Source organism: Hylobates moloch, unplaced genomic scaffold (assembly GCF_009828535.3).
Source record: "Hylobates moloch isolate HMO894 unplaced genomic scaffold, HMol_V3 SCAFFOLD_4, whole genome shotgun sequence".
Lineage (NCBI taxonomy): Eukaryota > Metazoa > Chordata > Mammalia > Primates > Hylobatidae > Hylobates > Hylobates moloch.
Genome location: NW_026652279.1, coordinates 89,148,044 through 89,292,222, shown reverse-complemented (window position 1 = coordinate 89,292,222; position 144,179 = coordinate 89,148,044). Strand labels below are relative to the sequence as shown.

Here is a 144,179-nt window from a genome sequence, read left to right as displayed (position 1 = left end):
TGAAATGCTTCTGACTGGAAATGCTGTCTGGAAGTCAACTGAGAACTCAGCTACATTCTTAAGCTAATTAGTGATCATGGAAAATGTCCTACGTGAGAAATAAAATTGTTCACTTTACAAGAGTTAATTTTATGTTATATAAATTTCACCTCGATTTTTAAAAGTAGGAAATTTGATGGGTTTTAGAACAGTTGTTCTTTTTTTTCTTTATACTTTTTTTTTATTATTGTACTTTAAGTTTTAGGGTACATGTGCACAATGTGCAGGTTTGTTACATATGTATACATGTGCCATGTTGGTGTGCTGCACCCATTAACTCGTCATTTAGCATTAGGTGTATCTCCTAATGCTATCCCTCCCCCCTCCCCCCACCCCACAACAGTCTCCAGAGTGTGATGTTCCCCTTCCTGTGTCCATGTGTTCAGAACAGTTGTTCTAAGCAGTCAGAAATCCTAATCAGATAGATATCCCAATTACCCTGATTTCATCATTACATGTTATATGCACATATCAAAATATCACATGTACCCTGTAAATATGTGCCATTATTATGTATCAGTACAAAATCAAAACAGTAAAAAGTGGCTTCAAAGATAATGGAGAGTGCACAACGTAAGAAAAGAAATCCTGATCAATAACTGGATATATTATTCATGCTCTTAATTGGAAAGAATGCATATTTTATAGATTATCTGAAGGATATTCAACTAAGTATTTTTTCTTTGTCATGGCTGACAATTTATCTCAGAATACTTTCAATTAAAACCAAGAGTCATGTCCTTTGTAGGGACATGGATGAAGCTGGAAACCATCATTCTCAGCAAACTATTGCAAGGACAAAAAACCAAACACCGCATGTTCTCACTCATAGGTGGGAACTGAACAATGAGAACACATGGACACAGGAAGGGGAACATCACACACCAGGGACTGTTGTGGGTTGGGGAGAGCGGGGAGGGATAGCATTAGGAGATATACCTAATGCTAAATGACGAGTTAATGGGGGCAGCACACCAACAATGCACGTGTATACATATGTAACAAACCTGCACGTTGTGCACATGTAACCTAAAACTGGAAGTATAATAATAATAAAACTAAAAAAAACAAAAACAAAACAAAACAAGAGACCTTCGAAGCAGGGTTCTCAGGCTGCAGGGAAACCTCCTTTTCTTTCTCTTTCCATTGCCCATCTACTCAGCCTTAGGGTTGCTGCCTGCAGCCCATTGACATGACAGATATTTACAGCCCAGCAAACAGACAAACCAAGACTTAGTTCCATTTGTTACTGTCCCTGATTCAACTTACAGTCTCCATGGAAAACTTAACCACCAAACTAGTGACAGAAAGAATAATTGGTATTTGGCCAGCTGGAAATGCTGTCTGGAAGTCAAGTGAGAACTCTTAGCTAAATTCTTAAGCTAACTAGCCGTCATGGAAAATGTCCTTACATGAGAAATAAATAAACCCTGTCAATGGATCATTTATATCACAGCTGGCACCCATTACGGCACTCACAGATCATCGTGCTTCAGTCTGGCTTGTGAAGACCACCGGGCTCCTCCACAATGATTAGATAAGGTCTAAGTAGGTTCTGCTCTAGCTGCTGATGCTGAACAAGATGGTAAATTGATGCTCCAAGCTGACATATGCTGACATTAGTCCCAGAAACATCAATCTCCATAGCTCTTCATGATAACTTCATTCACAATAATTCCAAGAGCAGAATAGATTGACTTATCAGAATGGGTCTCTGGAATGCATGATACTGAGGATCATGCAACAACAGCTGGGCTGACTCCTGTGGATATGCCCACAGGCTTGGGGGAGCAAAGCCAAATAGTCATAATCTTTGATCATCGCATTTGCAATATCTCTGATGTGGTGTTTATCACTTCCAGTCAGCACATTGTGAATGGCTGAAATGATTAAAACTAATGTTGAAAACTACTCTCATTATTTTCCTAATATAGCAAGAGGCTAAAACTTTGTCCTTTTATTTCTTTTCTCTCTGTCATCAGCTTTCTTTGCCACCTAAAAAGAAATGCAGGTACCCCGGCACAACTTACATCTGTTTGTTTCAGATTAGAGCAGAAGGGAATATGTTCACTCGTCATCCCCATGCTCATATCACAAGCTCCAAAAACAGAACTTTTGTGCTCTCGCTTCTTGCCACAGACATACCAAGACGGAGGATCTCAATGAGAGAATCAGTGCACAACCAAATGGTATATAGATGAAGTAGCAGAGAGTGGCCCGGGCAAAGAGTGAAATTGCCTGAAGTTCTGGAGACACACTCCTACTGCAAGCTCTTTGCATCAGCATATAAGACTTCCCTCTTTGTACTCTGCAAAAACAGAGGAGGATACCACTCTGCTAGGTAGACTGATGCTACCATTCCCTGCTTCCAGCAGACCTGAGTCTTACTGAGCTACAAAACTAGATGAGACCTAAGAGAGCAGATGGGATTGAAGATGAATGAACTGACAGCATCTGTGAATACCTCCGGATAGTACTGCAATCATCATCATCAGTCATTGTTCTGTTTGAATTTGTTATGAAAATAAAACCTCCACAGGATGGCTAGAGGAGTCCCCAGTGTCTGTAGTTTTCCCTCACAAGAGCCTTTCACCTGATCCTGATTCAGATCCAGATCTGGAGATGGGAGTATCTCCCCAAACTAAGCTTTCTCCCCATCCCCAGAGAAGATAAATCCTTCCTTCTCTTTTTCTAGAGTCTTTTCTTCATTATGCATTTCTAGGAGTCTGTGAGTCACTCATTGTTATCAATACATCAAGTAAAATAATTTCTGACACTGCCCAAATTAATTTATAGATTCAATGCTATACCCATCAAGCTACCACTGACTTTCTTCACTGAATTGGAAAAGAACTACTTTAAATTTCATATGGAATGAAAAAAAGGCCCATATAGCCAAGACAATCCTAAGCAAAAAGAACAAAGCTGGAGGCATCATGCTACCTGACTTCAAACTATACTACACAGCTACAGTAACCAAAATAGTATGGTACTGGTACCAAAACAGATATATAGACCAATGGAACAGATCAGAGGCCTCAGAAATAACACCACACATCTACAACCATCTAATCTTTGACAAACCTTACGAAAACGAGCAAGGGGGAAAGGATTCCCTATTTAATAAATGGTGTCAGGAAAACTGGCTACCCATATGCAAAAGCTGAAACCGAATCCCTTCCTTACTCTTTTTACAAAAATTAATTCAAGATGGATTAAAGACTTAAATGTAAGACCTAAAACCATAAAAACCCTAGAAGAAAACCTAGGCAATACCATTAAGGACATAGGCATGGGCAAAGACTTCATGACTAAAACACCAAAAGCAATGGCAACAAAAGTCAAAATTGACAAATGAGATCTAATTAAACTAAAGAGCTTCTGCACAGCAAAAGAAACTGTCATCAGAGTGAACAGGCAACCTACAGAATGGGAGAAAATTTTTGCAATCTATCCATCTGACAAAGGGCTAATATCCAGAATCTACAAAGAACTGAAACAAATTTACAAGAAAAAAACAAACCACCCCATCAAAAAGTAGGCAAAGGATGTGAACAGACACTTCTCAAAAGAAAACATTTATGCAGCCAACACATATATAAAAAAATGCTCATCATCACTGGTCACTAGAGAAATGCAAATCAAAACCATAGTGAGATACCATCTCATGCCAGTTAGAATGGTGATCATTAAAAAGTCAGGAAACAACAGATGCTGGCCAGGATGTGGAGAAATAGGAAGACTTTTACATTGTTGGTGGGAGTGCAAATTAGTTCAACTATTATGGAAAACAGTGTGGTGATTCCTCAAGGATCTAGAACCAGAAATACCATTTGGCCCAGCAATCCCATTACTGGGTATATACCCAAAGGATTATAAATCCTTCTACTATAAAGACATATGCACACGTATGTTTATTGTGGCACTGTTCACAATAGCAAAGACTTAGAACTAACCCAAATGCCCATCAATGACAGATTGGATAAAGGAAATGTGGCACATATACACCAAGAAATACTATGCAGCCATAAAAAAAGATGAGTTAATGTCCTTTACAGGGACATAAATGAAGCTGGAAACCATCATTCTCAGCAAACTAACATAAGAACAGAAAACCAAACACCACATGTTCTCACTTATAAGTGGGAGTGGAACAATGAGAACACATGGACATGGGGGGATGGGCATCACACACCACGGCCCATTGGGGTGTGGGGGGCTAGGGGAGGGATAGCATTAGGAGAAATACCTAGCATTAGGAGAAGTGGGTTGATGGGTGCAGCAAACCACCATGGCACATGTTTGCCTATGTAACAAGCCTGCACATTCTGCACATGTACCCTGAACTTAAAGTATAATAAAAGTTGGTAATAATAATAATAATTTCTGTGCCAATTCTGTGGGAATGACACAGCCATATTTGGAGGAAGATATTTTGATTGAAAATAATTAAACACCGCTAAAATTTCAGATATTTAAAAAATATTAAACATGCACCTAAGAAGGAAATACTATGATTCAAAGCACATTGGGCAAGTATTATAAATAAAATCTTCAATATTATTGAAAATAGCCCAGGCTGAGATTATAATATAAATAAAGGATGGGTAAGTGTGTCCCCAAAAAGCCAAAGGTCATTCATTGATCAGCAATGGAAATTCTAAGATTGCTGAATCATTTTATAGATGAAGAAACAGATTTAAAAAGATAAAGTGACTTGCCTGATAATAAGCTGCATCACACAGATACATCAATTCATCCTAGATAACAACCTAGACAGCTGATGCATTTGCACATTTGCCTCTTCAGATATCCTATTCTCAAGGGAATTTACTATATAAAAGGTATTTTACAGGGTTCTTTTTTAATTATTATACTTTAAGTTCTAAGGTACATGTGCACAATGTGCAGGTTTCTTACATATGTATACATGTGCCATGTTGGTGTGCTGCACCCATTAACTTGTCATTTACATTAGGTATATCTCCTAATGCTATCCCTCCCCCATCCCCGCACCCCATGACAGGCCCGGGTGTGTGATGTTCCCCACCCTGTGTCCAAGTGTTCTCATTGTTCAATTCCCACCTATGAGTGAGAACATGCAGTGTTTGGTTTTCTGTCCTTGCGATAGTTTGTTGAGAATGATGGTTTCCAGCTTCATCCATGTCCCTACAAAGGACATGAACTCATCCTTTTTTACGGCTGCATAGTATTCCACAGTGTCTATGTGCCACATTTTCTTAATCCAGTCTATCATTGTTGGACATTTGGGTTGGTTCCAAGTCTTTGCTATTGTGAATAGTGCTGCAATAAATATACATGCGCCTGTGTCTTTATAGCAGCATGATTTATAATCCTTTGGGTATATACCCAGTAATGGGATGGCTGGGGGAATTTTACGGGTTTTATATGCTCCCTAGCCCAAATGTATGAAGTAGCTACTGATATTCCCATTACACAGATGACCTTGAGCAAAGTTGTGTAGTCTGCTTGAAGTTTCTACGATATTAGCTGGGGAGCTAAGAGTCAGACCCAGATCTGTCTAACCTAAAGCTTATGCCCTATTCCATAAATCACTTTCTTCCTAACCAACAAGTTTGCACTTAACTGCTTTATGCCCACATATTGATATCCAAATTGATTATGGGCCTGGGGCTTGAAATGAGCTGTTACTAACTCACCTCACCTCTAGACGGGAAATCAACCACACTCGAATTCAACTCTTTCTCCATGTTCAGTTAACAGGCATCCCAGAAGCAAAATTTGCTAAGAACCATAGACAGAGCTATCAATGCAGACTCCCTGAATTTGGAAGCAGATACAGTCTAGTCAATTTATTGTACAACTATTTTTGGTGAGGAATTGGTACTACAAAGGGTTCCCTAAGAGAGCCAGAGCTAGGGTTAGCCTTGAATGCTATAGCTGGACAGAACCTGAGGGATGATTCAGTCATCAGAGTTGTTGTCTGATGTGGTCATGAGGGAGTCTGACTCCTTCGCCCTACCACATCCACACTCCCAAAGATGTTTTCAGTATCTACTTCTAAAGTTAACATACAGTCCCGAAAGCCATAGTCTTTTATAATATGCCTGCTCTTCAACCAACTCACTCATTTCCTTGTATCAAAGAAAAATATTTCTGTCCTCAAGGAGGCACAAAGAAATATAAACTCTGGAAGCATTTTCACAGGAGTTTAAACAATTGTTACATGACTTGTTAAATAGCCAGAATACGGAATATTATTTATTAGTTTAAAAGTATGAGGTAGATCTGTATAGTATAGTTACTTGAAAAGATTTCCAAGATAAATCATTAAGTGAAAATGCAAGTTGTGAAAAATGTGTACACATCATACGATTCCCCTCTACACAAACCAGCACAAAAATGAAACCAATATATTTGTATATGTATATATAGTATGTCAATACATGAAAGTTGTCTGACATAATGCACACTAAATTGTTACAATTAGTTATTTCTTGGGAAAGTAAAGGGAATGATGAGAAGAAGGAAAGAGAGCATTTCACTTTTTATTCTCCATGCTTATATATTATTTGATTTTTTGAAAATGTGAATGTATTAATATATTTATTGTGAAAATGTGTTCAGAAGAGCTTTTTAACCAAGTGTTACCTTTTTAACATGCAACGAATTACTGAAGGATAAAATACATAGTAGACCTATTAAGAAATTCCAAATGACTATCCCAAGAACCATATGTAATTCCAGGTAAGTTACCTTTAAAAAACAAAAACAAAAACAAAACAAGTGAAGATAAGTCTCATTATTATGTGTGTTAGTTAGCAACAGAACCAGACAGTAGAATTAAACATCACCCCACTTTAAGATAAATGTATGAAAATATCACAGGAGAAGGGGGGTAGGATATATGAGTTAAAAATCTAGTCATTCCCCTCCATAATATTTTAGCCTTGCTGCATGAAATAGAATGAGCACTCAAAACAGCTGCATTCCCAAACATGGGTCTGTTTCTGGTTCAAACTCAAACATACACCCTTAAAGTGAGGTCGGGACATCCTGGGCTCTGGATTGCTCTGGCAGTAGTGACATTGGCCTTTTTAAGAGTATCATGCATATAAATAAAAGGACACATTAAAAGGAACCTTGAAAACTTGATCTAAATTATCTCATTTGGTACTTATAATATCACTGTGAAGGGAGGGTAATTGCACTCATTTGATTGAATCTTCAACCAAGACTCTAAGAGGTTAGAACTTGAAGAGATCTCAGAGATACAAAAATACACTGCTTTTAAAAAAAAATTGAGCACAGATAAGGAGCGCAAGCCCTAGAGACATGCAGTGATTTGTCCTCTGCTAGATAAGAATGGAACCCAGACCTTTGACTCTTAGCTCTTTCACTCCATGATACCAATATATTGACTGGTAAATGCTTTGTCTTCAATCTTCTCTCTCACACAAAGTTGGGTCAGGGACCATGGGAAATTCTGTTTTTTCTTGAATAGTTCAGATAGAACAATAGTCACACATGTCACCAAGCCCATCCGTACTTAATAAGCCTAACTCCCAAAGCATCACTTAATTGGTCACAAATCTGCAGCTGCCTCAGAGCACATGCCTCATCCACCTCTCACTGCATCTAGTTCTGTCAAGAAATAATAAAACTCTTTCTGCTCACCCTGAAAATGATTTCCTTTGACATTCTTTCTTTCTTTTTTCTTGAGAGGGAGTCTCACTTTGTTGCCCAGGCTGGAGTGCAGTGGCACGATCTCGGCTCACTGCAACCTCCACCTGCCAGGTTCAAGCAATTCTCCTGCCTCAGTCTCCCAAGTAGCTGGGACTACAGGTGGGTGCCACCATGCCTGGCTAATTTTTTGTATTTTTAGTAGAGACGGGATTTCGCCATGCTGGCCAGGCTGGTCTCAAACTCCTGACCTAGTGATCTGCCCGCCTCAGCCTCCCAAAGTGCTGGGATTACAGGTGTGAGCCATCGCACCTTGTCTCTTTGACATTCTTGAACCATGCTGACTTTTTATAATTACGAAGAGAGATGACAGCTTACCAAAATATTAGCTTGATTCAAGTTATAAGAATTCATCACATGAAATATGGATTCACCGCATCAGATTGTATAGCTATTAATCAAAAATATTTCATCTCTGTAATCAGCAGCAAGGTTTTGCCATCGCTGTTATCACCACTGCATGCGCTGGTCTAGCATAAATTCTGAATCGCCCAGCACCATGTCAGCATTGGCATCCGTGTTAGTCAGACTCATTATGGCTGTGTGGTAAATGAGTTTGGGTAGCTACCGTTGGGAGTTTATTTGTGATGAGATGATAAAAGATGGGAAAGGAGATGTGAGAAACAGAGCCTGTGATAAATGAAAGGGCTGTGTCAATTACAGATGTTAAATAAAGGCTGGATTTTGGCAGAATAGAATTAGAGTCACAGGAAAAGCTAAAGAACAAAACTTAGAAACTGGGTAGAAAGAAGGGATGTTAAATAGCAGCCACACTACAGCTAAACTTTGTCACAAGGTGAATACGGTGAGGACACTCCCATCACCATCACCAAATACTGGCCACCACTGCTGCGTTTCTCCTTGGACCCCAGATGGTGCCACCATGCTGCTCTCACTGCTGAGCTGCTACACCTGCCCCAGGATGGGCTCCCACACCTGCCCCAGGGTGGGCTCCCTAGAGTTCCTCTTTATTGGATCACAATCTCCCAATTTGCAGTCCAGGGAGGAGTTTCTGATTAGAAGTGCCTTAGATGTATGCATTCTACCTAGCAGCAAGAGTCAGGAACCTGACAGCAGGAAGCAGGCTCTGCCTCCCAGTCATGGGCATTTCTGGATATTTCTCAAATGTGGGAAGGGACTGCAGACATTCAAAAAAGATGGGTGCTAAATATCCACGTAGCACTCCCTTTAGATGCCCAATATAACATACAGATTAATGCTTGGGAGGGGAGGAAGTAAGAAGTGGCTCTATTTCAATCATGTAACCATCTTCCCTACCACCCAATATGTGCTTACCCTCTTCTCCAAAATAAGACAACCTAGGTATAATTGGTTAGTAAATTTGGTTCCAAATCCTGGAGCTCTGGGTAATATTCATTTTCCCATGAATTCTGTCTTGTCACCATCTCAATATTTTATAACAGACAGAGTAAACTTCAAAGTTAAAATTACCAATATACCCTTTATAAAATAGTAGGATAGCAAGAGTGGAAATAAAAAACTAGGTAATTCAAATATATGAATATATATGTACTTCAGCAAGAAAAAATTTAAGTAGGTGCTACCAACCTCATTTCTACCCTAGCCACAAGGTCATAGTGACTTCTAGAGAAGTCACTATGACTTCTCTCTTCTATTTTACCAATTTCATTTTCCCCATTTTGTTTGGTCAAAACCTCAGCCAGATGGGATCCTTTATTATGTATAATGACCTCATGATGTAAGAAGTCTGAGCCGTAGGTATTCTACATGGATTGGATTGTTGTCAAAATCTATTAATTGACTTAGTAGAATAGGAGGTAACATAGAGGATCCCCTGCACTTCCATTCAAAGTTTATACCTCTGAGAGTATCAACTCTATATCCTCTTGACAATCAGGATCAATCACCTCAACCAACACCAAAACCTCATCTCTTTTTTGTTGTTCATTTGCTCATTGGCAAGAGGAGCCTGAAATGATTAGGTGACAGCCTCAATTTCCAAGTCAATGGAGTTACTGCTGTGCTCCCTAGTGGAAATATTCTTAAAGTCAAAGGGAATGTGTTGTTGAGCCCGTGCAAAATCTTCATCCCTGTCATCATGTCCTTTTTGTTCAGGAATCCATTGAGAAAGTACTAGAAAGATTAGAGAATGTATTTGACTGACATTCACAGAGCCAGTCACTTTGCCTTCCTGATTAAGAGCATCCTCCATACTTGAGGGCTTTGGGGAGGAGAGTCTAGGAGGAGGGAGATGAGAGGAAGGGGAGAAATTATAAAATAAATACTGTATAGCTTTCTACCAGCTAGAGAACCAGACTTGGAAAATGGGCAGAAACAAGGAAGGTAGGAGCAATCAGCATCACACTTTGTCCTCCTCCCCATCTTCTCCCAAGAAAAGACTTTTCAGTGAGGACACCATTCCTGCCCACCACTGTCTGTCGGCAATGGACGAGAGATGCCACAGCTGCACCACTGCCTCCAGTGACTTGAAACACAGTGCTGTGTCGCTGCGGCCACTCTTCCTGCCCCCAGAAAAAAATTCTCTATGGCCCCTGCTTCTTCATCTGTCTACCTCTTAATTCAAGATCTGAGGCTGATGCTTCTGATTAGCAAATCAATACTAGCTCCCATGCCCATGCTCAGGCTACAAGGGCAAATAAAAGGCAGAGGTGAGATTTTCAGCTTCCATAAGGGTAAGCTAGGTTTACTCACAATCAAGACTTAAAAGATAGGGAATTTTCAAACATAAGAACAGGTTCAAATGCTAAATAAATGAAAAAAATAGACAAATGTCTACTACAAAGTGGGGGGAGGGTAGGGAGTCACTTGATTTACTGTATTGGAGGAGCCAAGTATCACACAAACCAGATCTAGAACTGAGTATCATCGGTATACACTGGCTCAAGGCTCTGCATGCACATCAGCTGATGTTACCCCTAGGGAGAGAAAGAAATCGATGCTGAATTGCTATTTTTCAAACTGTCAATATTTTTACTGTGCTGTGGTCACAGTTTCAATTACAGAATTCAGAGCTTTCCACGTTGTTCATCATTTGATGACAATAAAGGGATATTCTGGCCCTTTTCCTTGGTTTTTATTTCTCAGTCTGAAAGAGAAATGTATGTTTGATTTCAGGTGATTGATCTGGTGTTTCCCTTCTTGTGTCTTTTTCGCTCTTGTTTCTCACATACTATATTATTTCAGCAAGTACAGACTATATCTAAAATTTATTGTTTCCACATTCTTAAAAACTTTACACAATTTCATTTCTAGTTATGAGAGAAGTTGATTATCTCCTAAGGAATGTGCATTTATCATTGTAGCTGGTTCAGAGGACCAGCCTCTCATTTATGTTACTGACAGCCAATGCTCCTCGTGGACAAATCTTCCCCAGACCTTTCTTTCTTCTGAACAAAGAATATTTGGAGCACAGTTTGCTCAAGGTCTACTTTTCATTCCGAAAATATATATATATATATATACTGACTTCTTAGTTTTGCATCTCTGATATATCTTGTTTTTCCTTTAGTGTCATTAGGCTTGCTCTTGTAACAGTCTGTGCCCACAACCAGTTTTCTCATTACAATATCTTGTATTTATATTATGTTTCACAATTTTGCAATTTTCCAGGTAAAGAAGTAGACCTCCAGCAAGAGTGAATAACTAGCTCTAGACCATGCTACTAGCATATGGTGGAATCAAGATTCAGATGCTGGTTTACTTACTCCACATCCCTGCTTCTCTCAGTCCACTTAGCCTGATGTACAGTAAGTGCTCAATACATGTTTGTTGGATACAAGAATAACGGAAATTACATTAAAATGCATCAAAATATATTTTATCTTCTGTGGGTAATCTTTGGTTACACAAGTCTGGGATATTTAAATAAATTGATTAAAATTTGCTATTGGTATTCACTGAGTGCTAGTTTAACATCTAGATTCCCTTGGAACTTCCAATTCATTAGAAGCCCAATGAATCAGATCAGAATCATTCAGATAAGTTTTAGAAACACTCTTTTCAGCCAACCAACTACCAGGAAAACATGGAGTTTGGTCCAAGGAGAATAGGATTGGATGTCATGGAAGACAGTAAACTTCCTGAATCGTTTCATCTGGAGACCAATAGGAAGTAAAAACATCAACCAACTGGCAAGATAATCTTTTCCTTTTGTAGCAATAGTCCCTGTCTTTACCAATTTTTAAACAACTCCAAAACCAAGTGATTTTTTCACCCTTTTCATTTGTATATGTTGGCATTCTAGAGACATGGCCTAGGTCATACAAAATGATTATTCCTCTAGCACTTCTGATGATGCACATATCAGGGCTTATATTCATTTCCTAGGGCTGCCATCACGAAGTACCACAAACTGGGTGGCTTAAAACAGCAGAAATTTATTATTTAACAGTTCTGCAGTCCAGAAGTCCTAACTCAAGTTGGTAGGGCCATGCTTTCTCTGAAGACTCTAAGGATGGATCCTTCCTTGTGTCTTCCAGCTTCTGGTGGTTGCTGGCAATCCTTGGTATTGCTTGGCTTGTAGAGGCAGCATTCCAGTCTCTGAATCCATCTTCACCTGGCCTTCTACAAAAACTGTGTCCAAATTTCCTTCTTCTAAGAACACCACTCATAGTAGATTTAGGGAACTTATTTTTAAAACCCCATCTTAGCTAAATTTCATTTGCGAAGACTCTATTTCCAAATAAAGGTTCTAGGTAGACATAAATTTTGGGGAGATGCTATTTAAGCCAGCACAGAGGTTAAGAAATACTCAGAAGAGGAATATCTCTGCCAAGAAGAAAATTCAGAAAAATCACTTTGCAGAATGATTCCTTCCTCAAACTTTCAGTTATAAATGGAAAATATTTCACTCCAAACAAAGAATGCAAGCTGTTTTCCCACTTCATAAATGTTTTTCCTTCACAATGTTACCACATTTTCTGATCAAGTATTTCTATGATATAGATAATTAGATGCATACTTATAGTTTTAACCATATCTCCCTCCATAATACTTCATGTTTCTTTATCCTCTGAAAGTAGTGCTTTTTTCCAGATTGACTAGCTGTTCAAAAATCCAGTAAGACTCTTGGTTGCCAAGGACTGGCAATGAATACCATTCCCAGGGAGTTCCTAACCAGGACTATTGCTAAAAGTATGCAACGTACAGGATGAAACCCTTTTCAAGCCTCCTTCCCCAGAGACATCATTGTTTATATAAAATCTGGTTAAAATCAACACAAAAACATTTTTAGAGAGAGAAAACACAGATTGTCTGAAAAGGTGCATGTCACTCTGCTTGGAATAAAGAACAGCTACAAAAACCTACAACTTTTATCATACTTTATGGTGAGAAACCAGATGATTTCCCCTAAGATTGGGAATGAGGCAAGGATTCTCCTCTCACCACTCCTATTCAGCATTGTACTGGAAAATTTAGCTAGAAAAATAAGACAATAAAAGGAAACACATCTGTATATAAATTGAAAAGGAAGAAACAAAACTTCATTTAGTTGCAAATGTCAGTATTTTCTGTCTGGAAAATCCCAAAGAACTTTGTAAACGTTCTACCAAGCAAGTACAACTGGTCCTCCATATTTGTGGGTTTCGCATCCATGGATTCGACCAACTGCAGATGGAAAATATTTGGGAAAAAAATGGATGATTGTGTCTGTACTGAATATATGTACAGATGTTTTGTCATTCTTCCCTAAACAATACAGTAGAACAAGTATTTACATATAGCATGTATATTTATTAGGTATTACAAGTAATCTATAGATTATTTAAAGCATATGGGGGGATGTGCCTATGTAATACGCAAATACTATACAATTTTGTATAATGGACGGGAGCATTTGTGGATTTTGGCTCTGGTCTGCAGCTCCCAGCGAGACCAATGCAGAAGGTCAGGGATTTCTGCATTTCCAACTGAGGTACCCAGTTCATCTCATTGGGACTGGATAGGGAGTGGGCACAGCAGATGGAGGGTGAGCAGAAGAGGGTGGGGCGTAGCCTCACCCAAGAAGTGCAGGGAACGGGGCTTTCCCTCCCCCAGCCAAGGGAAGCTGTGAGGGACTGTGCTATCCAGCCCAGATACTGCACTTTTCCCATGGTTTTTGCAATCCACAGACCAGGAGATTTCCTCGTGTGCCAACACCACAAGGGCCCTGGGTCTCCAGCACAAAACTGGGAGGCTGTTTGGGCAGACACTGAGCTAGCTGCAGGAGTTTTATTTTTTTATTTTTATTTAATTTAATTTGATTTTTTTTCATACCCCAGTGGTGCCTGGAATCCCAGCAAGACAGAACTGTTCACTCTCCTGGAAAGAGGGCTGAAGCCAGGGAGCCAAGTGGTCTCACTCAGTGGGTCCCAATCCCACAGAGCCCAGCAAGCTAAGAACCACTGGCTTGAAATTCTTGCTCCCAGCACAGCAGTCTGAAGTCAACCTGGGAAGAGCAGTCCGAAGTCAACCTGGGAAGATGGAGCTTGGTGGAGGCAGGGGCTTTTGCCATTACTGAGGCTTGAGTAAGCGGTTTTCCCCTCACAGTGCTAAGGAGGCTGGTAAATTAGGACTGAGCAGATCTTACCACAGTGCAGCAAAGCGGCTGTGGCAAGACTGCCGCTCTAGATTCCTCCTCAGTGGGCAGGGCATCTCTGAAAGAAAAGCAGCAGCCCCAGTCAGGGGCTTATAGATAAAACTCCAGAGCACCTGGGGGAAGGAGCAGCTGTGGGCATAGCTTCAGTGGACTTAAATGTTCCTGCCTGCCGGCTCTGAAGAGAGCAGCAGATCCTGACAAGGAGAATTCTCCCAACACAGTGCTCAAGCTCTGCTAAGGGACAGATCGCCTCCTCAAGTGGGTACCTGACCTCCATGCCTCCTGACTGGGAGATACCTCCCAGCAGGGGTTGAGAGACACCTCACATAGGAGAGCTCTGACTGGCATCAGGCCAGTGCCCCTCTGAGGCAAAGCTTCCAGAAGAACAAACAGGCAGCAATCTTTGCTGTTCTGTAGCCTGCACTGATGATACCCAGGCAAAAAGGGTCTGGAGTGGACCTCCAGCAAACTGCAGCAGACCTGCAGAAGAAGGGCTTGACTGTTAGAAGAAAAACTAACAGAAAGCAATAACATCAAAATCAACAAAAAAGACCCCCACACAACAACCCCATCCAAAGGTCATCAGCCTCAAAGATCAAAGGTAGATAAATCCACGAAGATGAGAAAAAAACAGTGCAAAAATGCTCAAAATTCAAAAAACCAGAATTCCTCTTCTCCTCCAAATACAAACTACCATCAGAGAGTACTACCAAATACCAAATGACTGCAACTTGTCTCCAGCAAGGGCACAAAACTGGACAGGGAATTAGTTTGACAAATTGACAGAAGTAGGCTTCAGAAGTTGGGTAATAACAAACTCCTCTGAGCTAAAGGAACATGTTCTAACTCAAAGCAAGGAAGCTAAGAACATTGATAAAAGGTTATAGGAACTGCTAACTAGAATAACCAGTTTAGAGAAGAACATAAAGGACCTGATGGAGCTAAAAAACATAGCACAAGAACTTCATGAAGCATACACAAATATCAATAGCTTAATCAATCAAGCGTAAGAAAGGATATCAGAGATTGAAGATCAACTTACTGAAATAAGGTGTGAAGACAAGATTACAGAAAAAAAGAATGAGAAGGAACGAACAAAGCCTCCAAGAAATATGGGACAAGACAAGAGAAAAAAGAATGAGAAGGAACAAACAAAGCCTCCAGAAATATGGGACTATGTGAAAAGACCAAACCTATGATTGATTGGTATTCCTGAAAGTGATGGGGAGAATGGAACCAAATTGGAAAACACAGGATATTATCCAGGAGAACTTCCACAACCTAGCAAGACAGGCCAACATTCAAATTCAGGAAATACAGAGAACACCACTAAGATACTCCTCAAGAAGAGCAATCCCAAGACACATAATCATCAGATTCTCTAAGGTTGAAACAAAGGCAAAAAATGATAAGGGCAGCCAGAGAGAAAGCTTGGGTTACCCACAAAGGGAAGCCAATCAGACTAACAGTGGATCTCTCTGCAGAAACCCTGCAAGCCAGAAGAGAGTGGGGGCCAATATTCCAACATTCTTTTTTTTTTTTTTTTTTGAGACGGAGTCTTGCTCTGTCGCCCAAGCTGGAGTGCAGTGGCACAATCTCAGTTCACTGCAAGCTCCCCCTCCTGGGTTCACGCCATTCTCCTGCCTCAACCTCCCAAGTAGCTGGGACTACAGGCGCCCACCACCATGCCCAGCTAATCTTTTGTATTTTTAGTAGAGATGGGGTTTCACCATGTTAGCCAGGACGGTCTCGATCTCCTGACCTCGTGATCTGCCCATCTCAGCCTCCCAAAGTGCTGGGATTACAGGCATGAGCCACCGCACCTGGCCAACATTTCAACATTCTTAAAGAAAAGAATTTTCAACACCGAATTTCATATCCAGCCAGACTAAGCTTCGTAAGAGAAGGAGACATAAAATCCTTTACAGACAAGCAAATGCTGAGAGACTTTGTCACCACTAGCCTGTCTTACAAGAGGTCCTGAAGGAAGCACTAAATATGGAAAGGAAAACCAGTACCAGCCACTGCAAAAACACACCAAAATATAAAGACCAATGACACTATGAAGAAACTGCACCAACTAATGTGCAAAATAACCAGCTAGTACCATGATGACAGGATCAAATTCACATATAACAACATTAACCTTAAATGTAAATGAGCAAAATGCCCCAATTAAAAGACACAGTCTGGCAAATTGGATACAGAGTCAAGACCCATCAGTGTGCTGTATTCAGGAGACCACCTCACGTGCAAAGACCCACCTTGGCTCAAAACAAAGGAATGGAGGAATATTTACGAAGCAAATGGAAAGCAAAAAAAGAAAAAAGCTGGGGTTGCAACCTTAGTCTCTGATAAAACAGACTTCAAACCAACAAATATCGAAAAAGACAAAGAAGGGCATTACATAAAGGTAAATGGATCAATGCAAATAAAAGAGCTAACTATCCTAAATATATATGCACCCAATACAGGAGCACCCGGATTCATAAAACAAGTTGTTAGAGACATACAAAGAGACTTGGACTCCCTCACAATAAAAGTGGGAGACTTTAACACCCCACTGTCAATATTAGACAGATCAACAAGACAGAAAATTAACAAGAATATTCAGGACTTGAACTCAGCTCTGGACCAAGTGGACCTAAGAGACATCTACAGAACACTCCACCCCAAATCAACAGAATATACATTCTTCTCAACACCACATGGCACTTACTCTAAAATCGACCACATAATTGGAAGTAAAACACTCCTCAGCAAATGCAAAAGAATGGAAATCATGACAAACAGTCTCTCAGACCACAGCACAATCAAATTAGAGCTCAGGATTAAGAAACTCACTCAAAACCACACAACCACATGGAAACTGAACAACCTGATCCTGAATGACTACTGGGTATAAATAACCAAATTAAGGCATAGATAAAGAAGCTCTCTGAAACCAATGAGAACAAAGACACAATGTACCAGAATCTCTGAGAGAAAGCTAAAGCAGTGTTTAGAAGGAAATTTATAGCACTAAATGCCTACAGGAGAAAGCATGAAAGATCTAAAACCGACACACTAAAATCACAATTAAAAGAACTACAGAAGTAAAAGCAAACAAAGTCAAAAGCTAGCAGAGGACAAGAAATAACTAAGATCAGAGCAGAACCAAAGGAGACAGAGACAAGAAAAACCCTTAAAAAAATCAATGAATCCAGGAGCTGGTGTTTTGAAAAGATTAACAAAATAGACCACTAGCCAGACTAATAAAGAAGAAAGGAGAGAATAATCAAATAGACACAATAAAAAAATGATAAAGGGGATATCACCACTGATCCCACAGAAATATAAACTACCATCAGAGAATACTATGAACACCTCTATGCAAATGAACTGGAAAATCTAGAAGAAATGGATAAATTCCTGGACACATACACCTTCCAAAGACTAAACCAGGAAGAAGTCAAATCCCTGATTAGACCAATAACAAGTTCTGAAATTGAGGCAGTAATTAATAGCCTACCAACCAAAAAACGCCCAGGACCAGACAGATTCACAGCCAAATCCTACCAGAGGTACAAAGAGGAGCTGGTACCATTCCTTCTGAAACTATTACAAATAATAGATAAAGAAGGAATCCTCCCTAACTCATTTTATGAGGCCAGCATCATCCTGATACCAAAACCTGGCAGAGACACAACAACAAAATATTTCAGGCCAATATCCCTGACGAACATCAATGCAAAAACCCTCAATAAAATACTGGCAAACCAAATTCAGCAGCACCTCAAAAAGCTTATCCACCACAATCAAGCTGGCTTCATCCCTGGGATGCAATCCTTGTTCAACATATGCAAATCAATAAACATAATCTATCACATAAACAGAACCAATGACAAAAACCAAATGATTATTTGAATAGATGCAGAAAAGGCCTTTGATAAAATTCAACACCCCTTCATGCTAAAAACTCTCAATAAGAAAACAAAAACGGGACCCCTTCCTTACACCTTATACAAAAATTAACTCAGTATGATTAAAGACTTAAATGTTAAACCTAAAACTATAAAAACCATAGAAGAAAACCTAGGCAATACCATTCAGGACATAGGCATGGGCAAGGACTTCATGACTAAAACACCAAAAGCAATGGCAACAAAAGCCAAAATTGACAAATGGGATCTAATTAAACTAAAGAGCTTCTGCACAGCAAAAGAAACTACCATCAGAGTGAACAGGCAACTTACAGAATGGTAGGAAATTTTTTCCCAATTTCATTTTTCTGTTGCAGGATTCCATCCCAGATATCACATCACATTTATTTGTCATGTCTTTTTGGGCTCCTTTGGTTGTGAGTTGTCCCTACTTTCCTTCATTCTTCTTTATGGCTGAATAGTACTCCATTGTGTATATAAACCACGTTTTTTTATTATACTTTAAGTTCTGGGTTACATGTGCAGAACGTGCAGTTTTGTTACATAGGTATACACATGCCATGGTGTTTTGCTGCACCCATCAACTCGTCACCTACATTAGGTATTTCTCCTAATGTTATCCCTCCCCTAGCCCTCCACCCCCTGACAGGCCCCGGTGTGTGATGTTCCCCTCCCTGTGTCCATGTGTTCTCATTGTTCAACTCCCATTTATGAGTGAGAACATGCAGTGTTTGGTTTTCTGATCTTCTGCTAGTGTGCTCAGAATGATGGTTACCAGCTTCATCCATGTCCCTGCAAAGGACATGAACTCATCCTTTTTTATGGCTGCATAGTATTCCATGGTGTATATGTTCCACACTTTCTTTATCCAGTGTGTCACTGATGGGCATTTGGGTTAGTTCTAAGACAGGTCTTTTGAAATTATCCAATCAGAGGAATGGTTTTTAAAAAGGAATAAAAAAGAGTAAAGAAGTCTTATAGGACTTATGAGACACCATTACGTGAAACTCCTGACCTCAAGTAATCCACCCACCTTGGCCTCCCAAAGTGCTGAGATTACAGGTGTGAACCACTGTGCCTGGCTGGCTATAATATATTTTATGTAATTTTCATGGTAATCACCAAGAATAAAACCTGTAGTAGATAATAAAAATATTAAGAGAAAAGAATCAGAGCATACCACCACAACAGAATTCCATTAAAATTAAAGTATCCTGCTCTATGAAAGAAGTTGCTAAGAGAATTAAAAAAATACAGTAGGAGTAATATTTTAAAAACACACACCTGAGAAAGTATTTGTTTCCAAAGTAGACATAGAAACTTTTTTTTAATTATTGTACTTTAAGTTCTGTGGTACATGTGCATGTGTTCTCATTGTTCAACTCCCACTTATGAATGAGAACATGTGGCGTTTGGTTTTCTGTTCTTGTGTTATTTTGCTGAGAATGATGGTTTCCAGCTTCATCCATGGCCCTGCAAAGGACATGAACTCATCCTTTTTTTAGGCTGCATAGTATTCCACGGTGAATATGTGCCACATTTTCTTTATCCAGTCTATCACTGATGAGCATTTGTGTTGGTTCCAAGTCTTTGCTATTGTGAACAGTGCCACAATAAACATACATGTGCATATGCCTATATAGTAGCATGATTTATTCCATGGTGTATACGTGCCACATTTTCTTAATCCAGTCTATCATTGATGGACATTCATATAAACCACATTTCTTAATCCATTCATCCATTGATGGACACTAAGGTTGATTCCATATTTTGCCTATTGTGAATAGTAGCTCTAACTCACTTTTTCCATTGTAAAAACTATGAGTTCTTTTTCACATGTAATACTTTACCAGCTTGGGGAAAGGGCATTGTGGTTAAAAAGACTCATCTTCCCTATGATCTGCTCCTGATTTGTCTTTGCTCTGTGCCCGAGGGATCATCACAGCCCCGGTTTTAAGCTCTCGGATACTCTGGGTAATATTACTGCCACAGAATAGTTATTGACTGGCTTTCTGTGGGGGAGAGTGGAATCCAATTGCTTCTACTTTGTCATTTTACTGATGTTACTCTTCCTGACCACATTTTTAATCATTAAAAATGTGTGAAAGATCTCAATTGAGAGCCTTATACACAATACCTGATCGGTAATTCTCAAAACTGTCAAGGTCATCAAAAATAAGGAACTTACCCAGTGACTTCACTCAACAGAAGGCTATAGCCTGAGTCTCTGTCTGTTTGTGGAGCCCAACCTTGCCTGAATGCACAGTTCAGCCACTGGCAGAAGCCAGCCATGGTGCACAGTCAGGAGCCCCACCTGACCAAGAGCATTTGTGGAACCCAGCCTACCTTTCCACCCAATTGTAGAGTCCAACCAATGGCACCACCCAGCCAAGGAGCACAGCCTGCAATGCACTCAGACAAGGATTGTGGATCCCTGTGAAGGGCTCTTCCTGACTGCAAAGTCTAGTCAGAGGTTCCATCCAACTAGGCAGCCAATCAGTAGCCCTGACTTAGCATGAAGCCCAGCCAGAACCCATCTCGCCTCAAAGCATGGGGAGGAGCCCCACCCACCTAAAGAATCTTACAGCAAGCTCCACCTGCCTACATATACTAAGAGCTGGCCTACCAAGAACCCCAGGATGGACTAACCAACAGAGGTCTATCCCTGCCAAAGTGAACCCATAAAGGCTGGAAGAGGTAGCTGCTTCCTCAGATGTGCAAACACCAGTGCAAGGATACAAGGATCATAAAAAGTCAGGGAAACAATACACCACCAAATGAAACTAATAAAGCTTAAATGACTGATCCTAAAGAAACAAAGATCTGTTAACTGATTGACAAAGAATTCAGAATAATCCTCTACAAGGAGTTCCGTAAACAAGAAAAAATTGATAGACAACTAAACAAAATTAGGAAAATACATGAACAAATCTAGAAGTTCAACAAAAAAAACGATTTTTTAAAAACAGAAATTCTAGGGATAAAAGAATATAATGATTAAACTAACGAGTTCAATAGAGAACTTCAACAGCATACTAGATTGAGCAGAAGAAAGAATCAATGAACTTGAAGACAGGTTTTTATGTTTGTGTGTTTTGTTTTTTTTTTTTTTTTGATGGAGTCTTGCTCTGTCGCTAGGCTAGAGTGCAGTGGCGAGATCTCGGTTCACTGCAACCTCCGCCTCCCGGGTTCAAGCAATTCCCCTGCCTCAGCTTCCCTAGTAGCTGGGACTACAGGTGTGTGTCACGAAGACAGGTCTTTTGAAATTATCCAATCAGAGGAACGGTTTTTAAAAAGGAATTTAAAAAGAGTAAAGAAGTCTTACAGGACTTACGAGACACTCATTATGTGAAACTCCTGACCTCAAGTGATCCACTCACCTTGGCCTCCCAAAGTGCTGGGATTACAGGTATGAGCCACCATGCCTGGCTGGCTATAATATATTTTATGTAATTTCTGTGGTAATCACCAAGAATAAAACCTGTAGTAGATAATAAAAATATTAAGAGAAAGGAATCAGAGCATACCACAACAGAAAACATCAAATCACAAAGGAAGACAGCAAGAGAGAGGAAATGAACAAAAATACAACAAAACAGTCAGAAAAAATTTAACAAAATGGCAACAGTAAGTCCTCACCTATCAATAATTACTTAAACCTAAATGAATTAAATTTTCTAATCAAAACACATAGAGTGGCTATCCTTTGACCCTCTGCGGGTTGCAGTAGGGGAGATACTTCCAGGCTAGTCACTATACAGAAGGTAGGGACTGGAAGAATTTTCTTTTATAGAAATAAACCAAAAATGTGGGCACAATATCTAGAAAATAATTATTTCATTGTGAAACATTTTATTAAATCCTAATATTAAATCACATTTAATTATACATTCATTGACTCACATTCAGTAAAATTGCACAAAACCAGAACTACTCAAAAATTTAGATCAACATAAATATCACCACAAAAGCAGCAGTCACTATGCCTGTTAGAAATGCTCACAGACAGCCTGCCCAGTCCTCCAATGATGATGGTTTTTCAGAGCTGTACCATGTCTGTAGCTGTGCCACTCATGTCTCTGTGAGGGTCACCATTAGAATATTCTGTAGCATGGCTGTCCCCCCCTTCACAGAGTGTTTCTAGAGGTTTGAATGTTGACTGAATTTATGCTGTGTGATTCTACAACCTAACTCTTTTTCAAACTTCTAGATTTCTCTTAATAAATAAGTGACTTGACTACTGACTATTAGATGTCTTTGTCTTTTTCCTGTTTTGAAAAAAAAGATTTTAATCTGTCTTTGATTTCTTACCTACTTATGGAAACATCACAATTTAACCAGCTTTTAACTACAAAGCTACTGCTATATTCTTCTGCATTTCTTCTCTCTACCTCACAATTTCTGTTATTTGGAACAATGATGCCAACTTGCTGAACAGCAATGGAGAGGATCCACCAATGATATATAAATCAACCATTCCAAATCTTCCTCATGAAAATGAAAATATTTGGACAACCTTCAAAACATTGATTTTATATAATTTCAGGCATCTGAAATGCATAGATACATCCCACTTAAGGATCTGTCTACATTGCACCAAGCAATATAAATTTCTGGATTATGTTAAACCAACTCAAAGATAATAGTCATTAATTAGCAGCGTAGAGATAACCGTAAAGGTAGTTCCATGTCATGCTTGAATCTTCTCTGAAATGGCACCAAAAATGTTCTATTTTGTTTATTTGATTATTGACAATTGCCAAGTATTCATTTTATTCCATTGTCAGTACCTGAGCTTGCAACATTTCTCATTTCTTCCCAGATCAAAACCACATGCACGATACCCTTTAAAAGATAATTTGAACTGCTGATCTTTAATCTTTTGCCATAAGGACTCATAGCAACGAAATTTTCACTTGAATGGTAGCTCTTGGATACATTATTTCAGAGGAATGAATCTAACAGCAAGAAATCCATGCAGGTTGTCTGGGAAGATGTTCTGGATTAGAACCTTTCAAATATCCCACCTTGTCTTTATTTAGGGTTAACAGATTTGTGGTATGTATACATTGTGTTATCTTTCATATGAAGATTTGATGGTCTTTAAATGAAGAAAGATAAAATGTGAATTCTTGTGATTATACAGCTGTGTACAAATGGTCTTGATTAGCACTGTCCAATATATTATTTATGAAATTTTAGACTTTCTATTAGCCACATGTTAAAAAGTGAAATGAGGTAAAATTAATTTTCATGATATGTTTTAACTCAATATATTCAAAATATTACCATTTCAACATATAACAAATATTTTTAAGTTATAGTTGAGATACTTTAATTATTTTTGCACTGTTTTTTGCAATCTGGTTGTGTTTTGCACATACAGCACATTTCTGTTAGAACTAGCCACATTGAAAGTGCTCAATCACTACATGTAGTTAGTGGCTACCATCTTGGACAGTGCAGGTCTAGTTACAATGGTGATTAAGAGGAGCAGATGGGCTTCAGATGGTTTAAGAGCTGGAGTTAATATGATACAATGAGAAAAATGTGGGGTTTGGTTACTTATATTCAAATTCTAGTTTTCCTAATTAACTAAGAACCTTTACAAAAATGACCTTGAATCTCTCTGTCTGTTTGCATGTTTGTCGAAAACAGAAAATGATATTTCATCTGGTTATAGTTAACATTAAATGAGGTAATGTGCATAAGTCTTTGAAAATGCAGAAAGGCCAGTGTTCAGAGAATGGGGCTCTCATGGGGGGCAGGAGCTTGAAAGAAAGATAAATCCCAGGAATCCAGGAAACCCAGCTGGAAGTGAACTGTTCTGCAACTAGATTCCCCTGGAGAGGTAGGTTGGACAAAAGTTGCTCTCACGGTTACTGACATGAAGAAATATGCTTTTGGGTCTAGCAGCTGAGGGGTCCTTGCCAGCTCCACAGACCACTGAGAGCTGATGATAGAAGCACACGCTGCCCATGTAGAGTCCTCTGGGTCTAGGGGGTTGAAGATCTATCTGCAAGAGACTGGAATTCAGGGTTCATTGTACATGGCTCAGATAAAACCGGGTTCTGGGCAGGGATTCACACTTTTTTAAATGACCCGAATAAAATGAGGTGGGAAAGATAACTTTCTAGTTTTATTGTTCTATAAAACAAAAATCTGTAATTGTTTGAAATAACAAAGCAAGGAATATTTCCTAAAGGAGACAGCGGAAGGAAAAGTAACCTAAGAATGCCTAGTTGGTTTGATGCTAAACTGAGGGAAGGAAGTACATTTGATAGTAAAAGTAAAAACCTGACTTTAATGTATAATTGCTAAGAGGTATAGCAAAGAGGTAACCATACCCTGATGGAAAAAAGATGTTCAAGTTGCTGAGTCATTATAGAGGAAATTGTGTATACAGGTACATAAAGAGGCAAATTAGAAAGAAGAGAAATGTGTGTTTGTTTCATCAGATACCCAGAAAGACAAGATAACCTGGAAAACATAACTTTAAAAGATGGAATGTTATATGTCCCTCAAGGGAGAAAGCACAGAAATGTCTGTTTCTTGCTACACAAATATCTTCTTCATAAGAATAGCAGTGCAACCATAAATCTTTACAGTATGTATCAATGAATAAATAAAGAAATGGATGAATATATAACTACTCAATAGAGCAGAAGTAGAAGTTAGGAAAATAAGAAAAAGAGAAGAAAAAAATAAATGCACAGGTCCCAGTGGTGTGAGAAAGAACTAATTCCCAGATGTAAGTAAACTATTCATATATCTTATGGGACCAGGAAAAAACAAACTGAAACAGCAAACCCAGAGTATAAAGTCAGAAGACAGTGTTAATAGCAAAAACAGTTTAATACTTTTGTTTTATTTTGTTTGTTCTTTTTTGATAGTGATGGAATGGGTCTTATTACTGCTAGCATCCCTCTGCTTAAGGAAACTTCCTAAACAAACATTCTTACAAAATGTATTAATTTGGAAGTAGAAGTAGTAGTGTTCTAAGACAGATTTAATTCACAAAAAATAATTATCCTTTGTAGTAGTTTTTTTTTTTTTTTTTTGTAAAAATGAGCTATTTTACCAAGTTGGAAATAACTGAATTGGGAAAAGTGGTTGAGAAGCAAGTGGCTTTTCTTATTTAAATGAAATTTTAGGGGAATCGAAAGCTGACTTCATTTTCTCCCCTGTGAAAATAGCTCAATGCAACGACCACATTCCACAGTGTCACCTAGTGCTCTTAAGGGTCTGGATCCAGAGCCGAGGCAAACAATGGGGAGACGTACTCTTGGCTTCAGAAGCCTGCCATTTCAGAGAGCAACCTTCTCTTTTTATTGAAAGACAGAGTTTAAAAGGATTAATTGCTGGCCTCAGAGCTTGGTTATGAGGCTAACAAGTCTCCAGCTTCACCTATGCTAATGAGTTTTACAGCATTAGCCCTCAGTTATTTTTACAAGCTTTAAGTCAGAGCTTTGAAATTCGGTTTGCACATATCTGATGTAAAACTGTGTGGTCTGGAATTTTTTCGAGACTTCTGTCCAAGAACAAGATAGAGAACATATCAGGCAAAGAAATGCATGGTTTTGGCCGGGCGCGGTGGCTCACGCTTGTAATCCCAGCACTTTGGGAGGCCGAGGCAGGCGGATCACGAGGTCAGGAGATCGAGACCATGGTGAAACCCCGTCTCTACTAAAAATACAAAAAAATTAGCCGGGCGTGGTGGCGGGCGCCTGTAGTCCCAGCTACTCGGAGAGGCTGAGGCAGGAGAATGGCGGGAACCCGGGAGGCGGAGCTTGCAGTGAGCCGAGATTGCGCCACTGCACTCCAGCCTGGGCGACAGAGCGAGACTCCGTCTCAAAAAAAAAAATAAAATAAAATAAAAAATAAAAAAAAAAGAAATGCATGGTTTTATGTAAACATTATTTCCAAGTTGTGTGGAAATGATGTGTACACAAATGGCCTCATTCTCCCCATCATGCTGTCACTGTGTCTCCTGTGTTTGATTGTCACTTGATTACAAGATGGGCCTCACTGATGTGGCAGTGCCGTTTGGTTCAGGACACTGTCCTTTGTCTCCAGGACCATTGCAACTGCCCCTTCACTGACTTACCTGCTACCTTAGTTCATTTTCTGCTGTTAGATCACACACTGGATACTTTATATAGGAAAGAGGTTTATTTTGTCTCACAGTTCTGGAGGCTAAAAATCCAAGAGCATGGTGCCAACATCTGGTGAGGGCCTCATGCTGCTTTATAACATAGCAGGAGGTATCACCTGGTGGAAGAGGAAGCCAAGCAAGCCAAGGAAGCTGAATTCCAACTCACTTTTGTAACAACCCACTGTCATGATAACTACACCCCTCCCATGAGATCTAACTCACTCCTGTAAGAATGGCATTAGTTCCTTCATAAAGGCAGAGCCCCTGTGACCCAAACAGGTGTTAGAGGTCCCATCACATCACATTACCACATTGCAGACCAAATTTTAACACGAGTTCTTGGGGAGGAACAAACCACATCCAAACCATAGCACCTTCTGACATCCTGGACCCCTGAGAATTTATTCCCCTCATTGCTACCAGTCCACCTTCTGAAATATGAATTTGATTGTGTTATTCTCTACCTAAACCCTTGATGGGTTTTTTTTTTTTTTGACCTCAGCATAAAGTCCAAATTCCTCAAGGGACATGTATGACTCTTCAGGACCCACCACTACTCACCTCCCAGGCTTGTCTCCTACTCCTACTCAGATCCAAGCCCAGCCAGACCAAGCCTTATGGGATGCACACCTAGGCCCTTGCTCATGTTGCTCCTACTGCTAGAACGCTCTTCCCCTCCCCATCTTTACCTGTGTTATTCCTGCTCATTCTTCGTCCTTCTTGAACGTCAAACTTGGGTTAGGTATCTTTCCCACATTCTCCTAGAGTATTCCTCATGATCCATCTTGTGATTCTTCATATACTGTTTAATCATTACTTCTACTTCATTATACTATTAACTCCTTGAGTGTCTTATATCTTTATATCCCCAGTGCCTTAAAGAGTGCCTGGGACAGACTTAATCTTGACAAATATTTGAATGAAAGAATGCATGAATAATTAAGTCCATGGCTTGCTTCTCTGCACCTAATGCAACCAGCCAATCAACTTCGTTCCAAATATGAATATGACATGATGCTTGATGAAACTTATCTGGGGCTATTAAATCACAGAACCAAAGAAAAAGAAGAAGGTATGTTACATTCTAAAAAGAGCTCACAACAATAAAAGTCAAACATCCCCCACCCAGGCTCTACTACAACTAAGTAGGTGGTGGTTCTACAAACAGACAGATAAATTTAAGGCAATTTTTCTAAAGGTTCTTAGTTAATTGGGGGAACTAATTTAATTCTGAAAATTCTTGAGAAATATTTTCCAGTAAAAGTATCACATTGCTATGCAGAAGAATTACCTAAGAATTAATCATGAAATCTTAAATCAATACACAACAGTTCTCAAATATCTAAGGAAATTATTTCACTTTAGAAAATTCCTATTTAAAATTATTTTCACTATATTGCAAATACAAAATTTGTTCTGATTTTTTGAGTATACCTAAGTTAAAGACAGCCCTTTTGTGATGTTAATTTACCTATGAACTCCTTCCAAATTGTCTTTATGAAGAAGTTGATGACTTAGATATTATTTCTCTTTTCACAGTTGAAAACACACCTGATACTTGGAAAGGTGCTCAATGCCACCCTGGGTAAACATCGGTGGTTTCCATTTATGTACTGGTTTCCTTTGCTCTACTTCCTATCATACTGGTATGGAAAGAATTTTTAATGACATAAATGATCTAAGGAAATAATAATTTAATATACTTGGGATTGAATACAAAAGAAATTTTAATGTTCTTTTCACTGGTATCAAAGTAAAGGAAGAAAGTAAAAGAGTTGTGCAATAAAATGTGATATAAAGTTTTATTTTGGGTCTTATAGGACATGTTTTGGGACAATAAATTTTTACGCTGTATGTCAGCATTTTTGTTGGAACTACTAACAACTCCATTAGCAGATGGAAATTCTCTCATTCAATGTATCAAACCTGTGAATCTCCTCCTCAGATAAATTTTATAGAGAATATTTTTCATATTTATATGAAACAGAGACTAAGTGGAAAATAAAGTGTATTTTCATGGAAAATAAACTCTGCTTCATAGAGGAACAGTATTTCTGCCATTAATGTCTGAATTTTCTTGTTTGTAGCATTCTAATGGTATTTTATGATATCTGAAAAGAACCTCCCATATTTTGTGCAACCCTCGAGAAAACAAACTTCAAAAAGACCCAGAGATCACAGTGAAAATATGCTTTCCATTATGCCTACTGAATGTTCAGCATAAGTCACATATACATCTATTTGATTTATAAAGTATATCCTTCAAGCTCATATTTCAGTTGGAATCCAACTATTCACTGAATGAGAATGGAACTATGGAATTAGGAGTTTGGGATTCTAGTCCCCTCCTGCTAACTACCTGTGTGATCAGGGACAGAATCTATTATTTTTCTAGGGCCTTGGGTTTCTCTATTGTGAAATGAGTTGAACTAGATGATTTCTAAGATCTCATTTTCATAGAGCCTGAAAAGTGATTAAATGAATTATTATATAAAAATTATACATCACATCAACAGAATATTTTCCTTCCTCGAGCCACCAAGATTTTACATTTTAATAATTCAGAATTTGCCTAGAATGCTCTCTGCCATGTTTTTGCCCTGTGTGAACTAAAAAACAAGATTAAATGGAATCTACTTGGAGGAAGTATTGATCTTATTTTTCTGTGAGATTAGAACCTGAAGAACAGTGTCTGTTATTTTAGCACTTAGTTCGAATTCCAATTATACACCTGCTTGACAAAATTTCCCAAAATGTATTCTCTTGAACACTAGCTCTGCGTGAGTTAACAGATACTCTGCTCTTACAGAAAGAGTCCTGATGTCAAATAATTTGGAGAAATGGTGGATCAGCAAAATTAAACCAGCCTCATTACCACATTCAGAACATTAAACTTGTGAATGATAATTTGATTTTCCAATACAGAAATGTAGTGTGCTGTGAGCGGCAGGGGAGGTGGGGGTGGTCTGCTGCCACTTCAGCAGGTAACCCCCTCCCACCACACATAGCTCCCAGCATGAGTAATCAGACAATGAGATTTTTGGCCAGAGCAACCAATTATGTAGATGCTAAACCAAACCCGGATTTATTAGGAGTAGTAGAAAAGGCAGATCTTGAACCAGTCCAAAAAAGTTCCATTTAAGCAATCTGCAAGTTTAAAGAAATACTCCCTAAATATGAGAGAGAAGCAAAAATGGAAAGGACATTTCTGGAGGCAACGGGTTGCGTTCACAGAACATGTTCACACTGAGGTCACCAAGAATTACAGGAACCACATATTCTGGGCTTTTCCCAGGGGAAAGGTGGGTTGTGCTTGCTTTTGGTTAAGGGGACCCTGTCCATCACTGCAGATACCTTGTGAAGGTCAGGTGCTTACTCAGCGGGGGATCTCATGGCAGGGCTCTGCTACCTGGTCATTTTGCTGGAAGGCTGTGGGGTGGTACCCACTCCAGGGTCTGAGCTCACTGGTACAGCCTCAGGGACCAGGATAACCATGAGGCCAGGGGAGGAATATCACCCTCCCTGAAGTTCATCCTAACCTCAGCATCGTCCTCCCCGACTACCATGGACACCCAGCCAGCCTGACCCCATGTACTGGTCACAGAACAAAGTTCAGAAATGAGGCAGCAGAGTTTAGAAATTAGAGCACGGCTTTTGGGGTCAGACTCCCTGGGTTGGTATTCTCAGCAGTGACATGAACTATCTGTATCCCAGTTTCCCCATCATAAATTAGGGCATTATTTGAAGAGCTACCATGGAGTTGTTTTGAGAATTGAATGAGTTAGTCCACAGGAAACAATTCATAGATACTATTATTACTTTGCATTACTATAGCAGATTCAATTTTTAAACATTTCTAAATCTATTCTCTTCTTTGAATCTTATAAAACCCTATAAGTTAGGGCAAATGTAGAGTATTATGCTTTTTTCTGAGATGAGGAAATTGAAGCAAAAAGCAGCTGAATGACAGATGGTTAAGAGCTTTAGAATCAGGGATAATTGGTTTCAAATCTGATTCTACCACCTACTAGCCCTATGACTTTTAGTAAATGTCTTAACCTGTCTGTGTCTCTATTTGCTCTTCTCTAAAATGGAAATAATAATGGTATTTACCTCATAATGTTATGAGAAACCAGAGTTAGTAAATTTTTTTTTTTTTTTTTTTTGAGATGGAGTCTTTGCACTTTTCCCAGGCTGGAGTGCAGTGGCGTGATCTCGGCTCACTGCAAGCTCCGCCTCCCGGTTTCATGCCATTCTCCTGCCTCAGCCTCCCGAGTAGCTGGGACTACAGGCACCTGCCACCACGCCCGGCTAATTTTTTGTATTTTTAGTAGAGACGGCTTTTCACCATGTTAACCAGGATGTTCTTGATCTCCTGACCTTGTGATCTGCCTGCCTCAGCCTCCCAAAGTGCTGGGATTACAGGCGTGAGCCACCGCGCCCAGTCTCAGAGTTAGTAAATTTCAAAGAATTTATAACAATTCCCAGCAAATAAGAACTAGTCAGTTTTACTGTTGTTTTAACTATTTCTCCCCTAATTAGTCTTACTATTTCCCTGCTGCCCCAGTGCTTGATAAAATACTTGCTACATAATAGGTGATAAATAATATTTCACTGAATAAAAATGCTACAGGATTTCAGAAGAGAAGGAGATCATGAGACCTGGGGAAGTCCTAGAAGATTTTATGAAGGAGGTGGGGCTTGCGTTGGCTTCATGGGTGACTAGAATTTAAATATGTGATGGAAAACATGTCAGCATTTTTATAGATGACAGAAGAGAGAATATACATTATACATATACTCCTGGATTTATTCATTTACTGTTATACATTTACTCCTGGATTTACCACATTCAACTTTGTATTATTTAACTTTCTCCATTTCCAATTAATTAATGGCAAAACCTATTCAAAACAAATTATAAAATGTAGCTTTATCTTACACATGTTTTATGTGTTTGCTGTAAGTTTCCTTTTGTATAATCAGGCATCAAACTGAATTAATCATTATAAGACATTGTGGGAAAAAAGCAAACTCAAAAACCTTGGGGATGTTGCTCAGATGCATTATAAGAAATGATCCACAATAATTTCACAGAGAACTTTCACTTTATCAAAATTTTATTTTTGCCAAGTAAGTCCAATTACAACTCTGCTTCTATTAGTAACTTGGGATTTTTTTTTTTTATGGTTCCAGGCAAAACCTCTATGTTTAATCTGCCTGGAGTAAAATTCCTTCTTCAACTATCAAAGAAACAGTTGAGCTATTGGTATGTTTTTTACTTATTATTTGCTACAAGTCCTTGAGTATTTTGATTTTTTTGTTCTGCATGTTTGCCATTGCCAGTGGGGGTACATTAAGCTTATTGTCATGTAATTAACACTGAGTGCTCTTCAGAAACTAAAAAAGGGTTGTTTTGTTTTATTTTGTTTTTAACCCTGTATTTGTAGCACTTCCCACCCTATAACACAATAGTCAAACACAAATGCAGAAGGACAGGCAGAACATTGTTCTCTATGTTGTTGTCCTCAGATCACTCCATTGTTTCTAACACTCCAGAGGATCAGCTGAGATTGGTGCTGTCACACTTGACCTAGTCACTCCTGTTTGTACCCCTCCCTCTCCAATTTTTTCTATTCATGGATAATTTTATCCACTGGGCTCTTTCTTCCTTTCTGTTATATTTCTTAACAACTTCAATACCCACATAGATGATTGATTCAGCATCTTGGCCTCTCAAATCCTCAGGCTCTTTGTTTCCAATGACCCACGACTTCCTCCCTACCTCAGCAGCACTTCTGGAATCTGTAAAAGGCCCTCTTCCTGATAACCACAGCCTTTCCTTCCAACTCTTCTACCCTGGAATGCCACCCAAGGAATTGCTGGGCCTACCAAAGCATCAACCCAACCGTTTCCTACTCTCAACCTTCTTCTGGTGCCCTTCTGCCCCATCTAACCCAGCACAGATTCCATGGGCCATGATTATAAACTTGGCCCCTTCTCTCCTGCCTTCCTCCCTTCACTGACCTTGCAAAGCTAAAACTTTACTTAGGCCCCACTAGCCACCTGATTTCCACCTGCACCACACAGCTCAACAACACCAAGGCAAATATACAACTAATCTGACCAGCTTCTCTTTAAATTCATAGAGAGACTCTCAAATGAGAACACAACCCTGTCTGGCACTCCTAGCATATTTCTAATGTTTGCCTGGACATTGCTTCATGTTACTAAAATAAATAGAGACAATCAGATGGGCACAGAATTGGTTCACTTTACCTGGGCTCACCTACATTAAGAATATCACTATCGGGTGCAATAGGTGGATCAAGATATAGAATACATTTTAACAGTATAACTACATTTTTTGTTTCCCTGAATTTGTTAATTGAAAATATTATACCTGCAACAAGGGCAGGCTACTTGGCAGTATCTTTTAAATCTTCATTAGATTTTTTTAAAAAAATATTGCTACATTATACTATAGTTAGGCATTTCCCTATGTGTTTGGACAAAAAATTCCAGCATTATTTGAAGACGAAGGGTCAGTGGCAAGTAGAAAATGATCTGTAGGGTACAGTTCTTGTACCTGTGTCTTTGATTTTTCTTTATGAATGAGTTGGATGAAGATACACAAAGCCAACTTATCAGATTCACAGAGAGCAGAAAGTTGGAGGCAAAAACTAATATGTTGGATCAAAAGATATTAGTAAAAATTTAACATGCTGTAAGCATGGGCTAAAACAAGATAAAATTTAACAAGAATAAAAATAAAATTTTTCACTTAGGTTTAAAAGCAAGTCTGTGATACAAGTTCACAATGTAGAGCACTGAATTAACAGAAAAAAAATGTACAAAATGCAGCAAAGCACCATGGCACATGTATACCTATGTAACAAACCTAAACATGCTGCACATGCAACCCAGAACTTTAAGTAAAAATTTTTTTTAAAGTACAAAATTATTGTTGCATTTACATAAAATTTATGTTCATCACAAAGAAAGTAAGAGACTTCCCCCTATTCCATCCTAGGCACAGGTCTGACCTCAGCTGGAGAATAGGGTTTAATTCTGTGGATTTGATTTCAAGAGAGATGTAAAGCCTATGGCTCATCGAATAAAAGGAAGACAGGATAGGGTAGAATGGAGTGTGAAGTGGTGAGTGTGAAGCACGTATCTGAGGGGCTACAGAGCAAGCCCTCCAGTGGCTGAAAGACAAATCCAAGGCCATCGGGCATAGTTGAGTCTGGTGTCCACCAGAATCCCAGCTCTGCAAGTGACTCATGCAACCTCTCCAAGCCTCAGTGGCTTCACCTACAGAAACATTTGGGGTGATATCATTAACATGAACAATCACCTCATGAAAATGGTGTGGAAACTAAATGAGAGGATAATCCATTTGAAGCAATTAGCCAGTCCTGGCACATAATAAGTGCTCCATGAATATGAGTTATTGGGCAATGGCAGAGCTGGCAGAAGGTATAGAAGAAAAGCATATGGCTTCTGTGTAGCCTAAAGTTGGTACTTCCAAAGTTCAGTACTTTTTATATTTATACTTTTTATATTTATTTATTTTACCTAGTTATTTTGAGAGGCTTTTTGGTTGCTTGTTTTTTATTTTGTGTTTCATTATTGTTGTACTTTTGAATCCAGACAATTTTAGTTCTAGTTAGAGGGGAAAGTTGAAAATAACTATGTTTTTTCTACATTCAGTCCAAAGAACAGAGGGAGAAAAGTGGCTCTGAACATATTAGGTGTCATGGTAACAAGAACCACGACGCGGAGACAAACATGAGGAAATGGTCAAGACCTGCTTCATTTCCATGCCCCAGAGTCTCATTTTGAAAACCTTCGCTCCTGCCTTGGAGATGTGAGTTTTGTTTACACAAGGGTGATGTTTCCTGATCTGTTGCATTCAAGAGGACTAGAGGACAGACAGTAATTTCCTGTGGGAGAGACTCAAAGCAGCTATTTGTCTTAAGCCTCTGCCACTGTGCAGCTTGTCCCAGGCAGAGAGCTGTGGGCCTCTCCTATAACCTGTCAGGAATGATGTTGCAGGGCCTCACTACTCCATTAAATGGGGTGCTTTGGCCTCAATCCTTTTCACTGATGTTAACCATGTTCTCCCCTTATTTGTCCCTGGAGAAGAAAAAGAAGTGCTAATCACTTCTCTTTTAGAAACAGTACATGCTGCAAAACTAGCCAGATGCCTCATTTCTGTTTCTTTCCCCAGATCTCCTCTGAGAGACTTAGTCCATTTTCTATTGCTGTAACAAATAAGACAGACTACAAAATTTGTAAAGAAAAGACATTTCATACATTTCTGGAGACTGGGAAGTCCGAGAGCATGGCACCAACACCTGGTGAAGGCCTTCTTGCTGCATCACAACACGGTGGAGGATATCACACGTCAAGAGGGCCAGGGTGTGTGCATATCAGCTCCGGCCTCTCTTCTTTTTATAAAGCCGCCAGTCCCATGATGGAGGCCCCAGCCTGATTACCTTATCTAATACTAATAACCTCCCAAAACCCACACCTCAAATCAACATATACATTTGGGGATTAAGTTTTCAACACACAAAATCTGGGGGACAGATTCCAACAATAGGACTTGTATTACCATGCTGCTCAATACGTTTCCACTCTCCTCTGTTCAACTTCTCAATTGGTCTTTTTAAAAATGCCTTTCTTGAAAGCTTGTACACTGTTGCAGGGAACGTAAATTAGTACAGCCTCTGTGAAAAACAGTATGGAGATCTTTCGAAGAACTAAAAATAGAACTGCCCTTTAGCAATCTCACTACTGAGTATCTAGAAAAGAAATTATTATATTAAAAAGATCCTTGCACTCATACGTTTATGGCAGCACTATTCATAATAGCAAAGCCATGGAATCAACCTAAGTGTCCATCAGTGGATGATGTATGCCATGGAGTACTATTCAGCCATTAAAAAGAAGGAAATCGTGTCTTTTGCAGCAACATAGATGTAACTGGAGGCCAATATCCTTAGTGAAGTGACTCAGAAACAGAAAATTAAAAACCACATGCTCTCACTTATAAGTGGGAGCTAAACAGTGGGTACACATGGACATACCGAGTGGAACAACAGACATTGGAGACTTCAGATGGCAGAGGGTGAGAGGGGTGAGAGATGAAATACCACCTATTGGGTACAGTGTTCACTACTCAGGTGATGAGTACACTAGAAGCCCAGACTTCAGCACTACAAAATACATCCATGTAACACAACTGCACTTGTACCCCTAAATCCATAAAAATTAAACATTTAATTTCAAAAAGATAAAGGAAAAAATTGCTTTTCTTGTCTTCTTCTCCCTCTGGCTTGCATCACTCAATTTCTTCTGTCCTTTGGAATCAAACTTCATGAAAGAGTGCTTCTCAGAGCCAAACGGAGGAAGTGCTGTGGTCATGTTCTGTTCTTTAGTTGGTGATAGGTGGTGATATTCATTTCATTACTGTGTCTTACAACTTACATACATGTTACATACGTGTTTTTGTAAACATCAATGGAGACAAAAGAAAAAAAATAGTAGCCTTCGTGTGTCTCTATTGCCTTCTTGCATATTTGCTCCTCAACCCACAGGAATCTGGACCCTTCCCCAGAACTCCATTGAAATTTCTCTGCTAATGTGACCAATGGCCTCTTCATCACCAGGTGGCTGTTCTTATTTCGCTGGAACTCTATGAGGTATCTGATGGGATTAAGACTCCATGACTCTCTTTTCCCCAGTTTTATTAGAGCATAATTGACAAAACTATTTATGGTGTACGTGATGTTTATGTATATATTATTTAGTCAAGCTAATTAACATATTCATTATCTCAGTTTTTTGTTTGTTTAAGGTCTACTCCCATGACTCTTAAACATGTTGCTTCCTATTTTCTGGGCAACTTCTCTCCACCCTAGTTTGCCATTTTCTCAATATTTCTTCCCAGGTCCTCTTTTTTCTGCTTAACCACCTGTAGCAGATGCTGTTGGTTAGCTAATCAACCTTCATTCCCAGTGGCCTCCTCCCTGACCACCTCCCAGGCAGGATAGGCCATTAAGAGAGCTCTGATGAATGAGGCGTATGCAGAAGGTTGTAAGGTTTTCAGCAAAACTTTGCTTTCCTGATATTTTCACCCTTCTCCTTCCCTCCTGCTAGAATGCAGACATGATGACTGGAATTGCCCCCAGCAAACCTGTGACTGGATGCTAAAGGAAAACATTAAGATAAAGAGATAACTACACCAACTGAATACGCAACTCAAGACTTTTTGTTACAAAAAAGAATAAAATCCTATTTTTTAAAAGCCACAATTCAGGCTTTCAGTTGCAGCCAAATGCAATCCTGACATACTCTCAAATGTTATCTCAGAATTCTATTCTCAGTTCCTTTTTCTTTTCATTTAATACATTCTCCCTGAATGATTGGACCAAACCCACTGACACCAATACTGATGATGTAGAAATCTACAGCTCTACCCCAAACCCTTTCCCCTCTTCTATGGAGATATGTTGAAGTACCTTAAATTCATTATGTCCAAAGTTTCTCTCACAAGCCTCTTCTCTTGCACGCATTGCTGGTTAATACATTCAGTCTTTAAGCGAAGAGAAAATAACCATAAAATCTTCTCAATTACCACTTAATTCCATAACCAAGTAGGGAATAAATCCTCCTCAACTTCATTCAGCCTCCCGATTTCCTTCTCCTTTACTTTGAAGGATAATTTCACTGGGTACAGAATTTTAGGTTGATGATTGTTTTAACACTAAATATTTCACCCCACTCTCTTCTCGCTTGCATAGTTTCTCTTGAGGGCAAGATTGCTTAGGAACAAAATACTTGGGTATATTTTTAAATGGCTACTTTTCCCTTCCTGCTGCCAGAAGCACAAAGAAATTTTTCTCTGCTCTTCAGAGAACCAGATACGGTTCCTGGAGGTAAAAGTCATAAAAGTGTGGAGGCTCCATCAAGACTGGGCCCTCCTGGAATTTTTAACTCTCAAACTTGTCCACACTGACTTTTTCTACCAATTTGTCAATCACAGATTATGTTTTCCTACCCTAGTACTGGTTCCCACAGAGTTTTTGTTCCTGGGCTTCTGCTCTGATAGGTAGAATTCTATCTACCTATCTACATATACATTCTCTGTATATGCCTATCTATCAATTTTGGGGCATTGGTTTAGCTAAGACCTCAGTTCTCTGATGGATCTAAGTTATTGATTTTCTGTTTGTTCATTGTTTTTTCTTCTTGCTTGAACAGGATAAATGACTTCCATGCTCCTTGCATGCCAGACTGGAAACCAGAAGTCCTGAATTTGTTCCTAAACTATCTCTTCTTCTCAACCCAGCAGCCATTGTCTTTGTTCAGGCCACCAGCATCTATCTTTCAGATTGATGCAACAGCCTTTGTACTGCCTCCCTGCCTCTAGCGTCACCCCTCTTACATTCATTTATTTATTCAAACAGAGCATTTACTGAACACCTGCTTTGCATCAGGCACAAACTAAGACCACCAAAATAATGCAGTGATAGCACCAATTTCTGGAATGAAATTAATCAGCTCACTTCCCCGCTTAAAATCCCCCATTGCACCTCATTAGTAGCAGATGGAAGCCCAACTCCACAGCAAGGACCTCAGTGCCCTTCTGTCTGTGACCTGGTCATCTATTTCAGACCCATCTCCCCTCTCTTACTCTGCAGTTCCTAAAGACCCTTCTCCCATCTCTCATGAGACGTCATCCTCTATGCCTCTGCCACTTATTTCCTCTGCCTGGAATGCTCTTTCCCTTTCTTGTCTAACTAACCCCTCCTGATCCTTTAAAGTTTAGCTTAAAAGTTAGTGGATCCTTGCCAGAGGGATAGTCTTAATAAAAGACACCTAAGGATCCATTTAGGAAAGAAATCACTTGTATCTATTCTCTCTGAAGCCTGCTAGCTGGAAGCTTCACCTGCATAATAACAACCTTTGGCTCCACAACCCCTTATCTTCACCTGCCGCTCATTTCTATTGATTCCAGATCTTTAGTCAGAAAATATTTGAATCCACTTATGACCTAGAAGACTCCATTTTGATTTGTCCCATTTTTTGATACCAAGATGTTACCAGAAAGGGGTTCCAATCCAAGAGAGGATCCAACCCAAGAGAGGTTCTTGGATCTCACACAAGAAAGAATTCGGGGTGAGTCCACAGAGTAAAGTGAAAGCAAATGTATTAAGAGAGTAAATGGATGAAAGGATAGCTACTCCATAGACAGAGCAGAGCATTCCCAAAAGCCAGAGGAGAAATACACCTTAGGTACAATGCTTGTTTATATATAAGATAACAAAGCAAAACATCATGGGGGAGATACGCTCCACTACAAGGGCTTGTGACAAAGGATTGTTAATCTTTGTGTCACTACTGTCTTCTACAAGAATGTATGTTGTTATCTTCAAAGTGAAACTTATTCTTAAACTAAGAATGCTTTTGTTCTTAAGATATCGGGAAATCAGGACATTTCTTGGGTCTATTATTTCCTGGGTCTGTTAAGTCCTAAGTCTGTTTGGTAAATATTATTAACTTGTTCCCTTGCTGTAAATACCCTGTTGACTAAGAATGCCTAACCTCCTACGAGCGAAACCCAGTAGGTCTCAACCTCATTTTACCCAGCGTCTATTCATGATGGAGTCACTCTGGTTCAAATGCCTCTGACATATTTTCCCCTTCCCTTTTACAAGGAGACCTTAATCCTAAGGGTTGTAGAGGGATGAAGAACCATCTTCTGTAGCTTTTTCAGTCTCAACAGGGGTAATGATATTCCTGCCTAACTATTAGAGTATCTTGTATTCAGGGTATGGAGGAGTTCAGTCAGAAGGTGCCAGTATGGTGAGGGTCATTCACAACTTTGAATCCTGATAAAAGGTGATATCTGGAAGATTAATAAGTGTCCAATTTAAGAACGCATCGAGTAAGCTTATCTCTCATTCCTATACAAAGAGTACAACAGCAATATATTCAACAATAGCAAAGCAGTATGAGTAAAAATATTCCAAGTAAACTAAATAAGAAGACTTTCCAGGAACTGGGCAATTGTTGGAACCAAGCTGATAGGGGGTTGACTGACAGTACATCAATGGCAAAGATATGCGTGTCCAAAGCTTTCATAGCCTGGGAAATATTATGTGAATAGTCTGGAACATATACACAAAATTCAGTTTTGACCAAAGCACGAGCTCCCCCTTGAGCCGCTGTTAAAATGTCCAAAGCCATTTGGTTATGTAAGGCCACCTACCTAATTTGAGAAGTTTCGTCAGCTGGGAGGGGAAGGACATGGAGTGTAATGTTGAGAGCTGCAGCTGTGGGTTTGGCTAGGGCTTCCACTTGCAGCTCCATATCAACCTTGGCTGCCTGTGAGGAAATTTGAGCCTTTGGGTAACACCACCAAGACACCTGTTTTTGTCACCTATGGCAAGACTTTACTATTTCCCAGTTAGATAAAAGAGAGTCCAATTGAGTGAGGATATGTCCCAAGAGATAAGGGCGTATACCTTCCAGTCCAAATATAAGGTAAGTCCAGCTGGCCATGAGTTCCACAAACCCATAACCATTCCCAAGGAGAAGCCTAAGCACCTATTTTTGGCAAATTATGGTACCATCCCATCCACAGGTGGTCTGTTAAAAGAAGGGTCTGATTACACTTTTCAGGTGCTAACCATCCTATATCACGGGTTTCAGTCTGATGGTGACTGTTATTTTGCCTTTCAAAACATAGAAGCAGTTTGCTCAATACCTGTATTTAGACAGCTGTCATCCACCCGAGTCCATCGTGTACAGTATAACCTAAAGTTAAACTGGAATTCAGCTGTTTTTTAATTAGATGAAAAAGATGCCTTTTTGTCTCTCTGTAGGAGAGGAAGAAGCTGAGGCCCATGACACTATAGTACATGAGGAAAGTGGGTGTGTGTTTACCATTTTCAGTTTCCCCATCATAATAACATCCCCATACACTTAGGTTGGCTGGTTTAACATACCAGGGCAATGGGAAGTGGAGAAAAGTGGCAATTCTCCACTTATCCAACATGTGATGTGATTACATAGAGAGGCTAAAGTCTATGCCCACTCAGCAAATAAGCTACTCACTGTGTGATTCCAGCTTATACCCAAAAGTAGAATGCCAATCCCTATTTTTATGTTAACTATCCCTTTCATTTCTTCTGAGCAGGAGCCAGGGGTCACAGGTTGGCTCAAAGGAATAAGTAGGATCAGTCTCTTGTGTTCTGGCAGCCCACGGGACATCATAAGAGACAGGTTTAATTCGAGATAGGTGGACCCAGCTGTTTATTCACTGCTTCTATGTTACCCAACTTCTCTTCATTTTCAATGTCCTGGCCTCCAAAGTTAAAGAAAATAGGAAAATACCATCTGTATTTTTAAGGCCTATTGTTTTATTTTCAGCATTTCAAAGGTACTAGACATACATAGTTTTATTCAGTGTCTATGAATTATTCCCATATGAATCAGCAGAAGCAAGTGATGAGGTTCAGGATACCTCCCTCTAAAATATAGCACTTTGGCATTTGACGAAACAGCAGAAACAGGAAGATGCTTCTCACCTTTCCCTGCCCTTCTGCCCTAAAGGAGGTCATAAAACCTTAATTCCAGAGGTGCTTTCCCTACCCAGTGGAAAGGAACATCCTTATCCTCAAAGACAGAGATGTCAAGAATCTGAACAAAGAAGCTTTGCTATGATCACCCCAGGCTAATACCATTGGGTCACACCCCTTTTGTCCAATCATACTTCCCCACAGCTATCCACTTCATATTTGGCATAAAACTTTGTCAAACTTGGCATAAAAATACAACAGTTTTCCTGTTTCTTTGGGTCTTTACTTCTGAAGCCTCCTGTGTCAGATAACACATATTAAATACATTTCTATGATTTTCTCTTGTTAATCTGTCTTTTTATTATAGGTGCCTCCACCATTAACCTTGTGTTGAATAAGAAAAAAGATATTATTTCTTCCCCCTATACAGGGAGTTGAAAGATTTGATAAATAAGAATTGTGCGCTATTTTGGTGGGCTCTCTGCCAGGCGGTGGCAAGTAAAGCACGAAGGTAGTGTGCCTTCTTCCCAGACATAGCATGACAGCATGAGAGGACCTCTCCAGACTTACACTGGAATTCATGAACCACCATTTGGAGATGGTGTTAAGGTTCCTCATGTGATTTAATGCACTTGAAGCCTTCTTATTTCTCTGCAGTCAGCTTCTTCCTCAGTAGAGGCACATTAATCCTTTGGCAGAAACCCAGTTCCTGTCATAGTGATTTCTTTAATTTCACCTTCATGTCCTTGATATTACAACCTTTATTTTGATTTGACTTTATTTTTATTTATAAAAGATATTTAAATATTTATAATTATTTTGATTTCCCAGTCAATTCTTTATAATATGGCTTTTTGCATCATTCTAATTGTTTTTTCTATAAGTCCTTTCTCCTTTTCTCAAATGGTCACTACTGCCTGCACATTGGGGAGCTCAACAGCTTCATCAGAGTCTTCCTACATGTCCCCATCCCAACTTTCAGGATTCTGTTCTTTCCCAATAAATGCCTTTACTCTAACAGTAGACACCTACAGGGCTGAGAGTTCAACTTTAACTATAATTCAGACAATCACATGACAAAGACCTCTGTTTGATTTTCAACAATTTCAGCTCTGCAGTTACACGAAAGAAGATTCTCCTTCAGAGCACACTTAGAGGCTTTTAGACTATTTATGTGAAGCTGGAACCAGAAATTCAAATTCGTGAGCTCATCCTTTCCTTTTGTCACTTTGTCCAACAGTATTAGGTGCAACTAACTAACATCATTTCATTCCTTCATTTTCCAAAAATGTTCACAGGTATCACACACAGAGTTACTAGGTTTCTTGTGTCTTAAAAGTGGTCAATTAGGAGTATCCAATGCAGATATTTTGGGTCTCCCTATAAACAGTTTATGCCGTGAACTACCAGTACTCTCTGTATTATTATTGGAAATAGAGTTCTTAGTATTTTTAAGCCAAATCAGATTATAGAACCAATTCCAGAAACCCCCAAAACAATGAAGAAAAGTCATTCCAAAAATTCTGTTCCTTTAGAATTCCACTCTCAGTACCAAAACCTGTTTTAATCAGGATTTTCCAGAGAAACAGAAGCAATCAGATGTAAGTAGAGATATAGGGAAGGGAATTTATTAGGAAAATTGGCTCATTTGAATATGGAGACTGAGAAGTCCCACAGTAAGCTGTCTGCAACCCAGAAAACTAGAAAAGCCAATGGCATGGCTCAACCCAATCTGAAGGCCTCAGAGCCTAGGAAATTTATGTTGTAATTCTCAGTTTGAGGTCAAAGGCCCAAGAACCCTCAGTGCCACTGAAAAGAATCTAACAGCCAGAGCACCTGGAATTCTGACATCAAGGGCACGAGAAGAAAGGCATGCCATCACCAGAAGAGAGATGGTACGAATTTTCCCTTCCTCTACCTTTTTATTCCATCAGGTTTCTATCAGAATAGATGGTGCCCACCCACAATGATCAGTCCACTGACTCACACTCTATCTCCTCCAGACATACCCTCATAGACACACTTGGGACAACCTAATCATTCTAATCAAATCCCAAACCACTTGAATTTCCCTTTCAGCAGAAGACAGGTGGGCTCAATGCTTACCTAAGCATTAAGAATAAATAATGCTTTACCAGCTATCTAAGTGTCTCTTAACCCAGTGAGGTTAACACTCAAACTCAACAATCACATTCCTTTCCTCAAATAATCACTATTGCATGCATATTGGGGAGGCCCAAAGAGATGATGATGGAAGGGCTGGGCATACTTATTATTTTGTACTAGCTATGTGGCTGCTCAGATTTCTAAAGAAAACATAAACTACACAACCTTGAATTGCTAATTCTAAAAATCTACCACTTTTCATCTGAGACATAATAACCAGCAAGATAAAGTAACTTCCTCAAAGAGATAGCTAAGGATTTTAGTTTGGTAGAATAAGTTTCAAGAACTAGATGATTTTCAAATTATTCAGAATAAGATTCAAGATTAAATAAATAAGTACATGTCTAATATTTAAGGCAAACATTTTGTTTTGTCTGGTAGAATTCAGATGTTGACTATTTATGGTATCTTATATGAGTAAACATGGAACATTGATTGCCAAGATAAACCAGTGATAAATAAACACAATTGTAGGAAATTTCTTCTGACATATACATATTGCAAGGTTTGAATTTCTGCTTTGTAGCTTGAAGCCATATATGTAATAATCTTTGAAAGATGTATTGATTCTCTAGGAGAGAGTAATTTTCTCCAGGAACTAAGAAATAGTACCGTATGCTTATAATGGAGGGAACATCTGTTAATCATGATTTTTTTTCTTAATTCAGAAATCTTTAAATGAACAAAAAGAGAACAATAACCTATAAGAGAAACATTAAGACATCAGTAGGTAAATAGATAAATAACCTGAATAGAAAATACACACAAAAAGGAAATATGGCTAGAGAAATAGGGAGGAAAAAAATGAAGGTTTAAAAGTTATTGTTACTCAGACAGAAAAGTGCATTTTGTTTAGGATAATACAGATGGGCCAATTCTAGCTGTGAAAAGACAGCTCTAGGACAAATGTTCCCTTAACTGAAAATAACAGTCTAGGTCTCTCTAAAGCTTTCTTTTCAGAAGTCTCTTTACTCCTGTCTTACGAGATCTGAGACTGAAAGAAGAGGCAGGGTAAGAGGATAAAGAAATATAGAAAATGTTTCCATGTTTCCAGAAATCCACTGATATCGTTTGGATGTCAGTCTGCTCCAAATCTCATGTTAAAATGTGATCCCCAGTGTTGGAGGTGGGGTCTGGTGGGAGGTGTTTGGGTCATGGGGTTGGATCCCCCATGAATGGCTTGGTGTCATCCCCATGGCAATGGGTGAGTTCTCGCTCTGGCAGTTCACACAAGAGCTGGTTGTTTAAAAGCGCCTGGCACCTCCTCCTTTTTCTCTTGCTCCCGCTTTCTCCACCTTCACCTTCCACCATGAGTGGAAGCTTCCTGAGGCCTCGCCAGGAGCAGACACCACCACCGTGCTTCCTGTACAGCCTGCAGAACCATGAACCAATTAAACTTCTTTTCTTTATAAATTACCCAGCCTCAGGGATTCCTTTACAGCAAAGCAAAAACAGACTAACACATCCTGCCTAATGGCCACTCAGGCACTGGCTCAGGAAAACCCCTCTCTCCTGCTCTGGCTCAGATTCCTTTCTTCCTTCACTGGCTCTCACAGCATGGTTTCTTACCGTGCTAGAATAGCTGTTTCCCCATTTCCGTGTCTGTAACACCTTGGTGGTCTGATTTTAAGCATACCTACATTATTCATCTGCCGCATTTATCTAGCTCTAGTTAATCTCTATTTCAAATTTGCTCTTGCACAGATCCATGTGAATGTTGAGATGGAAGATTCTCCTGCAGTGTTTGTTCTCCAGTGCATATTCTTCCCAGAGCAGGCTCCAAGTTCTTCAGAAACATCTTTTCTGTACATATAACCAATTGCTCCTCTGGGAGGAAGTAGAATCCTGGACTGTTTCAGCTACTCTGGAACTTGGAGAAAGAAAGCAGCTTCAAAGAGCCTGCAAAGCTCTTCCCAGACCTTTGGAAGTCATGGATTCTCTGACTGCGGCATGCACTCTGACACAGTCCTCACCCACCCAAGCACCTGTTGTTTTGCTTCCAAATTTTGATGTTTAACTATTTTATGCTCACTTCTTTGAGAGCTGTGTAGACAGGAATATGGTAACTCAAAAACTGGCCCTCCAGATCTTCCTAACAGTGCTTTCTCTCCATCAGTACTTATTTTGGGAGACCCATCCATTCTCAATCTTAGCCCCCAACCCAGTCGTCACTGTTACCCAATTTGCAATGATATCCCAACGGAATTCCAGTCCCCTATGTAGCAAAATGCACCATCTCAAGTTAGAATATGACCTCCAGTAATGACATCTTGGAGAAAGAATATTTTAAGAAAACATACTTTTTCTAATCATAATTAAGTATACTTTAGTTATGACATATCTATTATTGATTTATATGATTATGCTTAGAATCATATAAAGGGCTTCTAATGTTAAAGAGAGAAATCCATCAAGGTTGAAAAATCAGCTTTTCCTTTGTTTTCTGAGAACTACAAAACATATTTATTAATTTACTCATGAACTACATGACCTCTAAGATTCCTTCAAGCAAATAGTTTTTAATTATTTTATCAATCTAAATCTATTTGAATCTAAATCTATGTGAGTTCTATATTGTGTTCATTTCAGTGAGGGAAACAGCAAGAGAGAAAGAAAGTGAAAAAGAGAAAAGCAATAGAAGGTGAAGAGAAGCAAGCAGGGGAAAGAGAAAGATGCATGAAGGAAAAATCCCCTGTTCACTCAATCAGCAAATATGCATTAAGGGATTCATCTGTGGCCAGCACAGAGCTAAAAAGGAGAAAAAGGAGAAAGAAGGATGAAATCAAAAGAATGGGAGAAGCCTAGTGTTTTTTTTAATTAGAGGGTGTCCGGGGTTAACTGCTATTTACTAAAGCTGTGGTGTGTGAGGTGTTATCGCCTGGAAGACGAAGCCACCTCCATTCGACATTTTATCGAGCTAAAATATGCAAATCACAGTTCTCCACAGCACATCATTAAATCTTCACAGACTCTTCCTGAGATGGAATCATCCCAGTGATAAAATCACACTGGGGGCTGCAGAAGCTCTTGCCAGGCCCGCACTCATATACGGGATATTTGCCAAGAATCAGATGAACAAGGGCTGAGGGCCAAATTTGGCCCATGAGCTGGAGGTTTGCCAAATCCAAAGTAATTCAAGATGCTGGTCCAACAAATATTCTTCAGTATGAAGTCATGTCCTGAGTTCACAGTTTCATGTACTGAAAACAATGAATATAATCAGGGGCTACTTTTTTTATGGCATGCCAACCTCTTTATATTCTTAAAAGATACATTAAATAAAAAATGCTCAATTATAGATGAAATATATAATTGGTGCCTGTTATAAATTTCAGAAAGACTCAATTTATTAAAATTAGTGAACAAAGAGTTTTTAAATTGCAGACCTAGTTCAATCTATTACTAGCTGAAGACATACTCTGAAGATATATCAGCTTCTGTCAGTTCTTATTTCAGCAAATGGGGTTTTCTGATTTATTCAATGACCAGGACTTTCTGAATTGTTGACACTGTTTTTCTTGCTTAATTCCTTAAAAACCAGAGATCAGTTTTCTTTATTATTATTATTATACTTTAAGTTCTGGGGCACATGTGCACAACATGCAGATTTGTTACATATATATACATATGCCATGTTGGTGTGCTGCACCCATTAACTCGTCATTTACATTAGGTATATCACCTAATGCTATCCCTCCCGCCTCTCCCTACCCCATGACAGACCCCAGTGTGTGATATTCCCCACCCTGTGGCCAAGTGTTCTCATTGTTCAATTCCCACCTATGAGTGAGAACATGCGGTGTTTGGTTTTCTGTCCTTGCGATAGTTTGCTGAGAATGATGGTTTCCTGCTTTAAAACCAGATCAGTTTTATTACCTTCTTCCCTACGGACCCCTCCAGTTTTCTGATAGCAGTGGCTTCAGAAGTATGTCTGAGAAAAGCCAAAGCAAAGAAGGATGAAATATATCCTGCTTTAGAATATTGGAGAAAGAGCTTTATAAACCTGTAATATTCTTATTTAGCAATTGTGTTTGGTAAGTTTCTCATTATTTATCATTTAGACTTTTAAGCTAAAGTGAGATAAAATTTCATATAGATTTCTTCATATTCTCTTAAATTCTATTTGCATTTTGTGAAATTATTTTACTGAACTGTAAAATCTTTCTTTATATAAACTCTTTTGAAGGTTTTACTGTATCATGAAATATGATTTTCCTTATGTCTTATGCCCATGTGGTTTTCAGAGAAAGACATTTTGGTTTTATAATGAAAATCAATGGGCAACTAAGACTAAATGGAAAGAAACTATACAGATACTATGGTTGGGAATGGAACTATTGCAGTATTCCATTACACATTAAGAATTTGGAGTTCTGCAAATTTACTAGAAAAAAAAAACCCCATCAAAAGACAAGCAAATGATATGAACAGATACTTCTCAAAAGAAGACATTTATGCGGCCAACAAACATATGAAAAAAAGCTCATCATCACTGGTCATTAGAGAAATGCAAATCAAAACCACAATGAGATACCATCTCACACCAGTTAGAATGGCGATCATTAAAAAGTCAGGAAACAACAGATGCTGGCGAGGATGTGGAGATATAGGAACAGTTCTACACTGTTAGGAGTGTAAATTAGTTCAACCATTGTGGAAGACAGTGTGGCAATTCCTCAAGGATCTAGAACCAGAAATACCATTTGACCCAGCAATCCCATTACTGGGTATATACACAAAGGATTATAAATATTCTACTATAGAGACACATGCACATGTATGTTTATTGCAACACTATTTACAATAGCAAAGACTTGGAACCAACCCAAATGCCCATCAATGAGAGACTGGATAAAGAAAATGTGGCACATATACACCATGGAATACTATGCAGCCATAAAAAAGAATGAGTTTATGTCCTTTTCAGGGACATGGATGAAGCTGGAAGCCATCATTCTCAGCAAACTAACACAGGAACAGAAAACCAAACACCGCATGTTCTCACTCCTAAGTGGGAGTTGAGCAGTGAGAACACATGGACACAGGAGGGGTATATCACACACCAGGGCCTGTCAGGGGGTTGGGGGCAAGGGGAGGGAGAGCGTTAGGATAAATACCTCATGCATGAGGGGCTTAAAACCTAGATGATGGGTTGATAGATGCAGCAAACCACCATGGCACATGTATACCTATGTGACAAACCTTTATGTTCTGCACATGTATCCCAGAACTTAAAGTAAAATTTAAAAAAAAAAAATTCTAAAAAAAAAAAAAAGAATTTGGAGTTTTGGCAATATTTTTGGACAAAGAAACTCCCACCAAAATTCTATAATATAAGAGCTCAGTCATAAAACAGAGCTCAGCTGGCAGAGCCTGATTTGCCTCCTACAAACCTCCCTTTAAAAGGCTCAGGAAAACAAGAATGAGGTACAAAGTTGCAAAAGCAGTGGATTCTGGAAATATGGGTCAACTCATTGGAAGAACTTCAACCTCCAGGGTGCAAGTAGGGCCCGCAGGTACAAGAGTGAGAGTGAACTAGAAAGGTACAGCCCATCTCCGATGTCTCTCTGCACCCCTTCCTTCACAGTCATGGGGACTCTACAGGCCACGGGGTGGGCTGTCAGCTTCCTTGATCTCAGAGTCCCTTTCTGAAGGAAACAAGCTCATTTCACAAACATGGAAAACCCTTTCCTCCTTAGAAACACTCTTTCTCACTAATTTTAGGGACTGTAATTTCCAGTACTACAAAAGACCAAGTGCAGAAGCAACAGTGGTTCAGTTCATGTAATTCCTCATGTTATACATTTATATATGACAAGGACTGCCTTAAGAATTCAGGATGAAATGATGAAGATACAGTCTTTGCATGAATACAACAGTAAAACAAACACACACAAATTATAATATAAAAAAAAATCCTAGAGGCCAGGTGCAGTGACTTATGCCTATAATCCCAGCACTTCGGGAGGCTGAGGTGGGTGGATCACTTGAGGTCAGGAGTTTGGGGTCAGCCTGGCCAACATGGTGAAACCCCATCTCTACTAAAAATACAAAAATTAGCCAGGTGTAGTGGCACGTGCCTGTAATCTCAGCTACTAGGGAGGCCGAGTAAGGAGAATCGCTCAAACCCAGGAGGTGGAAGCTGCAGTGAGCCGACATCGCGCCACTGCATTCCAACCAGGGTGACACAGCAAGACTCAGTCTCAAATAAACAAACAAACAAACAAAATTCTAGAAAGCATTTCCCAAGGCCCGAAAGCTAATGAAGGGCATTTCACAGGTGACAAGTGGACCATTGCAGCGTCTCTTCTCCCATTCCTTCGTAGCCACTCAGCCCTGCCTCTTAGTTAGGCGTATTGCTTCCTACAATAAAGGACTCTGCCTCACTTTCTCCTCTGAGCTATGCTGACATAGTGGAGCTACCAGGTCAGCCCTGGACAGCCATCTTTCCTGAATTATTTTACGTGAAAAAATGGTGCATTTTTATTTTACATTGTTATTTGGGGGCTCATCCGGTGAACCTAAATCTAACTGATTCAAGGGGCCAGTCACATGAGGAGAGAAGGCAGAAAGGGCCTAGCTTAAGAAACAAAAGGAGGCATGCAGGGCCAGGAAGGAGAAGACCTCTGAGAGTAGGGTGCTGTGTCATTGTAGTATGGAACTTTCCTACTTGTAGCAAAGGAAGATCTAAATTCTGCTTCAGAACCACTAAGCAGTCACTCCTCATTCTAGTAGAGCCATGGTAGAAGAGTGAAACTGTGGCCCAACTTTGACTAGAAGACCAGGATATCAACCAGCATTTCAGTGGGGAATGAGGTAGCAGCAACAGCAAGGATTCCCAAGAGAAAGTACTGGTGGTGTGTGTGTACGTTAACAGTCACACTAGTGTGGCAGCAAAAACGTCACACTTATTTTACTTAGAAATAGACTTTACTTATTTTCAAGCTCCTGCTTGAGTTGATGGCAACAGGCTCGCCTATTGTAACAGGCACCCTCTAGGGTGCATACCCACACCCACCCGGATCCCTGCCTCCTCATATCCATGCCCTTGTGAAATCCTCTTTCTTTGAGTAGGGATTGGACCAGTGATTTGCTTATAATCAATAGACTATACGCGTGTAGGTGTGTAGTAGACACTGTCATCTAGGTTGGTGTAAGTACACTCTGTGATGTTCACGCAATGATGACATTGCTGAACAACACATTTCTCAGAACGCATCCCCACCAATAAGAGATACATGACTGTAGGCAGGAGGAAATGCATAAGTTAGATGCAAACAGTAAGCCGTTTTATGTCAGGGACTTGAACATCTGTGGATTTTGTTATCTACAGGGGCCGGTCCTCTGTGGATACTGAGGTACAACTATAAGGTTTCACCTTTTAGTTTTAGATCTCTAATCCATTGGGAGTTATTTTTGTGTTTTGCGTGAGATATATATCTAATGTTACCTTTTTCCAAATTACTATTTCATCCTCCAGTCTCTTCTTTCTCTGTTCCATTTTCCATACACTGCCCGATCAGTCTTACTACAACAGTTTCCTCCATTCTTCTCTTACTCGGTGGCCACAAATGGCTTCTTGTCATTTGTTGCATCAAATCCAAACAAAGGCTTCATGCCAAAAATTAAAGTTCTCCATGATATGCACCATTTAATATATTCAATTCCTTCTCCATAATCCTAAAATGCACCTGTTCCACAGCCTTTCATCTAGCCTTCAAAATGTCCCCTGAACTTTGGGATTTTGATAGTGCTGTTCTAATTTTTTCTTCCTGTCTACCTATAAGAGTGCTACAACTCCTTAAATCAATATATTTGAAGAAATAATTACTGTAATTTTATAAATGTGGTAAGAACTGAACACCAACAGATCCAAGAAGCTCAACAAACTCCAGGCACAGGAAGCATTTTTTTTTAAAAAATAAAGGACATATTATAATCAAATTACTTAAAACCAATTGTGAAGAGAAAATCTTAAAAAGAACTAGAAGTGGGTAAAGACCCACATTACAAACTGGAAATTAAAAATAAGAATAATCAAAGGCTTCTCATTGAAAATAAAGAAAGAAAACAGGGCAATATCATTTTTAAAGCAGTGATATTAAAAAAACAAAAACAACTATCAGGTTTGGGAGAAAGACTGAGATAGTCAATGAAAAACTTTTAGATGCTAAGAATGAAGCGTAAGATCATTTAAACAGATGTATAAAACAATGTGACAAAATCCAACACCCGTTCATGATTAAAAAAAAAAACACAAAACTCTTAGCAAACTAAGAATGGAAGGAAACCTCCTCAATCTGATCAAGGGAATCTAGAAAAAACATTTACATTATACTGAGTGGTAAAAGTCTGCATGCTTCCCCTTAAGATCAGCAATAGTCAAGGATGTCCATTCTCATCGCTTCTATTCAACATTGTACTGAAGGTCCCAATGTGTGCAAAAAGGCAAGAAAAAACATACAAAAGGCATACAGATTGGGAAATCAGTGTAACTGTCTTTATTGACAGATGGCATGATGATCTATGAAGAAAATTGTAAGTAGTTTACAAAAAAGCTACCAGAATTAGCAAGTAGGTTTAGCAAGGTTTCTGTATATGAAGTCAATATGCAGAAACAATTGTATTTCATATACACGCCAGAAACAAAAATTGCAAATGATTTATTTAAAGATAGGGTCTTGCTCTCTTGCCCAGGCTGGAGTGCAGTGGTATGAACATGGATTACTACAGCCTTGAATTCCTGGGCTCAAGTGATCCTCTCACCTCAGCCTCCCAAATAGCTAGGACTACAGGCATGCACCACCACACCTGGCTAATTTTTTTTGTAGACACAGGGTCTCACTGTGTCGCCGAGGCCGGTCTCAAACTTCTGGCCATCCTCCTGCCTCAGGCTCCCAAAGTCTTGGGATTTTGAAATGAAATTTTATTTTAAAAAGTATAATTTCCTGTAACATCTAAAAGAATGAAGGATGATTTTAACCAAATATATGCAAGATTTGTACACTGCAAACTACTTTCATGGCTGAAAGAAATTAAAGAGGACCTAAATACATAGCCACTAATACCATGTTTATGAATCAGAAAATCCTATATTGTTAAGAAGTAAATTCTCCCCAAATTTAGTTCTAGATTCCACACAACCCCAATCACAATACCAGCAAATGTAGAAATTCACAAGCTCATCCTGTGGAAATGCAAAGCACCTAGAATAGCATAAACAACTTTGAAAAAGAACAAAGTTGAGAATGTGCTTCAGTAGTTAAGACAGTGTGGTATTAGCAAAAGGATAGACTGTAACTCAATAGAACAGAATAGAAAGTACAGAAATAGACCCACAAATGTATGGTCAATTAATTTTTAGCAGAGTTTTCAGGGTAATTCAATAGGGAAATGATAATCTTTTTAACAGCTGTTGCTGGAGCAGTTGGACAGCCATATGCGAGACATTGAACCTTGACTCTTTTCACATATCATGAACAAAAAATAACTCAAAATTTACTATGGACTGAAATGTAGGAACTCAAATTTATGTAAATGTAAACATAAAATTAGTGATTTTATTGTATATAAGCTATAACTTAATAACTTGTTTAAATAAATATTTTCATTATTCTACAACACATATTTTGTTTACTTTGTTTATATTGAGTGCTAAAAGAATGAGTTAAAATTCTCCTCTCATAGAAAGCTAGTATTTTACAAAGACCCAGTTCAAATCATAATCTCATCTAGCATTTGTCCTACGAAAGTCTTATAGATTAAAAATCTATGTTTCCTAAGAAACACAGAATTGCATATAATGTTTCAGTTTTTCAGGAAGGTTCCTATATGCATCCACTATATCCACTAAAGGCTTCATATATCACTGAACTTGGCAACAGCTATATAAGAATTGTAATTCCAAACAATTCTTTATATAGTCACCGCAAGAGATTTGTTTATGAAACACTTCAACAGCAAATATCTTAAGGTAAAATTGAACAACACAAAAATAAGAAACTGATAGAAGAACTCTGCTTTAGTAAAGCCAAACCGCCCCCTCAGTAAATATTTCTTAAGCACCAAGCTCACATAAATGCCATAGAAACCGATGATGATGTAAGCTTTGGCCCTCCCCAAAAACCAGCAACCAAGCCATTCCTGCGAAAACTGGTATTTATTACTGAACCACGGGCTGCTGTTCTGTTAACAATATCTGAATGTGATCCTGCCTGATATGGTTGTTGATATGTTGTATGACTTCCTAAGTAACTGGTTGTTAATCATGTCAAATAGAAAAATAACACTGCCAGATGTGAGGTGAATAAAAACTGTAACTATTATTGTCATACTCTTGGAAGAGAAGCCTTCTCACTTTCTGATCTTCCCTGAGAAGAAAAGAAAATAATAGATACAATTCTGGAATTCCCCGACCGTTTCCATGGTGTTCTTCAAAGCATGGCTATGACATTTGGAAATCTCTCATTGTTTTAGTTTATTTTTATTTTTATTTTTAAATTTATTTTTATGTACTTATTCTTTTAGAGAGGGTCTCGCTCTGTTGCCCAGGCTGGAGTGCAGTGGCGCAGTCTTGGCTCACCACAACCTCCACCTCACGGGTTCAAGTAATTCTCATGTCTCAGCTTCCCAAGTAGCTGGGATCACAGGTGCGCCACCAGGCCCAGCTAATTTGTGTGTGTGTGTGTGTGTGTGTGTGTGTGTGTGTGTGTGTGTGTGTATTTTTAGGTAGAGATGGAGTTTCACCATTTGGACAGGCTGGTCTTGAACTCCTGGCCTCAGCCTCCCAAAGTGCTGGGACTACAGGCATGAGCCACCGTACCCGGCCCCCAGTTTATTTTTCTTAACTGTTCTCCACTGTACATGTTCACCTTATAAGTGTTTGTCACTGATTGCTCTACTGCATAGGTTCTTTCTCTCAGCACATCCACTTTTCATATACTGTGTTGTTAGGCACACAGCAGTAAGGACGTGTCCCCTTGCCAGTCCAATCTTCCTAAGTCATATCATATTAGATGACATATATATTTTATATCTATAATATGATAATGAATAATATGTATGTTAAATATGGCTAAGTGAACGGCATGGATAGACTTGGAGATGTACAGAATAGAAGGAAGTATCTGCAGCCTCAGGAGGCCTGTGGAAAGCAAAGGAAGTTCAGATTCTAGACAGCTAGCTGTGCTCCGTAATATATATATATATATATATATATATATACACACACATATAAAAACTTCAGGCCACTGTTGGCACCAGCCAGTGAAATCATTTCTCTCTCCAGTACCTCAGCCCATATTTCAGCTGCCTTCCTCAATCCCTTTCAGATCCCTTGGTCCTTGGTAGAGCCCAGGGGACTCCTAACATAACGCCTTAGAGCAATTATCCTTGCATGCATCTGCCTCGGAGGCGGCTCTGTGATTTAAGAGAGTATCTCAGTCTTTCTCCGTCTCTGTGCTTGAAAAAGTCTAGTTATTTGACCTCATCAATTTGATTGAAATGAGCTACTCTAGATCCCATGAAAATATATGAACATTTCAACAGTTTCACAGAGTTTAGTGTTTTATTTTCCCCATTCATTTGTTAACTCTGTATGCCTTAAATACCCATTTTGAAATCCACAGTATTGTATTGAAGGATCCAGCTAATTTTCAGCATATAATTATTGTATGACTTCCTAAGTAACTAGTTGTTAATCGTCTTAAATGGAAAAATAACACTGCTGGCTGTGAGGGGTGATTTTTCTTTTCCGCTTCTTTTCCTTGGGTTTACCCAACTGAAGCCTATGTATGCTAGCCACATAATAAATGCTCATTAGATAGTGATCTGATATTAACTGTATGTGGCCCTAGTACCTTGAGTGCCTTAGAATTTTAATGACTTTTAATGAATATCTCCTACTATGTAACACTTGAGTGATTTTAAAATTTTAATTCACTTCTCTTTAGCTTTTCAATCCCTTTATTCTTAAAGTATTTTAAGGAAATATTTTTGCAAGTGAAACTCCTTGTTTCCCAGACTGCACCTCTTTCCTGCATTCTGATGTCTATTTCCACCTGCTGGCTAGACATTGCTGTCTGGATGTTCCTCAAGTTTCTCAGGCTCAGCACATGGAAATACTCAACATCATCCTGATCAAATGCTCCTCTTCGTAAATCTGTTATTCAGTGGCTCAATCCAGAAACCTGAGAATCACCCGAGACTTCTCTCTCTCCCCCTTCCTCCCATGGCTCATCATCCCATCAATTCTTCCTCCAAAATACGTCTCACGTCTGTTTCCTCTCCTCATTCCCCCTGCCACACTGTTGGTTTGTGCCTTCTTAGATGACTGCAGTACACCTTACAGGTCTTCCTGCCTTCAGGGTCTGTCCTCTCCAGCACACCCTCTCCATGGGTCATGCCAACCTATTCTCCCCTCCTTGATTCAAGCTTTGCAACTACTCTCCCTTTCCCACCACATGAAATCTACATTTCTTCCCATGGCTTAAAGGGCACCTCACATGCTCCCCCTCTTCTACTTGCACGCGATGCCCTCCCACACCCCCCTTCACTCCAGCCTTCTACATATGCCACACCCTCTCATATTTCATCTTAAATGTAAACTCCAAATTTCATGAATGAATACATCAATAAATGAAATAAAAATATGCATCCTGACTGTCCCAGGATTGCCCAAAGAGGAGCAGAGTTAACTCGGATATTCAGATATCAATCTATGTATTGAATAGTTGGGGCCTTGCTTCTGCTCATTAATTCATTCATCCAAGATGAACTGTTTAGGGCATCCTGGGGAAGACATTTTTATCCTGCTAACTCTTGGGAATAGGAGGAGGAAGTGGCTGGCAACTGAAGGCTGGAAAACTTGCTACTGGTAATCGTAGCTTTTAACATTGCACCTCTTTAAATACTTAAAGAATTCTCTGTTTTGGTTCCATTTTGTACACATTTGAAAAATAATCTAAAGAAACGAGCTGTGCTCACAGGACTTCATAGCTCCCAAGAATTAAAAAAAAAAAAAAAAATCCACTCGATCAACTTAATTCCTTTTTCTTTATCTTCCCTCCCTCATTCTCCTTCTGTTCCACTCTCTTTTCTAAGCTGTTTCACTTTGCAATACATTGCTGGTGAAGAGTTGCAAAATAATGCAATCTTAACTTGTTTTCTCCTATTTGATTTAAAACTCCTGTATCTAAAGAAATACAGTTGGGGTCATTAATAAAGAAAATCTTTTTATCTGAAAAAAAAAATTCCCAAGAGTTAGCAGGATGAAAACTTTTCTGCATACTTCAGGCAGCCGTCAGAAGGAAGGAAATGAGGTAATCGAGAAATGGAGCACAGATCAATGTTCACACTCGCGCAAAAGGCGAGATAGGAGAAGAGAGAGAGAGGAATGGTCATTGTGGGTGTTTGAGCTCAGATGAGGGCCCCTGTGGGCTCAGCCAGGTCTGTGTTTTATAATCCTATCAAATGTAGAGCTGGCATAATGAATTCAAAACGAATTTAGATAAAAATGATTTGTGACTTTTCACTTTAAATCAAAGCTCATTACCCAGCAATATATATGGTTGGCACTCTATAAATAAAAATACATTTATTCAGGGTAAACTTAATACACAGACTTGGAAATTTAAACAGCCCCCAATAATGTTCTAATTTATTTTATTTTCCCTGAAGTTTTATAATGAAGGCACTAAAAGATCATGATACATATGCCTTAGAAAATAGCACCTGTTGACTAAATGCATATTGAGGTTCAGTCACGTTACACAGAATTTCAGAAAGACAAAGGAATTTAGTTAATGTTCAGGAATAATTTTGTGAATAATAAAAGGAATGCCAGCTCTGGAAGTTGTCTTTGAATAATTCACTATAAGAAACTTGGGAATAGTATATAATGTAGAACACATTCCAAAAGAAGAAAAGCTCTGCAAAGAAAAAATAAATTTGTGTATTCATTTATTCAGTATACACAGCACATGCCTCTAGGCCAATCACATCAGTTTTAGTCTTGTAAAACTAAGCATTACACTGATGATTTCCAGATTTATCTGTCTGAGTTAATTTTTATTGTGGCAAACACAGCAGCAACAATACAGTCAAAAATTTCAGTGGCTCACACAGCAAACATGTATGCCTTGCCTATGGGTCTGTGGCTGTTGTGTGGCTCTTCTGGGCCGGGCTGAACTTGGGTTCAAGCATGCCCCATGTGATTCTCATTCTGGCTAGGAATGGGGGAGTACAAATGACCATGCCATACCACAAAAGCACACATAAAACCTCTGCTGAGCTCACGCCTGTAATCCCAGCACTTTGGGAGGCTGAGGCGGGTGGATCACCAGGTCAGGAGATTGAGACCATCCTGGCTAACATGGTGAAACCCCGTATCTACTAAAAACAAAACAAAACAAAACAAAAACAAAAAAAAAATTAGCCAGGCGTGGTGGCGGACACCTGTAGTCCCAGCTACTCGGGAGGCAGAGGCAGGAGAATGGCATGAACCCGGGAGGCAGAGCTTGCACTGAGCGGAGATCGCGCCACTGCACTCCAGCCTGGGTGACAGAGCGAGACTCCGTCTCAAAAAACAAACAAACCTCTGCTGGCAGGTGGCATATGTCACATCTAGTCACATTCAGTTGGTGAAAACAAGTCTCGTGGCCAAGGCAAAAGTCAATGGAGCAGAGAAATATACTGCCTACTGAGGGGCCCTGCCAAGGCACAAGGCAAAATGTGGGGGCACATACTCTTATTATGGGGAGTGGAATAATTGAGAACAATAATCTAATATACCATAATATCTCTAATACGCTTTTTGAGTATCCACCCAGTTTTTGGTCTGGCCTGCAATCTTGGGTCCCTGCAACCTCCGCCTCCTGAGTTCAAGTGATTCTCCTGCCCCAGCCTCCCAAGTAGCTGGGATTACAGGTACCTGAGGATGCTCTCAGTTTCACACAGAAGCAAGAATCTGTTTTACTTCCTTCTACCCTTCAGACTTACTTTGGCGTGTGTGCCTTGATACCACCAGGAGAATAGCTGACACTATTTCCTAATCTCTCAATCCATCAATCAAGATGGACAGAGCTGAGGTTTCACCTAATGACCTTCACAGCTCAGATTGTTCCCTTCCCTGAAATGCTATCAAACTTTTGGTCTGCATTTTTCATTTTGGTTCTTAGCTAACTTCTTCGTATTCATCTATCTTGTGCATGACTTTATTTTACACTCCTGTTAAAAGATCGTTTTGTAGGGTACACAATCTTTAGTTGTCAGTTATTTTTTCTCAGAACTGTGAGCATTACTACACTTCTTCTGGCTTCCGTTGCTGTTGTTGGCAAGTCTACTAACATTCTAATTTTCCCTTTGTAGGTGATCTGTCTTTTCCCTCTGGTTTCTTTTATATTATACAATTTCAAAGCTGAATGTCTAAATATGGATTCATTTTATTTGTCCTGCCTAGTAGAAGTTGTCCTTGCCGTATCTATAAATTCTTGTATTTTATCAGTTCTAGAAAATTCTCAATAATTATCTCCTGAGATATTATCTCCTCTTCTTACTCACTAGTTTCTCCTATGGGGACTATAATTAGCTGTATGTTGAAATTTTCCCTGCTTTCCTCCTAGTCTCTTCTTTCCTTTTTTTTTCATTCCCTGTTTATCTATGCTGCCTTCTGGGATGTTTCTTCACTCCCTTACTTCCATTTACAACTTATTTTCTCAACTATGTTTTGACAGCTTTTTACCCTATCCATTGAGTTTTAAAATTTTAGGAACATAGTTTTCATTTCTGAAAATTCTCTTTGTTGCTTTTTGATAGTTTCTTATTCCTTACTTATTCTGTGATTGCAGTCTTCAAAGATTTTACGTTCCATAACTGACCATTTCAACGTTTGAAGTACATGGGGTTCTAAATTTATTGCTTTGTTTCTGTCAATTTTTACCCATATGTCCTTGGTTGATCTTTGATGATGAGCTAATATTTAGTTGATTTTAACCTGGATAAAATCTGAGGGTTTCAGTTAGGGATCTTTTTCTTCTAGAGTGTGCATTTCTTTTGCAATGGTGCTACAGGACACCGCCTTTCATAGTCTTTAGCCTGATCCTTCGAGGAAGCTTTGGCTTAGCTCTCAGATTTGGCCACTGACTCAAGGCCTAAAAGGTGTAGTGCTGATATCTGCATTTTTTGCAAACCAATCTTGCCTTTTACATTTGTTCACCCTGTCTGCTCCATTGCCATTTCAGCATTTGGTTCTTATTTTTGTCATGTATTTTCCCTTTAGACTCAATTCCCCTCATTTTGAAGACTCAAGAAATGCAACAAAATTGTTTCATGCAGGAGCTATTACAGTATTTTCAAGTAAGAAGTCTTTTCAGTGTATCTAATCTACCATACTGCCAGGAGTGGATGTCTCAGGGTTATTTTTTACTCTGGGTTCATGGCTATGCTCCTAATAGTTGAGCTTGCCAAGAGTTGAAATTCCCAGACAAATGGAGCATGACTTAAATTATTTTAAATTTAGAACATCAAAGTTAGACACTTAAGCCCAGGCATGGCAGCTTATGTTTATAATCCCAACACTTTGGGAGGCTGAGGTGGGAGGATTGCTTGAGCCCAGGAGTTGGAGACCAGACTGGGCAACATAGGGAGAACCCCTGTCTACAAAAAATGAAAATAAAAAATTAGTGGATGTGGTCACATACACCTGTGATCTCAGCTACTCAGGAGGCTGAGGTAGAAGGATTGTTTGGGCCTGGGAGGTTGAGGCTGCAGTGAGCAATGATAGCACCACTGCACAAGACCCTGTCTAAAAAAAAGAAACCTTCATCTAGACTTTCTTGATCAAAATGGACCCTGTGCCAGAACTGGTTTGCTCAACTGATGGACACACTCTGTCGACTATGCTGATGAGATCATGTGATTGTTAGGTTTGCTGTGCCCACAGGGTGCAAATAAATCTCACTGAATAATGGCAATGGTATAAACTCACACGTAAAGGCTAATATATAGCTATAATCACAAATACTTAGCTAGTATGGCTGAATTACTCAGATTTTACTATGACTTGATTTATGATAAGGAGGCTATTCAAGTGAACATTGCCATTATTGGCCTGCTATCATGAGCTTGAGATTCTGATGTTTATTATTCTATAATTTATCTTTTTGAGGACAAATCTTATCTATTCATATAATTTGTTCTTTGAATATCACTATGTCTTGTTTTCCCCAAAACAGAAAGTGATACTAACTGCTAATGGATCAGGTTTTGTGAATAAGAGGCTACATAAAGTGAAAAGGTTATAGAAGTAAGAAGTGTTTCCAAGGCTATACTCTCATGAAGTAGAGTAAGTGTTTAGTCAATATCTTCATTGAAAACATTAGTTTGGCAAGATAATGAATTATAGCCTATATAAAAAACAATCACACAATTATGAAAGTGTGTTAAAATTAGGGTTTCTGACCATTTTTAAGTAAACTATGTTCTTGATTTAAGAATTTTATATTTAACAACGGTTTCCAAGATGTACACAAAAATTACAATAGAAGCTAAGAAAATGCTGAGCCCTCCCCCCACCACATAGAACTAGGTAATTAGTACTTTCAGTAAATAAATTCCCTTGAATTAGCCAGAATTATATTGAATTGTGCTATATAGTAAATAATATATTCACACGAGCTTTTAATAGTATTATTGCTAAAAGTATGGGTCCTACCAACAGGTGACTGGAATGAAGGGATGAGCTGATTCAGGCAAGGATCAATAAAAAACACTTGTGCAGATTCGAAGTTACTATCCAGTGAGAATCAGTTTGCACAAGTCTTTCATCTCAGCTCTGCATGAAGCACTCCCTGGAGCCTCTTTACCAACTATGGCTTTAAGAATAGACTAAATTCATTCACTCTTATTTAAACACATATATTATATCCCTGTGTACATGTCAATCATTTCAGTTTCAGTGCAAAAGGCTGGATATTCCCACCAGGTAAGTCAAAGTTAAAACATATTAAATGAAATGGTATTTCAAAGCTTGCATGTTCTACCTTTAAAAACCAGTGAGCCAAAGATGTTCCTAGTATTTATAATTAGTGATTTCTGAATGTTTGTGTTAATACATTTCAAAGATTAACATTGAAAAGCCTAACAGGAAGGAATAACAATTCAACTTTTTGGCAATGTATTGCTAGGGCTCGATATCATGAAGAAATCTAAACTAATTTCTTTGACATCCTGACATTTCTTATTTCTCCAAAAATTACATTTTCATAGAAAATATATTTATACTTCAAATAGACTTATGATGGACAATTCATGGTATTTAATTGCACTTAAAAACTCATGCTCAAAATTTCAGTACCAGAAACTAGCATCCATCATCTCGACAGCAAAACACAAAACGTAAGAAAAACTAATCATTCCTTTAAGTGCAATAAGGCAATTTTTACCTAAAAAGACCTCGAGGTTAGTGAGGGAAAAAAAGATGCTTGAAATGTAAGAAAAGATCTTGAAGTATTTCTTTTCATCTTTATTCTCTCTGTTGCTTTTTCTTTTGATTTGAAAGATCAGATGAGACCACATATAAATATGTCTGGGAGGTGTCTTAGAGAATTTAACTCACTTCTTAAAAAGAGAAAAGAACTAAATACATTATGTGATAAATAAAGTATTTTTATTGTAAATTCTGTTTGAATCCTTGTTCTCTCAAAGGCTAGAATGAAAGAAAGAACAAGGAAAACCCCATATTTTATGATCTGTGATGGCAATAGTCACCACAAGGTAGTTTTTTTCAGTGTTGTTAGGACACAGTTAACGACAACATATAAGAGAATCTGCATCGTTCAGTCACAAAATCTTCTCTCCAAATCAGAACTACAAACTATATTCTAGATAGATATTTCCCTGTTAGTAAAATATAAACTCAGACATGGAAATTCTACATCTTTTTGGAGAAGTCTTAATGATTACACTAGGATCAACAGAATCCTACAACCAAAAGTCAATTTTTATACTTTAACTTGTACAAACTACGCTGTTGAGAAAGCTGCTTTCAGGATGTAAGAACTAAATTATAATTAGTGTTTTCTAATAGGTGTGCAATACAGAGCTGGAAGCAAGAATAAAATTATTCACTTCAAGAAAAAGGAATATGATTATGGGGGAAGTATGTGAAGTGAAAATATTGTATGAATGTTTTACAGTAATTATTTAACACAATGCCATATATTTAAATTATCTTTTCATATGTCATTTGAAAACGTTTAGGTACATTTGAATAGAAGTGGGTCTTCTTTGTGTATCTGTCAATAAGTAGCCTTTTGACATTTGTTTATTGCATGAAAATATAATTGTAAAGAGTTTCATAGCCTATTCAGTGTAAGCCTATATCCTTCATATTTGAGAACTTCGATATATGTTTGGATTTAAATAAGAGCAAATTGTTGTACATGCTTTGGAGGAAAAAAATTTTTAAGTGATTAAAAAATGTTTCTTATCGGATAATACCAATACCTTCTTTTACACACCATAATGAATTAGTGATCAAGAACACAACTGTAGATTTAAACTAAAAGAAACAAAAAAGAAAGAACAAAAAAGACAGCCTGCATAGTGACAAGAATCCATCTCCCTTCATGCCAGTGAAGTTCTAGCTGTGAGCATGCTCAGAACATGCGAGGCACTGAACTTACTACGTCAGAACTCCTGCTGAGGTATGAGGAGGATACGTCTAATAACTCAATTGCTGTAAACCTATGATTATTTTTCTGGTTTTAAACATCTCTTCAGCCTCAGATTGATTACAATGTTCTTTCTACTTCATTTCATCGTTCTGATCAATGTCAAAGGTAAGGCTGCTACTTTCTCGCTTTAAATGAGTGCAATTCCCAAAAAATACATTTCTATGTAGTTCTATGGCAGTTGTAATAAATGTATTGGGGTGTTTAAAAAAAAAACAGACATCAAATTTGCCTGGTATTTGTCATTATCTTTCCTTGCTTGTAGTCCCATACAGCCTAGTAATTTTTAGATGCAACAAATTTTTCACGGAAACAAGCCTTTGTATGTTATTAAAGCTGTAGATAAAATATGTCAAAAAACAATGTTGACTATATCAATTAAAACATAGAAAACATTTTTGGCATTTGTTCTAAAAAGTATGACTAATTAATAAACTAAAATTGTGTTTAGTGGAATTTCAACCTGTTGAAATATGTCCATAAAATTCATGTAATTGTTAGTAACTATCTTGCGTTAACATAATTAAACTGAGAACTCCAAAGCCACAGGCAGATCTAAAAAACAGTATCTGTCTCTAAGAGTAAACCTCTCTAAAATAAAGTTATTAAAAGTCTATAAATGCGCATTTACTTAGATAATTTTCTTTTGTTTTTAATTTGTGGAAATTTTTATTTCAGTCAAACTCTTAATTTTCAAGTCAGTACCATTTTCATTGTAAAGCTCACCAAAAAATAAAACCTAAATCTTCACTTGCTTTTAAATAAAAAGATTCGTTGTCACCCTATACATGCATAAACAACCTATTAATCACGCCCAAGATTTGCTGGGGTTTATTATTGTTCAAAAATGTTTCTATTTTAATTTGTATTTTGTCCTAAAGAATTTTGATAAACCTCTGAAAATAAAGGTTAAAATTTGAAATTATTTTTATTTTCTGAGAAATTCGTTTTAGGTTTTTTAAATATTCAGTTTTATTAAGTGAATTCCAAGTGAATATTTTAAGTCTTGAAACAAAATGCAATATTTATAAGGAATTATTTTAAAACTTCTAACAAACAAAAGATTTTTAAAAGACTTAAAACATCTAAATTTTATTTTGAATTTAAAATAATACTAAAACTTTACCACAAATATTTAAAATATATATTTCCATAAACCTAGCATGACTTTTATTTTATATTTTAATATCTCTTACATGAAAAGCTAAGTATTAACTAAGAAGAAACAATATATGAACTCACCTTGCATGCACTACAGTTGTAGCAAGCAGTCTATTTCTATATTTAAGGTCCTACTTCAGAAGTCCATGTTCTATCCACATTTCAATATTCAATTCTATACGATTTTAAGAATATACAGCTACCAAGTAGGTTCTTGGATTTAAGACATGTCATAGAGCTCATCTGTGCCCTTAAAAAGTTCTTTAATGTACAGGACTATAACCATAGTTTAACCAATTTTACTATACTTTTGCTTTTATACATAATGCATTTAATTGATTTTGCTTAAACTGTTTATGAGATGAAAAACATCTATTACTAAAATAACATTTTGTGGTTTACCATAATGTAAAGTCGCCCTTTAAACTAAAAAAGATTCAAGTAATAATTTTCGTTTGATTTTATTTCTAAGTAAAAGCCGTATTTCAAACTCCTAGTACCAACCTAACGAATATTTATTGATTAATTATAATCTCTGGAAATTTTTATTTTCTAATTTTATATTACTTTTGACTACTAAATTAAACCTTTATGTTTAAAATGATTTCAAAGCAAGACACATTAATCAATGCTTTGACATTTTATTCCTACTTATAAAATAGAATTTGCTCTATAATTAGTAAAACTTTTTTCTTTTTCACAATAAAATTGTGGACAATTAAAACGGTAAGGCTTTTCATAGCAACCAAAGAAAGCTCATTTAGCATTGCCTAAGAGTAAAGGTCGTCTTTTTAATTTAAATAATATTTGCGATAGACTTAGGCCAGATCTAAACAAAATAGAAAATTAGAAATTATGTGATCGTCTTTTCTTCTCTGACCACCATCACTCTGGAGTGCCTAAGGAATGAGTGATTCACTGCCTTAAGCTACAGGCACTAACACAGAACTATGCATAACGTATCTTATTATTATTACTTGTATTTTATCATTAATTTATTCACTCTGTTTCTTTGTTAACCAGCTTCAAACTATTTTTTAAAAAACATTTCTTAATGGACAAATTAGGAACCATATTACAAATCAAAAACATGGGCTTATGTAGGAAATTAAAAGCATGGAGTATTGAGGCTGCTACTTGGTCACTACCAATTGCTACTTAAATAATTTGCTTAACCTCCAAAATCGGTTGTCCAAAACCGGGCCCGAACAGTATTTTGAGGGGAGCAGTGTTTGACTGCCCCCTAGTGGCCAGGCTCAAGTCATGCCTGGCATGGTCTTAGGGATGTCAGTTTCACTTGGCCACTCTGACTTGAGAAAAGGTTTTCCATCTGAATTTTAATTTCACACCTTTACATTCATGCTGTGGATAGTTGTGAAAATCAATTATATTTCAGGCCAGTCATCCCGAAGACTGACCTGCTTGCGGGCTGAATGAAGCCCACTGTGAGGGAGGAGGAAAAAGATTGGGAACATGGGAGTTAAAACCTTTAGAGACGCCAGCTAAATACATCTCACAACAGATGCTTACTCGTGTGTTCGTCTTACTGTGAATAAATATGACCAGATGTAATCAAAGAGTTTTAAGGCCTCTCACTTGAAGTGACAAAATTGCCTGCCATGTGAATTTTAGAGGCAAAATTGGGATGCTGCTTTCTAATAGGTTGATATTGAAAAATGGCACATTTTTATTCGGGAATATAGTAACCCAAATAAAATTCAATTAACAAAGAATGATTTTGTATAAGTAGTCATGCAACAAAAACTGTACCTAATTTTTAGGAGTACATATCTATTTAAGAGCCCAGAATGGCTTGGTTTATTTATTTGGTAAACATATAACTTAACATTCTTTGGGTAAAATGAGTGTGCTTGTTTCACATGTGAAGTTGTAGTGGCATTAGAGGCCTAATTATCTAAAAACAAAAAATAAGCCTCTCATATGCTTTACTCACCCGTACTTCCAGGTTTTTGTATGTATTTTAAAAAATTAAGTTTGCAATGAAGGTCAATGTTGTTAAGAAAAGTGCCCCGAAGCCAAAATAAAACAGCTGATTCAACATCACGTGATAAACAGACTTTTGAGTGTTTTAAGATGCAAAAAGAATTGAGATTGAGGCCAGGTGTGGTGGCTCACACCTGTAATCCTAGCATTTTGGGAGGCAAGCGGATCACTGAGGTCAGGAATTCAAGACCAGCCTGGAAAACATGGTGAAATCCCATCTCCATTAAAAGTACAAAAATTAGGCAGGCATGGTGGTGCACACCTGTGGTCCCAGCTACTCAGGAGGCTGAGGCAGGAAGATCGCTTGAACCTGAGAGGCAGAGGTTGTAGTGAGCCGAGACTGCGCCACTGTACTCCAGTCCGGGTGACAGAGCGAGACTCTGTCTCAAAATTTAAAAAAAATTAAAGAATTGCAATTGAAAATTTAACTTTATTACAAAGTTAAAAGCCTTTACAATATGTTCAATGTGATTGATAAAGTTCTAGCCCTCCTTTCCCATCCTCCCCCTTCCCACTGTTCTGACTCATGCCCCCTTGCTCCTGTTCAAGCCTCTCTCCTCTCCTTCCCATCTTTATTTATCCTCCCCTCCTCCCTGCCTTTGCAGGCATCTGTCTCAGATGCTCTCCCAGCCTGTCTTCCCTCCATTTTCATGTCTCGCCCTCCTACCACCATCCCTATCTTCCTGGTGTCCTCACCTCTGAAATCTCCCTTCTGCTCTCCTGGGGTCTGCTCTTCAGCTCTCTTGCTCTCTGAGTTCCCATCTCCTCCAGCTCTACCTTTGTCCTGGCTACCTCCCATTCTCGGTAACTCTCACACCTGCTCCATCCTGATTGGTCACATCTGGCTTTTCATTTCCACCTTGGAATACATCTATCCCTCCATTTGCCCCCTTCCTCAAGTATTCCTATCTCCAATCACCTCCTGTCTTTGCCGAGCTCCCTCCCCAGGGGCTTCCTGGATCTTCTTTGTCTCCCTTTTTTGGCCTTTGCCTTCTTTCTATTATTTGTCTCTATTCCACAGTCTCCTGGCCCGACCAGTGGTCACCATGTCTGTTGCTTGCTAGAATACATGCCCCAAATACCACCAAATGAATATTGTATCTCCGTATTACTTCAATATTGGTGTGCTCTCTTTTTCTAGGTCCAATGATTTGTCTACAATTCTAAAATCCAGAAAGCTCAGAAAACTGAGATAATCACCTTTGCCTACAAAATCTGATCAGAATTGGCCAGGAGCTATTTAGATTCTTTACACACTTATTGTAAAATTTCATACATTGTGCTATAGAAAAATGTTCATGTGTTTGGTTGTGGAACTTTGCCCCAGGCTGGTAGGAAATGTGTTATAGCATGTGCATTAACTTTCTAAAATTATAAAAAAGTTATAAATTCTGCAACATATCTCTCCAAAGGGTTTCTGCTATGGTGGTACAGATCTCCATTAGCCACGCCCCTCTACAGATCACCAACTGTTCTGTGCCATATTATTCTCGAGTGGTATAATGGCTATTTTATTTGCCCAAGGAAATTCAGTGTTAATAGAATGTGTCTGATGAAGGAAAGATAATTTTAACTAATTCTCCTTTTCTCTGATTCCAGTTTATTTTCTATTCAATCGCTAGGTTTGTTTTTTTTTTTTTCAGTGACTATATTTTTTATTCCGATCATTCCAACTGCGTTTAAAGCTGTCTGTTTGGGGTTTTATAAACTTTCATTCTTATTTCATGATATCTTCCTTCCATTAGTTCTTTGAGAATTTTAATCATGCAGAGTTTAAACTAGTCTTTAAAGCTCTATCAGCTGGGCGCGGTGACTCACGCCTGTAATACCAGCACTTTGGGAGGCTGAGGTGGGCGGATCACCTGAGGTCAGAAGTTTGAGACAAGCCTGGCCAACATGGTGAAACCCTGTCTCTACTAAAAATTAAAAAATTAGCCAGGCGTGGTGGTGCATGCCTGTAGTCCCAGCTACTTGGGAGGCTGAGGCAGAAGAATCCCTTGAACCCAGGAGGTGGAGGTTGCAGTGAGCCAAGATTGTACCACCATACTCCAGCTTGGGTGACAGAGTGAGACTCCATCTAAAAAAAAAAAAAAAAGTTCTATCATCTCTTTCCCAGGTATGAATTCCCCCTTTTTGTGGAGCCCTGGACATTTTCATAAAGTTGGAAGAACGTTTCTCCTGCACACAGCTCTTCAAAATAGTCTCAGAAGTACTTCCACATAGCCCAGGGAGTGTTCAGATCTGAACTGTCGTGTATGTTAGCATGTCAGAGATTTTGCCTGTGGGCGATCCAGTTCCAACTGTCATGCCCATTTGCAGTGGTATCACCACTGCTTTCCCTGCTGGCCGTGAGCAAGCATTATTTAAATCACAATCCTGGGTGGTCAGAGTGATTCCATACCCCATGCATTGTCAGGGCCTCAGTCGCAGTGCTTGGCTTCATGCAGATCCCAGCCTCTGCCAGTTGGGCTGCACTAAGCCCCTTTCTCAAACTGGCACTGAACGCAGTTCTGACTGTTTCTGCAGTCCCAGCTCCCTGCACAACAAGTGGTTTTACATCCTCTCGCAACAGTGGCTTTTTCTGAATTCATGTTCTATGGAGAGCTTTCTCTCCTACAACCCAAACGTTTTCATGAAAAAGCATAGTATCAGTTTTTTCTGTGTCTATGGAAGAGTATGATATGAGAGCATATTCAGGGTTTTCTCACAATGGATGACCTTGATCCAGAAGTTCAGCAAAGAAGGTAGCTTTTGTCCTTCAGACTGTGCGTTTTCAAAGATTGGACATGGGTGGACATACACACACCAGAGATCTGGAGTCGTGAAGTAAAGTGCTACACAAACGTTAAGAGATTAGGAGACGGGAGGCAGCAGAGCAACAAGGATGCTGGATTTGGGGTCAGCAAACCCATGTTCAAGTCATAGCCCTGACCTTGACTGGTGTTTGGCCTTTGGCATACCAAATAACTTCTCCGCCTCATCCACAATACTCACATAATTATCGAGTTTCCAAGAACCACTTGTCATGATGTCAGAGACATAGATTCCAGAACTCCAGCCCCTGAGGATTCAATAGGTCTATGGTGGTGGGTCATGGGCTCTGCACATTTAGGAAGCAGCCCAGGTGATTCTGATAAATCTGTTCAACGGATCATACACCTGGAAAAACTGGCCAAAATATACATGGGCTTTTTTTTTCTTTGAGATGCTAATTTTTGTTATATTCTTTGTATGTACCAGGATTGCTAATTGGATTCACCTGGATTGTTTGACACATTAATTCTACTTGAAACAGTGTTTTAAATTTGGGGGCAATGAGGACAAATTAAGTATTTGGTAAGGGAATAGCTGAATCTACATTGTCTAGTTATCAATATAAAGTTTCTTAACAAATAGTATAGTTCAAAAACTGTAATTAATATGCTAGTTTACCTATAGAGCAGACTTGATGTTAATTACCACTTCCGCCTTTAAGAGAAATTAATAAACTCATAACACAAATGGCTAAGGAAGAATCTCTTCTGATTTGGGGCCAGATTCTACTTCTTATTCGTCACCTGGCTTTCATTATCCATTTTTTTTATTCGATTATAGCTCAGCCAGTAGACATTGGATAGTTCATTGCCTTTTTCTCTCTTTTTCTGTTATTCACACCTTGCCCGGGACATTCTGTTTCAACCCCATAGGCTAAAAAATAGTATAACTATTGCTGTAGATATTTCTACTTCTAATTTCCTTTCATGTAAATCCATGGTATACAAGAAATGTAGAAGATACTGATTATCTTTCATTCTGCCTTAAGAGCTGCTGTAAAAATATTCCCTTAAAAGCCTCAAAATTCAGTCTGAGGGTGAGATGATAGTCTTTATGTAAACTTTCTTATAGATAGGAAAAGGATAATAATCTACACTGAGTGTTACGGGAAAACTCTGTTCCCTTATTTGAAGCCATTTCCTTTTTGGCTGTTTCCTGTTTCCCACTTTAAAACGCCGCTCTTACTGTAATAACTAAAGTTAAAATTAACCACTTGGAAAAATAAGTTGCCCTCCCTAAAAGCACAGGGTTGTGTACATGCTGTTATTTTTGTTCATTTTTCCTGTGAATTGTAAGTTTTGAAAAGAATAAAGCATGAGAAAATTACCTGTGCTGTGACCCGATTCTCAAAATTATATGGGCCACCTTACCCCATCCTACATAGATTCCAGCTGAAAAATTAAGAGAGGCCCTTTGCCACCGCTCCTCTTCCCTAGAAAATGGCTTAAAAAAAATAGAAGATGTTGCCAAGCAAGTTTTTCGCTTAAAAAAACTGAACCATTGGTGTAAGATAAATGAAAAAAAGAAGATGAGCATAATGCTTCTATCACATGCACTCAACCCACATTGACATCATCACCAGCAGATCTATGCCCAAGTTTGGCCTCAGCTTCTGACACGGATTATCACTGAAGCACTGATGTGCTCTCCACTCCCACACATGGAGCTTTAGGTCTTTGTGGCTCACTTACAGAAACAGCATTGCTATTCCTGAAAATGTTAATTAAGTTCAGACAACAATTTTTGAGGCATCTGCTATATACTAAGAACTGAAAACTTTTCTAGCCATTGAGAGAATCAAAATTAATAAATTCCATTACCTTTAATGGCAAAAACCACAATTTATTTTGCACAGCTTAATATAATAATAATAATGACATGCTATAAATATTACATAGAGGTATGTGCAAGATGGTTTGGGTAAGAAAAAGGGAAAGTTTGTACTGAGGAGTGGTTTTGAAAAGTCTCAGTAAAGTTTGTGCAAAAATGACTTCTGAGATGATCATCAAACAAACAGGAAATATAGAGAACAGAACATGCTACAATCTTAGTATCTTAATTATCTTAAAAGTCAGGGCTGCAAAGAATGTTTTCCTAACTGAATATAAGATAATTGTAAAAAGTGAAGGAGAACTGTCCACTGGCCCTGCTTGATCTGAAGTCACTTTGGATGTTGTAGTTTGCTCATTTTCAAGACTATATAGTATGTCACTGAGAAATATTCCACAAATGTTTATCCATTTTATTTTTCAAAGACACTTGGATTGTTTCTGGCTTGGGGCTATTGTGGAATAGTGCTGCTGTGAACATTCTTGTATGAATCTCTTGGTGCACATGTGCATGAATTTCTATGGGCATTTACCTAGAAGTAAATCTACTGACTCGTAGGGTTTGCACAACTTCAAACTTAGTAGATAATGACAAACTGTTTTCCAAAGCAGCTGTTCCAATTAACAGTCCACCAGTGTATGAGGATTTGCATGATTTTACATCCTCACCAAATAGTGTATCACTGGGTTTTTTATTTTTAAATTACGCCCATACTAGTAATCTTAGTGATAATTTATCATGGTTTTAATTTGCATTTCTCTGATTATGAATTAGATTTAATACCTTTTCAGATGTTTTTTGTCATTCAGATGTCCTCTTTTGTTTGGTACCTATTCAAGTCTCTTGCCCATTTTTCTATTTACCATTCATTTTTTCTTTATTGATTAGTAGGACACCTATACGTTTGCTAATTACAGACCCTTTGCAAATATCCTCTACTCCACAGCTTGTCTTTGCACTCTCTTAATGATGACTTTTTTAAAAGATGGGCCAGGCACGGTGGCTCATGCCTGTAATCCCAGCACTTTGGGAGGCCGAGGCGGGCAGATCAAGAGGTCAGGAGATCGAGACCTACCTGGCCAACATGGTGAAACCCCATCTCTACTAAAATACACAAACACAAAAAAATAGCTGGGCGTGGTATAGTACACCTGTAGTCCCAGCTACTCGGGAGGCAAAGGCAGGAGAATCTCTTGAACCTGGGAGGCGGCAGTGGCAGTGGGCCAAGATCGCACCATGGCACTCCAGCCTGGTGACACAGCAAGATTCTGTCTCAAAAAAAATAAATAAAAAGAAGTTCTTAATTTGTATATTGTCTAATTTAGGTATCTTTTCCTTTATGATTAGTGCTTTTATTTGGTTCTTCTTCTTTGTATTCTGCTTAATACATCTACCTCACAGTCATCAAGATTTTTTCTTATGTTATCTTCTAGAAACTGTATTGTTTCACCTTTCATATTTCAACCTATTATCTATCTAGAATTGAGCATCACCTCGCCCCCCTGCTCTGTGGTACAAACGATTACATGTGTGTCTGTCTTTTTCCAAACTCTCTATTCTGTTCCATTGGTCTATTTTTCAATCTTTCCACCAACATCACACTGCCTGAACTATTGTACCATTATAATATGTCTTGCCATACAGATAATAAGTCCTCTCTCCTTGTTCTCCTTCTTCGATGGTGGCCTGGCTCTTCGTGTTCTTTTGCATTTCCATATGCCTTTGAGAATCAACTTATCCATTCCTACACACATACTCCTGGGATTTTTATTGAGATTTCTTTGAATCTATGGATTGATTTGGGGAAAGAATGACCATCTTTAAAATATTGTCTTCCACTTATTTAGGTTTTTAATGTCTTTCACTAACAGTATATACTTTACATAAATGTCTTGCCCATTTTTTGTTAGATTTATTCCTAAATACGTGACCCTGTTCATGCTGTAGTAAAAGGTGTGATTTTTAAAACATTTCATTGTCTAATTGTGGCTGAAATATAAAAATACAATTGACTTTATAGAAACTTTGCAAAATTCACCAATACTAATAATTTATTATTTTAATATTCACAGTCATATTACTTACGAATAATCACAGTTTTATGTCTTCTCTTCCAATACGTATGCCATTAATTTACTTTCCTTGTTTAACTCCATTAGCGAAGCTCTCCAGTACAACAATGAATAGATATACTAATAGTGGACATCATCAGTCTCAAAGGGAAAGACTTCAAAACCTCACTCATATGCTGTGGGGTTTTATAGATAACTACACTTAATTAAATCAAGTAAGTTACCTTCTATTTTTAGTTTGCATAGTTATTTTAAAGTCAGGATCTGGCAGTTCCATCTCTGGAGCCTCTCATAAACAGACTTAAAAACAAGTGACAAACTGCAAGAAAATATTTGTGAGTTACAGAACAGAGGACTAACCTCCCTAAAGAATTCTGGTTGCATTGCCAGATTCCGTTTTCTCACACATGGTTCCAAACACTGGTCCTGACTATTGCGTCAGGAATGAAAGTTTCACTGTCTCATCAGCATGAATTAGATGAAAGACAATCTTTTCAAAGGAATACATTTTTCATAAATCCAAATGTATTCCTTTGAAAAGATTGTCTTTTCTTCTGTAGATAGTCTCTCTAATTTTTAACAATAAAATACTACTTTTCTAATAAATCAATGTTAAAATATATGGTAACTCAGAGTTTTAAATCATCCTTATTTAACAAACTAAAACATTAGTAACTTTTGACAGGTTTCTCTAAATTCTTTAATTGAATTTATTTGGTCTAAGAAATGCAAAAATCTAGAAACCTCTGATCTAACGCATGTCAGATCAGTCAGTGTATTGACAAAGAAAATGGAGCTGATGAATTAAGGAGATAAAGAGGAAGAAAAGGAATTTTTAGAAAATATGGAGGAAAAAAAGCTTTTAACCTGGGGACCAAGGTTGGATGTGTCAAATGCAGAAAACCAAGCAAGATGAGGACTATGAAAGAGCTATTAGATTTAGTGTCAAAAAGGATGATAGTGATTCTGGTGAGAAGAATGTCAGCGGAGCAGCAAGGTCAAGATGGAAGCTATGGATTTAAGAATGAAAGTGTGGTAAGGAAGTGGAGACATTGACTTACTTGTATGGTTCTTCTGAGAAATTTAATTGTGAAGGGGAGGAGAGTATATCTCAGTTTTACAGGCAGGCAGATATAACAGGATTTGGGTTGGTCGACTGGTTTGTTTTGAAGATGGGAGCTGTAAAGTAGAGAGACAAAGATATTGAAAATAGCTGGGTGCAGTGGCTCACGCCTGTAATCCCAGCACTTTGGGGGGATGAGGTGGGTGGATCATCTGAGGTCAGGAGTTCAAGACCAGCCTGACTGACATGGTGAAACCCCGTCTCTACTAAAAATACAAAAAAATTAGCCGAGTGTGTTGGCACATGCCTGTAATTCCAGCTACTTGGGAGGCTGAGGCAGGAGAATCACTTGAACCCTGAAGGTGGAGGTTGCAGTGAGCCGAGATCATGCCATTGCACTCCAGCCTGGGCGACAAGAGTGAAAATCCATTTCAAAAAATACATATATTTTTATATAATATATATAAAATATATATAATTCTATATAAAATGTATATAATATATATATAAAATACAGGAACGAAAGGAAACAATGAATGCAGAGTCTGAGAAAGCGAGGTCGAGTTGAGTACAGAACAGAGATGGAAGGCTTTACTATGGGAAGGACAAGAGATCTTCATTCTTTGTGCATCACAAAAGAAGAATCCAGGGACTTGGTCTAGTCCTGTGCAGTTTCCATACACTCAGCACGAGCAGTCTATGTGGATGGTACCCACGCTTATGTGAAGTGGGTCCTGCCCAAACATATACTGCAACCTGGGATGCAGGTACATTAGTAAGTTGATGGGAATAGAATCTAGGATAATTCACACTTAGAGGAAGAACAGCCAGTGAAAGTTCCATGGGACATAGCAGTCAATGAATCAGAGAAGAATTAAAAGAGAGAGGTGAAGGGACCAAGGTACCACCTTCTCTCCACATTTCCCAAACCAAGTTCCCATCAGGCTTCCCCTTGCCTGTCTCCTTCACAATCCCCCTTTCCATGGTCTTCTCCCCTTCACCCATCACACTGCCCATTCTCTCCATTCACTCGCCTCAGGCAGGCTTTAGGAAGAAAGTAGTTGCTCAACTCATGCAGAACGAGATGAATTTTACATACTGAAAGGTAAGATTTTAACCTAAAAGAATGCATCTCTATAGGTGGAGTTTTGGCAGTTTACCAGTCAGCAGAAATAATACTTTTGGAAGAGAACTCTTCCTTCTTCCCTTAAATCCCTTATAACCCACCAATGGCCACAGCATTCTGTTTGTGACCCACATAAAGACTCCCAGGCAAGGAGGATGCAGGGCTGACACCCACCCCTGGTAAGGATGATGTTGGCAGTTTGAAATTCTCTTTTTTTCCAATATAAATCAAAATATATTGAGCCTACACTCTGTTCCACGAAGTTAGGCATCATTTCCCCAAATCTGTCTTTCAAATATCAGGCAGTCATCTGAAGAAGGAGGGGGTAATATTTTCTGCCCCCTCCCCCCAAAAAATCTGTGAGTAGGGTCCTGAGGGACTTTTACCGGCATGAAGTGGTTGCTTTGTCCCAGAAGAACGTGACAGAAAATAGAGGTTGGGAGACATTCCATTAGGGCAGGAATCTCTGAAGTGGAAAGGAGGTGGGGTAAATACATGTGAATGAAACTGGATCAAAATTCTGAATATAATGATTGATGTGGCCAGGAAACACCATCCAGGCAGGGAGTACCAAACAGTTGCATGAAAGGGTAAGATTGTCAAGTTTGGAAAACAACAACAACAACAACAACAACAACAATCACCAAGAGGCCAATTTCTCTTCACCTACCTTAACATAAAAGCTTTTTAAGAAAGACTTTCCTAGTTTTCTTCAAACAAACAACAAATCATCTATCCAACAAAGGTGGACTTTTAGTAAAATTGACTGTTCGCAGAAGTAGGGGCAGGCTCCGGCCAGGTGCACTCAGCTGATGGAGATGCTTCTCCTTGGCTTCTCAGTGGAGCTGCCCGGGATGGTGCTGCTGGGCCCCTCAGAGATCCCAGCCCCTGAGCTCCTGGTAGCAATGGACACTGTCTGCCTTGCTGACTGACAACAAACTGTAGCACACAGTAGGCACTTAGTTAACATTTCTGGATGCTAAATGAATGTTCCCTCTGGTGCTGCAGTTAGTTGGCTCTTTGGAGCAGATGGCACAGGCTTTGCTGGCAATTTCTATAGCCCCTCTGCGGCACCATTGCCATCCTCAGTGACCAGGCTGTCTGACTTGGGTTAAACACCACTAAGGGTGATGCACTCCTCCTTGGCCTATATCCCCCTGGAGCCATCGCCCCTGTGTTAGAGCCAGAACATCTGGCTGAGAGGATACAGGCTTTCTTCAGCTTTATGTAGGATTAGCATTGGCAGAGAAATAGAGACAGCAAAAAGGGACTTGTGTATCTCCATCAATTCTTAAACTGAGGACCTGAAAGATGATTCTCACCTGTTGTTTCCCAATAATCCAGGGAAAGTGTTGATGGGCAGCAAAAAATAGCCTTGGGCAGTTGGCTTTAAAAGGCCATCTAAACATCATTTTAAAATCTCTTGGCACAGACATGTCCAGAATATTGACCAGAAGACAGAAGAAGGGTGATTACTGAGCAATTCTCTGTCATATGTTCGAGCCTCCTCTCAGCTATGTGTTTGGCAGGGGTCCCATGGAAACCACTGCAGAAGCCATCAGCACTGCCACCATGAGGGCATCCTCCATTTTTATAATCCCCAAGCTTCAGTAAAAACTGTCTCTTTCCACTTCCACAGGTTGCCGGAAGAATAGACCACAGAATACACTTCCTACAGACAGCTAGTGATTCTTTTTTCACTATGTACCAAGTACAGCAGGGGTTCTTAATTATTATTTAATTTGTATAATTACAGAGTGGAATGATAAATGAAGTGCATGAAAGACTAAAAAATAATTTCTCATCAAAATAACAGCCTAAATCTGCTGCTTTGGGAAGCTTAAATTTTGAAAAGGGCTCTTCCTTCAATTCCTTTTTCTTAAAATTTCTAAATGGCTCATTAATTCACATGTTCATTTAAAAAATTACTGAGCACCAAGTAAGACACTAAGTTAGACAATAGAGATAGACGACACAGAGAGAAAAGGGTGGGGAATACATTGTATTCATTTATTCTCCTTATACATAAAATTTGTGCTTTAAAATGTCTTCAGGAAGATGCCACTCTAGGGTGGAAAATAGGGAATGATGAGAAATGCAGTAGGCAGGTTCTATTCATACATGTTCAGTGTCTTCCTTCCCTTCTTTGTCCACACTTGTTAGATGGAACTCAATTTTTTTCTAAGAAAAAGGAAACCATCTTGATGCTTTTTATTTGTGACAGTTGATTACTTGTTTGCCCCTGCCACCTAGACATTCTGCATATGTGAGATGGGCATTTAGTTAGGTCCAGCCCTCAAAGAACTCACAGGCAGCCGGGCGCGGTGGCCCACGCCTGCGATCTCAGCACTTTGGGAGGCCGAAGCAGGTGGATCATTTGAGGTCAGGAGTTCGGGACCAGCCTGACCAATATGATGAAACCCCATCTCTACTAAATATACAAAACTTAGCCGGGTGTGGTGGCGTGTGTCTGTAGTTCCAGCTACTGGGGAGGATGAGACAGGAAAATTGCTTGAACCGGGGAGGTGGAGGTTTCAGTGAGTCGAGATTGTGCCACTGCACTCCAGCCTGGGTGACAGGGCAAGACTCCATCTCAAGAAGAAAAAAAAAAAACAACTCATAGTTATTTTCCTAATAAACCCTGGAAGGAAACACCACATGCCACCTTCAAAAGATCCTACTCACATCGCCTCACGTCTCTATTTCAAAATTCTCTTTAATCGAATGCTTAATCGCTTCTTCTAAACATTAAGAAAATATTGTTAGGAGGTTGTAAGGACATTTTCCTTGGTTATTTATCATTTACAGTCCTCCTTCAGCTTTCAAAAGGGATTTGAAATAAAATAAAAATCATACATGTGATACGGCTTTTAAGATGGAATAATGTAAAGAAGTAGGGGAAGCTTTTATTTTAGTCCCTATTATTTCTTTCAGAGAAGACACATAAAAAATCATGAAATGCTGAGGCACAGCAATCTTCCATTTTACATAGAGCTTCCTTCTTAACATTCTATTTTCTTACCTTGTATGGAAATTGCCTGTGTGCCAACATTAACCCAGGGTTACCACTGGCCAGGCGCTCTCCCCACTTCATAAGCATCAGCTTGTCTAGTCCCCAAAATACACCCACAAGGGAGATGCTCTCACTAATTCTGCTTTAAATGTGAGGAAAGTAAGATTTAAAGAGGTTAAGTAGCTTGCTTGAGGTCACACAGCTAGTGAGTGGCAGAGAGAATTCTAATCCAGGTCTGAGTGTCTCTGAGGTGCATTATCACTAACGAATGTGTTTAAATAGTGGGTCACATCCCATTAGTGGATAATGAAATCAACTTAGAGGCACGTGATCCCTTCTCAACTGAATAAGATAGAGTAGCAATGATCAAAGCTCATCCCACATAACTTTAAAAGAGTGATATTTCAGGAAATTTTGTTTTCAGTATGTGGATGTGGGTGTGGGTGTGGGCATGAGTGTGCATGGGTGTGTGCTAGTGTGCGTGGGTGTGAGAGTGAGTGTGGGGGTGTAGGTGTGTGTTGGGAGCGTGGGTTTGGCTGGGTGTATGCTGGATTTTGATATAAAATATATTTCTAACTGTAAATTACTGCCTTAAAAATTTCTAAGCCACTACACGAAGATATATTTACTCTCTTGTTCATGTTCCAAACACAGGAGGACTACACATTTTTATAAATCTGCCTTCTATAGAAATCTTTACAAGCAAGAAATTAAGGGATTTTAAAATCTGTGACACAGTATGCCTCTCCCTGTGTGAACAGGCTTAACAAGCCAACCCCAGCGCCATGCAGCGGAGAAGTCTTCCTAAAATAGTCACAGACTTGACTGGTCTTATGCTTAGTTGCCGATAGTAAATCTTTCATCCACTACTGCAGCAATAGCAGAGAAAATAATTTTTGCTTTTGTAAGAACAAAACGCCAATGAGCAGAAAAGCATCCAAAAGCCACACTCTGAGTCTTCCTCCTCAGTCAGAAAAGACCCAGAGGTTGTGGCCACACCAGCCTCCGAGAGTGTGCACCAGCACACCCGGCTGCCCCCAGAGAGGGCCAGAGGCTCTGCTTTTCCATGCTTGCTGGATCTCCAGAGTCATCAGGACTAAACGACTCAAGCTGAAATGATCTTCATCCTCCCTAATGACATCACTAAAAGCTTAATGTGCATTTGTAATTCAGACGTAGCTTTGGTGCCTAAACTCCAACTCCTGCCCTTTAACAAATGACATCATTTGTTAATGAGAGCAGCAGGTTCTACCTCCTTTAGGAGAGTCTCCTGCGGGGCTTTACAAGGCAGCATTTGCTTGGAGGGCTCAGGCCTAACAAGGGCATTTTCCCAAGAACCAAAGTAGATATGCCTTCGTGTTCTCAGTCATTTCCTCATCTTTATTTGGGGATATTAATGCCAACCATACATAGTTGCCACTAACATCAAATCAAGTAACTAGGAAATGCTAAGCACAAAGTAGACGATGTTCCTACTGAAGTTTATTCCTTATCCTTCTGCTGTGTTAAAATATCATCTCCCACACCCGCCCAGGGGAATTCTGGGTCATGATGCCAGCCTTCAGCCAAAGTGCGTGGTTAGGAGCACTTTACCCACATCACTTGCTCCCTTCAATGGGTCACGATGACCTATAGCCATTCCTGTGTTTACACTCTCCTTAAATCAATTTCTGTGAAGTTCCAATTTTTTTTTGAGACTGAGTCAAGCTCTGTCGCCCAGGCTGGAGTGCAGTGGTGCCATCTTGGCCCACTACAACCTCCGCCCCCCGAGTTCAAGTGACTCTTCTGCCTCAGCCTCCTGAGTAGCTAGGACTGCAGCACGCGCCACCATGCCTGACTAATTTTTGTATTTTTAGTAGAGATGGGGTTTCACCATGTTGGCCAGGCTGGTCTCAAACTGCTGGCCTCAAGTGATTTCCCTGCCTCGGCCTCCAAGTGCTGGGATTACAGGCATGAGCTACTGCACCTGGACAGGACTCCTTTTTTAAAAAAACATGACTTCCGTAATTTTATTAGCCAACTTACAAACATGTCTCTTTATTTTCTGAAAAGTATCCTCTCAAAATTGAAAGAATATCTCTTACATATAGATCGCTAGAATGGTTTTGGTCATCCTATCCATAGATAGAGTACTTTTGTAAATGTCAATTATATTTCTTTTCTTTAATTTATTATTCAACTCAGCAGTTATTCAACTCTCATTGGTCTTCTCTTATATACCATGCACCAGAAGATTGTTACTAACTAATCCTGATTTATGCTTCTTGAAATGCAGATTCCTGAATCGATTGATAGTCTCATAGTACAATGGCTAAGGGTGGGCCTACAAGGTCAGAGGGAGGATTCAATGCCACCCTGTATCACTTCCCAGACGAACCACTGCACACAAGATATTTAACTTCCCTAATCCCAAAACATGAAGGATAATATCGCCCATACTATAGGCTGGCTGAAAGATTAACAATGATAACCACTGTGTGAAGTGTCTGGCGAACAGTAGACCCAGTAGACACAATAGATGAGTGTTCAATGTTCAATTCTAGTTCCCCTCTTTCTAATGTGTTTCTGGATTTCTCTCTAACTCACACTTAAGCTCTCCTTTTGCAGGTATATTTTTATCATGTCACCTCAAGTCTTTCTTTTAAAAGATTAATAAGTAAATACATCTACCCATTTGACCTTATTAGCTCATGGTTTTACCTTTCTGTTTCCAAGGGTGGATGACTCCTTGATTTCATACAAAACTAGGACAATACATCTGGTTTTGTTTATGATTACCTTGTGGAGGTGAATTCAAAATGAACCTGGATTCTGTTCTTGATATAGCTGGTGTTGGGTGTGATTATGGCTGTTTAAAATGTTATCATTGGCCAGGCGAGGTGGCTCACACCTGTAATCCCAGCACTTTGGGAAAGGCCAAGGTGGGCAGATCACGTGGTCAGGAGTTTGAGACCAGCCTGGCCAACATGGTGAAACCCTGTCTCTACTAAAAATACAAAAATTAGCCAGGTGTGGTGGTTCACGTCTGTAATCCCGGCTACTCGGGAGGCTGAGGCAGAAGAATCGCTTGAATTTGGGAGGCAGAGGTTGCAGTGAGCTGAGATCGTGCACTCCAGCCTGGCAACAGAGCGAGACTCCATCTAAAAATAAAAAAAAAGTTGTCATTAAGAATATTATTCAAAGAAATTGTGCACTAAGAATAATACCAGATGAACTCAACTCATATAGTTCTTGTGAAAATTAAATGGGACAACACGGAGAGAGCTTGGCCATGGTAACACTTTGTTTTTGCCCCTTCTTTCATGTAGATTTTGCACTGACTCAAGGTAGCATGATCACTCCTTCATGCCAAAAAGGATATTTTCCCTGTGGGAATCTTACCAAGTGCTTACCCCGAGCTTTTCACTGTGATGGCAAGGATGACTGTGGGAACGGGGCTGATGAAGAGAACTGTGGTGAGTGCTCCCCTCGGCTCCCCATATGTGCCTCACTTTATGAATACCCCAAAACTGTGGGTTGGTTGGATAATGATTGTGATAAACTAGGAAAGCTGATTTGTTGTTTTGTAGGGACTCCCTTTGAAACACAAATAATGACTCCCCAATGTATTTGTGATAACCACCTGAACTTTTGTATGTAGAGGTTACTTAAGTCAGAAATACAATATCATAAAATGTTATATTTTATAAAAATAAAATTATATTTGAAAATCTACTTCAATACTCATATTTTAATTATAAGGGGCTTTCTATGACTACTTCCTTATGGCTGGTAATTTGGTTTAGCTTCAAGAGTATTCATAAAGTGGCCGGGGGCGGTGGCTCACGCCTGTAATCCCAGCACTTTGGAAGGCCGAGGCAGGTGGCTCACCTGAGGTCAGGAGTTCGAGATCAGCCTGGCCAACATGGTGAAATCCCATCTCTACTGAAAATACAAAAAAAAAAAAAAAAAATTAGCTGGCCGTGGTGGCAGGTGCCTGTAATCCCAGCTACCCAGGAGGCTGAGGCAGGAGAATTGCCTGAACCCGGGAGGCAAGGTTGCGGTGAGCCGAGATGGCACCACTGCACTCCAGCCTGGGCAACAAGAGCAAAACTCCATCTCAAAAAAAAAAAAAAAATGGATAAAGTGTGAATGGGCCTAGCTAGAGAATTAATTGATAGAACAGACCTATATTGGGTGCCCACTATGTGCCAGGAGCTCTCCAAATCACTGGGACACAGTGAGCTCAAGGGATACTAGTGTCTTGACCTTGTGGAGTTCACATGGGCAATGTGAACTAACATAGTGATAAACCTGTATGTAAAAAATTCAATAATCTGAGTGATAAGTAAGGAAATGAAACAGGATAATGAGATAGAAAGTAACTTGGAGGGAGGGATACTTCAAGGATGTAACCAGAGAAAATCTTTTTAAGATGATGACATTTGGATTCAGAACGAAAGAAAGAAGAAAGAAAGAAAGAAAGAAAGAAAGAAAGAAAGAAAGAAAGAAAGAAAGAAAGAAAGAAAGAAAGAAAGAAAGAAAGAATGAAATATTCTGGAGAGGCAGAATTCCAGGCAAAGGCAACATCAAGTGCAAAGGCCCAAGGCTGACTGAAACAGGATAATGTGTTTGATGGTGTGTGGCTCAAGCAGAGTGAACAGGGGTATACACATGGAATGAAGGGGTAACCAGAGACCAGATCCCAGAGCATCTTACAGGCCAATTTCACCTCTGTTTATTGAAACCTAAAAAATATTTTTCTCTGGAGGAAACTGATGCCAAGGGAGGCTGACATGTCTAGTTAATCCAAAAGAATCCTGTGTGTTTTCTCCCACAGAGAGCTACCTCTCTTCAGCACTGCCCAACCATCCATCAAAGTGGGGCAGCAAAGCCCACAGCATGCATCTCTAGAATCTCCTGTCCTGCCCCTGGGTACTCAGGCATGCCTGTCTCTGAAGGACACAGCCTCTACCCACACTTCCCGTGGGTCACTTCTACTCATTCTTTAGGGCCCGGTTTAAGTGTCTTCTCCTCCAGGAGGGCTTCCCTGGCCCCCCTGAAGCTGTATCACCGGTCTAGGATGGCTGCAATTTCTCTGTGTTATCACAGCACCCTGGTGTATCTGTACGCTGCACAAACTAGAATGCCTTATCTTTTCAGTGTTGTTGTTTGTTTGTTTGTTTGTTTGTTTGTTTGTTTTTGAGATGGAGTCTTGCTCTTGTTGCCCAGGCTGGAGTTCAATGACATGATCTCGGCTCACTGCAACCTCTACCTCCTGGGTTCAAGTGATTCTCCTGCCTCAGCTTCATGAGTAGCTGAGATTACAGGCGCCCTCCACCATGCCCAGCTAATTTTTTTGTATTTTTAATAGAGACGGGGTTTCACCACGTTGGCCGGGCTGGTCTGGAACTCCTGACATGAGGTGATCCGCCCGCCTTGGCCTCCCAAAGTGCTGAGATTACGGGCATGAGCCACTGTGCCCGGCCCTTATAATTGTATTTATCTTCCTAGACAGGAACTCCTTGAGAAGAGGCCTGAGTCTTATCACCAGAGCTTAGAGCGGTAGAGTACACAGCAGGTACTCAGTCAGTGCTCAGTTTTGGGGGCAACTCTCTGGATGCCAATGGGCAAGTTACTCAAATTCTCATCCTTTCCTCTTTGCTGCATGGGAATCAGAAGCCATGAATGTTTACCCCGTGAGGATTTCTGAACCCAAATTAAATAATACAAGTGAGGGAGCATCAAAGTAGCATCACTGAGAATATTAATAAGAAATAAAAATAAAGATTCCAAAGATCAAAGCAGACTGTGGGCAATTATTTTAATTTACTTAGGTATTTGTGTGAACTTCAGTATCTTACATTATAATGCATATTTTATTATTTTATAACATATACTGAAATAACAATACTTCACAATTAGGCCTTCTTTTTTAAAAATATGATTTACCAAAAAGAAGAGGAAAATTTGGCAAATAAATTATATTTACATATGACAAATTGACATTAATATATGACAAATTGAGGAAATGTTATTTTACTAAAAAACCTTTATGTATTTATTTATTTGAGATAGGGTCTCCCTCTGTCACCCAGGCTGGAGTGCAGTGCCATTATCACGGCTCACTGCAGCTGTGACCTCCTGGGCTCAAGCTATCCTCCCACCTCAGTCTCCCAAGTAGCTAGGACTACAGGTGCGCACCACCACACCCAGTTAATTTTTTATGTTTTGTAAAGAGAGGGTCCCCCTATGTTTCCCAAGCTGGTCTTGAACTCCTACATGCAAGCGATCCTCCCACCTCAGCCTCCCAAAGTGCTGAGGTTACAGACGAGCGCCACTGCACCCAGAAAAAAAGCCTTTATTTTAAGAAATTTTTCTTTTGCTTTATTAAAAAAAAGTCAGATGACATAAATGTTATCAGAACTCAATATATCTATCAAGTATGTTTCTACAAATACAGCAGTATGCATGTGACAAAAACAAAATTCAGATATTTTCTTCAGAGGTCCTCAAAATTAAGGTCAAACATGGAAAATGTCAGTATTAGAAATAGTTGATATTTTCCAAGACATTTGTATTTATGTAAAATAATTATATACTTGCATTGCAAATTTTATGATACATACATTTGGAGTACTTTTCATGTAAAAAAGGGACACCTTGCAGATGTTTGCCTAACTTTTTCTCTCTTACTATGTATTTAAAATATCAATAATTCTATTACTTAAACATATTTTAGTTTAAAATCATTACCAAATTGTTAAACTTTTGTCAGATGGTATTTAATTTCTAGAATAAGTGACACATCTCAATCACCATTTCACAGGTGACACTAGTGGATGGGCGACCATATTTGGCACAGTCCATGGAAATGCTAACACCGTGGCCTTAACACAGGAGTGCTGTAAGTGGTTTTGATTCAAAGACAATATCAGCTTTGTGAAAAACATGATTTGTGATGCACAGATTTATATGGGTAATGTGACAAATTCCCTTCAGAATTTCCATTTTAGTTCAATGTATTTCACTGGCTAACAGGTCTGCTGTCTGCCTGTGATTGGAAAGACAGAAAAAAAAAAAAAAGACCATCTCCATTTATGCTATTTTCATGCATTACTCTCTGATTGCAAGAATATATAAATATTGAATAATTGTGACAAATAGTAAAGTTCTTATTACTTTTAACTACTTTCTTCAAGAAAGATGTTAGGCACTGAGAGGACAATGATGACTAAGATGGAGTTCTAATCCACAAACACCTCACATGTAGCAGGAAAGACAGCTCCTTACAAAAGCAGTGAGGATATAATATTATTGCTAAAAGGGAGGAATAATGTTTGCACCAGGGAATGGGGAAGCCCCTTGGAAGAAATGATGGCTGTGCTGAGGATGGGGAAAGATTCCCAGAGAGGATAACATTTGAGATGGACTTTGAAGTCCATGGATGAAGGAAAGGATACGAGGTGACAGATGAGCAGGGCAGCAAGATCAGCAAAACACTGAGGTTGGAAGATGCGCAGCAGGCTGCAGGATGCCTTTTCACAACCATGCTAAGTGCATGAGGTGGAGGGGCAGAAGCTGAGCCTAGAGGCTGGTGCTAGCCCATGAAGGGTTTTGGTGTACACCTTGAAGTGTGGCCTCTATCCCATAGACAGAATTTTAGGGGCTTGTGTGTATATGTAGAGACATAGATATATAATTATGAAGATGAATGTACAATTACATACATTAGCACGTATATGTAAATGTATGTATATAATGTATATATATCAAATACTACACTAATAGTATTTTATGTACTCTATAATACCAGTTTATAATTACCACTTATATATTTTATTATACACAAGAATATTCTGTATGAAGATTAGAAAGTAAAAAAGGATAAGATTAAAAATAAAGTTCTACTATTTTCTACCTGACCCACAATGAGTCGTCTTGCCCACATCCCATTTTAAAGGTTACTACTGTATAGAACGGGCCTTAGGTTACTACTGTATAGTTTTGGGCCTTAGGTTTGTTTGGTTTGGTCTTATATTTACTTCATTTTTTAATGAGGAGGAAGAGCACGGTGATCAGAAATGTATGTGAGGAAGATTATTTCATTAGAATTGCAGAGAATGGATTAGAGCAGTGAGTCTTGGCCATGGCAACAGTGCCTGCAAAGAACGTTTGACAGTGTCTGGAGACTTTTTTTTTTTTTTTTTTTGAGATAGGGTCTCACTCTGTTGCCCAGGATGGAGTGCGGTGATACAATCACAGCTCACCGCAGCCTCGAACCTCCCAGGCTCAACTGATCCTTCCAACTCAGCCTCCTAAGTAGCTGGGACCACAGACATGCACCACCATGCCTGGCTAATTTTCATATTCTTTGTAGAGATGGGGTCTTGCCATGTTGCCCAGGCTGGTCTCAAACTGCTGGGCTCAAGCAATCCACCCGTCTCAGCCTCCCAGATTGTTGGGATTACAGGCGTGAGCCACCCATGCCCCGCCTGGAGACACTTTTGGTCGTCCTGATGGAGAAGGGTGGGTTGCTGCTGGCATCTAGTGGGTAGAGGCCAGGGCTACTGCTGAACATCCTACAATGCAAAGGACAGCCTCCCATGACAAAGAACGATTGATCCAAAATGTCAATCATGTTCAGATAGAGGAGAAAGAATGATGATAAAAGAGATAGTGGTTATTATGTTTATTCCAATCTCCAGAAAATGCCATTGAGAAGATTGAGGTAGAGAGAGATGCAGAAGGCGTTTCAGAAAAAGAATCCACAGAATCATGGGGGCATGATTGGCTTGCAGGTGATGGAGGGTGAACAGTTAATGCTCACATTTCTGGTTTTGACAACACACCCAGCTTGACCATATCAAATTATTCTATTGGTAAATAAGTTTCCAACCACAGGTTTTCAATTTAATCATATAACCACTATTTCAAGGGTGGCTATGTCAATAAACATTGACGTAAGCATATGAAAGTTATCTTTAGGAAGTTGAGCTAATTAACATATATGTATAGACAACATAAAATATTTTCCAAAATTTATACACTAAAAGCATCTTTTACATTAAGTACTCAGTAGAAGTTTGTTGGCTTTACTAATAAAATTCAGTAAAATTTATTTTTAAAATAACATTTGGATAAAAGTGATCTAAAAGAAGCAGGGCAACTGAAAAGAACTTATAATTACATTAAAATAAATAACAAAATAAATTCAAAATTAACTCTCACATTCTTAGCTCTATCAGTACAAATATTCACAGGCTTAGAGGAGAAATCAGACTCCAAAAATACTTGCTGTCTCTCTGAAAGCCTCTCTCTCTCTCCTCTGCCCTCTTCTGTCTCTCTCTCTCTCTCTCTCTCACACACACACACACACACACACACACACACACACACAGACACACACACACATACCCATATACACAGTGATTGTCCTATGGACCAGCTTGGCCTGGCTTCTCCTTAGATTTCTCACTCCTTTACATGCCATTATCTTAGTAACCACGTAAGTCCCTTCAGAGTACATCCTGAATCCTTCTTCTTTCTTCTGAATGCTTCAGATAGATAGATCTTTGGTTATCTCAGCTTTGCAGCTTCTCTACAAATTTTACCTTCAACTTTCAACTTTATAGTAATGAAAAACAAAGAACCAAAATGAAGGAATATCAGGCTGGATGATTTTAGTAAGGTGCCAGGGTGGTTATGGTAGAACCTGTATCTCAATCTTCTCACGTCTCTAAGGGAAGTTTGAAAGAAGAAAAAAATTGAATCTGATTTTAAACAACAAGCATTTATTGAGCAACTATTTTATGCTATTCAAATGAATTGACTCGGTCATATCCATTAAGAATTACTCAATCATATGAATGTTTTTCATTGAAGTGAACTTAATCTTGCTTCACTAGATGAGTTTATGCTAGTTAATTTTGTGCGTTTTTTCCAATCACTTGGTAAATGCCTCTGAAATGACTACTAGAAGCTAGAACTGAGATTAACATATTAGTCTACATTTAAGTAGGAGAGAATTCTTATTTAATTTTATTAGGGGCTGAATGAGTTCATTTAACAGATGTAAATTTTATACATTCAATGAAAAGAAAACAATATCAGTTATTAAAGGCAAAGTCATAATTAAAGAAATGTATTTTTTTTACTAGTGAAATCTTACTCTTTTTGTCCCATTAGTTCTAAAACAGTATCCACAATGCTGTGACTGCAAAGAAACTGAATTGGAATGTGTAAATGATGACTTAAAGTCTGTGCCGATGATTTCTAACAATGTGACATTACTGTGAGTAAAACTTAATTATTGGTGGTATCTGTCCCTATAGTCACATGAAAACCAAGAAAAAACCCAATAGTGTTGCTTGTATATTAGCAAAATAATAGAAACTCTGTTTAAAACTACCAGTCATCAGAGAATTCTCCATGCTTCCTATTCAGGGGGAAAAAATGGTTTACACACTGTATGTGGATTAGCTTGTGATCAGTTAGCTCACAAATGTCTGTGAGCCTGGAGTTCGTATTTTCAATTGCTTTCTGATTTATGTATGATTACTACTGTGCTTGTGCTGAAATGTTTTTTGCTTTTTTTTTTAAAAAAAAGGAAGCACACTCACTTATTCTACGTCATTTTTAACTTTGGTAATCTATCCAAGACTGCAAAGATATTAAAGATCCATGAAGCTGGTAACTATGTTATATCATGCAAAATTTTCTGTACTTTGCATAAAGTTCTTGAAAGCCTCAGGAATTTGCAGTCATGTCATCATTTGGGCATGCATGAGTGGGTTGGGATCTTTGGTTGGTTTTTGGTTTGGTTTGGTTTGTTAATGCACCCACAGAGTAAAAACAAAGAAGTTAAATCAACATGGACTTTCCAGTCTACTATACTAACTAGCTACATTTGTCAAATACTCACAAGCTACTTTATTTTGCTTTATAAACTTTTCAATCTCCCATGAAAAATTTTTAGTTATTGTGATGTTCAAATATGGATTAGTGTAATGGACATCATCAAATATTCTTTTCCCAAGCATGTGGCTTCTAGGGAAAAGTTGGGTTGGCCATAACAATCCATAATGAAGTTTGCTTTACATGTTATTTTAGGTCTCTTAAGAAAAACAAAATCCACAGTCTTCCAGATAAAGTTTTCATCAAATACACAAAACTTAAAAAGATGTAAGTAGCCATTAATAGCATATTTATTTTTAAAAAAATCCTTGTGGTGGTGTAAGATGTTTTTGATCGAAAAATAAAATGAAATATCGTTTGTTATCTTTATCATTACATTTATGTTTCTAAATATAATTAAGATTAGAAAATAAAACATTTAAAAGTATGTTATCTTTCCATTTCATAATTTAAAGGAGCTGAACCCATTTTATTTAAACGTTTTCGGAGAATTAACTTGGAGTGGGGGTAAAACATCTCAATAGGAAAATACACAGTTCCATTATTTTCCTCAAGATATTGGGAAAATGACATTGCAGATTCAGAGGCACTTTTTCACTTGAAAAAAAAAGAGTGACAGCATAAACAAGAACAATCAGATCATTTCAGATACATAATGATAGGGTACAGATATCCCCCAGGGTGTTAGGAGTGAAAACACAGGAGTTGTGCAATCAGTGATATTAACATATCTGAGGAAAGAAAACGCCAATAAATAGGACGTGATCAGCAGAGAAGGTATTCTGTGACAAAGAAGGGCCAATATGCTTCCAGAATCATCCAACAAAGAAAACTGGGAACTGGGAAATATAATCCCTAGAGATGATCTCTCTTGGAGGGTCAGGATGCACCATCAATCTCCACCACAATTTTCATGAACAATCCCTTTGCTTTGATTCCCTACTCACCAAGCAACCTTAGGATGATGAATTTAGTTTCCCAACTTCTTCATTTTAAAGTATTTGAAAAGTTGCATGGCACAGAGAATAAGAGCATTCCTGTAAGTGGGATGGGATGCTTTCTATTCTCATTAATAAATGGAGAATATTCAGGTTCGTGTATCAGTCATTTGTAAGTTGGATCGGTGTCTGTCAATCCCTCTGGGCCAGTTGCTCTGCTGCACTGGAGGGGCTATACCTGCTGAGATGATCATTAGACTAGATAACAAAATTAGCAAGAGAATGCTGTACACTCTGCAAGCCCCCTTGGCGGTACCATCATCTTATTGTTTTATCCTTCAATATCCAGCATAGAGGAGAAAAGTTTCTAGAAATGTGAAATTTATGAAAATCCAGGAACAAAAATTATCTGAATCTTTACTGATACTGGGCACACATATTTGGTTTGAAATACCATCAAGGATTTTGTGTTCCTGAATTTAGGTACAAATTTCCTCATACAAGAAAAGAAGTAGCTAATGGAAGTCCACGAGGTAGAATCTTGTGTGAACATCAATACTCAATCATACCTGGGCTTGATTGTGGCCTTTGTAAACCCTGGCTGCTCTCAGACCTGTTGCTTCATCTTAAAGTATGTGGGTATGTGGTCATGTCATTGTCACACTGGAGTAGCTATGCATTGGCTCTGCATGTCCAGATTCCTCTAGAGAGGAAATTCTAACCACATTCTTCCTAGTCTTCCAAGAAATCCCTAAAATCACAACATGTTCACTAGATGAATCAATGTCGCCTTTGTAATGCCTGAATAATACATGTGGGAGGAAAAATAAAATAGCACTAGCAGAAAGGAAGGGAAGAGATTTTTGTTTCAGAATTCTTGTTTCATAGCAATTGAAATTCTATTTTCTAGAGTCATAGAAGTTTTAGGAATTTCTAATTTAATCTTCTCATTATACATGAAGTAACTAAAGTCTGCAATGGTTAATGACTCACCTAAGATCTACAACTAGTAAGTGGAAGACCCAGAATTAGAGCCAATGTCTTCTGATGTCCAAGATAGTGCTTACTTTACCATAACAGGAAACCTTAAGAGGGAAAGAAATTGTTCTAGCAATCAACTGAATTTCTACCAGCACAGACTGTCCCACCCCATGTAGAATTCCCTTGTATATGTTTTGCCCCCTAATTTGGGGCAAGCTGACTTCTGGGGAGGTGGCAGGGTCACTAGAGGTTCAAGCAGGAGGGTTAAAATTAGACTTCTCAGGCCACGTCCTTCCTTGGTCTATTAACTCATAACTGTGTTCTATGCCAATATCTCCCTCTGTGGTCCCAGGCCCTGCTAGCCCACTGAAGAGAAGAATATAGAAGCAATTTAATAATTCAGGTCCACAATTTTCCAAGTGAAAAAAGATAGAGACTAACCTTTATTGCCAAGATTAGCTAGCAATTTCTCCAAGTAAATGTCTAATTCTACTTTGTCGGAGAAAACAGGCACCACATCATAAACTGAATATCACCTGACAGGGCTTCTCCCCATGCAAGCTGCTATTTGATGATTTGCAGGCAATTTAATTTTCCCAGAGACTAACAGAAAAGAGGTTATGAGACTCTCATCAATAAATATTCACCAAGTATCTATTATATATAAGATAAAGCACAGGGGATAAAACACAATTGCTTACAGTCATCTACCACTTTTTAAAGTTTACAAAGATTCCCAATATTTTGAATTTTCATTTTGGCTTTGATCCCCAAAGTGTGAGGTGGGGCAGACACCATTACAGCAGTTTCAGGAATGAGGAAAGCCACTTGGGGAGAGAGGTTGTTTGCCCAAAGTCAGTCAGCTGGCAAGTAGTAGAGATTGGCCTCAAACCCAAACCTTCTGACCATGCTCCTTTGGAAGCCCACCCACATAGTCCAGGCTCAGAATGTGTTATTATCAATGAAACCACCCAGTAAGTAAACTTTGATTTGAAAATAACTCAAGTTCTTTATACTCAAATATCCTAGAGCAGCTCATAAGCTCAACAATGCTTCCTTAAATCTCCTTTCCTCCCCATCCCCTTTACCCACATTCTTCAATTCCTCCTGCTGTCTTCCAAACTCCCAGAAAAATAGCCCCCAGCACCAGTCTGACTTCTTGTCCCTCCTGTACGTCTACTCTTACCTTTTTCTTCCCAATCCTCATACAATGACCTAAATAACAAATGTGTCAAATACCAAACCATCCCCAGGAAAAGATGTCAGGGGGAGGAAGAAACCAGATGGGCCTCAGCCAGAACTCTTGGTATCTGGTAGCAGGAGAGCAGCAGCTAGCAAGACCCACATATTCATTCACTCCTGTGATGAATATTTATTGATACCTACAAGGTGCTAGGCACCAAGGATACAGCATGAACAACACAGATGAAAAGCCACAGATGAAATTAAGCTTTGGAGCTTAATTTCCAAGCAAGAAAGATAGTCAATAAACAAAGTTTAAAATATATAATTTGTTAGGTGGTGGCGAGGGCTAAAAATAAACCAGAAAGAGGATTAGAAGGTGCTGGGGAAATGGAATTTCAAACAATTCACTAATAATTTTGTCCACATTACTACTGCTCAAGGTGCCTCTAAAGCTTCTCATCATTCCTAAATTTACCCCCAAGAGACTGCTCAGAACACATCTAATCGATCTTCTACATATGTCTACAGATATTTAAGACTAGCTATCATCACCCTCCACCACACCACAAATCTCTTCCCTAAGTATCCTCATTTCCTTAAATCCTCCGCAAAGGACATAGTTTCAAATCTGTTCTTCATTCTGGTCACAGTAATCTGCACATATTTGCCTACATTTGTCTTGATGGGTGACATCTAAAATAAATGTACTATTATCACTGTAACATGACCGAGGCAAACGGGTAAGAACTCGCATCCCTTTCCTTCTGCACTCTATGTGCCCTATGATTATATTGCTCTTTTGATGACTTCTTGATACTCTTAACTCCTAGTGATCTATAATTTCTAATCCCATGCCACATGTGTTGCTGCTAAGTGATGTGTGTGCTACATCTTGTACTCATGCACTTAGCATTTGAGAATTAGTCGTGGGTCCTTAAATACATCCCTAGTCAGTTTCATCCTGTTAGAGTCAGCTTTTCTTACCGGAGTGTGAAGGTCTTTTTGTATTTTCCATCATAGTCACTACTCCTCTCATAATTATGTCATCTGCAAATAAGATCAACTACCTTCACCCAGGTCATGGAGTAAAATATTGAAGAGAACAGCATGAAATTGTCTTTCTATATTCCTTCATCATCATCCTTCAGATAAGAATATGTATCATTCTTTCTTTTGTCCATAAAAAATTATAAAACTGCTTGATCGATGCCCAGTAGACATGTAACAATGTTTACACATAGTTTTGCACAGTCTTTCAAAGAAGAATATGAAGTTGGTCTGCCATGTGATTTCTTGTGAACCCTCCTGATCACTTTCTCTTTGAGGCATAGACAAAGCAGCATCATATTCACTTGTTCTATGATCTTCCCAGGACCAGCATTGAGCTCATCCAACTACAGCTTGTGAAACCAACTTCTTCCGGTTGTGAGAACTTAAGACTACATTTGCCATCTTTTACTTTCCAGCTGCTCATCCTTTCTCTGGATTCCTCAGCAATTGATCATAATTTGATGTTCTCATTTTTTGGCATTTCTTAATTTCTGGGAGAAAATTTCCAAACCAGAGGGCTTTAATTAATTTTGATTAACACCTTCTACCATCTTGAGCTTTCACTGACCTGCCATATAGCCTTTCCATTTGCTTCAATCCTAAGACCATCTTCTTTGATTCATAACACAGGAAAAAAGTAGGAGTTGAGAAATAAGCAGTTGTTCCTTTTATATTATCTCACAACATTATAAAACAGGTTTCAGGAGGCAAACTGAGACTTTCCTTAACACTTTCTTGCTTCTCCAACTAGATACCCATTTTTATTGCCACAGTATTCTCTACTGTTTGACTTTTACACATGACTCGGGTCAACTACAATTCTATTTTCATGAAGCCCTCACTTTCCTTCTCGAAGGAACAACTCTCTGACCACCATACCCTCCTCATGGGCTGGACGGTCCTCCTGGTTCTCTCTTAGTCTACTGAGGCCTGTGTCATAGCATACCTAGTAAGAAACCCATAAGGATTAAAGAGTATTTGCTGGATGAACGATGGGTAGGACTAACATGTAGAACTAAAGAGAAGGTGGGGAGCATCTTCACCAGGGAGAAGAAAGAAACATAAGCAGAAATGCTCAAAGGATGTTGAGAAGAGAGTGAACAGGCAGTTTGCCTAAAGGAAAGGCATCCCCACAGGAGATGATGGAGCGTATGCCGGAGAGGTCACTGAATCTTGACTGTATGCCAGCTAAGGCATCTGAATTTTATTCTGTTTGAGCAGAGAGCAGACATGCACAAATATGTGTTTTAGGCTGTATTGAGTTAATAAAGTTAATCTGCATATTTAAGTTGTATTGGGATATATCCTATGCCAGGGGTCCCCAGACCCCGAACCACGGACCGGTACCAGTCTGTGGCGTGTTAGGAACTGGGCTGCACAGCAGGAGGTGAGTGGCAGGCGAGCAAGCAAAGCTGAGCTCTGCCTCCTCCTGTTGGATCAGCAGTGGCATTAGATTCTCACAGGAGTGTGAACACTATTGTGAACTGCACATGCAAGGGATCTAGGTTGTGCACTCTTTAAGAGAATCTAAGGATAAATGCAATGCACTTCAATCATCCTGAAACCATCCCCCCTCTCCATCCATGGAAAAATTGGCCAGGCACGGTGGCTCATGCCTGTAATCCCAGCACTTTTGGAGGCTGAGGCAGGTGGATCTGTTGAGGTCAGAAGTTTGAGACCAGCCTGGCCAACAAGGTGAATGTCTCTACTAAAAATACAACAAAAACATTATCCGGGCGTGGTGGCGTGCGTCTGTAGTCCCAGCTACTCAAGAGGGTGAGGCAGGAGAATCGCTTGAACCCAAAAAGTCCAGGTTGCAATGAGCCAAGAACTCACCACAGCACTCCAGCCTGGGCGACAGTGTAACTCTGTCTTTAAAAAAAAAAAAAAAAAGAAAGAAAGAAAGAAAAAGAAAAATTGTCTTCTATGAAACCGGTCCCTGGTGCCAGAAAAGTTGGGGACTATTGTCCTGCAAGATCACCAAATTTAATGTCAAGGGAGTCTCCAGTCTGGAATGCTCTAAATATTCAGAGTGGAGTTGAGGTCATTTAGGCATCCAAAAAAAAAAAAACAAACAAATTCCTAAATCAAAATTAAATCTTAACTGCCAGATGAATAAGTGTTGCTTAACTGATCTGAATGTTTTTACTATTGATCAGTTTATTCATTTTAATAATCTTTTAAAATGTCAGGCCTTTCTAAATTGGGGGTGGATGCAGTTTCAAATGACCTTTCAGAGAAATAAAATACAATTTATGGGATTGACTATAATACTTTATCACTGCTACCATGGAAACAAACAGCAGTTCTCCTCCTATTGTAACAAAACCTTTTATAAATTAGGAATTCCTTCTTAATCTGGGTTCTTGTCAAATGCAATCACTGAGGCCGGGCGCGGTGGCTCACGCTTGTAATCCCAGCACTTTGGGAGGCCGAGGCGGGCGGATCACGAGGTCAGGAGATTGAGACCACGGTGAAACCCCGTCTCTACTAAAAATACAAAAAAAAAATTAGCCGGGCGTGGTGGCGGGCGCCTGTAGTCCCAGCTACTTGGAGAGGCTGAGGCAGGAGAATGGCGGGAACCCGGGAGGCGGAGCTTGCAGTGAGCCGAGATCGCGCCACCGCACTCCAGCCTGGGAGACAGAGCGAGACTCCGTCTCAAAAAAAATAATAAATAAATAAATAAATAAATAAATACAATCACTGGTAACAAAATGAAATTCAAGGTGTCTGCCTGGCTCTTGAATACAAAATGGCACATTCAAAAATAGCCTATAAACATGCATGTCATTAAAGCATTTATTTGCTTTAGTTCCGGGTGCATAAATTCCTAGTGTTTCTGCTTGAAAAGTCCTGACAGCTGAAACAGCAGGAATTCATGAACCTGTAAGTTATCCTTAGAAAAGGCATTCAGTGTAAAGTATATTAAATGGGCTCATATCTCAGTTCTGAATAAAAAGAGGGCGCCATTTGCCAAGTTGTCATGTTTCCAAATATCCCCACACATTCTTTAAGCTACTATTCTGCAAAGAAGACAGCAGAGACTAAAGGATGGAGTTCAAGTTCAGCAGCCTAAATCTGAGACATGGAACGTAGGAGGGACTACAGTTCTCTATGGGGTGGCAACCAGCTAACTAAATAGAAGACTAGAAGCTCTTCATTATTTAAGAGTTTGTGTTTTAACTGATGTCAGTGAAGGGAGATAGGTTGTACACATCAGATGAGTTGTGTGGATCATTGGTTTTACTGTTTCTTTCCCTTGACTTACAAGACAAAAGCATAAGGTCAAATTCACAATTTGCAACTGCACTCATCTCTTCAAGATGTGACAACATGTAGGTAAAATATACATTCCATTTTTGAATTTATCATCTTGAATAAAATGTAAATAGCATTAGTTAAGCAGTGAATTGTATATTTAAGAGAAACTTCAATATACCTACAATACAGTATTTTGCTCTTTTTCTATTTTCATTTGCTACTGTAACATAATTCATCCTATTAACTTTCATTGCATCAGTCTCAAGGCTCTGAAAATGCTAAAACAAATACTGATCTGTGTGAGTTCATCCTATTCATAGCAGAACCTTAAACCAAAAGCAGAATGTATGCTGCTCTGTGAAGCATCTCCCCACAGATATGGTACCGGGAATGGGGGTTAAGATGGCACAAGGTCACACTAGGTTTCAAGTTTACTTTGCAGGATTGACACTGTTGCTTTGCATATCACCACAGATGTAATGCTTTGTAGTGCCAACCCTTGGCATATGGAGGAACATAGGGAAAATGACCATATTTGTAAAGTACTTGGGGTAAAAGATTGTGTCTGCTGATAACTGGAAGCCTGTCCTGGCTTTCTTTTTCCTTTCTAATAATCTTTATTTACTTTCATTTTCTTTTTTTAATTGAAGTTAAATATATATGCTTTACCATCTTTACCATTTTTAAGTGTACAGTTTAGTGGTAGTAAATATTCTTTGTCCCCCTTCATCTCCCCCTTTCCTGACCTCCGGTAACCACTCCAATCTTGGCTTTACCTGGCTCTCTTGAGGTCTGAAAGAGTCACCATCCTGGCATTCTTATAACACAATCGTGACTCAGAGGAAAAGGCTGGGGAGCTCTGCTAGGAAATAATCATGGTATAACAAAATTCACAGTATAGCCAGATGTCAAACGAGCATGTGATCTACAAATAGTTTTGCAGTAGAATATCATAACAATGAAACAGCGCTGTGTAATAGTTTAGGAAGCAATTCAAACCAAAATAAGAGAAATGGAAGCCATTCAAAAGACTATGTAACAATTTGTTACTATTAGTGTAGGTATTGCCTGCCCCTGAGAGCCTTCAGAGACTAGGAATTCAGAGCTAACTTCCCATTGTACAATGAAGACAGCAAATGGAAATTATTTACTTAGATACTCCTGACAGCGCAATTATGGAATCAATACTGTATTGTTAAGTTGCTTCAGAGGTTAAGTCAGTCCTGATCCTGTGACTTGAAATTGGCATACTTGCCCTGGTTCAACTACTGATGTCCTTTGATATCCTGAGTACCTAACTTGCCTTGTCCTTCTCACTTTGCATCATGAAATAGAAAAGAATTAAAACTTGCCCTCTCCTTTATTTCATGGGAATAGAATAAAGATAAATGAGGAGTTAAAGGTGCATCTCTGTGCACAAAGAGGAAGAAAGTTCAGCAGTGCGATGCTGGCTAGTCTCCCATGGCCAGAAACTCCTGCCAGTCAGAACAGGTCGGTCACCACAGTTCCAGTTTGCGGAAACAAGACTAGATCCTTCCGCAGACACATCACACTGGAGTTCAGTGGTATGAATCAGAGATGCCTCAATCTCATTGCATGAGTACTATGAGGAAAGCATTGGCTAGTTCGTAGCCATTTCTCACTGACAACATCTCCCCAACATGAGAACAGGACTTCATACTTCAATTTCACAATTGTCTTCAGGTAAAGAAAGCGGAGAATATGTTCAGCAACCTGATATAGTCCATAAACCATAATCACCTGACTCTCTTATCTTATTCCTACCAGATTTCTTCAGCATAATTGCATTAGACACATATCCAGGAAAGCATTTTTTGGATTATATAATCTGCAAATATTGTGAGTAACTTCTTTCTCATATTGTAGGTATAATTTTAAGTAAAGACTAAAAGGATAGAATGGTACTTTTTCAAGGCTCGACTTGATCGTAGGGAAATGGGAGGAATACGTTATCACAAAGTACTTAGATTAGTTATTACACTGAAAGAATTAAAAGATTCCTATCTTTACCAGAACACATATAAAGGTTCTCCTTAACCTTGTCTTCTCTAGCTTGGGTCACTTCCATAATATTTTAGCATTTTATTTCTCTTCTAACTCTTGCTAACTTGCTATGTATTTTCTTAAAATGCTAGTCTACTAAGGATGTCACCAAAAAGGACAAAAGCAAAAATTGCCCCACATACTTAGTTATTATACCCTTACAATCTAACATGATGTAATATCCCAAAACACTTTAGGACCACTTTCTCTGCCCTGGCCCTGGTGTTGCACACACTGGGCTTGTGGCTATCTGTACCTTCTGGATACCCCTTGAATTTGCCCCCTCTGCTCATTCAGCCGAGTACTTTCAGATGCAGATGTCCATATTCATAATCATCATCAGTGGCTCATATTCTAATTATATGTGACTAAAATGGGGTATTGAGTTTGCCTAATTAACTCACCCATGCTATTTGTAGATATCTCAACCACAACTGCATCACAACTCTCAGACCTGGAATATTCAAAGACTTACATCAGCTAACTTGGCTGTAAGTACTCTAATTCTTCTTTCTCCCATAAAGGATCATAGTCTTGATGATATATAACAGTGCTAATATAGTTTCCACTATTTGACATATCTTATTTTTATACTTACCTTCCTGATTATCATATAATCTGCAGAACCTTATCCATGCAATTCAATATCATGTCAAGTAGTGGTTATGTGCCTGTGTATTTTAGGATGCTAAGCACCATCTGTGGCCTCTACCCAGTAGATGCCTGTAGTATACCCCTTCTCCCAAGAGTTGTGACGACTAAAAATGTTTCCAGACATTGCTGAATGTCCCTTGGGAGGAAAAATTGACCTCTGCTGAAAACCACTGCACTGAAAAGTAAGCAAGTTAAGAACTTGTTCTGCTTTCCAGAGCATTCAGAGAGAAGTCTGAAAACATGATAGCTTGTAGTATTTCACCACTTTCCAGACTGAGCCACCAGCTCTGATCCAAGAAACCTCACGTCAGATGTCTGTGCTTTCACCAGGAAAATACACAAGGGGTGGTTAGAAAGCTTTCTGTATTGTTTGCCCATTTTCTGCAGGTTGGCCTGGTCTAGTGGAAAAAGCCAGGGCCTCAACTTCATCCAGGCCCTTCTGTATGCCTGGCCCTTAGCCCCACGCTTAGTCTTCCAGGCAACTTTTCCCTTTCTTTCTTTCTTTCTTTCTTTCTTTCTTTCTTTCTTTCTTTCTTTCTTTCTTTCTTTCTTCCTTCCTTCCTTCCTTCCTTCCTTCCTTCCTTTCTTTCTTTCTTTCTTTTTCTCTTTCTCTTTCTTTCTTTCTCTATTCCTTCCTTTCTCTTTCTTTCTTGTTTGCTTGCTTGCCTTCCTTCTTTCCTTCCTTCCTTCATTCCTTCCTTCCTTCCTTCTTTCCTTTTTTTTTTTTTTTTTTTTTTTTTTTTTTTTTTTTTCCTTTTTTTTTTTTTTTTTTTTTTTTGAGACAGGGTGTCACTCTGTCACCCAGGCTGGAGTGCACTGGTACAATCTCGACTCACTGCAGCCTCAATCTCTGGGACTCAAGCAATCCTCTCACCTCAGTCTGGTGTAGTTGGGACTACACGTGTGAGCCACTACACCCAGCGAATTTTTTGTATTTTTAGTAGAGACGGGGTGGGTCTCACCATGTTGTCCAGGATGGTCTCCAACTCCTGAGCTCAAGCGATCTGCCTGCCTCATACTCTCAATGTTAAGATTACAGGCATGAGCCACCACACCCAGCCCAGGCAACTTTCTTAATTTTCCTAGACTTCTTTATTTTCATCTGTAAATTATAATTCGTTTTTAAGAGGGATGTTGTGAGGATTATATCACATAACAGTTCCACAGTTCCACATGCAAAGCTCCTGGCATATAGTAGGTGCTCAATGTGGCTCCCTTCTCCCAATCTTGCCCTCACCAGCCACTGCAAGTAAGAGGAAACACAACCTGGCTTCACAGGTAACAAGAGGAATAGAGGCCTATTTCCCCTTACTCTAATTTCTTCTACAAAATATAGTTTAAAACAGTAGTTTGAATATGCAAATAATTTCCCTCTTTCACCCAGAAAGCTCCTCATGAATAGCGTGACATCCATCCATTGATTTATACACATCTTATTTAATACATCAGTTTAACACCATGAGACCAAAGAACTCTCTATGATTTCCTAAAAATTATATTTTCATTCATCCTTCAGCTCAGCCAATCTGTAGGTTAAGGCACTTATGGAGCCCAAATGCATTCAATACATGGAGTTTGTGCCAGACCCAGGTACCCAGAGGTGACAGATACAACCTGGGTCTTTAAGTCCAGCGGGAGGTGGAAGCAGCAGGGAGAAAGCAAAACAATCAGGATCTAACTTGATAAGTGGGATGGAAGCTGTAGGAATTTGGAGGAAAGAGTTGCTCCAACCACAGAGGGAAGGAAAAGCTCTCAGGGAAGGGACAGGTGAGCCAAGTATGGAAGCACACAAAGGAGTAGGCCAGGTGTTCAGGGGAGGCAGGTTTTATTTCACAAATGTCTCTAATATTGGAAATGTTTCTTGATACATTTTGTCAGAATTCTAGATGACAATTCAATAACCAGAATTTCACAGCGCTTGTTTACGGGATTAAATTCCTTGTTTTTCCTGTAAGTATTCATCAACTTTTCAATACATCTATCGATACATTGCAATGACATCTAGCACTAGCTTACAAAAAGAACCTTTAAAAAAATCAAGCCCACAAAAATTTGTATTAGTCAAAACTTTTCCTGTGTTTCCAGCCACAGTTATTGTTAATATAATACTTCCTGGCCATGGCTCAAAGGGAAAAGCTGACCGACCAGATCATAATGAATATTTTAAGCCTACTAGTTGATTTTTCTATCCCCTTTAATTTCCTTTAGTACTAAGGCATGTTTTTATTTGCAGTGGTTGACCAAAGATTGTATTAATTTTCATATCCTAACTATGTTTATATTTTCTTAGAATCTCCCAGGAGTTCATCTCCAACTCCATTTTTAATGGAGGAAAATGTGCCTTTGCCCAGTGAGACTCATTGAAACTTTCAAAATCTTTGTCCTACCAAGAGAGCTGTCTCACGATAATATTTTCACTGTTTATTAACACACTGGAATGATTTATTAGCAGGGGATTATTATGTTCCTTTACAATTGATCATATAACATCATTATTTTTCCATTTGTCAAAAGGAACCACAATATCATAAATTAATCGTGCAGCTTAACATGCTCATGAGTTGTTTTCTTTCCCCAAATTCCCCCTACTGTCACTTCTCCAATTTAATGCAGTTTTCAATGTGGCCCTTTAATATTATAAATGATTAATGATGCCCTTAAGAAGAAACTTTGGATGTATGGTACTGGAAATGATCACAACGTGAAGTTTACAAGGAAAATTACCATGAACTTCAAAGTTATTACCCAATATATACTTTTGTTTCATCTCATAAAATTAAACTGTGTAATATTTATTCCTAGGATATGTATCATACTTATGCATTCATAGTTTCTTTGACAACATCTGCTCCCTAATCTTTGCCATACACATATTTTAAAGACCATTTTGAAATAGCTATGTATGTTATCATCGTAAGATATTAATTTTAGCATGCAAGTTTTGAAATTTTAAAATAATAAAAAGACTGTCCTAAAAGTGTCATATCATTTTATTTCTAATTAACATTTTCTTTGTGTAAAGGTCTATGGTTAATAACTACTTAGAAGCTCTTCCCAAGCAGATGTGTGCCCAAATGCCTCAACTCAACTGGGTGTGAGTATTTATTTAGGAATTAATTTGTTATTTGCCCTGATTAAGGAAACTAGCCATAAAGTTAATTCAAGGTTACCTAGAAAGTCAATCTATAATTTCTTTCCAAAACCAAAATCTGATCATATTACCTTCCCAGTTTCAAAATTATTTGAGGGTTCCCAAAGGGTGAGGGTAAAGTCTGACGTTCCCTTTGAGCATCCAAGACCCTCATTTTCCATTCCTTACCCCATCTAGATGCTGTCCCTAGCCCTCCTATGCATGTATCAAACTACTGCTCCTACAGTCAATTCCCTAAGCATATTGTTCCTTCAACTTAAAAAGTCTTGCTCCCTTATTCTTTTGGGTAACTTAAACATTTCCTTCAAAAGACAACTTAAACATCACCTCCAGGAAGCCATTCCTGACACACCAACCAGTTTCAGCAGCCGCCTATGTACTCCCACACATTGCATCATGTACAAAACTCCACCACACTGCTCGTTTTCTACACCTCATCCTTATCTCAGGGTACTATCACCATATAGTCATTGGGCTTATGTCTTTTTTTTTTTTTTTTTTGAGACAGAGTCTCACTCTGTTACCTAGGCTAGAGTGCAGTGGTGCGATCTCGGCTCACTGCAAGCTCTGTCTCCTGGGTTCAAGTGATTCTCCTGCCTCAGCCTCCCAAGTAGCTGGGATTACAGGCATGCACCACCAGGCCTGGCTAATTTTTATATTTTTAGTAGAGATGGGGTTTCACCATGTTGGCCAGGCTGGTCTTCAACCCCTGACCTCAGGTGATCCACTCTCCTCCGTGCTTATGTCTTCTGTACTGTTCCATAAATTCTGGGAAGGCAGAAACCTATCATACGATTTCCTACCCCAGCATTAGGACAATGACCAGTACATAATAGGTGTTCAATAAGCCTTTGTTAGGATGGATGTACTAAACCATTTCCACTCCTTGTTAGCTTTTAACCAATACCTGTTTAAAACATTCATTTAATTTACGTCGTAGCTTCACCACCATTACCCACCATTCCCTGCCACATACACCTTCACGGTCTTCTGCAACAACCAGGGGTGTCACGTCTATTGCTTTCCTGTTCCGTGAAAATGCTGATGGTACCGCTGCTGGAACTCTTCTCAGTCAAATCATGGAACTCAAGACCCATAAGATGATAAAGTTTTAGTACTTCAGCTTTTGATCCTCTCTAAACTAACCTCAAAATCTCTTGTTACAACACTATTAGGTGGTGGTGTGTTTATTTTCTGATGTTTATTTTTATGTATTTATTTAATTATATGCTGTCAAAAGGCTTCTAAAGCAATAGAGGTCTCATGTAAGTGTGCCACTATTAAAAACGGAAATGATGACCTGAACACCATGAGAATAAGAATAGGTGAAAAGAAAATACTTAGAAACTAAACAAGTGCATATACACAATGGGAAAAACACAGGAAAGAGTAAAGGTAGCAGAAAAATATCAGGGGGCTCAGCCTGCTCTCCCTCCCCAAAAGGGGCATCAGTCAGCAGGAGGTGAGGAACCAGCCTCAGAGCTCAGGGTTCCTGAGACACTCATTTTCACAATGGGCTCCCACAAACACGTGGGAAAAAATAGACACGCAATAAAAACGCATAGGTAGCAAGACAGCCTGATTGCAACCGAGAGCCTTTCAACACAGAGGATAGGAAGCTAAGCGGCCAGACAGGAGAAAACCTGTCCTGGGGAGGCTTCTCCTCTTCCCTTACTTGCTGTCAAGTTGGACAATTGCTCCCACAACCCCAAAGTGTCCTACTTCTGAGAACATGAAAAACACTTTTTCCATTCTATTTCACAATATTTGGATTTTTAGGAGAGTATGGTGTTTGTTATTTTTAATCACAGTATACTGTGTGAAAAATGTACATCTCAAGTTCCTACACAAATCTCCAAGATAGTTTTAAAACAGGATTTTCTTAAAATGACAAAGGGAGTGGTGATTTTAGTGTGACTATGAGAAAAGTTCAGAAGCAGAAAAATAGCTATTGCCATATTTGGGGAACACTGTAAGAAGCTGACTATGAAGAGAAATCAGGAGACTTGGCAGAAAAATGGGCTGTTTCTTCGTCCCCGCATTGCTCAAAGCGGGAATGTCAGAGTGTTCCGGAGGGCGCTGTCTGCGTATGTGGGATGCCACTGACCTGCAGAATTACCTGGCAGAATGAAATCTCCCCAGCAGTGTTTCTTAAACGTCAGCGTGCATCGTAAACAATGGGCGAAATTGCTGAGACACGGATGGCTGGACTTCAGTGATAAAGTTTCTGACTCAGTCGGTCTTGGGCAAGAATCTGCATTTCTAGCAAGTTCCAGGCAGGGCTGAGGTTGTGTCCCTGCCATTCTGAGCAGCATTTCCCTTGGCATTAGCGTCCTTGAGGCATCATAGAAAGAGCCTGCACTTTGGCATCACACAGATCGGGATTCACATCCTGACTCTGGTGTTCAGTATGTACAGGATAACTTTGGCCCAAGATTCTCCTTCAGCAAAACAGAGACAAAAACATCTACCTGATGTTGGAGGGAATGTGAGGATGTAATGATCAATGACGCCATAGACATCGTAGTTAAGTGTCTAGGCTTTAGATTCTGACAGATCTGGGCTGGGTCAGTTCTACCACTTACTAGCTGTGTGGCCAGAAGGAAGTTGAATCACCAAAAGCCTCAGATTTCTCTTATGTTAAATGGGGGATAATAGCAGCAATTTGGCAGGAGTGCTGTGTGATGCATGTAGAACAGCACCTGGCACCATAAAAGCCCAATCAATGGTAGTTTATGATGGTTTGGGCAATAGTATAATTAATAGCATAGCATTCAGCACAGAAAGACACTCACTCAGTGTTAGGCTGCCCTTTCCTTAATTTTATTAACACTAGTTGGAAGGGGGAAAGAAGCATAATATTAGTTATACTAACCTTGCAATAATTAGGAGGAAAGCATAGTAACAACTGGAATGAAGTAAATATAAACTTGAGAACTGTTTTAAAAAGTATCTCTAAGCATATGATTTGTACAAAAAATATTAAAAGTATCTTTCCTCCATGACTTGCAGGGATTTGGAAGGCAATAGAATAAAGTATCTCACAAATTCTACATTTCTGTCGTGTGATTCGCTCACAGTGCTGTAAGTATACAATGGACTTCACTAAATGAGGGGAAACCCTATATATTTGGAAGTTAAAAAGAAAACATTGACAAAGAATTTTAAAGTAGTGTTTTGTTTACAGCCTTGGTGTGACACTGCAGTGCTAGAAAATGCACACACTGATTTATTGATTTGGATGTTGGGGCTGAGCCTCAAGTTAAGGTGCCCATCCTTTAGGGACATCATGTGCCATCTTTATTTCCGTATACCTTCTCAACTGAACTGGGACCTGAAAGTTCCAGTTTCCTAACCCCATGGTCACCAAGGAAGGGAAATAATGCATGTGAAAGGGGTTAGCTGTACAATGATTAGCCAATGACTCTTACCATTTGATGTCCTTCTCCCTAAAGTAAAAAAAAATCATAATTTCATCTAAAAGGAAAAACATCTAATGCATTCTGATTGGCCAAAGATTCTGCCTCATGATTCTGATCGCTGTTTATATTTTTTATGGGGGCGGGAAGGCAGATGGTTTGGACAATCAGTGCATTCGTGCTGGAAAGCTTCAAAACATGAGTGTTTTGGTTTTGTTTTAATTATAGTTTTCCACATTTAGTAAGCACTTAGTGATGTTTGTTGATTGGATGGATGATTGGAAAAAAGAATGGAAAAGGAAAATTAAAAGAGACATTTTCTAAAATAATTAGATCCAGACAAAATGCAGCTTTCTAGACTGCACTCAGGACCTCGAATTGCTCATGACAGCACTTCCTGAAGAGAACATGGGGATGTCCGCGGTGACAAAGTCCTGCCTTAGGTTCCACTCCAAAAGACGCCTCCCTTGAAGACTTCAAAGGAGGCTTATAAAATTCTGCCTGGATCAGTGGCCTCTCCCAATGAGAACTGATTACTACAGCAGACGCAAACCCACATGCTGATTCTCGCCATGTCTTACAGGTTTCTGCCTAGAAATCAAATTGGTTTTGTTCCAGAGAAGACATTTTCTTCATTAAAAAATTTAGGAGAACTGTAAGTAGCGTCGTCTACTAGGAAAATATGATTGCTTCTTCCGAGATTATAAATTTAAATGACTAGTGAGACTGCTTTGCCACTAGTAGCAATCAAAATCCTGTAGACTATTGGATATTAAAAATCAATTAAGAAAACCAACATTATCCTGAAGTCCAAAGCACATTCAAATCAGACAGTGGGCTAAATATGGATTTAGCCTACCCTAGTTTCTCTACTTGTTTTCTTTGGGTGATTTCTTATTTATGTGTGTTTGGGAGTAAATGAGTTTTCCATGGCTTCTTAAACACAGGGATCATTTCTTTCTACTGGCTGGAGTATAGTTAATTCCCAATAAATGTTTGATAATGAATAACTGACTAACTGAAATAATATTAATTCCTTATAACTGAACAAAGGAACAAAGATGCTTACTATTCCTTGAGAAATTATGACTTATATAGCAGGTGAAGCAAATCCCAATGTTGAGAATGAGGGTTAGGCTCACTGAAAAAAATATTCAGAGAGCGCATGTGAATTTTTTCTGTTCAAATATTTGTTTTATGGATCTAAGCCTTTTAAAATCATTTCTCTCGCTATTAATTCATTGCTCCCCACATAATTGTGTATCAATGGAAGTTAAAATTAAGTCTGTTATGTTACACATAGCAGTGATTAGGATAGAAAACTCATCTTTCTGATTGAGGCCTTAAAATGGAAATTAATTTCTGAATTAACCTCTCCCCATTCTTTACGCCTTATTTTGAAATCCAGAAAGGATTGGAGAAAATAACTCATAAGAGTAATCTAAAAAATAACTCATGAATAGTTAAGGTAATTCAATCTAATTAATGAGCATCGTAAATCAAATCCACACATATTTATGAAGTGCCTGGTATGTGCAAGGTACTGCATTAGAACTGAAAGTATGATCATTTTATGGCAAAAACTTAAAGGCAGCTCACTCGGAAAAAGCTTCCTCCCAGGGCATTCCTGCCCAGGCTGTGGAGGATGACTGTGGACTTGGGTTGCATGGTGGGGTAGAGGAATAACCTAGGATAAACAGAGGGGATTTTTGTTTGTTTGTTTTGTTTTGTTTTGTTTTTGAGATGGAGTTTTTTGCTCTTGTCACCTAGGCTGGAGTGCAATGGCGCGATCTCCACTCACTTCCATCTCTGCCTCCTGGGTTCAAGTGATCCTCCTGCCTCAGCCTCCTGAGTAGTGGGGATTCCAGGCACCTGCCACCATGCCCGGCTAATTTTTTTTTTTTTTTTTTTTGTATTTTTAGTAGAGACAGGGTTTCACCATGTTGGCCAGGCTGGTCTTGAACTCCTGGCCTCAAGTGATCCACCCATCTCAGCCTCCCAAAGTGCTGGGATTACAAGCGTGAGCCACCAAGCCTGACCCAGATAGGTATTTTATATATAAACATAAGGAAACAGTGGTACAGAGTCCATATTTTTAAAATTTTCCTAACCCTCTTCTCATCCTACATATAGGCAGAGGCACACCAAAAATAAGAGCCCACTTAAGAGATGCCAACTTGCTATTAAGATCTATAGTGATCCACTGCAATTCACTTAGCCTAGAAAGCTAAAAGAAATTCAGAAGCTGGTAGGCTTAACTTGAACAAGGCATTCATATGTCTTGAGTTTATAAATGTTAAACAATTTTACTGTGCCTTCATGACAACAAACCCATCCAGGGAGGAATAAGCACAAGTACTTGAGACCCCGAAGTCCTTTCCTCCAAAAGAGTGTGCTTTATTTTTCTGGGTAACCCTTTGAAAGGCATTTTCTAGGTGTATGAGATCATCATCATACTGCTTTATTGTCCGGCTCTCTCTGGCCTGTGCACACCTGTGGTCTCCTTTCTGGGCTGAGATCTAGGTGTGCTCCTCTCATCTGGAGGACTAGATGAGACATCTCACTTTGCAGGACTTCAGACTTTGGTGTCACGACAGCACCTCAAAAGCAACCCATTTGAAACAAAACTAACAAGAGACCCCGACCCGATGGCCAGATTCTTCACCTGGACTTGCCATCTCAGTGCCTCCTTCCTGGTAGCCAGGCTTGAAGACCATTCTGTTTCCCTCCAACTTTCTCTTAACACATGTTCAGCCAGACCCTGAGCCCTGCTCTGTCCCCTTAACCCTCATTTGCTCTCACCTGGTCCATGTAGAAGCTCCTGCCTGGTCTTCCTCCCCCAACTCCCAGGTCTTGTTGCCTGTCTTTCATGCTTCTGACAGAATAATCATTCCATAACCCGGAGCAAATGATGCCATTGCCCTACTTAATGTTCTCACTCCTTGTTGCCTGGTGTTTAGCAAAGTCCTTGACACAGTTCTCAAACATTAATGTGCCGAAGAATCACATGGGATGTTGGCTTAAATGCATGTTACCAGGCTCCCTCCCAGAAAGTCTGATGTGATAGTTCCAAGGTGGGTCCCAGGGATGTGCTCTTTTTATAAGCATCCTTGGGGACTTGGATGCTTGGACTCTACTGTGAAAACTACTGCCTTGAAGCGCACGCATGGCTTTCCTGTTTTGTCTCCACACACTCTCCATGACGTCCTCTACCTCTCCCTAAATCTTCCATCTTCCACCCATGTTGGATCACTTCCTGAGTCCTGAAAGTGTCACTGAATTCCAAGCATCTGTGGTTCAGATCATTTTTTACACCCACCTGAGAAGCTGTTCTTTTAGGTGGGCTTTTACCCCACCTAAAATCATCAAGCTTTCTTCAAACACTTCCTAATGTCCCAGGCCAAGACCGATGACTCCTTCCTCTATGTTTTCTCTGCACTTCAATAATAGCACCTGTTTGATTCTTTCCTTGTTTTTATCCAGTTGCTACTCTAAATGTAAGCTTCTTTACAGAAAGAGCTAAGTCGTAGTTATTTGTAACTCCCACATATCCATCAGCAGTTCCAGAGTATCAAAAGAGATCATTTTTGTTTGACTCTTAGTTAGGCAACTGTATATCTGTTTTATCTTTAACATTTTCTCTGACTCAGAAAAATACTCTGGACTCTTAAAGATTCATTTCTTCTGATTTTAACGGGTCTCTTTTCCACATTTTGTAGAGTCACTTTCTTAGGATTCTGTCTAGATTGGACAGTCCTATTATATTTAATTCTAAACTTGCAATTTCTTCTGCAAAAATAGTCCTGTAGAAGAACATATTAAAAGCGTGTGAACTTACTCAAGATTATCTGGGCAGATACTGAGTGGACAATATTGTCTTGGTTGGAATGCAAAATAAATCAAAGATGCAAGACTTGACCTCGAAAAGTGTAGTTGGATAAACAAGAGGCCACATATATGAAGCAAGTGTCAATCATAGAACAATGAAGAGTAGAAGTGTACAAAGAGTACCTAGAGCAGGGGAAATTAACCAAAGTAGATATGAAAGCCAGGTTGGGAATGTGTTGGAGAGAGGGTAAGAGGAAATTCCAGATAGGAACTGGATGAGCAAAGTGTTACATGTCTGTAAGTGTTGGAAACCATATCCGTTTGGCTGACTCATACGGCCCTGTTGTGTAACAAGTTATCAGGTTGGTTAAATTGGATTCATATTGTCTGTTACATCAAATGGGATGATGATAATTGTGAGGAGTAATAAGTCTGTCATTTACTTCCAAAGTAATTGCTTTGGGTTTTCATTGTCGTCAACAGGGATCTGTCTAGCAACATGATAATGGAGCTATCACCTCACCTTTTTAAAGACTTGAAGCTTCTACAAAAACTGTAAGTTCTACTTCTCACCATAATCAGATTTAAAGGGCAACATTTTGAGCTTCCAAAATAATAATACCTTCAAACTTCTTTTCCTCTCTCATCTAATGGTAAAAAAAAAAGGAACCTGTCATCCAATCCTCTTATGTATCTTCACAAGAACCAGTTTGAAAGTCTTAAACAACTTCAGTCTCTGTAAGTGAAATATTACAATTATATTGATTATAATTTTAGTGGATGTACTTAGAGACACATTTATTTTTAAATGGGTATTTTGCACACAGGAGCATGCATTTCAGACAATTGTGAATATCACTGATCCCATCAAGTACATACTGAATGACAAATAAGCCTCATTATTTACCATTCAACATGTATGAAGTCCATTTCTGTACTTGAAGAAGTTTTCAAGAATGTCCTTCTTGAAAACTGGGTTCATGTGGCAAAATTTCATCCTACAGTTTTCACAAAGAATTAAATTTGCAATAGTTTTGTTTCTAAAAGTTTGGTTAAAACAAATTATGTAAGACTTGCCTGCTTTTTTTGTATTTTAGTAGAGACGGAGTTTCATTGTGTTGCCCAGGCTGGTCTCAAACTCCTGAGCTCAGACAATTCACCTGCCTTGGCCTCCCAAAGTGCTAGGATTATAGGCGTGAGCCACCATGCCTGCCCGGTCTTTCTTTTTTTCCTACGATTCATTTACCCATTTATTTCACAAACATGTCTTAGCCACCAACTTACACAAAGCATTGTTTTAGCACTTGGGGTACAGTGGCCTCTGCTCTTCAGGATGCTATAGGTTATTAATCAAATAATCACAGAATCCATATAAAGCTGAAACTGTACAAGTCAAGGAGAGAGCCAGAGAGGGGAAAAAAAAAAGGAAAATCAAACCTTTAGAAAGGGCTTAGAGTCTCCTGTGAGAGGGGCCACGCAATTACTCAGTAGTATAACAGCTTTCTCAGATTTCATTTCTGACTTCTAAAAAGCAAGGACTCCTTGGGCAAAGGAAAACTCAGAACTATGTTGAGAAATCTTTATTCGGATTAGTCAAAAAGAAACCAAGTGAGAATCAGACATATTTCAAAATAAACATTAAAAGCAAAAGGCTTCTGTCCTTTTAGATCGTCTCTCTCTATCTGCTTCCTGAGAACATGGCAGCTCTTAATTCATACCATCCTAAAGAGATCTTCAAAGTGTCCACATTAGTAGAAGCAAGCATTGAGGTCAACTAAGAGAACAGGAGTGATCCTTGGATCCCTTTGAGGACATTTTATGGGGCCTGAAGGATTTAAAGGAATTTAATTAAATTTAACTTAAATTTAATTAAAGGAATTCTAAGACATACCACTGGTGTCTTAGAAGACTCCTGAATTGGAGTTCCTCTTGCTACCTTCATGGTTTTCCATCCTAAAGACACATAGGCCAGGAAGAAATGATCATATTTAAATCCAGATTCTCACAAAACTCACTTCAGTGATGCTCTCAGGTTGGAAATATCATCTCCTGAATGAAACCCTCTAATTCCTATGGCATTACTTATATTAATAAAATCAAACTACAGAGCCAATTTCATAATTACACAAATCACCACTGCCATTCTTAAATCAAAGAAATGAATGAATATGTTCTATTAGAATGTAATTCTGCATGTGAAATGACACAATCAGTGCTAAACTGCAGGAGGCATAAATAGAAACAGCCATTTTCTAAGATAGTGTACGTAAAACTTTCATCCTAATTTGCATTGGTAACATAAGATCTTGAAGCATTATATTTCAGATATGATGAAGAATGCAATTATTAAAACATTTCATCTCAACACCATTAAACCTATTGTGTGTATTTTCCAGAGACCTGGAAAGGATAGAGATTCCAAATATAAACACACGAATGTTTCAACCCATGAAGAATCTTTCTCACATGTACGTATATATAAAAAATGGAGGAGGAAGCACGGTAAAATGTTTCAAATTATCTCCTGCAAACTGTCTAATGTATCACTGCAATGTGTTTCTATGCAACAAAAGTCGTTTTATTGAGAACTTTTTAATTTTGTCACCTTTGGTCCCTGTTCAAATAGAGTTCAAAATTATGATGTGCCGACATGAATGACCCTTCTCTCTGGAAACACGCTGTTTATCCAATTGAGGCCCAATAAGAGATCAGGGTACCAGAATGCCACATATTACACAAGATGAAGTCACTGGCTAAATGGTACTCAGGCGACCTGGAAACATTAATTCACCTCTCATGAATGAGCAGTCGGCTGCTCTAAGATTTGAGCCCTTAGGAAGAAAGGTGCTATATAAATTACAGGTGTTGTTACTGTTACTAAGTGCACTACAAAATGGAGGTAATTAATCTTTATAGTAGTTTTTGATAAGTCACTTTAGTATATTTGGCTAAAGTGCACTGTGTAAGTTGTATTAATATATGTGTTCATAATTATTTATCAACTGTGTAATCTATGTGTTCATGATTTCAAAAATTAACCATTGTTATCTACAAAAATAGGGAGGATTCAATGTAAGATTACAAGTTGGGTGCAGCAAGTGGATGAAATGGTTGCTGTGAAGGTGCTCTTTCGGGAGAACATTTTGTTTATGTCTGTGCAGTAGGTGTGATTACTAAAAGACAAGTGTTTGATGCATTTCCACATGGTTTTGTTCATTTTCTTCTGTGGCACTATTAGATAAATATTTAATGAGGATATCACTTCCTTGTTGTAGGCAGAATATGAGGTCTTCTTAGAATAGAGAAATGCAACCTATTTAGAACGTGATGGAGAAACTGCTGTGTTAAATATAGACCTCAGGCCAAGGTCAAGAAGCGGTCAACAATTAAGAGAAAACACATTAGCTTAGTTACTTCCCTACTAAGTAACCTGCTTACTCTTCTTTCATATTCCTTGTCCTTTATTTATTGAAACATCCCCACCTTGTCACCCCCATCCCTTTCACCTGACAACACGTAGTGTGGTCACAGCGCAAGGGGACCCTGAACCACTGAGAGATGCTAGATGGTTCGATCTGAAGATAGCAGACATAATGGAATCCTAAAAGGACCAAGAAGTCAAGCCAAGTGTGTGCCAGGGACTCCAGGGAAGGAGAAGAAAAGAGAGTTCATTATAGGTCAGGTTCCTTTAATTGGATGCCAGATATTAGGAAGCTGAACTGTAAGCTACTTGAAGGCAAGAATTGCCTCCTGTATCTCTTCCTGACACACCCAGTGCTAAATTATTCATCATCCACTTGCTGATCCAAGAAGTATTTGTTGAGTACCTACATGTGCCAGGCACTGCTTTAGACACCAGGGACATAATGATGAACAAAAGAGAGGATGTCTGTGCCTGAGAGCTTCCACTTAGCTTTGGGAACCAGAGAGTAAAGGAGCAAGCGAGTAAATAGTGAGTAAGTGCTACAGATTTAAATAAAGCAAGGTAAGGGATAGAAGGAGGATTGAGGATTACCACTGAGGTGGATGGAAGTTGGAGTGAGGTGACATTTGAGCAGATCTGAGCGGAGGCAGAAAGCAGCCCTGGCAGTATCCAGGGGAAGAATCTTCCAGGCAGGGGCATAAGCAAAAGCAAAGCTCTGAGTAGGGCATGAGCATGGCTTGTCTGAGGGTGTGTATCTGGGTGGAGTAAGCATTGCAGGGTAAGAGACGAGGTGGTGCAGGCAGCCAGGGGTCTGATGCCAGGCAGCCTTGGTCTAGAAACTGAATTGAGAAATAACAAAAAGTGAATTAAACTGACAGCAAAGAGCAGGAAAGTGAACTGAAAGAAGTAGCAAACGAATACAAATAGAGTAAGTTTTATGAAAGAAAATTCTAAACACACAGGTTTGAGGGATGGCGATGGCCAAATGACCTCACCAATTCCAGCACTTCCAGATGCCTTGTGCCCAGAGATCCCAACTCCATTGACCACAAACAAACTTATTTTCCCATAGAAATTAAGTCCTTCCAGACCCTGGTAAGAAATCTGTGTTTAAGGCAGCTGCTTCTCTTCCCAGATCCAGTGAGAATGCATTTTCCTAGCATCAGAGGTCCTCCCTTCCTGCCAGTGTCAGGGAAGAGGAGGCTAGTTAAAGTCAGTAGACCTCGGTGTTTAAAACTCAGGACAAGACAGAAATGCTCTAGGTGAGCAACAATAGGCTTTTCCCTTCCCAAGCCCAAGCTCCTGAAAGTTTCCTGGAGATCACTTTGACAAGGATAATCCACTTTTCATAATACCTTACAGAATAATCAACAAACCAATGTGACCAGGGAACATAGAGCCCCTGAGATTTCAAATTTTCATGTCCTCCCAAACTCTCCTCATCCAAGTTACTGAATTCCTATGTCCTTTAGGTTCCTCATCTTTAAAAGGATACTGCCTAGTATTTCATGAAGAATTCTTTAATTATATAAACACTACTAAACAAAAATAAACAAACCTAGTGAAGTTGTATACCTAGCATGGAGTTGCAGCCTCGATAGGATTGCAACTGTAGTTTCTGTATCATTGCCGCAAAGTGACGCTTTTTTTCCCTTTGACTTTAGTTATTTCAAAAACTTTCGATACTGCTCCTATGCTCCCCATGTCCGAATATGTATGCCCTTGACGGACGGCATTTCTTCATTTGAGGACCTCTTGGCTAACAATATCCTCAGAATATTTGTCTGGGTTATAGCTTTCATTACCTGCTTTGGAAATCTTTTTGTCATTGGCATGAGATCTTTCATTAAAGCTGAAAACACAACTCACGCTATGTCCATCAAAATCCTTTGTTGTAAGTATGTTTCCAATATAAGTAGATTTAGGGTATCTTCTGTGAGTTGTGCACTAGATATATATATATGTATTTATTGGCTTTCAACAAATGGCATTTAATGTGAATTATACATCCTGGGCACATTTTTTGTTCTAAATATAAAAGTTCTGGCTGTTTATGGCTTTGTTTTAGGTTGTACGACCTTACAGTGGCCTGCTTTCAGGAGTATGTCTTGGGAATGGGCTAATAGGGAACCAGTGAGTCAAGTGACAGATTTTAAAGTTTTGTGGGTGATAAAACTAAGCTGAACTTCAATTACAACGATACCTAAGCTCATTAGGCCCAGAAAATGACTCCCTTTATTAACTCTGAAGATACTATATGTTAATTGTTTAACAACCAGTCCTTCCTCCTTCCAGAAAATTCCCATTCCCATTTTTTTAAACTACAAAATAAAAGCATAGTGTAGTACTTTAGAAATATTACAGATTTTTAAGTCCACTCGCTTCTTGGTACTCTGGTAGAGGTTTACATTAGTTTATTTGACGTAAGATGAAAGGAACTAGATCTAATTAGAAAATTAAAATCTGGAAATAGACTTAATCAGAAAACTAAAACAGAGACATTGGAAACTGATGACATACACTGTTTCGATTCTTCCACAGGTGCTGACTGCCTGATGGGTGTTTACTTGTTTTTTGTTGGCTTTTTCGATATAAAATACCGAGGGCAGTATCAGAAGTATGCCTTGCTGTGGATGGAGAGCGTGCAGTGCCGCCTCATGGGGTTCCTGGCCATGCTGTCCACCGAAGTCTCTGTCCTGCTACTGACCTACTTGACTTTGGAGAAGTTCCTGGTCATTGTCTTCCCCTTCAGTAACATTCGGCCTGGAAAACGGCAGACCTCAGTCATCCTCATTTGCATCTGGATGGCGGGATTTTTAATAGCTGTGATTCCATTTTGGAATGAGGATTATTTTGGAAACTTTTATGGGAAAAATGGAGTATGTTTCCCACTTTATTATGACCAAACAGAAGATATTGGAAGCAAAGGGTATTCTCTTGGAATTTTCCTAGGTAAATTATATTTTTTCATTTCCTAGAAAAACATAATTTTGCTAGAAATACTTTAAATTTCAGCAAAGGTGGATTTGTTTATTTCAGAAAGTGAGGTAATATAGTCAAGACTGTCTCCTTTTTTACAAAAAAAAAGTTTTTACTACTGTGTTTATTGAAGTTTTTATTAAACTTTTTGTTAGACAATATTTAGTGTGGAAAATAAATATATGCTACCAGGATCTCTGGATGATCTTTTTATTATCCATAAGATCCTTTGATTTCATGTTTATATGAAACAACTACGAGCTGGAAGAATTCCAGTTTAGTGCCTCATCCTGTAAACCTACCAAGTTATTTAAACTCTTTTTTTTTTTACAATCTAGTTATGAGTTAAATAAATAATAATAAAACTCAGGAAACTGACAAGTAAGAGATATCTGAATGGAAATACCAGGAAGGTTTATTGCCTTTGTTAAATGCAGCTGTTAAGTCAGCAATCTAAGGATGCTTAATAAAGCTCTTTCCTTTCCAGTTTTCTCAATTCTTTCTAATACTTGGAAAAGAAGACCCTGTGTTCTTTAGAAATGAATGACAAGTTTAGCCCTTTAAAGTTAAAAACACTTTTTTTCTATTTTCTAATATGTATCCCTCCTGCTTAAAATCAAGGCCTTTCCCATGTCCTCTCTTTGGGGCGATCTTCTTTTGACTTTCTCTTCTAATCTTTTCTTCCCATCCAAGGAGCCAACAAGCTCTTCTGTCCTTTCTTTTTCTTCAAAATTTGCTTCTGCTGCTGCTCTTTCCAGTCTCTACCCACTGCTGTTGCCTTAGTTGGAAAGCTTACTCCCTCAACCCTGAATTATTACCTTATCCCTTACTGGTCTCATAACCTCTAGGGCCTTCCCCTTCCTCTCATTTATCTATTCACTACCATTGTTATATTCTCTGACTATCAAAAGGACTGTGTACACCTCCACTCAGAGACTTTCAATGGCTCCCTAGTACTATCAAGGTCAAGTTTAAATTAGTCACTTAAAACTCATCATGACATGACCCTAACCATCATGCCCAGTTCTTCTCCATTACTCCTTCTCTTCCTCCTCTGAAAAACAGAACATTTAGTTTGCACCACTTTAGTAATACCCCTTACACACTACCCTATTTGGTAGTTATTTGGTCATAGATATGTCACTCCCAGGATCCAGAGTATTATAGGCTATTCTTTGTATTTCCTTATCATTCATTCCCTCATTACTCCTAACATAGGTGCACTTAATAGAGACTCTCCCTGAAACACACCACACACACACACACACACACACACACACACACACACAGCCCATGACATGCATTGTTTCAATAGGCATTTATTCAGCACTCACCATAGGCTGTGCACTATATACTATATTGGGTACTGGAGATAACAACAGATCCAGCCTCAAAGGCCTTACAGACCACAGAGGAGTAGGCGGACAAGTCAACATGTCCTCACATCACACACAGGCTGATAAATGCTATCAAGGAAGAGTACAGAATGTTCTAGGAGCCCCAGATCTGAGGAACAGGGAAGGCTTCCCAAAAGAAATGAATTCAACATGAGGCCCAAAGGATGAGGAGGAATCAGCCAAGCGAAGGCAGAGGAGGGAGGGGTGGGGTCTGTGTTCCAGGAAGACAGTGGATTCCCAGGCTCAAAGCCAGGGAACGGGGTAAGATGAAGGACTGAAGAAACTCATTTGGTGGAACATACCATGCAGGCATGGAGCTCGGCCCAAAGGGGTTAAGTATCTGGGATATCTTCCAGATAGATAAAGAGAGAGTCACACACACACACACACACACACACACACACACACACACAAAATCATCATCATCATCAATTTGCATATGAGAGGAAGAGTCCCAGAGCTCTAAAGTACAATTTTTTTTCTGTTTGAAGAATATAAGAATACATAATTTTTAATTAATGTTTTATTTGAAAATAGTTTTCATTTTAGAAAAGGTGCAAAGAGGCCGGGCGCAGTGGCTCACGCCTGTAATCCCAGCACTTTGGGAGGCCGAGGAGGGCGGATCACGAGGTCAGGAGATCGAGACCATACTGGCTAACACGCTGAAACTCCGACTCTACTAAAAATACAAAAAAAAAAAAAGCCGGGCGAGGTGGCGGGCGCCTGTAGTCCCAGCTACTCGGGAGGCTGAGGCAGGAGAATGGTGTGAACCCCGGGGGGCGGAGCCTGCAGTGAGCCGAGATCGCGCCACTGCACTGCACTCCAGCCTGGGCGACAGCGAGACTCCATCTCAAAAAAAAAAAAAAAAAAAAAAAGAAAAGGTGCAAAGATAGTACAATTTTCCACATACGCCCCATCTGGTTTCCCCTATTGTTAACATCTTTCTTATATTACTATCGTGCATTTAGAGCATACACTTTTTTTTTTTTCTTTTTTTTTGAGACAGAGACTTGCCCTGTCTCCCAGGCTGGAGGGCAGTAGCGCCATCTTGGCTCACTGCAACCTCCGCCTCCCAGGTCAAAGTGATTCTTTCGCCTCAGACTCCCAAGTAGCTGGGATTACAGGTGCCCACCACCATGCCCAGCTAAATTTTGTATTTTTAGTAGAGTCCAGGTTTCACCATGTTGGCCAGGTTGGTCTCGAACTCCTGACCTCAAGTGATCTGCCCACCTCGGTTTCCCAAAGTGCTGGGATTACAGGTGTGAGCAACCACGCCCAGCCTAGAACATACACTTTTGATCCTTTCTGTAAGTCTGCTATCAGAACTTGGGGCAGGGGAGCATCTTCTAACAGAGTGATTATCTTTTACGCGTAACTAAATTTTTTGGAAAGAGGCCTAAGACAACTAGTTTTATAAAATTTTGCCGTATGGCTTTATACTATGATTTCATTGAATACGAAATGATTTGGATAAAAATAACAGATCACCTTGAATTTAAAGTATTTTTACCCTAGACTTCACCAATCTTACCTACAGTCTAGGTTCACATTCATATTTTTTAACAACTTTGCAAATATATGCAAGTCTTATTTTCACTGTGAGAAATGAGATGATCACTCAGGATTTTAGCGACAGCAAGAATAAAGCAAAGAGTGACTGAGAAGTCAGCATGAAAGGTAATAGTGATGTTAGGTGGGAATCTTGTGAATATATTTGGGCCCAAAAGAGTAATTCACATAGCTGAATTTTTAACTTTTTTCTTATTTTTTTTTTTATAAAATTAGTCTAAAGGTTCTGAACCACAGTAGTTTAATTTACTGTAAGAAACATGAAGAAAAATAAACAGAAATACGTTTTTGTTCTATGTGTTATTCTTAAGACCAAAAACATTAGGAATAATGTTTCTCAGACAATTATATTCATGATAAATTCCAAAGTTATTTTATTCATTTTTTAAAATTATTTTTATTTATTTTTATTCTTTTATTATTCATGTTTAGAGGATAATAAAATGTGGTTGTTTTTATTTTTTGAGACGTACGTATGATTACAGTAATCCCTTAAGGTTTGAATTTGCAGACAGCTAAAAACAAAAATAGCTTCTTTTCATGCTTTAAAAGAGCTAGAGTTTTCTTCATGATATGCCTAGATCTGAATTTTAGAAGTCTATAATTCCTCATAAGGGTTTATGTATTTGAAATCTCTTTTGCATCTGGTGAACCCAATTTCTTTGTTTTTATTCACTTGAACCTGGGTTTTACCTAACACCACTGGGCTTGTATAAAAGATGTTTCCTGGAAGTGCCCGTGGAAGAGGCACTGTATTTAACATTTAAGTACAGGTTAAGCATTTGTAATTTGAAAACCCAAAATTTGAAATGCTCCAAAATATGGAACTTTTTGAGCATCAACATGATGCCACAAGTGGAAAATTCCACACCTGAAGCTTTTGTTGTCTGATGGTTCAATGTATACAAACTTTGTTTCATGCACAAGATTATTTAAAATATTTTACAAAATTACTTTCAGACTATGTGTATAAGGTGTATACGAAACATAAATTTTGTGTTTAGACTTGGGAACCATTTCCAAGATATATCATTATGAATGTGCAAATATTCCAAAATCCAAAATCCAACACATTTCTGGTTTCAAACATTTTGGATAAGGGATACTCAACCTGTACCACGGTAATTTTACTGTTGACTTTTATGCCTGAGATGTTAAAAGTGTGCTTTTCCCAACAGGTGTGAACTTGCTGGCTTTTCTCATCATTATGTTTTCCTATATTACTATGTTCTGTTCCATTAAAAAAACCGCCTTGCAGACCACAGAAGTAAGGAATCGTTTTGGAAGAGAGGTGGCTGTTGCAAATCGTTTCTTTTTTATAGTGTTCTCTGATGCCATCTGCTGGATTCCTGTATTTGTAATTAAAATCCTTTCCCTCTTCCGGGTGGAAATACCAGGTCAGTCTCTTCTATCATTCCCAAGTATAATACATCGTGCCTTCTTATGTCCTTCTTTTGACAATGCCAGAGTCTAGGACACATAATAAATTACCCATAAAAACCTACAATTTCAATACAAAGAGTTATTTCCCTCCATGTTTTATAATCAGTATTATAAAACAGAAACTGAGTAGTGGTGCAATCCAACCAGGAATAATAAAAAGCAGGAGCTACAGAGAAACTAAGTCTGAGTATCTTGCTTCTATCTGAGCAAGACATTGGTTCTTCACTAGGATTATGCATAAAAAAATCAAAATATACATGCCCAGGTTCCACCCGGACTGTTTTGTCTCTAGAGGCTAAGACCTATAGATGGATGTTATGTAAAAATTCCCCCGTGATTCTGATGCACACGCATCTGGCTAGAACCACCATTCTATTCCATGGTCCTAGCCATAAAATGTCATGCTGGGCTCTGCAGAGCACGAGATATTTCCTGAAAGAGTCTCCTCCAAAAGGCCAAATTCCCTGAACACACCACTACTTCAACCAGAGAAAATCACATTTCCTTAGCAGAATTTCACCTGAAGCCCCTTCTGGAATCTAGAGATCACAGCTATTTAGGGGCCACCACCCAGGGCTTTAACCTAACTCTCAGTAAAATAGTTTGGAATCATCGTCAACCTACTGTTCCGGCCGATAGCAGATCTACTTGGGAGTTGATCCAAGACAGTAATTGTGTCTTATACATCTTGACTCCTCAGTGTCAAGCAGGATGCCTGATATTTTGATAGTCCTTATGAAAGAGTGATGAATGCACAGACGATAAACAGCTGTAACAACCTATGTCCCTCCTGTGCACTCAGTTGTGAGGCTATGTCAAATACCTTGCTGCAAAATACCACAAAACATTCACAACATCCTCTTAAGCTATCAGTTCTGTCTCCACATGGCACAGATGTTCATCAGGCCGTGTAGGATATGAAAGTGAAAATTAGGAAGGAGATCAGGTCAGGGCTGAATACTTGGAAGCCTTTGCTGGGCGGTGAGAGAAGAAGCTGTAAGAGGGTTTTGTGGGAGGTCGTGTGGGGACAGCCAGTTGCACGTGAAGAACAGAGTTAATTAAATGTTAACAGTCACATTTGTTCACTTGATGAACAGCCTCCAATCTATTACTGCTACCTGGACATCTCAATTTTATACCCTAACCTTTCAAATTCAGCAGGACAAAAGTGTCCGTTGGCCTCCATTGCTCATGGAACAAAGTCCAAGTGCTGGGGTGAGCATTATAATATTTCTTACCTCCCACCCTCACACACTGTGATCCAGGCCCACTGGAATGATTGGGCTTTGTTTTCTATGCTTTTCTGAGAAGACACCAGCCTTTCCTGAAGCTGTGCCCCCAAACTGGATTATACTTTCACCTTCTAAGATTCTAGCCTACTAAACATCACTTCCCATCCTCCAAGGCTCAACCCAAATACTCCCCCTTCTATGGTGCAGTGCCATTTTCGATCTCTTCTCACCCCACTTTCATGCAATCCAGTTGCTTAAACGTCCATGATGGTTTGTTTACACCTCGTTTATTGGCCTCATGTGAACTGCCTCATAGCGACACTATTTCTGAGTGTGTCCATTGTGTCCTTCAGATGATAACCTTGGGGAGGCATGTATGTCTTATTCTTCTGTGCATTTTCCACAGTGTTTTTCACATTGTGTTTTCGAGTAAATGATTAGTCAACTAAAGAAGGTGAGCTGGTCCAAGAGTGATGGAATAGGGGATCAGTCTCATCAACCCCCTCCCCACTACTGTATCCACACTTTCTTAAAAAAAAAAAAAGATGGAGTCTCGCTCTGTTGCCCAGGCTGGAGTGCAGTGGTGTGATCCCAACCGACTGCAACCTCTGCCTCCCTGGTTCAAGCGATTCTCATGCCTCAGCCTCCCGAGTAGCTGGGATTACAGATGTGAACCACCACACCTGGTTAATTTTTATATTTTTAGTAGAGACGGGGTTTCACCATGTTGGCCAGGCTGGTCTCGAACTCCTGACCCCAAGTGATCTGCCCCCCTGCCTTGGACTCCTAAAGTGCTGGGATTACAAGCATGAGCCACCATGCCTGACCCCGTCCCCACACCTTTTGATGTGCTTTCCCACTTGTATGATGCAGCCTGGTGTGGTGGAAGAAGGACCTGGCAACAAGCAAGGCGGAGGTCCTGGGTTCCTCTCCTGCCCCTGACACTGACCTGTTGAGAGATCTCAGGGAGACCATCTCACCTCACCTCAATGAGACTACCTCTAGATGGTCTCTCAAATTCCTGCCTGTTTTAATCTTCTTTGAGGCTTTTTCTCTCTGTATGAGACCACTAGGACTGCAAAGGACTTCCAGTTCTGCAGTCTGGAAGTCCAAGATCAGAGTGTCAGCAGGTTTGATTTCTCCTGAGCCCCTCTCATTGCCTCACAGGAGGCATCCGCTCTGCTGTGTCCTCACACGGCAGCAGGGCTCATCATCCTCAGCGAGTCTATGACACCTCAGATCATGATAAGCTTAGTAAATACCCCCATGAAGGGAACTAGAACAGTAGAACATTGTCTTGTGGAAACATTATTGAGCCACACACCAGTCTTTCTTTACATGTATAGTTCAATAGTCTGAGGTTTGTCTTGAACACCTCAGTGGAACCAGGAAAAAATGTCATGATCACAGTTGACAAAGCTTCTTCTTGCTTGCCCAGCTTCCCATGGTGTTTTAAGAAATGCTGCCTTCACTGACCTAAACCAACCCTGTCCCCACCATCCAAGAAGTCCGGCGTTTACTGGTCATGGCATGTCACTGACAGTACCTGGGGTCACCCAAAAGATAGGCCAGAGTTAGACTATCTCAGAACTCAGCTGCTGCTAATCTTATAAGAAGTCTCATCCCAGCACTTTGGGAGTCCAAGGTGGGCAGATCACGAGGTCAGGAGATCGAGACCATCCTGGCTAACTCGGTGAAACCCCGTCTCTACTCAAAATATACAAAAAATTAGCCGGGCATGGTGGTGGGTTCCTGTAGTCCCAGCTACTCAGGAGGCTGAGGCAGGAGAATGGCATGAACCTGGGAGGCAGAGCTTGCAGTGAGCCGAGATAGTGCCACTGCACTCCAGCCTGGGCGACAGAGCGAGACTCCATTTCAAAAACAAAACAAAACAAAACAAAAACAAAAAGAAGTCTCATTCAGAGTGGAACTTAAGTCTATGGCCATACCACCCTGAACATACCTGATCTCATTCAAAGTGGAACTTACGTGGCCTATTTGCCTTTGCCTAATTGAAAGCAGGCGCTATCAGGCATTGTTTTTCTATGATGTTGGGGTGGGATTCATGATCACAATTCCCTTTGTGGGCACAACAGAAAAAGGCCACTTATTTTGTTTTTCTTCAATCACTAACTATTCAGACTGTCTAATTTTTTTAAATTAGGGACAAATAATATAAAACTCCACTTAATTTAAGACAGGCTAAAACATAATTTTTTCTTTCATATTCCTTTTAGTTGAAAAATAAGGACCAGGAAGAGAAGATAGGATAGGAAGAGAGGAAGTAAATACAGAAAAGGAGAGGAGGGAGAGCAAAGGAAAAGAAGAAGGAAGGTCAGATAAGCAGTCAGAGAAGAAATGGAAAAGGAAGAAGACATAGAGAGGAAGAACAGAAAGATACAAGAAACAAGGCAGGGTCAAGAGAAGAACAAAATAACAGTGGCTGAAGCATAAAAAAATTTATGAGATTGTGAAGGAGGAGAGCAGACAAAGGATGATGAGAGAAAGCATCATTGTTCTTACTAGCCACCTCTTCACCTAAATGGGGAGTTCCTTGAAATTGTGAAGATGTGAGAGGAAGTAGCATCCTGTGGTAAGGTTTAAGGATCTCAAGTCTTAGTGCCAAAAAAGCACATCAGCAGAGCTGACTCTGGCCCAGCCCGCTGGATTCAGTGAGCAAGTTATCACCAGCCCCCTTTAACAGAGAGAGCAGATGAAGTTGAGGAAGCATAAGTGATTCGCTCACACTCACCTAGCTAAGTGTCTGGCCACAGGATTAGGCCACGTGTAAAGGGAAAGATGCATTTCATGCTAACCAAGCAAATGAAATGATGCTCTCAGGAAGGACACTATCATTCCAAATTTCACCTCACAAAGAACTTCTTGTGACCTCTTTCCCTGAATATTCTGGTAGCATTTGTAGGGCTGCACACAAGAGAATTTCATCAAGTTTAGGGGATGCATTCCTCTTTGTTCTTCAAAGCTTTTAATAGGATAACAGGATAACCAGAATACCAGGGCAGGGCAACAAGCTTTGAGAACAGGATGGAGTTAAGACCAAGGTCAGATCTGGCTCCTGGACCAGAAGTTTCATGAACCTCACTCTATTGACTAAAGATTATTTCTTTATTTTTAAATTTTCCTATAAAGTAAGGTGATAAAATAGGAAAAAATGCATTATATAGCAATTTATAGTTTACAAAATGTTTTCACATATTTCCTCTTAATATCACAATGACCTTCACATTATTTACTGAAACTCAGAAAAGTTAAATCGTTAAGACCTTGAATTCATAGCTTCTGTGCTCTTCCAACAAAGAGATTTTCCTTCAGGTGAGAGAAAACTTAAAATGTACTGTGTCTCCCTCTCATAAATAGCATTGACTGCAAAGTGTTATTTGCATTTTATGTCTACTTAAAACTTCAACTTTCTTTTTCACACTTTGCTTCCTTTTCCAGACACAGTGACTTCCTGGATAGTGATTTTTTTCCTTCCAGTTAACAGTGCTTTGAATCCACTCCTCTATACTCTCACAACCAGCCTTTTTAAGGACAAGTTGAAACAGCTGCTGCACAAACATCGGAGGAAATCAATTTTCAAAATTAAAAAAAAAAGTTTATCTACATCCATTGTGTGGATAGAGGACTCCTCTTCCCTGAAACTTGGGGTTTTAAACAAAATAACACTTGGAGACAGTATAATGAAACCAGTTTCCTAGCAATCATTTTGGATCACTGGACTTTCAGTGGACTACCTAAAACAGGGGACAGCTTTTGGAAGATGACATCTGCAATGCTTTTCATCTTTACCAATGGCAAGCCTTTCTGCACAGAGAGCACAGCAGAATGGCTCCTGTCACCGCATTCCAATGGCAGCTGTACGATCTACCAACCGTGCTGAGGACAGCACCAAAGGTTCCTCTCCTCACCCCACATGCCTGAAAAGCACATGTGAATTCGTATACAGTGGGCTGAGGTGCAGCTGATCTCTAGCTAATCAACACAACCCACCCACAAATGACCACAGGTTGGCACTGTGTGGTCTTTCACATTGGGTTGCACTGTCCATGAAATAGAAACACTCACAACATCTGACTCCAGTGTGGCCATAATAACAGAAGTCTAACTTCTCTTTCCTTGCTTTTTCAATATCAAATAAAACCATCAGCATCCTGCTGGATTGATAGCAAAGGATTTCCAAAATATTCATCTACGCGAAGTCCTCCTCTGTGAAGGCTGGTGGAGTAGCCACTTTGAAAACAGAACTTCAGACCAGGTTACCATGTCTAACCTATGACCAGAGAGTCACACTGATGAAGCCTCATACCATTCGCCTTTTGGATTTTATTTAATGTCAGAAGAGATGAATTCTTAAGATATTTTTCTGAAGGTTGCCCAGGGCACAAAGCAAATTGGACACCTTCACTGCCAAAAACTACACTTTAATATTCTTAAAGTATAATTTCTTTAGAGCAGTATCCCTATTGCTGTCAAGTTCTGCTTTCATAAAATATGCAGATAAGAAGTGTTAAAGGGGATTCAAGAATTGTGGTTTTATTTGGGACTGTTTGCATACTCACAATGGTTTTGTTCTCATTGTTTTTAACAAAAAAGCAACTAAGTTTGGGGTTGTTTTTTGAAAATGAAACTGAAAAAAATTATATGTGAAAATGAGAATTGGGTAAATAAAATTATATTTTGCATTTGTCCATATATCATTTTAAGCTTAACAAAGACCATGGATGGGGTTTATTGACTGTTAAGCATGTTTCTCCTGATAGAGAATACAGCCAGGAAACACAGTGTTTCAGTTCACAAGACACATCCTACATTTTTCTTTCTCTTCCCCTTTTGCCACAGCATGAGGCAGTTACTTAATTTCTTCACTGTTCACTTCATTCTGAGTTCCTTTAACGAGATAAAATGTAAGCAGCTGACTAAGACCACCACTACACCTCCTATTACATATTAAATGGACACCCTTTATCCAGTAGCATCCAGAAGAGAAAGAAATTCAGAGTTTATGGGTCCCAGCCATTCTGGTAATTTACTTGTTATTACTCACTATTAACTAAAACCATAACGTGAGTTCCTTCATTTTGATCAAGTAAGATATTTCTCATGTATAATAAAAGATTTTCATTAGGATTCTAGAAATAATGTTCCTACTCATTGACTATGCTGTCCTTTCCCTTATGGCTTTAAATTTTTCTCCATCTTGTCTCTTCAGTATGATGAATTGCTTCCTAACTTGTTTTCCAGGTTTGCTGACATTTTATTAGATGTCTTTGCCAGTCCTTGATCATCTTATGAATTATTTCCTAATACATTTTCTAACACCAGGAGCATAAATAAGGGGTAGACCCTGAGCCAAGGGTATTGTAATTTTAGCACCAATGTGTGTCTCCCGTTCTTGAAAAGCATCATCCGTGGTCCATGAACCAAGTCTTTGGGAACCGTGTAAGAGCTCACACTTTACTGTAGTGCAGTGAGTGGGCGTGAGAAGAGGCACACGACCAGATGCTTTGGGGAAGGTGGCAGCTGTATGGAAAAATGGAAGCTCTACATAGGTCAGCAACATGCCAATAAATAGCATGAACTTCATATCTGATAGCTTGGTGATTTACAATCTTATTCGGTGCTGCTCTACAAGTGGAAAACCATTAGAAATATGTATTATTTTAGCAAATAATAGTCTTTAATCTGGATTGAGTGAGAACTTTTGTGCTAGGCCAAGCCTGTTTTCTAAACAGGTGGTTATGAAAATATCACCTGTGTCCATGAACCATTTTCCATGACAATATAAGCATCAATTAAATGTCACTGCAGAATTTAAGAGGCCATAGACGGTGCCATCTCTGAGTGGGAGAGGGTGTGGGCAAATCATCTTCTAACTATGCATCTGTATATGACTGATGTCTTGAAGAGGATAAGAAAAAAATACCCTAAAAAATCAATATGGAGCTTCAGATGAGTGTACAGAAGAAGGGTATGTGTTTTATTTGTGTTAGACATTGATAAGATTGTTTACACAGCTTTGCTTCATCCTAGAGGCTTTTGTTCATAGCTTTCACAGCTTTTTTTCATTCAATAGGCTATTTCAGAAATTGCAATCGACATAAACTATTCTATCAAAAGAGTTCACGTCAATTGCAATTGCTGAAATGCCTCTTGGTGGTGTGGTCAGGAGCTTCAGGAGAAATTGTATTTATTTGAGCTTTATGTACAGGTAGCACTATCACCTTTCCCCAACCCTACCCTACACCCCAGCTCCACAGCTCCATTCAGCAGGTCTCCATGGCATCATGAAGCCACAAAAGCAGGCCCATCACCCCAAGGTTTATCTCTTAAGGATGACTCTGCTCCAGATTGAGTTCGTATTTGGTGATTTGCTACAGATTTGCTCATGCTACATTTTCAAGACTTTATCTCACCCAAGGTAAAGATTTACTTTACCATCCTCAAGTTAGTAAGCAATACAGAGTTCCCGAGAGTGCACATAATAGAAAGGAGAAACCATAGAGTGTCACCAATCATATCTATCCTATTATTTTATAAACATCCCAAGGGGAGCTGACAGAAATATATCTTCCAAAATTAACCAGAAATACTTGTAAGGCACATTCCTTTTTCATTGTTTTCAATGTAGCATAAATGGGCACTTACAAATTTGCCTTAGACAACTTCACTCAAGAAACAAAATATTAATTAAAGATAAGAATTTCTATTTCTTTATTCCCTTACCCTGTTGAATAAAGAAAGGGAGAGCCATTACAAAGATCTGCTTATATATTTGCCTGTTTATATGTCAGGTTTTTTTTGGTTTTTTTTTTTTTTTTTTTTTTTTGAGACGGTATCTCACTCTGTCACCCAGGCTGGAGTGCAGTGGCGTGATCTTGGCTCACTACAAGCTCCACCTCCCAGGTTCATGCCATTCTTCTGCCTCAGCTTCCTGAGTAGCTGGGACTACAGGTGCAAGCCACCACGCCTGGCTAAATTTTTGTATTTTTAATAGAGACAGGGTTTCACTGTGTTAGCCAGGATGGTCTCAATCTCCTGACCTCGTGATCCGCCCGCCTTGGCCTCCCAAAGTGCTGGGATTGTAGGCGTGAGCCACCGTGCCCGGCCTCTGACATTCTGTTTATGCAGGATGTAAGATGCATATTTAATAATGATCATTTTCATTTTTGAGCTAGGAAAATTAAATGAAATTAGACTATTCTCTTTTTAAAGGGCTTTTCAGTAGGAGACTTCAAAGTCCTTGAGAAATACTTCCTAAAGCCCTATAAACTAATAGAACCTATTACTCAATGTATTTCATTAGAATTGTCTTCAGGATATTTCCCCACATCCCACATATAGGAGAAGTAAATTAAAAATGAAGAAATTGGGAACAACAAGGCCAAGTTACAAAAGTGCACATCCAGAAATGTGAACCTTCTGCTGTCTGAAGCCCATGGTGACATTTCTTACCTCTAAGCTCTAAGCAAACTCATAACTATTTTGAGTTATAAGCTCTAAGTGGCTTCAATATAAGAAGAAATTATTTCTAGACCACCTGAGAATCAATAATGCTGTCACTAGTTTCAAAAATTTCTGAATTCATGATGCTAGGGTGTTTGATTCAGCAATTATTTTTAATGGAAACCATACCCTTTCCTGCTATAGGCAACACACATTCAAGGTAAGGAAATAAAGGTCAAAAGTCAGGGGGCTGGAGCTATAGTTTTAGTTCAACCATCAACTGCTTACATGACCTCAGACAAATATCTTTACATCTCTTCCCTTATCTGTAATAGAGTTTCCTTAAGATCAAATCACATAAACAGATGACTGGTCCCCTGTCTGTCAAAATCCGTTTTGTGGATAAAACCACATGTTGAAGGTCCAAGTGGTAAGCATCTAAAAATTTACATCAAGTGCAAAGATCATTCTATTCTCAATTCCCCTGGGATATTACACATTGTTCACAAAGAGTCAATGCAAAGGGCACCAATGTTCAGAAATCCAGTCCTTTGAGGGGAGGCTTACAGGGCCCCATTCTGCTGTGAAAAGAAAGCTGAAGCAAACCACAGACAATGAAGCTTTTCTGAACCATGGCAGCTTACCAAAGAACAACAGTAAGTACCACGTAAAAATTAGGTAACCTATTGCTAGCAAAATTTAGGAATGCAGAGATCAGGAAGATTAACATGCAATCGTTTTACCACAGATCACAGACTGGTCTCTTCACATAAGTGTAGGTCTACTACTGCCTACATTATTCTCTAAACCAGACATAAATGCACAGGAATGTTTAGCATGTATGAGTGGGTATATTCCTGGGAAAATTGTTGTAGGATAAAGAGATAACTATTTAATTTCCCCATAGAACCAGGATAGAACATGTGGTTCTTAACCAAGGTTGATGCCTACCTCAAGTCTTGCACCATCAGCAACACACCTTTTCCTGTGTATCATCAGCTTCTCTTCCTCTCTACTGGCTCTTTCCCCTCAGCTCTCAATGCTCACATTTCTCACACCTAAAAAGACATTCCTACCACCCAACACCTTCTTATAGCTTCTGTCTTGTTCTCAAATGCTCTTTACAGCTAAACATTTTGAAATAATGATAAGCTCTTTGTCATCAACATCTTACCTCACTTTGACTTCTCAACCAACTGAATGTGGTTTCCACACTCACCACACCACCACACCACATTAAAGATTAATGTCTGCCCTGCTGGGTTTCAGACTTGTGTGGGAGCCTGTTGTCCTCATTAAGGTTGCCAGGACGACATCCAGCGAGCATTTGCCTTTCTTCAGCTACTTTGCCTCCCTGGAGAATTAATCTCTGATGTCCATTTTCTCAATCTCTAAACTCCTCTCTTGGAATGAAGGATACCATTCATTTCTGTTCTGAACCACTTCCCTGGCTCTTCCTTCTTACAGCTTTATGAACTACCCTCTTTCTCCTCTTGGCCCTTAAACTTATGTAGAAATTTCTGGAGATTTACTCTTGGCTCCCTGATCTTTGCCCTCCATACAGATCTCCCTGACTTCAACCTGTCTACAGCTGTCATAGATAAGTTCATTTGTAAAAACTCTCTTTTAAAAACATAAATACAACTAGAGTGAGCTTATTTTGACTTTTCTTACTAAATATTGACACTCACTTTTTAATCTGATCTACAAGTTATACAATAAGTTTTGTTGAAGCAGGTGAGCAGTGGCTCATGCCTGTAATCCCAGCACTTTGGACGGCCAAGGTGGGTGGATCGCATGAGCCCAGGAGTTCGAGACCGCCCTAGGCAACATGGTGAAACCCTATCTCTACAAAAAAATATAAAAAATTAGACAGCATGGTGCCCACCCCGTATAGTCCCAGCTACCCAGGAGGCTGATGTGGAAGGATCACCTGAACCTAGGAGGTCGAGGTTGCAGTGAGCGATGATGGTACCACTGTACTCCAGCCTGGGTGACAAAGTGAAACCCTGTCCCAAAAATATTTATGGCTGGGAGCGGTGGTTGATGTCTGTAATCCCAGCACTTTGGGAGGCCGAGGCGGGTGGATCACGAGGTCAGGAGTTCAAGACCAGCCTGGCCAAGATGGTGAAACCCCATCTCTACTAAAAATACAAAAATTAGCCAGGCCTGGTGGCAGGCGCCTGTAATCCCAGCTACTCGGGAGGCTGAGGCAAGAGAATCACTTGAACCTGGGAGGCGGAGGTTGCAGTGAGCCGAGATCATGCCATTGCGCTCCAGCCTGGGCAACAAGAGTGAAACTTCATCTCAAAAAAAAAAATTATATATATGTATATACTAATGTAGTTGTTGAAATTCTATCCTCCCTGATGAAAATAGGCTATTCTCATAAATGCATCTAAAAGCAATAGATTTTTATATATTTAACAAATGGGTTCAAGACCCACCTAAATTTGGGAGGGGGGATTTTTATTAAACAGGATAGAAAATTCCAAAAGGTTAAAATAAATAAGTGGCCCAGGCTGGAGAGGGGAGATGAGAACCCTGCTGGGTCCATATATACATTTCCTAACTTCTTATTTTTTCTTTATTTTTTTCCTGGACCAAATAATAAGGCACAAACATGTCAACTAAAAGCATGAAATCTAGAAGGTGATCTTAAGGAAAAGTTTCACAGACCCTACTGAAGAAGCACTGAGTAGTGGAGTAAAAACCTCAATTCACATGATGGTTGTTTTAGGCAGTGGTATTAATTGATGCATCTTCCTTATTTTTATGTCACAGGCAATAACCTTAGAGTGCTGTATTATTCCATTGCTTTGAAATAGAAAATCTTTTGGTTGTCATTGTCCGATCTTCTGCATTTCATGCTCTCCCTTAGATATTCTTGGTTCCTCACTTCCTTTGAATTTATTTCTACCCAGCCCTGCTCTTTGTAAGCCAGTAAGAAAAGGGTTGGACATAATACATAATTCAAGAGTAATAAGATTTTTAAGAAAGTGAATCCCTCCAAAATGCAATCATCTAAAATTCTGTTGTCATCTACTCATTCATTTATTCATTCAACAAATGAGCCTTGTGAAACCACCTGGAGCCAGAAATGCTATCCAACAAGATCATCTCCAAGGGCAGGTAAAGTCAGATCTCAAGAAAACAACTGCTATGGTTTGAATATGGTTTCTTTGGCCCCACCAAGTCTCATGTTGATATGTGATCCCTAATGTTGAGATGGGATCTTGCAGGAGGTCTTTGGATTATGGGGCAGATCCCTCATGCATGGCTTATTGCCATTCTCTCAAGTGGATAAGTTCCTGCTCTATTAGTTCCCACAAGAGCTGCTTATTTTAAAAGTGTCTGGCACCTCCACTTGCCTTTACTCTTGCCATGTGATTTTTGCATAGGTCGGCTCCCCTTTATCTTCCACAATGACTAGAAGCAGACTGAGTTCCTCACCAGAAGCAGATGCTGCTGCCATGTTTCTTGTACAGCCTACAGAATGGTAAGCCAAATAAACCACTTTTCTTTATAAATTTCCCAGCATCAGGTATTCCTTTATAGCAACATAAGTGGGCTAAAACAGAAAACTGGTACTGAAGAGTGGAGTGTTGCTATAAAGATACATGAAAATGTGGAAGCCATTTTGGAACTAGGTAATAGGCAGAGGTTGGAAGAGTTTACAAAGCTCAGAAGAAGATAAAAAGACAAGGGAAACTTTGGAACTTCTTAGAGACTGGTTAAATGGTAGTGAACAAAATGCTGATAGAAATATAGACAGAAAAGGCTACATTGAGGAAGTCTCAGATGGAAATGAGAAACTTATTGGGCTCTAGAGCAAAAGTCACCCTTGTTATACCTAGCAAGGAACTTGCATTGCGTTTGTCCCCTTGGGCTTGGTGGAAGGCCAAACTTAAGAGTGATGTCTTAGAGTATTTGGCAGAAGAAATTTCTAAGCAGCAAAGCATTCAAGGTATGGCATGGCTGCTTTTAACAGCTTACAATCAGACACAAGAGTAAAGGAATGAACTAAAGTTGGAACTTGTCATTAAAAAGAAAGCAGAGCATAAAAATTTGGAAAGTTCACAGCCTGGCTGCATGTTCAAAAAGGAAAGAATATTTTCAGGTGAGGAATCCAAAGATGCTTCAGAGCAACCACTTGCTAGAACAATCGGTGTGGATAAAATGGAGCCAGGGGCTTATAGTAAAGACAATGGGGAAAAGGCCCCAAAATTATTTCAGAAATATTTGAGGCCACCCCTCCCATCACAGCTCCAGAGGCCTAGGAGGACAGAATGGTTTTGGGGAAATGGCCTGAGGTGCTGCTGACCTCTGAAGTATATTCCCTGAATCTCTGCCACAGCTCAAAAGGCCCCAGATGCTACTTGGTCTGCCACTCTAGCTGGAAGCCTTGGCATCTTCCATGTGCTGTTAAGTCTGAAGGTGTGCAGAATGTAAGAGTTGGGGAGGCTTGGCAGCTTCCACCTAGATTTCAAAGGATGTATCTAAAAGTATGGACGCTCTGGCAGAAGTCTACTGCAGGTGTGGAGCCCCCACAGAGTGACTCAACCAAGGCAATGAAGAGCATAAATGTGGAGTTGGAGCCCTGCAGAGAGCACTTTACCAAGGCACTGCCTAATGGAGGGAGTGAAAGCAGGGCCATAACACTCCAGACCCCAGAATTATGGAGTCACCTGCATGATGCAATCTCAGCCTAAAAAGGCAACAAGCATTAAACTTCAACCTGTGAGAGCAGCCACATGGGCTCTGCCCAGCAAAGCCTTGGGGATGAGGCTGCCCAAGGCCTTGGGAATCCACCCCTCACACCACTGTGCCTAAGATGTGGGACATGAAGACAAGGGATATGATTTTGGAGATTTAGACATTATTGTATCTGCCCTGCTGGGTTTCAGACTTGTGTGGAAGCCTGTTACCCTTTTCTTTTGGCCAGTTTCTCCCTCTTGGAATGGGATTGTTTTCCTGTACCAGCATTGTTTTCCTGCCTGTATCACCCTGTACCTTGGGAGTAAAACCCTTGTTTAGATATTACTGGCTCATGGCTTAAAGGAAGTTGCCTTGAGTCTTAGGTGAGACTTTGGACTTTTGAGTTGATGCTGGAATAAATTAAGACTTTCCAGGATTATTAGGATGGGATGATTGCATTTTGCAATATGAGAAAGACATGAGATTTGGGGGCCAAGGGTGGAATGCTATGGTTTGTATATGTTTTGTTTGGCTCTGTTAAGTCTAGTATTAAAATTTGATCCTCAGTGTTGGAGGTGGGGCCTGATGGGAGGAGTTTGAGTAATGGGGGTGGATTTTTCATGAATGGCTTAGTGCCATTCTTGAGGTAGTGAATTCTTACTCTATTTGTTCTCACAGGAGCTTTTTGTTAAAAGACTCTGGCACCTCCCTCCCCTTCTTGCCTCCATTATTGCCATGTGATTTCTGCACAGGCCAGCTCCCCTTTGCCTTCCACTTGGAGTGAAAACAGCCTGAAGCCCTCACCAGAATCAGATGCTGGTGCCATGCTTCTTGTGCAGCCTGCAGAACTGTGAGCCAAATAAATCTCTTTTCTTTATACATTACCCAGCATCAGCTATTCCTTTACAGCAACACAAACAGACTAAGTCAACGACCATAGCAAGATAGCTGTAGAACTTCTGTAGATTTGACTTCAAAGATTAAGTTCTGCATGTTTACCAGTCTTATCAATTTTATTCATAGCGCATTCTTTCTTATTGCAATATCTTTTTTCTCTACTCTTCTTCCTACTCTCTCTTTCAAATACTTTGCTGACATTTCTGACCCTTTTTCTTTTGCTCTCTCACCACATACTATGCACACACATAAACACACATACATACCTCTTTCTCTCTAAGTCTGCTTTCTCGCCTCCTGGTCTCTGTCCTACCTCTATATTTCTATTGTTGTCTCTCTTTCCCTGTTTAGGCAGTGTTTGTACCTCTCTGTGTGTAGGCAGTGTCAAGACAGGATGGAGGCCAAAAGTAAGATGGACACTTATATTGAGTGCATAAGAAAGCAAACTGATTGATAACATTCTTTTTTTTGAGACATAGTCTTTCTCTGTCCCCCAGGCTGGAGTGCAGTGGCGCTATCTCGGCTCACTGCAAGCTCCACTTCCTGCGTTCATGCCATTCTCCTGCCTCAGCCTCCCAAGTAGCTGGGACTACAGGCGCCTGCCAACACGCCCGGCTAATTTTTTGTATTTTTAGTAGAGACGGGGTTTCACCGTGTTAGCCAGGATGGTCTCGATCTCCTGACCTCGTGGTCTGCCCACCTCGGCCTCCCGAAGTGCTGGGATTACAGGCTTGAGCCACCGCGCCCGGCCGATAACATTCATTTTTATGCTTTCAGCTTGCTGTAAGTGCCCTAACTTGGTAACATGGGTCTAACTGGCTGACAACCCTCATAAAGCAACAGAATAATAGTATCAATACATCACACCTGAACAGTACTTTATATATTGCCATATGCTTTCAAATAGCATTTAATTTGCTGGAAGTCAAGCATTATTTATTCACAAGTTCATGCTTTCACAGACACAAACATACACAGAAACACATCACACATTGGAATTAATTTATTTGGCAACCTCACCTTCTCAGAACATAGCTAACTTTAAAAAAAACCCACTATTTTTAAAGGCCTTTAAGGAACTAAAGACAAACAGTTGTCGCAGATGCATGAATTAAAGTTTAGAAGCAAGATGTGTATAGAAAAAAAGCACAGAGCATCTCATTTGAATTATTCACCCATTCACAAATATTTATTTATCCCACTATGCGAGGAAATATTCTAGGCGATAAAAAAATATAACAGTAAAAGCATAAACCTGTCTAAATGGAGCTTTCATTCTTGGGGAGTAGGTGAGACAAACAATAATAAAGGAAAATGAGCAAAATTTATAATTCAGTAGAGCATGAGAAGTTTTAAAGCAAAAAATAAATCAGGGAAGTGAGAGAATTATTACTAGAGGAGGAGAAACAGCCATGAATGTATTCAGTAAGAGGTGACATTTGAGTAAAATAGCCTGATGCTACCATTTCTTCTCAGTTTATTCATCTTTAAAATATAAAAAATAATAACCACTTCACAAAATTACTGGAAGTTTTAAGTAAACAAATATACTCTAGCACATAGCCTGAAACTAATTAATTACTCAACAAGTGATAGGTATGTCTTCATCTCATAAATTTCAATCATCACAGAGATCCTTATCTACTCAGAACCCATTTTTCTATAATTCACATGTAATTTTAACAAGATTATTTTCCTATTTTATTTATTTATTTTTCATTGTTTTGAGATGGAGTCTCACTCATTCTGTCACCCAGGCTGGTGTGCAGTGGCATGACCTTAGCTCATTGCAAACTCCACCTCCCAGGTTCAAGTGATTCTCATGCCTTAGCCTCCTCCTAAGTATCTAGGATTACAGCACCTGCCACTACGCCCGGCTAATTTTTGAATTTTTTGTAGAGATGACATTTTGCCACACTGGCCAGGCTTGTCTCGAACTCCTAGCCTCAAGTGATCCACCCATCTCGGCCTCCCAAAGTGCTGGGACTACAGGCGTGAGCCACTGTACCTGGCCTATTTTCTTATTTCTAAGCTCAGATATTTTAAGAAAGTATGTATGCATATACATGAATATGTGTGTATAAATGTGTGTGTGACATTCATTTGAATTTGTACTATAAATTTAGACTTTCTGTGGTCTATAAACTCCCAAGCCGAGAAATTTACCTAAAAATTTATCTTAGGATATGATACCTCTGTTGTAATTGGAAGAACTAAACATAATCTTCTCTAAAACACATATCCACAACTCAGTCCTCCCAGAAGGTTATATCCTTATATTAGTCCAGAATGTTATATCCTTATATTAGCCTTTATAGACTTTCACAGGTAATGTCTCACAGAGGATGAATTCTTAATCCCAAATTAGTAAATCATGAAGAAATAATCTACCATGAGTGAGATTCAAAAAACACATAAAAATGATGATGAGAATCAAAACCAAAACCAAACCAAAACAAAAAACTTCAAGTAATAGAAATAACTGATAAAATCTACAAAATACATTCTTCAAGAATATTTAAGAATTACAGAAGAAATTGAAACCATAAAATGAACACAACTCTGTGAATAATGCCTTAAAAACCAGAATATCTGGGAGTGACATTAACAAGGTAGCACAGAATAGGAGTTTTCAGCACTTACCTTTCAAAGAAACATCAATTTGAACTACCATCCATGCATGAAGATACCTTCACAAGAGCTAAGGAACCCAGGTGAAAGATTATGGCACCTGGGTGGAACACAGAAATAAGAAAAGACACATTGAAGAGGGAAGGAAAGACAGTTTCATATTACCCATATCATTCACCCATGACCCAAGCCTGTGCAGCATGCACAGAGGGAGATACCCTCTGTGCGGGGGAAGGAGAGTGAAGTAAGCACCCAACTTTGCCACAGACCAGAGGACTAGACCAGCCCCAATGAACCTTAGAGCCAGCCCAGCCCCTGCAGCTCCACGCCCACTTCAACACCAGGCCAACCGCACAGCACCCTCAGTCCCCCAAGCACCCAGACTCCATACAAGCCTACCTCAGCTCCAGGACACCTTCCACATATGGAGACCCCAGAACTGCCCCAGAACCAGGACCATGTCTTATGGACCAAGGTATCAGGCCCAAATCCCCACTGATCAGTCACCAAGACAGCCTACCCAAGGACTCCAGCAGTAAACCTGCTCATAGGCCTCACCAGGGGTTCCAGCCTGAATACCTGGACAGGCTGATTTGTAAACAGCTTTCCATGCTGAAGTCAGTTGCAAAGACTGCAAGAGATGCCCACTTCCTCAAATGCACAGATACCAACATAAATCCACAATGATCACAAATAATCAGGGGAACTTGACACTAAGAAAGGGACAAAATAAAGCACTAAGTAACTGACCCTAAAGAATTCGTGATCTAGAAACTATGTGACAAACATTTCAAAATAATCATCTTAAAGAAGTTCAGTCAGTGATACAAGAACACAGACAACTAAATGAAATCAGGAAAACAATATATGAACAAAATGAGAAGTTCACCAAAGAGATAGAAGCGATAAAAAGTCAAACATAAATTCTGGGGCTGAAGAATACAATGACTGAACTAAAAAAATTCCATAGAGAGCTTCAGTGGCAGAACTTGATCAAATAGAAGAAAGAGTCAGTAAGCTCGAAAACAGATTGTGGGAAATTATTCAGTTAGAGGAAAAAATGTTTAAAAAAAGAATGAAAAATGGTTATGAGACTTATGAGACAGCATCAACTGAACCAATGTATGCACTATAGGAGTTTGAGAAAGAACAGAGAAAGCAAAATAAACAGAAAGCATATTGCCGGGCGCGGTGGCTCACGCTTGTAATCCCAGCACTTTGGGAGGCCGAGGCAGGCGGATCATGAGGTCAGGAGATCGAGACCATGGTGAAACCCCGTCTCTACTAAAAATACAAAAAATTAGCTGGGCGTGGTTGCGGGTGCCTGTAGTCCTAGCTACTCGGAGATGCTGAGGCAGGAGAATGGCGTGAACCCGGGAGGTGGAGCTTGCAGTGAGCCGAGACTGCGCCACTGCACTCCAGCCTGGGCAACAGAGCGAGACTCCGTCTCAAACAAACAAACAAACAAACAAACAAACAAACAAACAAAAAACAGAAAGCATATTTACAGAAATAATGTCAGAACACTTCCCAAATCTGGATACATAAATGAACATTCAGATCCTTGAAGCCTGAAGAACCCCAAATAATTAAACATAAAGAGATTTTCACCAAAACATATTATAATCACATTCTCAAAAGTAAAACATGAAGTGAGAATTTTGAAAGCAGCTAGAGAAAAGCTATTCATCACATATATGCATACTTCCATAAGACTATCAGTTGATTTCTCACAAAACCTTTGCAGACCAGGGGAGGGTGGGTTGATATAATAAAAGTACTAAAAGACAGAAACTGCCAACCAAGAATACTATACCCAGCAAAGCTGCCTAGAAATGAAGGAGAGATAAAGATTCCCGACAAATAAAAGCTGAGGAAGTTCATCACCACAAGACCTGCCTTACAAGAAATGCTAAAAGGAGTCCTTCTAGTTGAAACAAAAGAATACTAATTAAAACATTAAAATATATCAAGGTATAAAATGCACTGTAAAGGTAAGAATATAGTCAAATTCAGAATACTCTAATATTGTAATAGTGGTGTTTAAAGGACTTTCAACTTCAGTGTAAGAATTAAAAGATGAAAGTATTAAAAATAACCATAGCTACAATAAAGCATTAATGAATATATGCAGTGTAAAATATATAAATTATGACATCATTAAAATAACATGTGAGGAGATGAGAAGTGAAAGTGTAATGCTTTTGTATGCAGTTGAAGTTGTTCCCAGCTTAAAATAGACTACTGTAACTATAAAATGTTTTTATGGGATCCCCATGGTAATCCCACACCAAACAAAACCAAACAAAAACTATAGCAGATATACAAAAGATAAAGAAAAAAGAATCAAAGCATAACACTCCAAAATAAAGTCATATCACAAATGTAGATAGCAAGAATGGAAGAAAGGAATTACAAAACAATCAGAAAAAAATGAATAAAATGTCAATAGAAAGTCTTTACCTATCAATAATTACTTTAAATATAAATAGATTGAATTCTTCAATCAAAAGACATAGAACAGCTGAATGGATTCTTTTAATCCAACTATATGCTACCTACAAGAGACCCATTTTATCTTTAAGAACAAACATAGGTTGAAAGAGAAGGAATGAAAAAGTATATTCCATGCAAATAGTAAACAACAGAGAGCAGGGGTGGCTATACTTAAGTGAGCCAAAACAGATTTTAACTCAAATACTGTCACAAGAGATAAAGAGGACATTATATAATAGTAAAGAGGTCAATTCATCGAGAGGCTATAACAATTATAAATATATATGCACCCAAAGTCAGAGCACCTAAACACACAAAGCAAATATTAACAGAGCTGAGGGAAAAACAAACAGTAATATAATAATAGTAGAGACCTCAATACTTCATTTTCAACAATAGATAGATCATAGAGAAAATAAAAAAGAAACAGCAGACTTGAAGGAAACTGTGTGAGGTACTGTACATGTTAATTAGCTTGACTGTGGTAATCATTTCACAATAAATATGCACAAAACATTATGTTATAAACCTGAAAGATATTTAATTTTTTATTTGTCAATCATAGCTCAATAAAGCTGGGAAAAAAAGAACTTCTTGAATAAAAAACATATTTATTAAAAGTAATGATTCAATGGATACTTTACAAAGCAGATTATATACAGCTGAAGAGAACATTATTAAAGTAGACATAAGGAAACCATACAGAATAGAGACAGAAAGATAAAGTAAGAAGCTTTCTTTCTAAAGAAAGCAAAGTTTCTTGACATGATAAAAGGGTTATTTTTAGGACAATGTAATTAATGGGAAGTGTTACAACAATTTCTTCACAAGTCAAGAATAAGCCAAGAAGATCTGCTATTCAAAGTTGTGCTGGATGTCTTAGGCCATACAATAAGCAAGAGAAAAAAATACATAAAGATTTAAAAATAAGTAAAAGAAAGAAATAAGACTCTTACTATTCATTGACTATGCAATTGATTCAATAGAAAAATTTGAGAAAGTCTATAAACTATTAGTATTAAAAAGAAAGTTCAGTATGTTTGCTAGGCATAAAAATCAATAAGTAAAATCAAATCAAACTTTTAGAAAATGTGATTAATAAAAGAACGATTTATAATAGCAGCAAATCATAAGATATCCAGGAAGAAATTACAAATCGCAATGATATTCAAGACCTTATGATAGAAACTGGAACTTTAGCCAAGGGTGCTAGCTCATACCTGTAATCCCAACACTTTGGGAGGGTGAGATGAGAATATTTATTGAGTTCAGGAATTTGAGATCAGCCTAGGAAAAATGGTGACACCCCAAATCTACAAAAAAAAATGGAAATGTGTTGAAAATAATAAAAGATGTAATTCCAATCAAAATCCCAACTGGAAACTGTATAGAATTTTCAAAAGCTGACTCTCACTTATATGGAAGACCAAGAAGTCAAGAATGGCAGATATAATTGTGAAAAAATATCAAGGGGAAATCATTTCATTAGGCATTAAGACCTACTATGCAGACTGGGCACAGTGGCTCACACCTTTAATCCCAGCATTTTGGGAGGCTGAGGCAGGGGATCACCTGAGGTCAGGAGTTCAAGACCAGTCTGGCCAACATGGTAAAAATACAAAAATTAGCCGGTCTCTACAAAAATACAAAAATTAGCCAGGTGTGGTGGTGGGTGCCTGTAATCCCAGCTACTCAGGAGGCTGAGTCAGGAGAATCACTTGAACCCAGGAGGCGTAGGTTGCAGTGAGCAGAGATCATGACACTGCACTCCAGCCTGGGAGACAGAGCATGACTCCATCTTGAAAAAAACAAAACAAAACAAAAAAGTCTACTGTGCAAATGTTAAAACTATGTGGTAATGATGAAAGAACTGATGAATAATCCATTGGGTCAGAATAGCATACATAAAAACAGATCTACATAGAGGATCTTGGTATATAACAGAAAGCCTAAAAATCAGTAGAAAAGGTAATGGCTGAGTAGGTACTACAAAATCTACCATTTGCAGATTGAATCTAATTTTTTAAACTCAGTATCTTCAGAAAAATAGAACGGAATACAGACTCTCCATAAAATCACAGTCACAATGTTTAGAATACAATCTCAAATTATTCTACATGCAAAGAACAAGAAAAATGTGACTCATTCTCAAGAGAAAATAAAAATCAAAAGAACTCAGCCTTAAGGTGACTCAGATGTTGGAATTAGCAGACAATAATTTTAAAGAAGCTATTATAACTATGCTTGACATAAAAGAAAATATGTTGGTAATGAATGAAAAGATAGGGAACCCTATCAGAGAAACAGAAACTATAGGAAAAGAACCAGGTGGATATTGTAAAGCTAAAAATACAGTGTATTCCTTTCCTGTGGTTGCTGTAACAATTATCACAAACTGGTTAGCTTAAAACAACAGAATTTATTATCTCATAGTTTTGGAGGCCAGAAGTCTGAAATCAAAGTGTCAGCAAGGCCACACTTCCTCTGGAGATCTAGAAGAGAGTCCTTTCATTGTGTTTTCTAGCGATGACGATTGACATTTTTTGTCTATGGCTCCATCACTACAATCTTTGCCACTGTGCTCACAATGCCTTTTCCTCTTCTGTCTGGCAAATCGCCATTGTGTGTCTCTTACAAAATTGCTTATCATTGAATTAAAAGCCCACCCAGATTATCCAGGGTGATCTCTTCATCTCAAGATCTTTAACTTAGTTACATCTGAAATGACTGGGTTTTTTTTTTCCAAAATAAGGTAACATTCACATGTTCTAGAGATTTATGTAGATACCTTCTGGAAGACTACTTTTCACCCTTATAACATACAATCTCCGAAATAAGAAAGAAAAAAGAATGTGCTGGATGAATGTACAGTAGCATGGAGAGTCAGCAAACTCGAGGAAAGAGCAATAGAAATTATTCAATATGAAGAAAAGGTAGAAAAAAAGAATGAAAAGAGCCTCAGGAGCCTATCGGTCAATATCAAAAGAGCTAACATATGTGTAACTGAAGTGTTAGAAGCAGAGGGAGAGAAGATGAAGGGAAAAAGTCCTTCGTAGAAACAATGGTCAAAATTTTCCCAAAGTCTGTGAAAGACATGCATTGACAGATTCAAGAAGCTCTGCAAACCCCAGCAGAATTAATAAACCTAGGCAAGATTTCTGCATTTCACATGAAGTTCTGCAATATTAATTCTAAGTAGATTATGTGGGAATTGACTGAGAACATATACGAGGAAACTTTCCAGGTTGATGGTTCAACATTCAGATCTTGATAAAGGTTTGAATTACAGAAGGGCATGCCTTTACCGAAACTCGGCAAACATACACTTAAGATTTTTACATTTTATTGCTTGTAAATTTTACCTGAAAATTAAAAAATGTAAATAATATTGAACTATAGTTAACATATGCATGCTATAATATTTAAGAGAAAGTATATAATGCATGCATTTTAATTTTAAATGCATGAAAAATAAGGGAAATTGGTAAATGGATAGAAGGATGGACTGATGAATAGATATTTGATAAAGCAAGTATAGCAAATGTTAATGACAGAATCCAGGTGGTGTAGATAAAAGAGTTCACCAGAAAATTACTTTAACTTGGCTGTATGTTTGATATTTTTCACATTAGGATATTGGAGGAAAAATCAATGGGAAAATGAAGGACTGCTTTATATGTAGTTCTGAGTCCATGGATTATTCATACAGAAAAAAAGATTAAATAACATTCTGATTTTGTGGGATACATTAAAATAATTCCAGATGGTTTTAAAAAACTAAATGTGGCTAGGCACGGTGGCTCACACCTGTAATCCCAACACTTTGGGAGACCGAGGCAGGTGGATCATGAGGTCAGGAGTTCAAGACCAGCCTGGCCAACATGGTGAAACCCCATCTCTACTAAAGATACAAAAAATTAGCCAGGCATGGTGGCACACACCTGTAATCCCAGCTACTCAGGAGGCTGAGGCAGGAGAATTGCTTGAACCCAGGAGGTGGAGGTTGCAGTGAGCCAAGATCGTGCAATTGCACTCCAGCCTGGGCAACAGGGCAGGACTCTGTCTCAAAAAAATATAGAGAGAGAGATATTTTTTTTCCTGTGGTTGAAGTAACAATTATCACAAACTGGTTAGCTTAAAACAATAGAATTTATTATCTCATAGTTTTGAAGGCCAGAAGTCTGAAATATATATATATATTTCAGACTGGATTCTCTCTCTATATATAGAATGCCACACTGTAATAGCACAAAAGTGCTGAGGTGGTGCATGCGTGCAGTCCCAGCTACTCCGGAGGTGGAGGCAGGAGAATGCTTGAACCGGGAGGCGGAGATTGCAATAAGCCAAGATCATGCCACTGCACTCCAGCCTGGCAACAGAGAGAGACTCCGTCTCAAAAAAAAAGTGGAAATAACTGTCTTGCAGTAGGAATATGGATTAATAAACTATGGTTTGTTCAATGAATTTTCATAGAACAGTTAAAATGATTTTATGTATCAAAATAGATAAATGTCAAGACATAAT

General features: G+C 39.1%; 1 protein-coding gene across 2 annotated transcripts; it reads left to right on the top strand.

Annotated features, from left to right (window-relative positions):
* Positions 1 to 62,842: 62,842 nt before the first annotated feature.
* On the top strand, positions 62,843 to 126,172 carry RXFP2 (relaxin family peptide receptor 2). Of its 2 annotated transcripts, XM_032149153.1 has the most exons (18): positions 62,843 to 63,023; positions 81,307 to 81,453; positions 84,807 to 84,884; positions 88,166 to 88,271; positions 89,090 to 89,161; positions 98,098 to 98,169; positions 98,793 to 98,864; positions 100,906 to 100,977; positions 102,050 to 102,121; positions 105,191 to 105,262; positions 106,181 to 106,252; positions 109,909 to 109,980; positions 110,092 to 110,163; positions 111,822 to 111,893; positions 114,514 to 114,743; positions 115,391 to 115,801; positions 119,973 to 120,191; positions 124,929 to 126,172. In XM_032149153.1, the coding sequence occupies exons 1-18, from the start codon at positions 62,981 to 62,983 to the stop codon at positions 125,186 to 125,188; spliced, it is 2,214 nt and encodes a 737-aa protein (XP_032005044.1). In that variant the 5' UTR covers positions 62,843 to 62,980; the 3' UTR covers positions 125,189 to 126,172. The 2 variants fall into 2 exon arrangements, with proteins under 2 accessions (XP_032005044.1, XP_032005045.1); XM_032149154.2 differs by lacking the exon at positions 106,181 to 106,252.
* The last annotated feature ends 18,007 nt before the right edge of the window (positions 126,173 to 144,179 follow it).

Coding starts and splice junctions, on each gene's coding strand:
- RXFP2 (XM_032149153.1), top strand. CDS start 62,981: ATGTTCTTTCTACTTCATTTCATCGTTCTGATCAATGTCAAAG. Junction 81,454..84,806: donor GGCTGATGAAGAGAACTGTG/GTGAGTGCTCCC, acceptor ACCATTTCACAG/GTGACACTAGTGGATGGGCG. Junction 109,981..110,091: donor TTGAAGCTTCTACAAAAACT/GTAAGTTCTACT, acceptor TAAAAAAAAAAG/GAACCTGTCATCCAATCCTC.